We start from the raw sequence: 142743 nt of genomic DNA, 5'->3' as shown, positions 1-142743 counted from the left end.
TCTGGACTTTACTATGAGTTTGTGTGTTTTTCTGTGATTTCAGGTATTTTCTGGCTGAAATTGAGGGACCTGAGCAAAAATCTGATCCAGAGACTGAAAAGGACTGCAGATGCTGTTGGATTCTGACCTCCCTGCACTCGAAGTGGATTTTCTGGAGCTACAGAGACCCAGTTGGCGCGCTCTCAACGGCGTTGGAAAGTAGACATCCTGGGCTTTCCAGCAATATATAATAGTCCATACTTTGCCCAAGATTTGATGGCCCAAACCGGCGTTCAAAGTCACCTCAAGAAATTCCAGCGTTAAACGCCGGAACTGGCACCTAATTGGGAGTTAAACGCCCAAACTGGCACTAAAGCTGGCGTTTAACTCCAAGGAGAGTCTCTACACGAAATTTCTTCATTGCTCAGCCCAAGCACACACCAAGTGGGCCCGGAAGTGGATTTTTATGTCATTTACTCATCTATGTACTAGTTTTCTATAAGTAGGACCTTTTACTATTGTATTAGGGGGCTTGACATCTAGGACTTTTGATAGCTATCCTCGTTTGATGCTATCTTAGACCTTTGGGAGGCTGGCCATTCGGCCATGCCTAGACCTTGTTCTTATGTATTTTCAACGGTGGAGTTTCTACACACCATAGATTAAGGTGTGGAGCTCTGCTGTACCTCGAGTATTAATGCAATTACTATTGTTCTTCCATTCAATTCCGCTTGTTCTTTTACCAAGATATCACTTGTTCTTCAACATGATGAAGGTGATGATTGACGCCCATCACCATTCTCACCCATGAACAAGGTGACTGACAACCATTCTTGTTCTACAAGCATCTGAGGCTTAGTGAATATCTCTTGGATTCCTGATTGCACGATGCATGGTTGATCGCCTGACAACCGAGTGCTCGCCTGACAAACGAGCCAACCATTCCGTGAGATCAGAGTCTTCGTGGTATAGGCAAGAACTGATGGCAGCATTCAAGAGAATCCGGAAGGTCTAACCTTGTCTGTGGTATTCTGAGTAGGATTCAATGACTGAATGACTGTGACGTGCTTCAAACTCCTAGCAGGCTAGGGCGTTAGTGACAGACGCAAAAGTATCAATGGATATTATTCCGGCCTGACCGAGAACCGACAGCTGAATTCCGCTATGCCGTGACAGGACATATGCAATCGCTTTCACTGAGAGGATGGGAGGTAGCTGCTGACAACAGTGAAACCCTACACAAGCTTGCCATGGAAAGGAGTAAGAAGGATTGGATGAAGGCAGTAGGAAAGCAGAGAGAGACGGAAGGGAAGGCATCTTCATACACTTGTCTGAAGCTCTTACACCAATGATATACATAAGTATCACTATCTTTATCTTCTATGTTATTTTCGTTCATCATCATATACATTTGAGTTTGCCTGACTAAGATTTACAAGATGACCATAGCTTGCTTCAATGCTAACAATCTCCGTGGGATCGACCCTTACTCACGTAAGGTATTACTTGGACGACCCAGTGCACTTGCTGGTTAGTTGTGTGAAGTTGTAGTGTTCACAATTTCGCGCACCATTACTCTTGGCCTAGGCTAAGGGAATTGAGACCTTGAGTTATTGGGTCTCATTGAATTGGAGATTTGAGAACCCTTAGTGGTCAATTTGATAACCATTGACTCTAGCCTACTACTGAGTTAATTAATAGCTAGGTTAAGACTTATGGATTGATGTTGATCGAGCCATTTGACGTACTTCAAGTCTAGGAGTAGATATTACGTACTTAAGGCTTTTGGAAGTAGACTTAATGAGCTTGGTTCCTCATAATTGTCAATATATGGTTTGTAGACAAGGATGGTGATCTCAATTACCTATGTCTAGCCAAGAGTTCTTTTCATTTATTTTATTAGTTCTTGTCATTTTACTTTCTTGTCATTTATTTTTCTTGCCAATTATAAATCAAACCCCCTTATTCCTTCATAGCCAATAATTGATCACTTCATTGCAATTCCTTGTGAGACGACCCGAGGTTTAAATACTTCAGTTAATTTTCATTGGGGTTTCTACTTGTGACAACCAAAATTTTGATTGAGGAGGATTGTTTGTTGGTTTAGAACTATACTTGCAATGAGAATTCATTGAGAAATTCTTTGCCAACATAATTTTTCTCTTCATCAATGACTACTCTAGATTCGGTTGGGTTCTTTTCTTAGCTCATAAAAATGACGCATTTCATGCTTTCTCCACTCTTTGTAAAAAGATTCAAAATGAAAAGGATTTGAAAATTGCTCACTTGAGAAGTGATCATGGAAAGGAGTTTGAAAATCAAGATTTTGAAAAAATTTGTGATGATTTTGGTATTGCTCATAACTTTTCATGTCCTAGAACCCCTAAACAAAATGAGGTAGTTGAAAGAAGGAATAGAAGCCTTCAAGAAATGACTAGGGCAATACTTTGTGAAAATGATGTACCAAAATTTTTGTGGGCTGAAGCTGTAAATATAGCTTGCTATATTCTTAATAGAACCATCATTAGAAAAGGTTTAAAGAAAACTCCATATGAGCTTTGGAAAGGAACCCCACCTAATCTTAAGTATTTCCACATTTTTGGATGCAAATGTTTTGTGCTTAATAATAAAGAAAATCTTGGAAAGTTTGATCCAAAATCTTATGAAGGAATGTTTATTGGATACTCTACCACTAGCAAAGATTTTAGGATTTATCTCAAGAAACATAGAACAATAGAAGAATACATACATGTTTCTTTTTGTGATTCTAATTCTATTCCAAGTGCTGTATTAGAAGATGATGCAGGTAGTGAAACTGAGCTGAATCAACAAGTCAGTCAAGAGAATCCCAATTCCATCCCAGCTACTGAAGCGGTCTGTCCAGAAACGTCTCATCAGAATGAAGAAGACATTTCTATTTTGTCTCCTGATCAAGCTAGAGAAACTAAAACAGAGCTGTCAACTGAAACTCATCAAGGCAGAACCTTACCTCAAAGGCCACGAGAATGGAAGTTTTTGAAGGTTACCCACATGAATTCATCATTGGTGATCCTTCCCAAGGCATAACCACTAGATCCTCAAACAAGAAGCAAGTTGAAAAAGGCAATGTTGCCTTCTTGTCCCAATTGGAGCCTCTCAATGTGAAGCAAGCTCTTGGAGACCCCTTATGGGTTAAAGCCATGGAAGAAGAGCTAGCTCAATTTGAAAAGAATGAGGTTTGGACACTTGTACCAAATCCAAATGGTAAGAAGGTAACTGGTACAAAGTGGATTTTTAAAAATAAATTGGGTGAGGATGGTACTGTTGTTCGTAATAAGGCTAGATTAGTGGCCCAAGGTTATGATCAAGAGGAAGGAATTGATTTTGATGAGTCATTTGCCCCAGTAGCTAGAATGGAAGCAATTAGGTTGCTTCTTACCTATGCTGCTTACAAGGGTTTTAAGATGTTCCAAATGGATGTCAAATGTGCATTCCTTAATGGTTTTATAGATAGAGAAGTATTTGTGGCTCAACCCCCCGGTTTTAAAAGCAAAGAGTTTCCAAACCATGTTTTTAAACTCTCTAAGACTATTTATGGTCTTAGGCAAGCTCCAAGAGCTTGGTATGAAAGGCTTAGTGCCTTCTTGTTGGAAAATCAATTTCAAAGGGGTACCACCGATACTACTTTATTTATAAAAGAATCTAATGATGACATTTTACTTGTTCAAGTTTATGTGGATGATATTGTGTTTGGTTCGGCCAATGAAACCTTGTATGAAGAGTTTGGAAAACTTATGACTAGTGAGTTTGAAATGAGTTTAATGGGTGAATTAACCTTTTTTCTTGGACTTCAAATAAAACAAACTCCTAGTGGTATTTTTATTCACCAAGATAAATATGCAAAATAGTTAATCAAGAAATTTGGCCTTGAAAACTCCAAACCGATGGGAACACCTATGCATCAAAATACTAAACCTAATAAGGATGAAAGTGGCAAAGATGTGGATGAAACACAGTATAGAGGAATGATAGGCTCACTTATGTATCTTACATCCTCTAGGTCAGATATTGTTCAAAGTGTAGATGTATGTTCAAGGTTTCAATCTCACCCAAAGGAATCCCATCATTCAGCCGTTAAAAGAATCATTAGATACATTAAGGGCACATGTGATCTTGGCTTGTGGTATCCTAAATTTAATGAGTTTTGTGCAGTAAGGTTTTGTGATGCAGATTATGCGGGTGACCGAGTGGATAGAAGAAGCACTTCCGGAATGTGTTGCTTCCTTGGAAGCTCACTCAATATGTGGTCAAGCAAGAAACAAGTCACTGTTGCACTATCCACGGCTGAAGCTAAATACATATTTGCCGCATCTTGTTACTCACAATTAATTTGGTTAAAAACTTAATTAGAGGATTACAAATTGAAAATCAATAGTATACCTTTATTTTGTGATAATTTGAGTGCTATAAACATTTCTAAAAATTCTGTACTGCACTCTAATACTAAGCACATTGAAGTAAGATATCATTTTATTAGGGAACATGTGCAAAAAGGTACTATATCCAATTTGTGAAATTCGAAGAGCAACTGGCTAACATCTTCACTAAACCTCTGTGTGAAGATAGATTTTGTTCTTTGAGAAATAGTTTAGGGATGATGGATTTAAGTTCTGTTGAATAAATGCTTTGTTTCATGCCTCTGTTTGTTTTTGTCTCTTAGGCAGCAGGGAGACAAATCTGGACAAATGATGAAATCTTCAAAGGATGACTTATATAAAGCCCAAAAAATTTGTGGATTAAACATGGAGAACTGTGCCCTATTGCCCAGCATGCTATAACCACCTTTTGGGCCTATGTAAGACAAACTTTGTTCACATGATATGGGCTCATTATCTTTAAATCATAAAACTCTTTTAATTTTTGAAATTAATTTTTCAACATGCCATCACTTTACTCCATTTCAAGTCATGTTAGTTTTAATCTTTTTTCATTTCTCATGACTTGTGTTTTCAGTTTTCATGTTTTTAAAAAAGGTTTAATTACTCTGTTGGTCCCTATAGTTTCGCGAAATTTTCAATTAGGTCTCTATACTTTTTTTCTTTTTAATTGGGTCCCTGGACCAATTTTTTTTAAAGAGGTCCTTCTTAACAGTAATTGGTTTAATTATATAGGGACCCAATTAAGAAAAAAAATTGGTACAGAGACCCAAATAAAAGGAAAAAAAAAGTATAGGGACCCAATTAAAAATAAAATTTGGTGCAAGAACTCAATTAAAAGAAAAAAAAGTATATGGACCTAATTAAAAATTTTGCAAAACTATAGGGACCAATAGAGTAATTAAACCTTTAAAAAATTTGAATTAATTTTTGAAAACCATTTTCATTAATGATTTTGCTTTAAAAGAGAAGGTTTGTTCCTAGTATTAATGACAGTTTTTTTACTCCTAAAAAGCAGATCATATAAAAGGGTAGCTGTTTGAGTCACCCTTGTTATTTATGCTGTTTTGAACTCCATTCTCATATCTTTAGCTTACTTTATGATTCGTCATATGCGGGACTGTGTGGAAAGTGATAAAAGGAGTAACTTACCATATGGTATGTTTTTGACTTGCTTGATTAAGCATTTTAATATTGATTTGAGAAATGAGCCTGTTGAGAATAAAGTGTCCACAATCAAAGGTGGTGGTGTACCGCAACATGCTAAAGGTAAAGATGTTCTCTTAAAGTTTGCTACCATGTCCAAGCAAATGGTAAAATTCAGCAAAGAAGTTAGAAAGCTTGCATTGCAAAATGAAAGGCTTGGCTTAAGTTTCATGAAAGGGTAAACTTGCTCTCAAAGTATTTGGATTTCATTGATGAAGACATGGCTCATTCCGAAAAAGAAGATAATGTTCTAGAATCTGATGCTGAATCTTCTAATGCCTAAGATTTTCTCCCTGATGTGTCTGCTGCTAAACACTTTTGTTTTGTTATCTTTGAACTTATTTTTAGTTGAACTGTTGACTGTAATTAATTACTTTGATACTGTTTATGTTTTAAATATTATGGACTACATTATTTTTCTATATTTTGTTTGTAGGGTCCCTCCTTGATGATAAAAAGAGGAGGAAAAGATTAAAAAAAGGGCTGAATTGAAATTGAAAATAGGGCTGCTAACTGCTCTGTTTTATTATCCATTGTGCTCTATTTTTGAGCCCTGTTTTGATACGTTCTACCCTGCATTCATGCTCTGTTTTGGTGCATTGTGTTAGTGGATTAATTTCTATTTTGATATGTTCTGCCCTGCATTCTGCACGTGACGCTCTCTCACGCGTACGCGTCGGTGGTCATTTGCGCTTGTCACGCGTACGCGTTGCTCACGCATACACGTCCCTGTGAAATGCTCCAATCCACGCGCACATGTTAGCCATGCGTGCGCATAGCTCCTCGCTTCTAAAATCTCTTTAGTTTCTTTTGTTCCTTCCACTTTGACATGCCTCCTCTTCATCCTTTAAGCCATTCATGCCCTGTAAACCTGAAAATACTTCACAAATACATCACAACATCTAATGGTAACAAAGAAGAATTAAAAATTGACAATTTAAAGGCTTAGGAAGCAAGTTTTCAATCATGGAACAAAATTAGGAAGGATTTGTAAAACCATGCAGTTTACATGAATAAGTGTGTGAAGAATTGATAAAATCCACTCAATTTAGCACAAGATAAATCATAAAATAGTGGTTTATCATTCCTCCTTTATAAGTATCATAAAATAAATAAAAAATGTTTAATTTGTTACCTGAAGTATAACAATCTATCTATTAATATATAATAAGAGAGTAGTAATAGGTTAGTTGAATGATAAGTGGAGCATTTCATAAGCAACATGTGACATTCTGCAAGATTGACAAGTGTTAATGCTTAAAGTTAGACATATAGCAGTGTTTCTCCTTTATGAGTATCATCAAGTAAATGAAAAATGTTTAATTTGTTACCTAATGTATAACAATTGAAATAAAAAAAGAGAGCCTGTACGCAAAAAGTTATCAGAAAACACAAATGGATTCAGATATATAATAAGAGAGTAGTAATAAGTTAGTTGAATGACAAGTGGAGCATTTCATAAGTAGCTCGTGACTTTCTATAAGATTGACAAGTGTTAGTGCTCAAAGTTAGATACATGGCAGTACTCGTCCTTTATAAATATCATAAAATAAATGAAAAATGTTTAATTTGTTACTTGAAGTATAACACTTTATCTATTAATATATAATAAGAGAGTAGTATTGAATGACAATTAGAGCATTCCATAAGCAACACGTGGCATTCTGTAAGATTGACAAGTGTTAGCGCTCAAAGTTAGACACATGGCAGTGCTCCTCCTTTATAGTATCATAAAATAAATGAAAAATGTTTAATTTGTTACCTAAAGTATAATAATTGAAACAAAAAAGGGAGCCTCGACGCGAAAAGTTGTCAGGAAACACAAATAGATTCAGTCATATCTGGCGGATACACACCAGATGATAATTAATTTAATATTATTTCAAGGACATATTTATTTGAAAGGCATTATGGCACTCTTCCATTTGCTTTTCATTCTGTGTTTAAATCGTCCCATGAGAAACAAAAAACCTTTCTTGAAAAAAATAGTTGAAACCAAACACATTATGGTTGAAACATATGATTTCATTGAAGATGTTAACGCAAGAAAACTTGCATGGAGTTTTAAAGTTCATGTCATTAGGATTTGGGAGCTTCCAAACAGATTCAACCTGAAAGAGATAAATTCCATCGAAATAATTCTTCAAGATAGTAAGACAAGTAATTCCAACAAGTGGAGACAACCGGTTATAAATATATTTTAGTTATGAATATTATCCTTACGTTGTGTATTCTTAACAATGTGCAGCGTGGTAGGATTCAAGCTTCGATTCCAAAAGCCATGGCAAAAAAATGGAGGGTGTCATTGTCGAGTTTCAGATGTACACCATTAGCAACTTTATTGTAATTAAGAAAACCAATCCTATAAAGAGAGTCACAACAGGGATATATATCCTTACTTTCTCACATAAGACCCATGTTGATTATGTTGTGAATCCAAGTTTTCCACTTGAGCCTTTTCGCTTTAGGACGATACCACAGCTCATCAATGCTGAAAGGTTTCAGGACAATGAGTTATTTGGTAAGTTAAAATAATATAGTTAATGATATTCATGCTAGATGTCAAGCCATTTTGGGATGCGAATGCACTAATGTTTTAAAATGACTTTTTGGTTTAGACATTATTGGTGAGGTTGTTGGAAAGGAGGATCTAAGAGATTTACTCACAACTAAAGAAAAAGGAGACAAGATGTTTGGCAGTAGTGTTACAATATCTCAAGTATGTTCGTTAATCAATATTCATTTTTGAATGCTGGTCCTAATTGATAGATATGAACAATAAAAAAATTATAATATATTTCAGGAACAATAGGATTAATTATGTGCTGTTTGGTGGCATGGTTGACCAAATACTTTTACGTTTTGAGAAAGGAAGGGTGGAACCTCTTATTGTTGTACTGCAGTATTTCAGAGCAACGAGGTGGAATGGTATGTGTCGTTTAATGGTCAAGGTTCTATTGTTTGTTAAAAAAAAGTTAGCACATAGAAGTTAATAAGCTAGCTTGAGAACATCCTCATGATTTAACATAGAGAAGACATTTGTTCAGAGCCACTTCGATGTTTCCAAATTACACATAGATGACAAGATATCAGATGTTAAAACACTGATATTGATACTGATACTGATCTGTGTATGGTAAGAGTTTATTAGTTATGAGTTATCATGTTTCCACCAACAAATCATGTTGAAACACGAGTATCTTTTACATTTATGCTAATACAGGATTTGGTTGAAGAGTGTGTTTATAGTATCAAATCCAAAACTTCGGTTGTAAGAACTTTCTGTTGTCTAAAAGCAACCCCTTCAAACTAAACAAAATTGATGAGAAAAGATAGTTCTCTACCAATAAATTTAGTAGAAAAAGGGGCAAGAGGCAAAAATTTAGAGAGAATAAGGAAGTGAGCACAAAGAAGTGTTAGTTACCTTGCCTCTTTTGAGTTCTGAGTTCTTTTGTTGCGATGATATTGATATTGATAGTGTGATTGTGAATTTGGGGAGAGAGAGAAAGAGAAATTTGAAGGAACGGGTTAAAGAAGGAATGGAAAAATTTTCCAAGCTTGATTGAGCAAAGACTTAGACTGTAAGAATGCGAAGACATGTGTGTGTGCTTTGTGTTGCTGACTCGCTTTTGCTGAAAATAAATAAAAAGTAATAGTTGGTCTTTAATTACTAAATTATTATATAATATTTTATTCTATTAAATAAATCAATTTAAAAATTACTATTTATACATCAAATACTCTTAGGCCCGTTTGAATAGGTTTATAAGTATCATCAAGTAAATGAAAAATGTTTAATTTGTTACCTAATGTATAACAATTGAAATAAAAAAAGAGAGCCTGTACGCAAAAAGTTATCAGAAAACACAAATGGATTCATATATATAATAAGAGAGTAGTAAATAGTTAGTTGAATGACAAGTGGAGCATTCCATAAGTAGCTCGTGACTTTCTGTAAGATTGACAAGTGTTAGTGCTCAAAGTTAGATACATGACAGTACTCCTCCTTTATAAATATCATAAAATAAATGAAAAATGTTTAGTTTGTTACTTGAAGTATAACACTCTATCTATTAATATGTAATAAGATAGCAGTATTGAATGACAAGTAGAGCATTCCATAAACAGCACGTGGCGTTCTGTAAGATTGACAAGTGTTAGTGCTCAAAGTTAGACACATGGCAGTGCTCCTCCTTTATAGTATCATAAAATAAATGAAAAATGTTTAATTTGTTACCTAAAGTATAATAATTGAAACAAAAAAAGGGAGCCTGTACGAGGAAAGTTATCAGGAAACACAAATAGATTCAGTCATATCTGGCAGATACACACCAGATGGTAATTAATTTAATATTATTTCATGGACATATTTATTTGAAAGGCATTATGGTGCTCTTCCATGTGCTTTTCATTCGGTGTTTAAATCGTCCCATGAGAAACAAAAAACCTTTCTTGAAAAAATAGTTGAAACCAAACACATTATGGTTGAAACATATGATTTCATTGAAGATGTTAACGCAAGAAAACTTGCATGGAGTTTTAAAGTTCATGTCATTAGGATTTGGGAGCTTCCAAACAGATTCAACCTGAAAGAGATAAATTCCATCGAAATAATTCTTCAGGATAGTAAGACAAGTAATTCCAACAAGTGGAGACAACCGGTTATAAATATATTTTAGTTATGAATATTATCCTTACGTTGTGTATTCTTAACAATGTGCAGCGTGGTAGGATTCAAGCTTCGATTCTGAAAGCCGTGGCAAAAAATAGAGGGTGTCATTGTCGAGTTTCAGATGTACACCATGAGCAACTTTATTGTAATTAAGAAAACCAATCCTATGAAGAGAGTCATACCGGGAATATGTATCCTTACTTTCTCATATAGGACCCAGGTTGATTATGTTGTGAATCCAAGTTTCCCACTTGAGCCTTTCCGCTTTAGGACGATACCACAGCTCATCAATGCTAAAAGGTTTCAGGGCAATGAGTTATTTGGTAAGTTAAAATAATATGGTTAATGATATTCATGCTAGATGTCAAGCCATTTTGGTATGCGAATTCACTAATATTTTAAAATGACTTTTTGGTTTAGACCTTATTGGTGAGGTTGTTGGAAATGAGGATCTAAGAGATTTAATCACAACTAAAGGAAAAGAAGACAAGATGTTTGGCAGTAGTGTTACAAGATCTCAAGTATGTTCGTTAATCAGTATTCATTTTTTGAATGCTGGTCCTAATTGATAGATATAAACAATTAAAAAATCTTTTATAATATATTTCAGGAACAATAGGAGTAACTGTGTGTTGTTTGGTGGCATGGTTGACCAAATACTTTTACATTTTGAGAAAGGAAGGGTGGAACCTCTTATTGTTGTACTGCAGTATTTCAAAGCAACCAGGTGGAATGGTATGTGTCTTTTAATGGTCAAGGTTATATTGTTTGTTAAAAAAAGTTAGCATATAGAAGTTAATAAGCTAGCTTGAGAACATCCTCATGATTTAACACAGAGAAGACATCTATTCAGAGCCACTTCGATGTTTTCAAACTACACATAGATGACAAGATATCAGATGTTAAAACACTGATACTGATACTGATACTGATCTGTGTATGGTAAGAGTTTATTAGTTATGAGTTATCATGTTTCCACTAGCAGATCATGTTGAAACACGAGTATCTTTTACATTTATGCTAATACAGGATTTGGTGGAAGAGTGTGTTCATAGTATCAAATCCAAAACTTCGGTTGCAAGAACTTTCAGTTGTCTAAAAGCTACCCCTTGAAACTAAACAAAAGTGATGAGGAAGAACAGTTCTCTACCAATAAATTTAGCAGAAAATGTGGCAAGAGGTAGAAATTTAGAGAGAATAAGGAAGAGAGCACAAAGAAGTGTTAGTTACCTTGCCTCTTTTGAGTTCTGAGTTCTTTTGTTGCGATGATATTGATATTGATAGTGTGGTTGTGAATTTAGGGAGAGAGAGAAAGAGAAATTTGAAGGAACGGGTTAAAGAAGGAATGGAAAAAATTTTCCAAGCTTGATTGAGCGAAGACTTGGACTGTAAGAACGCGAAGACCTGTGTGTGTGTTTTGTGTTGCTGACTTGCTTTTGCTGAAAATAAATAAAAAGTAATAATTGGTCTTTAATTACTAAATTATTATATAATATTTTATTCTATTAAAAAAATCAATTTAAGAATTACTATTTATACATCAAATACTCTTAGGCCTGTTTGAATAGGTTTATAAGTTACTTTTTGTTTAACTTTTAACTTATAAAAAGGTATAATGTTAATGTCTGGTACAATTTTTAAAATCAATCTGTAGCTTTCTAAAAAGTTATTCAGTTATGGTACACATATAAGCCTTTTTGGCTTACAAGTCTTACAAATTGGACCAAGCCCAACAAAAATTACTCTCACCCAACTCAAGCGTGTTAAACGCAACCGTTATCCAACCGTTTCCAAAGCGCGCTACTCCCCATTATGAACGACTCTTCTTCTTCTTCCTCGATCAAATCCACAACCATCAAGATTCAAGGCACATTCGAAAATTCTGAAGAAACTTTCAAACTCCTCGCCAACAGTTGACGAAATCAACAAGCAAACATCAAAATCTCCATAAAAAAACATCAAAAAGAAAGAAGAAATATTATTGAAGGTACTGTTTCACTAATCTTATAGGTTTTTCAGATTTCTCTTTCTGATTTCGAAGACAAAGCATTATATTGTCGAATTTCTCTTTTATTAAGTAGATTCATTATATGTTCTTGGTTTAAAGTTGATATTACTGTTCTGATGAAACTGTTCAAGTCGTTTATATTGTTTTATGTACTGTTAGTGAATGGTTTAACGTATTTTTTCATCTATTTTTGTGCATGTTTGCATGTTTTGAAGTGAGTTTGTATACATATAAACTTTGTACTGTATTTCAAGTGAACTCATATTTGGGTATATATGGCCAATTTTTTTGTGTATATCAATCGAATTCGAATGTGACTGGTGCTTCTAGTGACATTTTGAATTTAAGTATCATTTTAAACTCATATAATATCATGTAATCCAAAAAAATAAAAGGTGTATGTGACTGGTATATATATCAAGAGTATTCAAATGTAACTGGTGCTGTTGTACTTGTGCTTGAGCTTGTAGTGTCATTGTATATATGTTTGGTTGACTTGAATATCATTTTGAACTCATATAATGTCGTGTAATTGAAAAAATAATAAATGTGTATGTGACTTGATTTGGGTGTATATAGCTGGTATTTAGGTATATCTGGCAGTTATTTGGGTGTATGTTGTTGGTATTTGGGTGTATGTGACTGTTATTTGGCTGGTATTTTTATCTATTAACAGTATTTTTTATTCCTTATAGTAAAAATGATAAGCAAGAGACAAGGTGAAAAAAAATACAATGCAAGTGCGCGCGCACACACACACATACATATCTCTTAGACCAAGTCAATTTTTCCTAGTCAATTTTTCCACACGACTATTTAATGAAAAGTTTGAAAAAATGAGTGAGGCAAAGAAGGCCATCGTTTGGGAATTAGGATTTGGTGGTCTGATGCACATGCCGCCGATGAATGTGCCACACAAACTGTTGAAAGAGTTGGCTAATTCCTTTAATTTCGACAAAAACAAATTGGACACAAGGCACGGTTCGTTGAAAATTAAACCCAAAAAAATAGGAGCTGCCCTTGGCCTCAATGCATCAGGTAACTGATTATAGAGGACCTCTATACTTGCATTCTTTGTAATATATTATTCTGATCTCATGTAATCAAAAAATAAATTTAGGTGTATATGGCTGGTATTTGGGTGTATTTCAAGTGATTTGGAGTGTAATTAATTTTTTTTATAGGAGACCTATTTTCCAAAAAAGTGAGTTTTAAAGAACTTTATGAGGAGAACAAAGAAATTTTTAGAAGGTTCTAGGGAAAAACATTAAAGAATATGACCGATCAGATGATGGATATTGGTGTTAACAACAATTAAGATCGTCTAATGTTCAAGAGGATTTTTATCCTCTATATTCAAATGGCGTTCTTGTTGCCAACTACCATAAACAAAGTATCTCCTGTCCACATGGCTCTAATTTTTCGATTGGAAAACATAACGGAATGCAACTGGGGCAGCCATGTCCTCAATTTCATCATCAAAGGCATAACCAATTACCGTTTGAAAAAGAAAAAATCGATTGATGGCTGCCTCTATGCCTTGATGATAGTATATTTTCATCTAACAAAACACACAGACAAGAAAGGAGAAGCAATCCAAAGACACTATTTTCATCTAACCACTTAGTCCACTTAATCTGAAAATCACTTGTTTTTGTGGTTTCATTTAACTTCAATTTAGTCCCACCGTGAGGTCAAAGTTAAATAATTAACGAAATGTCCTACATGATAGCAGTACAAGAACAAGGTCGATAATCTGGAAAACAAGTACAAGCTCCAAAGGCACAAAATCAACTGTGAATGCATCACTACATTTATTTATCATTCCTCTTAGTTCTATAGAAAATATTTTATTTAAATTGTAATAAAAATGATAAATAAATGTATTGATGCATCCACAGTTGATTTTGTGTCTTTAGAGCTTGTACATGTTCTCCAGATTATCGATCTTGTTCTTATACTACTATCATGTAGGACATTCCGTTAATTATTTAACTTTGACCTCACGGTGGGACTACATTGAAGCTAAATAAAATTTCTTTGGATTTAAATAGGACACTTTAAACTTTAAGGACAAAAACAGGATTACGCCTAAACATAGAGGACCAATTTAGTACTTTACCCCTTAGATAAATTGGTCAAGTTTTTTTTAGAATAAGTGTCGTATCTCCTAAGAAGATCGACCTCCCATAACTTGGTGATGAACTGTTGTGGAAGATATTTGTGAAAGTCTGATCCAAAGAACGTTGGCAGATGCAAGTCTTTGAACCAAATTTGGAATTATCGATTACAACACCTTTATTTGTCAAGAAATATTTTAGAGAAAACAAGAACAAGGATAGGAGTGTTATCATTGGTATTGTGTATCCTCCTACAGATGATAACTCACAGTGGTTTGTGAGAGCTGATGTTGAAACCGGTCGCCAGTTTCAATTCAACGTACCAATACAGATTAATCATTTCGGCTACTATTCATTGGTAGGAGATGACCATGGTAACCTTTGCATAAGGTTGTCCGAGAGTGGTCTTAACTCAAGGATCATGATCTGAAATCCTAGGGATATTAGATATATATCCGACGAAGCAAGCAAACACTGTTGCCATGCCGTGTCACTATATTCTTTCGGATACTTTGCGGACTGAGTATCGTATAGTGCATGTGTATAAGCAGCACTATGAGAAAAAGAATATGAAGTGGACACTATTTAATTCTATCCAAAGAGACTGGATTCACTCTGGAACTTTCCAAAGTAACATAGGAAAGCTGGGCCCAAAGACGATTATGCAAGAAAGTGTTGTTTACTGGATAGGATGAAAAGGTCCAAACAGTTTCGATCTTGTAGCAATGATCACATTTTCGATGCAAAGTAGGATGTTCCATGAGGATCCCGTCCTTGAGGAGGCAAAAGCTATGTTCTATGCCCTGATTCAAATTAACAACAATGTTAGGTTCATGTTTTCTAAGAACCTATGTTTCACAAGACAAGTTTTCCTGTGGGAACTTAAACGTGTTGGTGATGACACATTTATATGGCAAAAGAAGGTCAAGGTAACAGGTCTTGGAATTCCATATAGCCCCACTCTATTTGTGGACAACAATGTAATTACTTTGATGGAACCAAGGACTAGCTTTGGAATCTCAAACGATGGGGAGAGGACTTATATCCTTCTATTTAGGTTAAAGTACAAGCAACAGGTAAGGAAACACTTAGTCCATCGCACATGAAATGAAGCTGTGAGTGTAAAATCAGTCAATTTGTATTCGAATGGACTCTACATAGTTTAGATTTCGATCTAAACTATAAGCACTGAATCAGGCCAAATCATACACTACTATCAATATATAGCATCTGTGTCAACTAGGATTTTCTATATTTTCATATTTGTTATGTTCTAAGTATGTGTCTTTATAGTTTAGCTAATGGATGGTTTTAGTTAATGTTTAAGTGTGACCTTTCATGGTATATAATTGTATTCTCAATTACTAATATCCTGAAAGGGTGGAAGTATCTTAATTTTGTTGTCTTTGCAGTTGAGGTTTGGATTAGTAACTGGTCGGTTAATATCACTATTATGGATATAGGTATGTGAATTATTTTGATATCCTTATTTTATATTTTAATAGGTCAAAATAAGAGTCTTAATAAATAATAAATATCAGTTAAAACAATTTTTTAATAGGTTTGTCAAATAGGTTAGTTTAGCTCATTTAACCTCGCATGTTAAATAGGTTGGTCTATTTAATCCGCTTTATTTACGAACCATAATTTTTTAACTCGAATCGTTTATGGCTAGTTCAATAGATTAAACGGGCTGACCTATTTATCTTTTTATTTAATTTTTTAAAAAATATTTTGACAAAAATATTATTTTTAGGTCAAAAACCTTAAATAAACAATACTTTTTTTTAGTTGATTGGTCGAATTTTCGAGTCGGATCAGTCAGGCTATTGGTCAACAATGGTACTTTTGTAAAAAATTAAACGGGTTGACTATTTAACCCGCGGAGTAATCCGTTTAACCCGTTATTTTTTTCGAGTTAATCAGACTCAATCTGTTTATCCCGAAATTTTATTGGACTTAATTTTAAAGATAAAATTCATATATTTAAACGATTAAATGGGTTGATTCGATGAATTTAATCCATTCAAATAGTCATATTTTTTATTTTGTTTCTAAGAGTTTTTTAAGGAGATAGATACTTTGAATGATTAAATATTATTCACAAGTTTTATTATCTAGAAGGTGAAAATTTTGGACTCTTCCTAATATTATAATAAGGATGAAGTTATGAAAATGTATAAAAGTTCTTTAAAGTTTTTTCTTGACTTATTATAAACTCATAAACAATAATGAGTTTAATAATCTTAGATTTTTTGGTTACTTCTCCTCTCCCCATCCCTTTTTCTTTTCTAAAGTATTCATTTTCTTTTTGTTCTTTTTGTTTTTAAAGTATTCATGTTTAGTTGGAAGAAAATAAATAAAGAAAAAGAAAATAATAAAAAGAAAAAAATAAAAGAAATTGAATGAATTTTTATTTTTTTTAAATATATTTAAATAGAAGAAAAATAAGAAAGAAAAAAATATTATAAAAAGACAATTTTATCTTTATATTATAAAATATATAAAAAAAAGTGAAGAGGTAATATTAGAAGTATAAAAAATTTGTTAGCCCTACTAATTTTTTCTTCATTCCTTTTTCTTTTTGTCTAATTTCTCTCCTCAACTAAATAATAAAAAATATTTTTTTTTTCATTTCTTTTCTTTCCTTTTTTTTCTATTTTTTTTCAAATAAACATAAGTACGAACACACTCTAAATATCACGTTAACATACTAATATAGGAATATATGGATGTTATTATGGTTTATTTAAGTAAGTTAACTAAATTGGTACTCAAAAAATGACACTTATCCTTCTTCTTAATGACCATATTTGGGACATAAATTTGATTACTTTTTCTGATAAAAGAAACGACTTAGTGAATTAAGTCATTAACTATTATACTAATTCAATTTTTTTTTTTTTGTCATGAGTTGTTTTCTTTCCTTTTAGATAGTGATTCTTTTATGTTGGGCTTTGGTGTGCATAAATCCAATATTTAGTGTTTGACTTTTCTATTCTTTATTTGAATCTAGTTTTATTTTTCATCTGTTTATGTTCATATTGGGATGGTTTTGGGTCACGTCATAATTAAAAAAATTATATATATTGGGCTGGTTTTTAATTATTTAATTAAAAACATAATTATTTAAGTTAGATTCAGTGTAGTATTTTAATTAAAAATAATAAAAATATTTTCAATTTAAAATAAATTATTTGTCGTCCTTTACTCCTTTTCTTTTTATATTTCGCTCACTAAAATTAGATCCTCACTAATGTATCATAGACAATACAAAGTGAGTGTCTCTATTTTTTTTTTTTCATTCTCTTCTTCTAGTTTTTTTATTTTAAAGTTTTTTTGTCGGTAATTTTTTTGTATTTTTTCTTTGATTCAAAATCCCTGTGATAAGTGTGAATTTGAACTCACTATATTTTATTACATGCATATACTAGATAAGCTTCAATGTAGTCTCTGAAGTTGCACTCGAGTCTCATAGTAGTCCCTGAACTTAAAAGTTCCTCAGAATCATCCTTGAACTTGCACTCTGGGACTCAAAGTGGTCCTTCCGGCAATTTCAACACACGTGGCGCAACCGGAAAGCTTAGCTGGCAGCGTTGGTGACACGTGGAACTCACGACGGCTAGCTGATGTGGCAGAATAAACTCTTCCGACTCAATTTGGTCCCTCAGGTGAAGTTAAAACCCTAATCCCCTTTTTTAAAGGCCACATTGTTCACTCTGCTGTCTCCTCGTCGGTGCTGTGTTCTTCTGTTCTCCCTCTCTGAAGCCCGAAGGTTATGGCTAGCACGAACAATGCAGTTGGGAACTCGAACAACCCACGATCGTTTGGAAGCATCATGAGGAGAATGAACAGAAACAGAGAAGCTCGTTTGCCAAAAATGAAAAAAAAATCATGGGAAGCCTGATTTATCTAAAAGAGGTAAGCCAAAAATAAAAAAAAATGTGGTTCCTCTGTTATTTGATATTGTTGTTAATCTAATATTCACAAAAGTTCAGGCCCTTTTTTTCGATTGTAATTGGTGGGTATAAACGCCTTTGTTCTGTTCTCTGTGCTAGGGTTTGATCACTACTGGCTTTCGTAGTGGTTTGGCCAAGAAAATTGTAGAGTAGAAGTGTTTCTTGTGTTTTGATGATATAAAAACGTGTTCTTTATGTGTTAGGGTTTACTTCTCTTGGTGGAGGAATTTTCAAACTGTTAATGTGTTTCAGGACAATGACTCTGATCAATGAATTTGTTAAACAGAATTTGCATGATCACAGTAGAAGTAAAGATCTTTTGGGAGTTGAAATTTTTTGTAACTCTGATAATGGATTCTGAATTTTGACTGATTTACCTAATTGCCTTTCTTTGTATTAGGTTGGTTTAGTTAAACTGAATTTAATATGTAATGCTGTTTAGTTAAACTGAGTGTGTGATCATAAAGGATTCTTGCATACATAAGTTAGAGTAATATAAATTAAGTTTTGCAATTGCTAATGAAGTTAACTTAGCTATTGAAATAGTTAAATTGTTTGATGAATTTGGTCTGAACTAGTAGATTAGTTGTGGAAAAGGGTATGTAAATTTGAATGGTTTGATCCACCAAGATTGAAGTTAGTGTCTAGAGGACTGCTATCCTTAGTTACACCAAAATAATGTTCTTGATTTCACACTTTCTTATGTTTACATGACACAAATCATTAGCAACATGATCAAAATAAAGGTGAAATATCATATAATTTAACAATTAACAACTAACAAAGTTAGGAACTCTATTCAATACCCCGGTCCACAATAACCTTTTCTAATAAAAATTTTGAAAAAGAAAACCACAAAATAATAGAAGACTTAACTTATATTGTTAATTTGAATATAGTGATAATATAGCACAGTGAAATATTAGAGGGAGAAGGAGAAGTAGAAAAACAAGGGAGTGGTGCTTTTGTTGCCAACTGTCAAGTAATGAAAAGGAGAGAGTGAGAGTGATGATGATGAAAATGGTAGAAGAAGATTAGGACTGAATCAATGCTATGATATGAAGAAGATAACAGATGCTATTTAATGAACTTTCATTAACTACTATTTACTATTACTATTTTTAGATGGTTTTTCTTGTTTCATCTCCACCTTCAGTGTTGTATATTATTTTATTATTTTTAACCTCTCTAGTTAGTGATTATTTTAGCTCCAAATTTGGCAGATTTTCTTTATTTTTGTGTGCCTTTTTTGTTGGTAGTAAGTTGTAGTTGTATATATATATTTCCCTCGGTTGCGAAAGAAAAAAAATGGTCTTGGTCTTGGGTTTTGTGGGAAACTACACGGAAAGTGAAGTTTGGTGCCTGTTCTTGTAATTTATTTGCCAGTTTGATTTAAGGCACATATTGCTGATTATATATGCTGAATTAATCCTGGACTAATTATATGATGTTAATACACTGGGCTGCTGTCTATATATGCAGAATTAATCCTGGACTGATTATATGCTGCATAATATTCTGTTAATCTATTGTTACTCATTTATCATGTTCTGCATAATGTTCTGTAACAGTGCTATGTAGGAACTAGTTTGATGTCACTTACATAAGTTTAGGGACTAGTTTGATGTCACTTGAACAAGTCTAGAGACTATTTTGATGTCACTTATATAACTGTAGGGACAATTTTGCTGCCCAAAAATAACTATCTGACCCCTTCTTTGGTATCTGAAACAGGGCCTTATAAATGTAGTTAAGGAGGTTTTTCCAGATGTCCATCACAGATTCTGTGTTTGGCATCTGTGAAAGAACTTCAATAAGCAATGGAAGGATCTCCAGCTTAGAGGGTTACTTTGGAATTGTGCAAGGTGTACTAGCCAAGATGGCTTCCTTGATATCATCAAAAAGATTGAAAGGGTTAATAAGGAAGCCTGGGAGTATTTGAACAAGTGGTCCTATGCAAGGTGCAACACAGGGAACTGCTACAAGGCTTACAATTTCATGAAGTTTGTGCCTAACCCTGGATTCAAGGCACCCAGATACAAAAAATGAAGATTAGGATGATTATGTTTAGGAAAAATAGGCTGTCTTTTTTGTATCTATTTTGCTGATGTTGTTTACAATGCCTAAAACATTGTCCCAGTGTTGGGATTTTAGTATTTGAATTTTATCAGGTCAATATGTCAACAACTTTGATATACTTGGTGTTTTGGCTCTATAATGTCTTTTTTGAATCAAACATTACTAATATGAATTATGAATTATGAATTATGACTTTATTGAATTGAGTTTTCTCAGCCTTTTATTTATATCTTATCCTCTGTTACAGACTTAAGAGTAGTTCAAATCCTGTCTATTTCTATTTCATTGAAAAGAAGTCCAGGAACAAAAGTATGCATATAATCAAACACTTTAATTTCCATTTCTTTCAAACAAAAGGATAGGAACAAGTACATGAACAAGGAATGCATATAACATGCATGTCATTTGTTTTTTGCTAGATACAGTTGACCCTGCTGTCTATCCAGCTTTAATACAAGAAAACCAATTACAATCAGCAGCATGAACACAAACATCAAAATTTTTTCCATTTTTAGAACCTTAATTTCAGCTTCTAATTTACCAAATTTCCAAGCCATCTTCATCTTTCATTCTTCATCATCAACTGAATGTCTTGTTCTATCATCACATGGCATGGCATCTTCCAAAACTTTATCAACCCACATAAACAATCCACACCATTTCTTACCCACAGTTTGCACATCAAAGAAAATTCAATCAGCAAAATTTATATCCATAAATACAGCAATCAACAACAATAATACTTACATTGTAGTTTGGGTAACCCAGGAACGGTCTCCCTGGATTAGACTCCGTCCCTGACCACCGCAGCACCGGTCTCGACCCGCAGGCACACCATTCTGGAAAACGAGCTTCTCTGTTTCTGTTCATTCTCTTCATAATGCTTCCAAACGATCGTGGGTTGTTCGAGCTCCCAGCTGCATTGCTCATGCTAGCCATAACCTTCGGGCTTCAGAGAGGGAGAACAGAAGAACACAGCACCGACGAGGAGACAGCAAAGTGAACAATGTGGCCTTTAAAAAAGGGGATTAGGGTTTTAACTTCACCCGAGGGACCAAATTGAGTCGGAAGAGTTTACTCTGCCACATCAGCTAGCCATTGTGAGTCCCACGTGTCACCAACGCTGCCAGCTAAGCTTTTCGGTTGCGCCACGTGTGCTGAAATTGCCGGAAGGACCACTTTGAGTCCCGGAGTGCAAGTTCGGGGATGACTCTGAGAAACTTTTAAGTTCAAGGACTACTATGAGACTCGAGTGCAACTTCAGGGACTACATTGAGGCTTATCTCTACATATACTAAATACAAAGCTTATTTAATATAAAGAGTATTTTATTCTTATTTAATATAATTTTTTTAATTATATTCCTATTTTTAAAATTAAATTCAAAATTGTACTCCTATTTTTTTAAATTTTAATTTTTAATTTTAAAAATTTATTCATTACTTTTTTTAATAATTTATTTGTCATAAAAAATAAAAAATATGTTTAGAGTACAAATTTTATATTATATATATGTTTCTAAATTTTAATATATTTTTTAGTATTTTTGATGAATTTATTTTATTATATTATATTTTATAAATACATAGATCTTCTATCATTTAATTAAATAAAAATATTTTTTTAATATAAAAAATTAAAAACTAAACTAACCATCATGTAAGGCGTAATAAATCAATAACTAATTTTCATACGTATTTATATTATTGATATTTATATAATCAATAAATTCATTAATTTAAACTTGTATATACATAAAGGACTTGAGTTTAGAACTTTTTATATGATTTATAATTATATTTAATTGAAGTGTGTTTTGCAGTTATATAAAATTAAAAATAGAAACAAGATTGAACTGTACTGGATTGTCTAAAACTCATATAGACAATCTGATGCAACCAAGATTTTGGAAGAAACAGTATTATTGAGTTTAGTCTCGCATCACAAGGTATTAAACATTCTCAGAAAAATACTATTTAATCTGTTTTAGTGTTTTTATAAAATCTATTAAACTTGATATATACAGAGTATTCTGGACAAATTACCACCTTTTATATTTGTTTTTGTCTTGTACTCTACTCATACATATTGTTTTCATACTCATACAGAGTATTTTTATTTGATTTATTTCTTAAATCTGTGAAACGAATGAACTATAAGATTAGTTGTGTTGGTAAATGGTGAGAGCCATACGTTCTGTTTTAAGCTTTTGGCAGACAAAAGGCTGTTGTAGTATGGCTTTACAGACAGATAATCTCTTCACACAATTCAGTGTCGGTGCCTTTACTAATAATTCCTAACATAATAATATATAATGAATAATATTATATGTATAATTTTTTTTATCAATTTAACAAAAATTATTTTTATTATTCTTACTCACTTATTCATTCAAATTTTATTATTAAACTTAGTTTGATTTAGTTAAAAAAAAACTTAACCGTATAACATTTTATATATATAATAATGTTAAAAATAAAACAGAAATTATTTTATATATTTTTAATACATTGAATAAGTTAGTAATTTATAATTTTGTTTATGATATTTTTTATGGTACTAATAAAATTTTTATTTTGAGAATTTTAATTATAATTTGTGTACTCTTAAATAATAGAAAATTACTTTAAATTTTACAATGATGAGTCATGAGCTCATTCATCCCTAACTTATTCGATTAAAAAATATATTATAAAAATTAAATAAAAAATATTTAAAAGAAAACGTTATTAACTATGATTAAATTGTTGAGTGAATTTTATATACCATAAAAATTAAAATTTGATTTCAATACAGTAATAATCTAATGACGATAAAACAAAATACTAACATAAAAATATTAAACATAGAGATATTAGTATGTTTTTTAATTACACAAATAATATATCTCAATTAAGTTGCACTTTTTTGTTCTCTATTTTAGTATTATCAAATATTGTTTTATACATATATATATGTTACACACTAACTAGGTAAAGAATAAATATGGAAGCCTCAGATTCAATATTTAGTTTTCAGTATATTTTCTAAAAATAAAATTCTACATCAAAATAAAATATTTATTTAAATTCTGTATTTCTTCTCTTTTTCTTTTTTTAAGAATTTGTGTGTGCCAAAAAAAGAAAGAAAAAAAAAACTAACTTATGTGCGCAAATTTAAAGAAAAAAAGAAAGAGGAGAAAAAGATGAAAACAAAAAAAATTGTGTGATTGAAAGAAAAAGAAAAAAAATTAAAAAATTAAATGTTAAATCATTATTAATGAAACAAAAAAATTTTCAATCTCTTTCTACAAATATAATATTACCTCTTCGATTCTCATTTTGAGAGTAAAAATTTTTAAATTTAAAATAAACTACTCTGTCTATATAAATTTATAATTATATTAGGTATATATTAAAATAAGTTATTAATATAAAATATATATTAAAATATAAAATATATATTAAAAATAATTAAATAATATAATAATTTATTTTAATGTATAAATAATATTTTTAAAAAATTTATAAGTGAATGACAAATTATTTTTCATATTCAACCATGAATAGTATTGAAAATATACTGGACTAAATATAAAGTCATCAGTTAAAAGAGTCCTAAAACATCACACATATGTTAATTGTAACACCCTCACTATCAAAAAGTTATGCTTCTGGCTGCGCTACTCTGATAGTAAGAAGTATTACAACTACTTTATATACTTAATATTAAAATAGGAGCCTGTGACTCAACACTGTATCACTGATTTCTTTAAAAATCAGAAAATAAATATTTTATTTTAAAAAAAACAAGCAGGTATAGATTCATATACAAGACTTCTTACATAATATCTTGTTTTATATATATATATATATATATATATATATATATATATATATATATAACTCCTATCCCTCGTACAAAATTGTAATGACAAAGACGAAAGAAGAAAATAATCTAATTAATACAACAACATATAAACCAAACGCAGTATAACTCTCCTTAATGCTTCTTCATCCAGTAAATATGGCCCGAAAGGCAGCAACATAGACAAGGCTTCCCCTTGGCGGTGGCACGCGGCGATGGCAACTCTGGCGACGACAAGGTGTGGCGGTGGCTGCACAGCAACAAACGCCGGCGTAACACCTTCCTCTCTCACCTGCGAACTCTCTTTCTCTCACTTGTGAGCTCGACGGCAACGGCCTTGGAAGCTTCTGCTCGGCGGGTTCGACGGCACGACGGCGACTGGTACAGTGGCAGCATCTCTCTTTTCTCCATCGTGGGCTCTCTCGCTCCTTTCTCACTCTTCCTCAGCTGGCCTAGTCGACAGTGACGGCGACGCGGGTTTAAAACGGCGACGCCTCTTCTTCCTCAACATGGCTGGATGGCGACGCGACACGGCGCGACAAGTGGCGGCGAAGCTGTAGCGTGGTCTTCTCTCTCTTCTCCTTCCTCAGCTCTCCCTCTCTCTTCTCTGTGCGATCTGACGGTGCGGCGGCAATGACGCCCGCCGGATCCGCCCTCACTCTCCCTTCCCCTTCTCTCCTTCGGCTCCCCACTCCTCTCCGTCTTTCCTCTTCTCTTTCTTTTTTTTTTTCTTTTTCTTTTTCCTTTCTTTATTTCCTCTATCCGTATGTGTTATGGGTGTGCCTGTGTTAGAGAAAGGGAAAAGGGGAAAATGACGGCTACTTTAGGGAAAATTAGGATTAGGGTTTTGTTTTAGCAATTGAGGGTTTAATTTGGATTTTGGTTATTTTTAATCAAATTAGGGTATAGAGTGTTAATTTGAAATCTAATTTAATCTTTAAAATTATTTTAAAATATTATTTATTGTATTAAAATACTAATTGGTTTGAAATCAAATTCTCTAATTGAATTTATAAGATTATAAGATTAATTTTTTTATTCTTAAAACTTGAAGTATTAAATCATAGAAATATTAATTATTTGAATTAAGTCACATAAATATTCTTGTCATTTCGTAACTACTAATTTTGTAATTTAAATATAAAAAAATAATTTAATAATTATAAAATTAGGTAAAATTCTAATTAATTATCAAAACCTGATTTAATTTTTTATTTAATTAGCTTTAATAAAATTATTTCTGAAAATAAAATTTTTAATGAATAAATGAATTGAAATTAATTCATAATAAGATTTATTTAAAAATTTTGGGTCTTGCATTAATTGAGTCTTGAATCGAACCCTTCAATTTATTCTAAAAGAATATAATCATAAGTTAAATTAATTCTTTCGTTATTTAAATAATAATAATATAACTTATATGAATTTATGACATATAAAATTATTAACGAGTACCAGTTTAATTTTCTGTCCAAAAATGACAAATGTTAATTCATCTTTTTAAAGAAATGTTCTAATATAAAAGAAAATATTAGATAAATAAATTATTTTTTAATTAAATTTAATTAATTTTTTATGTCTTTTGTTTCTTTTTTTTCTTCTAAAATTATTATTTAACAATATTTAAATTATTAGATATTTAGATAAATTTAATTGAGTTTAATTATTAAAATAATTTAGTCATCTAGCATTATTATTTCTAAAAATTAACTTACTATTATAAATAAAAAATTACACTAAATTAAATTATAAATTATAAATTTAAATTATTAATATAAAATATAATAAATAAAAAATTAAAATTTATTTAATTAAAAAATATAACAATCCTTATTCTTCACTCTTTCAGTTACGTTTGTTTACTGACACAAGATACTAAAATAGAGATACAAAAATATAAAATTGTGTTTGACAGATGAGACATAAATAAAAATATTGTGTTTAGAATAAGGATGTCAAACAGGCTAGCTCTCTCCACTCCGCCTAGTAAAGTGATTCCGAATTTTTTTTCCTGCCCCGCCTAACAGCAGGTTGGCGGGCTAATCCCGCAAATTATTTTTTAATTAATTTTAAAAATATTTTATTAATAAATTATTAAATATTAAATAATATATATAACTTCACAACTATTTCAATAAATTTATAATTTCTAACTACATAAAAAATTTATAAACATTAAAATCTTTATAATTCTAAATATATAATAAACATAATCATTAATTAAGTTTTTTGAAACAAAATAATAAAATTATTTATAAAAATAAAATAAATATTGCCCAAAATATGTAATTAAAACATAATCAAAATATAGAAAAAAAAGAACATAATCAAATTAAAACATAATCTTCAAATCTCTAATCTATCAAATATAAAACATAATCAAAATTATAACTTAAAACATTTTCAATTATCATCAATTAAAAAAAGATGAACCCGCCGGAAAAGTCCGTCCCACCCCGCAGATTAGGCCGTGCGGGTTAGACAGCCTTTTAAACAATTTTAAATTTTCAGTTCGACCCATCTTTTTAGCGACAAATTACGGCTCATTTGTCACTCTTAGTCTGAAGATACTAAATTAATATATTTATATCTATTTTAACATAAAGAACATAAAGATACCAATAAAAAATACAATTTATTTTTTATTTTTATATTTTTTTCTCAAATTTCTTTAAATAAAAAATAAAATAAATTATATTTTTATAATTTATTCTAATTTATTATTAAATAAAATATAAAAATTTAATTTGTATGTCTTTATTGTTGATGTCTTATTGTCATATTTTATCTTAAGTACCAAACCGGGCTTAGTTAACAAAAACTTAGTGTCTCTCTCGTGGGAGTATTAAAGCAGAACAGCACACAAGGCTCGTCCTCTTTCTTTCTCTCTCTCTCTCTCTCCCCGAGGGTTGCTGCACCTTCGCACACCAAATGGATTGAGAAGAACTCATCTTTCGTCTACTTATTTCTCTTTCGATCATTCAGGTAACTCTTTTCCACTCTATTGTCGCTTCGTTTTTCTTATTTTGGGTTCACTTTTTTTTTTCTTCTTGCTCTAGATTTTTCTTAGATCGGCTTTGTTTGGTTATCTGGAACAGCAATCCAGTTATCCCGTTCATGAATTCGATTTCGTGTTCAACTAATTTCATAGACATTGCACTCAAAATCACTCGTGTAGCTGCTGTAAATGGAATTTCTTAATTTTCGTTTTCTTTTTCTTTTATTTTTTTGGGGAAATTCATTATTAGTATTCATTGGAAAAAAATGGAAATTTAGTTAGTTATTCATAAGAAACGTTTTAAGTTTTAATTTCTTATTTGTTGCAATCTTATTTTTTCCCCTTTCGCGTTTCAATTTCTTGCCTCAATTGTTAGTGGAAATTTTAAGCAAATTCTGCTCCCTCTTTTAGGGTTTTCGTCATGGTGGCTCCAAAATTTAGATCCTGAACGGTTTCAACCAATTTTGCTATAATGGATTATCGATGTGGGATTATGTACTAGACTAGATTCTAGTTCTGAATTTTCTTTTTCTTTATTTTGTAATATACGTCTAGACTTGGTAGTAGGATGTTGCTCAATTGAAAGTTTTGTATTTGTTCATTGATTTAATCTTGTTTAGCTTTGTAGCTATGGAAGACCCTGAGTCAGTTGCCACACTGATAGATTCTACAACTTCTAAGATACAACAGCTCCAGAAGGCCTTTGCTGAACTTGAAAGCTATCGAGCTGTCACGCTCAACTTGAAATGGAAAGAGCTTGAGGAGCATTTTCATGGTCTTGAGAAGTCCCTGAAGAGGCGTTTTCATGAATTGGAGGACCAAGAGAAAGAGTTTGAGAACAAAGTGGTGAAATCTCGGGAAATGCTGGAGAAGCGCGAAGCTGCTGTATTTGCCAAGGAGCAAGCTTCTTTGGAGAAACTTCAAGAGAAAAGAGATGATGCTTTATTCGCTATTGTTAATGCCCGAGAAAAGCACAGGAAGGTTTCATCAAAAGAATCAGCTATTGTCTCTAGTGTGAGTCAGGGGGCACTGGGAGTGGAGGAAAAACCAGTGGAAGCTGCATCTGTTGCGGGGGAAGGGAACTTTGGAGATATGAAATGGAACGTGGAACTTATGACCTATCCAGAGTTGGTTAAACTGTGTAAAGAGATGGATGCTGGAGGTCTTCACAAATTCATCTCGGATAATCGTAAGAACCTTGCTGCTGTAAGGGAGGAAATACTACATGCATTACGAGTTGCCCCTAATGCTGCCCGTTTAGTCCTGGATTCTCTGGAAGGGTTTTACTGTACAGAACTGTCAAATCAGGATGTAAAGAAGGATGCTAACTTGTTGGGTCTTCGTCGAACCTGTATCATGCTGATGGAATGTCTAAGTGCTTTCTTGGCCAACTCAGATTTCGCTTCTAATGTAATTTCAGAAGATATCAAAGAGAGGGCAAAGGCAGTTGCTGAAGACTGGAAGCCTAGATTGGAGGCTCTTGACATGGATGCCAGCAATGGGAATTCCTTGGAGGCTCATGCCTTTTTGCAACTTATTGCCAGCTTTGGTATTGCCTCTGATTTTGATGTTGATGAGTTATCCAGGCTAATTCCAATGGTGTCTCGCCGTCGCCAAACCGCTGATTTATGCCGCAGCCTTGGGTTATCAGACAAGATGCCTGGTGTGTATTTTTTTTTACCCATATATAATGTCTCTTATGCCATCCTGCGTGTGACTGAACATTTGAGTGGTGTGTACTAGTATTCTGGGATGGTCAAGGAAAGTTGATCAATGACAATATATATTATATAAGTTATATGCTGAGAGAACTAATGGAACTGAGCAGATTATAGTGCTGCAGTGATGGACTTAAATTAGATAACAAAATTGCTAGGAATTGTCCCAAAATTGCTCATGTGAAAGGCATGCATTGATTTACCATTTGTATCAATTAAAGAAGGAAACATTAAATCTCTTCATTTTGATACTTATTTTTATTCTGTTTTATTTATTTATTATTTGTGTGCAGGTGTAATTGAAGTTTTGGCGAATATTGGGCGACAAATTGATGCAGTTAACCTGGCTTTTGCATTTGATCTTACAGGACAGTTTTTGCCAGTTCCTTTACTGAAATCTTACTTAAAAGATTCCAGAAAAGTTTCTTCACCAGTCAGAAGTGTTAACTCTTCTCCTGCTGCACAGGTGTGTTGTTAAGTCTCAGCTGTATTAAGTTACTATCCCTCTGATGTATTCCTTTAACAATTTGAATTAGTTATCTGAAATATGGTTGAGTACATCCAATTTTATGTCCATCTTTAATGGAGATACATAATAGTTTTGTTGTTCTAATGAAATATTGACTTTACTAGTTGCAGATGTAGAGGAATCATATAAATTGTTTTAGATTATCTTCACGGTATATGTTGAGTCAGTTATTCCTCCACAAACAGCTCTTATTCATATACAAAATAGTGATTAATTCTCTGTATATTCAGTTAATATTGCTGAAGTTTCAGTGGAAAACGAGCGTGAGGCTAGTACAGTGTGGAATATAGCAAATAGAAAGTAAAATACCATGGGGCTATTAGAGGTGCCCCTGCCTCCCAAATTTCCGGAAGAGTGTAACTTATTCTTCCCACAATCCCTTGACACAATGATAGCGCATGTTAACAAAGTATAGGTTCAGTGTCCCTTCAGTTGGTCTTCTAAGTTCTTCTAGCACTCATTTCAGCCACAACACTTCAAATATCCCATGTCTCACGGCTCTGAATACAGCTTATGCATAATTCTGGCATTAACATTCCGTTTTTATATCTTGTACTCTCAATAGAGATGGTTTTTCCACCATATCGAAACCTCTGATTTGGTTCATTGGTGTTTCAGCAAGCCTATATCACTGTGTTGAGTGTACCTGCAACTTGCAGAGGTTTCTTGATTTCTTTTATGCCATAGATCTGTGGGAAACCTTGTCACCAAATGCCCTTTATATCATTCTGGACTTTCACCTTGATTGTGATTGACCTTAAATAGTAAATACCAATTGGCAACCTATAACTGCTTGCTTTCTTGAGTTGCCTAATGGTTGTCCCTGAATGAACAAAAGCATATATATGTTGTTTCTTTTAGATCCCTAAGTTACCCAGTTGATGCACAAAAGCATATATATGTTGTTCTTTTTTAGATCCTTAGGTTACCCACTTGATGCTTGAGTTTTATTTGGTTTTGTGGATCTAATTTGTTTTTGTTTTTAAATATTGTTAACAACCTGCTGTTAATTCAGATTGAGGTTAACGAGCGAGAGCTAGTTGCTCTTAAGGCTGTAATCAAGTGCATTGAAGAGCATAAACTTGAAGAGCAGTATCCTCTTGACCCTCTTCAGAAGCGAGTTCTTCAACTAGAGAGGGCCAAAGCGGACAAGAAGAGGGAAACTGAAGCTACAAAGCCTCAACCTAAGAGACCCCGTGCCAATGGCGTGGGATATGGTCCCCGAGTTACTAACTTCCCTTCTGACAAAACCTCCTATGCTAGAGTTGCTGACAGGTACCCACCACAGTATGTTTATGACCGACCTTACATGTATCCTGCACCAACTGACAATCATTGTCCTCCTCTCTTCGGTTCTGCCACGTATAACATCTCTCCTAGCCATGGAAACTACTTTGGAAATGGGTATCAGTATCAAGCTACATATCTCCACTAAGTTAGCAAGCAGAGATGGTGAATGCATGACTTTGATCCTTCCCTTTAATGTTGTAGCCTTAAGTCTTAACCCTTAAGCAGCTGTTGTATTGTATGTTGTACTTTATCAATGTAATATTTAAGGATCCTGAAAACGAGATAAAATGACATGTTAAAATTTAACTTCGCAGTAGAACATATTCTGAAATCTGATCCTCTAATGTATGCACTCTGTTTAATTTTTGTAAAAGACTCCTTGTTGACTTGTAAATCTTTCTTATTTGTTATTTCTTAGTTTGTCACTGTTTCTAAGAAAGCGTTTCGTTTCTGTTCTTAGACTGAAAAAGATGGAGATAGTGTGATGGTAAAAACCTAAAAATGTCTCTCGTGTTTAATTATATTATTATTATTTTGTAAGGTTACTAAAATTGGCTTTAAATCATTTTTGCCTATAGGGAACATGTTTCTCGTGTCTTTCCAGTTTAAAGTACAGAAATTATCTTCTTTTTCATCTTTTGATGATTCAATTTTCTTAAAATTTTTCTGAGGAACAATTTTGTGATTTTTGTCACTACTGTTGCTTTTTTTCAGTTCAAAAGTATAGATCAGCCTTAAATACTCTTGAGCCACTATGAGTACATATTTTTTTTTATAGGATGTATATTTAACGGTGTAATATTTACTTAAATTGTCATTGATATTATTTGATATTTAATTATATATGTAAAACTAATTTGGGTTGGCCGAATCCTCAATTCAGTTGTCGGCTTAACTAAATATAATTAAGTTATACTAAATTTTCTCTTTTGGTTTTGTATATATTATGATCCAAATTTACTCACTTAAACAATTGTATATTCTCCCTTAATATTAATTATTCATTACTTCACCTCCCTTAATAAAATCTTTAGCTTAAAAATTTTTTCCTATAAAATTATTTTTAATTGATAATTTTAAAATGTATCTTTAGATTTATAAACATGAAGGTAAGATGAACTTAAATTGGTATTTTTCTTAATTTGACATAAAAATTGATGCGTCTAATAAAAAAGAAATTAATTTAATAATTAAAATTTGTTAAAAATCAAAATATCCTACTAGAATTTATTTAGAAAATAATTTGGAATATTTATTTTTTATAAATTTAATCCATAATAAAAGAAACTTATGATTGGATTACGTAGGTGATGAGAATAATCAGAGGAATGTTTGTCGAAGAAGACGTGCAGCTCAGATAACACTCCGTTGTGACTAGTCAGGACTCAGGACTCAGTAGTCACTAGTAAGGAGCAGCAGCTAAACGCCAAAACTAAAACGGAACGGAAAACGAAGTAACTCAAAACTGTTTTTGTCATGGACTGCGAAAAAAAAAAAAGAAAAAGAAAAGAAAGAAAAATAAAAAAATAAGACAAAGACCTCACAGTGTGGCACACACATCACAGTGTGGCACACACAGTGAGAGTGTTGAAAACTCTTTTCATTAAACCAAACACCACACTACCCTCTCTTCCTTCTTCTTCTTCTTCTTCTTCTTCTTCTTTGAAGAGAGAAAGCATGGATAGAGAATTCTCTCACTCACTTTCTTAATTCATCTTCCTTCACAGATCAATCAGGTGAGCTCAATCTTACTTGCTTTTTCTCCTTATTTTTTTATTTTAATTATTATTATTTTATTTAAAAAGTAGCATTTTAATTTCTTGTTTGATTTTCTTGCTATCAGCTTAGATCGGCTTTCTTTGCTTCTCTGTAACAACAATCTACTCTTCTATTCTATCGTTTTCGTTTTCTGCTAGAGTTATTTCGTCGACATTGCAGTTGGCTTTCTTTTTTTTTTTATGGTTTTAAAATTCTGAAATTCATACCTTGCTTTTAATATTTATTATTTTTGAAGTATGTTTATTGTTCAAATTTTGGAGTATTGTCCTTTCTTTTTTTGTGTTGTGCTAATTGTTGAACGTAACTGTCTGAGGACGATTTTTCTCTTGTTTCTAAATTTAGGGTTTGCTTCTTTTTGTGACTCATTCGATCCTATACCTCCGATATGTTGTTTGTATGTTCTAGAATCTAGAATAAACCTATTATATGTTTACTCAGTTCTATATAATATGTAATAGAAATTGTTGAAATCTGCTGGGTTTTTTTTTATTTAATTTAATTAATTTAATTTTTAATTTCTTGATATCTTGTGTGCGCACTTTGCAATGAAATGATTATGCAGTTTTATATGAACAACTGAATTATGGAGAAGTGCCTTAAGTTCTAGTTCATTGTCTGATTTTCAGCCTTCACTTGGATGTTATTTATAAAATTCAAACTGAAAGCGCTATAATTACACACTTGCTGAGATTGTTTTATGCTTCATTTTAGTGGCTCCCAATTAATCAACTATACGTAGCTTAATTTTGTTTTTGTGCTGCATTCAGCTTCTTTGCCATGGAAGACACGGATTCAGTTGCTACACTGATAGATTCAACAAGTTCTAAGATAAAACAGCTCCAAAAGGCATTTGCTGAACTTGAAAGCTATCGAGCTGTTACACTTAACTTGAAATGGAAAGAGCTCGAGGAACATTTCCATGGACTTGAGAAATCGTTGAAGAGACGCTTTCATGAATTGGAGGACCAAGAGAAAGAGTTTGAAAACAAAGTGGTGAAGTCTCGTGAAATATTGGAGAAGCGGGAAGCGACTGTTTGTGCCAAGGAGCAAGCTTCTTTGCAGAAACTTCAAGATAAAAGAGATGCTGCTGTATTTGCCATTTTTAACGCCCGAGAAAAGCACAGGAAGGTTTCATCAAAAGATCTGGACATTTTCCCCGGTGGGAGACAACGGACACCTGGAGTGGTGGAGAAACCAGTGGATTCTGTTTCCACACCTGCTGAAGGTAACTTGGAAGATGTAAAGCTTTCTCCTGAAGGTGGAAATGTGGATCTATTATCTTATCCAGAGTTGGTAAAGCTATGTAAAGAAATGGATGCTAGAGGTCTTCACAAATTCATATCTGATAACCGTAAGAATCTTGCTGCTATAAGGGATGAAATACCACATGCATTAGGAGCTGCTCCTAATGCTGCCTGTTTAGTTTTAGATTCTTTGGAAGGATTTTACTGTGCAGAAGCTTCAAATCAGGATGTAAAGAAGGATGCTAACTTATTGGGCCTTCGTCGAACCTGTATCATGTTGATGGAATGTTTGTACGTTTTCTTGAACAACTCAGATGGTGTCTCTAATGAACTTTTAGAAGATATCAAGGACAGGGCAAAAGCAGTTGCTGAAGAGTGGAAACCCAGATTGGATGCTCTAGATGCGGATGCTGGCAATGGGAATTCCTTAGAGGCTCATGCATTTTTGCAACTTCTAGCAAGTTTTGATATTGCCTCTGATTTTAATGAGGAGGAGTTTTCCAGGTTCATTCCAATGGTTTCTCGGCGTCGCCAAACTGCTGATTTGTGCCGTTGCCTTGGGTTGTCTGAGAAAATGCCTGGTGTGTATTCGTTCATTGATAATGTTCAATATTGTTTAAAATCTTATAAAATCACCTAAGTTTTTGACACTCTGCTAATTCTCATATATGAAGAATGGAACCTCTAAAGATTGTCTTCATATCAGTATTAGATATGTTCCATGAATGATGGAAACTCCTCAAATATTTTTGGTGCTAATATGTAGGATTTCTGGCAAAAGGTACTTTTGTGTCCCAAATATATTGCTGAAATCAGTCAGTCTTCTAAAAAAAATTGATAATCAATTTAGTCTCGATCAAAAAATTCTAAAACTAGTTTGGTCCTTTAAGGAGAATGAAGTCAGTATAACCCACAATCACAGTGATAATATGATTTTCTTTCCTAGAACTCTGCATTTAGTAATTTTCTGTTTATTTTTTTATTTTATTATTATGACAATCTTGATGGATGTTCCCTTGCTGAATTATTGAAATGAAAATCTAAAGGAAACATGAATTGTGATTAGTTGATGTCTTGATGACTCTTCTGCTTCCCTGAAAATTGACTGAAGTTAATTGAATGGAATATGCTGGTATCTTGGATGTTCATTGACAAAATGATGGATGCAAATTCTCAAATTTGATACCTAACTGATTCTCAAGTTTGATACAAGTTATTAATCTGATATATGTGTCACAAGGCTTTCTCCGTAATTAATGTATTACGGAGCAGCAGTGATCAGCCCTTTTTATGTGAACAAAGAGCTTATGGATTTTAACATGCGAGTCTCTTGCATGAATCTAGCATTTGTATCAATAAGAGAGTCCAGCAACTAAACTATTGCACCTAGTTGTTCTAATGCTGCATTCACTTTTTGGATGTGCAGGCGTAATTGAAGTATTGGTGAACAGCGGGCGGCAAATTGATGCAGTTAATTTGTCTTTTGCATTCAATCTTACGGAACAGTTTTCTCCCACGGATTTATTGAAGTCTTACTTGAAGGATGCCAAAAAAGCTGCATCTCCTTCCAGATGTGTTAACTCATCTCCCACTACACAGGTATGTTGTTGAGTCTCTGCTATATTATGGATAAAAATATTTTGGTAGAAATTATAACCACCTTTGCCAAAGGAAAAAAGAAAAGACAACTGTAGGGACCAAAACTATATTTAAACCATTAATCTTTCCCTCTCTTTATTTCCTTTTAACGATTTGAATTAGTGATCTGAATTCTGAATTATTGGTGAGTTATTCTGATGTTACGTTCACTTTTAAGTTTTAATTGAGGTTCCCAAATTGATGCAGTAGAAACCATGTGTTAAACCCAAATCGTCCAACCCTTTTATACCTCTAGTCAAGCTAGAACCTTCAATGAACACAGAAGCCTCTGAAATTTCCTCAAGGCTTCATAGAGAGGCACACTATACATGACTCAGACAGAAGCTAAACTTATAAACAGAAAAAACACACATCGAGGTTCCGAATTTCCCTCTGAATCTCTGATATGGGTCTGGCTGAAGATGTCACAAGAGCTCTGTGAAGTTGCTGGTTTCTCATTGGCCCCAGCCATAAATATGTCCTGTAATATGTCCGCACAGACTAAATTAGTAAATTCAATCCAGTACCTCCAATATTTGGATCCACTGTAATATCACTGCCGGGCCAACTACTACTTCTCAACTCATCTACCACTGGGTTGCCTGACAATTTGCAAGTCTGCCAGTCTGCCACCCTTGACTGAGCAGAAGCCAGTTGTGACATGCAATTGTTTTCTTTTCTAAAACTTATTATTTGCAATATATTAAGGAAAGAATAAGAGTTAGGCAAAAGGAACGACTGATAATTGCATATACAAAATGTTCATGATAACTAAAACTACTAGTATAAGCTTAATTGAATCATCAAACAATTCCTGGGATTGTTTTGTTTTGCAAGTACACAATTACATGGATAGTTGATTCAACCATATGTTCTAGAGGTATGATAAGATAATCTGAAGATTTCATAATGTTCTAACAAAGAATATTTTAGAATACTTATGATGCTGACAGGATTATGTGATTAATCCTACTCATCATTTGTTTTCCCGAGTCATCTATATCATGCAAACTCAAGAAAAATGAACAGAACATATCCTTGTGTGAATAGGTATAATGGCAATTAAGGGATTTGCCTTAATTGATATGGTGAATTTTACTCTAGTTTTGTCCATGCGATTGAACAATTAGGACAAATTGCTTGATTATGAATTTAATGAAAAAAGATATTGATGGAAGGCATCACTGTCTTTATGGCTCTAAGGTTGCATTTGTTTTGTGTCTTCATCTGGTATTTATTTGTATGCTTCAAGATCCTGTACAGAATATATCTGTATGTTTCATTCTCAATTTGTTTATGCAGTGATAATTCTTTTTTTCCCTTTTAATTAATATTCGTTGTGAAATTGTCTCAGGTTGAGGTTAATGAGCGAGAACTGGTTGCCCTTAAGTCCATAATCAAGTGCATCGAAGAACATAAACTCGAGGAGCAGTATCCTCTAGATCCTCTCATGAAACGGGTGGTCCAACTCGAGAAGGCCAAAGCAGACAAGAAGAGGGAAACTGAAGCAACAAAGCCTCAACCGAAGAGACCCCGTGCTAATGGTGTGGGATATGGTCCGCGTGTTTCTAACTTCCCTTCTGACAAAGCCTCCTATCCTAGAGCTGCTGACAGGTACCCACATTACGTATTCGACCGGCCTTATGTGTACCCTGGACCAACTGACAATCATTGCCCCCCTCTCATGGGGTCGACGACCTATAACTTCACCCCGAGTCACGGCAACTACTTTGGAAATGGATATCAGTACCAGCCAACATATCTCCATTAGGTGATGTGACCGGATTATGATCCTTTCCTTTTAATATTTAGTCTCAAGTCTTAACCTTATGTTGTATGTTGCACTTCTCATGTGTAGCGTTTATAAAATGTGATATGCTAAAGTTTAACTTCTGCACTAGAAGATATTCTGATCCTCTAATGTATGAACTCCTCGTTCTGTACAAGGTTACCTTAATGCCTTTTGTAGTATATTTTTGTTGTGTCTCAGATCTGTGATTGTTTTCCATTAACCAATTATGGATAGATTGACATCATTTAGGTAGAAGAAAAAAAGAAAAAGCTAACAAGCTCATTGGGGTTGTGTGAAGTTCAGACCTTATATTGTTTTGTTTTGCTGAGAAAGCAAAAAGTGCCAATTTCATAAAATTGCTTCATATATCTCCATTGAGTTACGATTTTTCATCTTTAATTCCTTATATATAACCCGAAAGATTTTATGCAAATTTCTGTGCCTTCTTTTCTCCATAAGTTGTGAATAGAAGTTAGATGTGATTTTTATTGAAGATATGTATGGTACGATTAATAATTAGAGTTGAGGGTATGATTGGTAACTGGTAAGAACTAAGAAAAGGTGTAGGCCTATCTTATCAAAATTTTGTTTAAAGTAATGGATTTAAAAGGAGTGGGGACAGCATCGAGTAGGGCTAGGAGTAAGCTAGGTTAAGTTCTAGTATAAATTTTTTTAATTTAAAAAAAAAATAGTTTATTAAAGTTAATTTTTCAAGTATAGTTTTTTTAAAAGATGTAATTTGACAAATAACAATAGAAGTGATTTTTAATAATCAAGCTAAAAAATTAGTTGGAAAAAGACGCTAAAAAAGTCTGGCTTGAATTTCAAATATGCAATTTGAGTACGGTTTATTACTTTATTACTATTTTGCCTGATATAATTTAATTTTTTCCTTGTTTTAGCCTTCTTTTATGTTTTGCCTGAATTAAATTCTTTTGTTTTGATTAGTTAATGTTAGACAATTTATATTTAAAAGTAAAGTACATTTTTTTCTCTTAAAATTTGTTAAAAATTTTAAAAATATTCTTAAATTTTAATTTGTTTTTTGTCTTAAAATTTTTTTATTTGTATCAAATGTATTTCTAACGACTAAATTTTTAAAAAGTTTAAGAACAATTCAACAATAAAGTTGTCACTAACTTCTAAATATCAAGCATTATTGTTGGATTAGTCAAGATAATGTAATTTAGTTAATTTCTTAGACCTAATAGGTTAAAGTCTTAGCTTAACTTGTTTAACCAAAAAAACTAGGTCAAGACATACTTAACGAGATTTAGTTGAAGGTCATTGACGAACAAGACCTACTTATATATGCTCTCTATTAAACCACCCTTTATAAGATTTTGTAAGGTATATAAAAAAGTCATTAAAAAATAACTTTGAAGGTGATGCATGTGAGGCTATCTAAATGATCTAATGATGTTTAACTTGCGATTTTACATTTTACTACGTGGAATACTAATATGTCCAACAAAATATGAAAAAAAAATATCTAATTAAAAAGGTGGACCAAACATCCTCATACATTTTACTAGGAATATTGGTATTTCAAACAAAAAGGATTTAATTAAAAAATTGGATCATTGATGAAGTCAATTAACAAAACCCTCGAATACCATTTCCCTCACTCTAATGACATGTTCCACGCTTTTTTTCATGATGATACCAATTATACGTGTATCTTGCCATAGGAGTTGGTGAACCAAAATCAATCACTGTTAGTAGCCATACAAATGTTTTATTATAAATATAAATTTAGTTTGATTATGACTTTGAATTTGATTTGATTTGATATATATATATATATATATGGGAGAGCTTGTGAATAAAAAATATAATCAAACTAGATTCATACTTAAAATTAAATCAAATTAATTCATATTTTTAATGAAAGATGTGGCACATTGGTATACACTAAAACATTTTTTAAAAAATCGTATTAAAAGAAGTTGTTTATGATTTAAAAAAGATAAATTTATCTCTTATATTCTTAAAAGAATAACTTCTTTTTCCTTTTTGTATAAAATCTAAACAATTACAAAAAAGAACAACATTAAGGGGGAATACTAAATTTTTTTACAGGCTACTATATTCCTTTACGTTTTAGGAAAAAACTGGATAAACAATTTTTTTTTCAGCAATTCTTGATTTGATATGTATTCATAAATCGATATGTAAAATAATATATACTAAACAGTGTACATAAATAAAGAGAAAGTATTAAAAAAATTGTGTAACTATAAAATATTATTACAAGATAAAGTATATTTTTTGTTTCTAAAATTTATTAAAATTTTAAAAAATATCATTAAATTTTATTTTATTTTAATTTTATCTTAAAAAAAATTTATTTGCATTAAATTTATCCCTTAAAGAATAAAGAATAAAGTCTAGTAGTTTTCAGTCAGTAGTTAATAACAAACAATAAAGTAGTTGGTCCCCTTAAACGGTATGAACTTTTATTTTCGTATATGTACCTGAACAATGAAGTATATATGAATTATTTGATTATATATATGCTGTTTATAATGAAACGAGTTGAACCAAATTAATTAGCGGCGGTTAATGTGAGTCATTTTCGGAGTTTTAATAAAACTAGCAGTGGATCTGCACATATGCGTGGTGAAAAGATAATTTTCGGGGCAAATTACTTAATTAAAATGAAATTATTTGAAATTAATTTAATTATAACTTTTTGAAATAGAAGATATGTTTGTAACTTTTTTTCTTTTATATAGATCGTTACGGATTATAGTGGTTTTAACTTGAACGTAATTTACTACAGGTTAATGCAAATTACATGGAAAAAAATGCTGAACAAAAATCATTATCTAGAAGTCACAAAAAAAAATCACTATTTAAAAATATACCGTTATTAGTTATGGCGGTTTATAAAAAATGTTGGTATAGACAATTTGTGAGAGACTCTAACGATTTAGGTGAAGTTGATTATTTTCACGTGAATTTTAATGTGTAAAATTTTTTTATGTGACTGAATTGACACTTGAGTCTTCCACTATAAATATAAGAGAAAATTTCATTCTCCTTCTCTGCGAGATGCTAAAATGACACTCCCCTCCCCTCTATTTTATAAATGTATATTTTTCTCCCTTCTAACTTTCAAAAAACCTCCTCTTTAGTCCATTTTAAATTTTTTGTGTTAACTAATATTAACTTTATGCATTTTTTTAAAAAAATAAATTATTTTTAAAAAAAATACCCATTAGCAAAAATTTTATTTTTTATCATTAAAGTTTGCTTACCAAAACAATCTTTAATAAATTATTTTTTTATTGCTTAAATTGTATTTTTATCAAAATACTTTTAAAAAAATTAATAATTAAATTATTTTTTCTAAGATATCTATCCTTCAATAATTTTTTAATTATTAAATTGTGATTTTATCAAAATTTGTGTTAACAATTATTTTTATATTTTATTATTAATTTCTCAATATCAATATATATTATTTTAACATTAAATAAAAAAATCTTATCACTGTTAATATGTATAACAATTAATATATATTGATATTGAAAAATAATCTTATTAAAACTTTTATTTAATGTTAAAATAATATATATAGATATCAAAAAATTAATAGTAAAATATAAAAAAATTGTTAACAAAAATTTTGGTAAGATTATAATTTAATAATTAAAAAATTATTGAAGGATATTTTAAAAAAATTAATATAATTATTAAATTTTTTTAAAATATAATTTAATTAATAAAAGAATAATTTATTAAAGGGTATTTTGGTAAGTAAAATTTAATAATAAAAAATAAAATTTTTGCTAATAGGTATTTTTTTAAAAAATAATTTATTTTTTCTTATAAAATGGATAAAGTTAACATTAGTTAACACAAAAAGTTTAAAATGGATTAAAAAGGAAGTTTTTTAAAAGTTAGAAAAAAGGAAAAATGTACATTTATAAAATAGAGAGGAGAGGAATGTCATTTTAGCATCTCACAAGGGAAAGGAGTAAAATTTTTTCTAAATATAAATAGTAAGATTAAATTGACTAATTCTATTTTAAATCAACTCATTATCATCACTACTAAGATTATATATACTACATTTGACATATATAAGTATAACAAGCAATTAAGATATGAGAATGTTTGAAATAATAAAATAATTCTAATTGAAAATTAGAATTAGTAACATAATCAAAAAATAAATTATTATTATTATGAGAGTTAATAGATAATGTTAAATAATTATCTTGTGATGATCATTTATTTGGAGTTTGAATAAGCAAAATAATTGGCCATTATAACGATTTTTATCATTTTACATTAAACATGTATATTAAAAAAATTAATAAAAAAGTTGTTATAAAATATTTAAACAAATTATTTTATTTATTTCTAAATTTTTTTTATCGCAAAAAACATGCACAAATATATCACTATAATACAAGACTTTTTTTTACTTAATCTGTTTGACTTTGTTTTTATCTGTGTATACAAAGTATATTAATATGAGATTGAATCGAATTCGCACATTAATATGATCGAATTACGAATTTTAAATAAGTTTTCGCATATCCTACGAATTTGCAAAATATAAATAAATAAATAAATATTTTTTTATATTTTATTTCAACTAATAATTATCATATATGTTATATTAATTTTTTATTATTTAAAAAATATGTTTAATAATATTTTAAGAGTTAAAAGAATGAATAAAAATAATTTTTTTTTTAAATATTATATATTTTGCAAATATATCTGATTCGCAAATGAACGGATCAGATTCAAATTTTAAAAAACGTGTAGAGAGAGAGAGAGAGAGAGAGAGCTTAAAATTTGATTACATGTTTTTATATATATCTTTAAAATTTTATTAGTCATATATTAATTATTTAATAGTTGATTCAAATAATAATTAAAAATTAATTATAATTTTAAAAAATAAATAATCAAATATAAATTTTTATAATATAAAAGATAATTAATTATATCAGTATAATAATACAATTTTTTTTTGTCTTACACCTATTGAAATCTTTATGAAAATCTTATTCATCTAGTTTAGGGCAATTTATTAAAATAAATTGTTTGAAAAATATATTTATTTAAATACAACTTTTTAAATGTTACTATCGAAATATAATTTTTCATATTACTACAGCTAATTTATTCAAAATTATCTTTTATATATAAACTATGGCTGCCAATAACAGTTTATCAGTAACGATTTTTATAGTAGTATAAAAAATTGCATTTTGATATTGACATTTAAAAAATTGTATTTGAGTAAATATATTCTTCAAATAATTTATTTTAGTGAATTGTCTTAAGTTTATTATTAGTAAAAAATTTTAAATATTTTTATTTAATGAATGTAAAGTAAATACATTAAAAATTTAAATTTTTTATATTTTTAATAAAAAAAATTAATTTATAAATTTAACATGTAGTTTTAAGACTAAATTAGATAAATTTTTGTATATATTAGAGTTCAAAATTATGAAATTTTATTTATACCTAATTATTGATTCTCATTAAACTCTAAAAATTAAATAAAATAGAATAGTATTTGATTTTATTATATTCTCGTTAGAGTTCAAAAATCAGTAAATAATATTGGTTTATCCATTTTATTATCAAAACCGATAAATAATAATAGTGAGACTACCGTATATAAGTTTAAAATAAAATAACTAATATTTATAAATGAAAGATGGTGGCATGTATATTTTGTGGTTTACACAAAATAATTTTTAAAAAAAATAAATGTTAGAAAATTTTGTTGTTTATGTTTTAAAAATAATAAAATTTTCTCTTATTTTCTTAAAAAATAAATATTAAAATAACAACATTAATTAAGGGGGAATAAAAAGCTAAACGAATTTGTTAATCTAAATTTTTTTTACATGCTACTATATATTCCTTTATGTTTTAGGAAGAAATGGATAAACCAAGTTTTCTTTCAGCAATTAACAATATTTCTTTTATTTTTCCTTCTCTCTCTCTTTAATTTTTTATCATTCTTCATTGCTTTGTTGGTCGAAAATAGTTAGTTGCTTAAAACCATCATAATTTTTATTTAGGACGAACTTTTATTTTATTTTATGAAACCGGATAAAGAAACTTGCCGCTGTTTATTATTGGTTAGTGTATTATTTAATTTATTGCAACCAATTTGAGTTGATCGAGTAGCTAGTCAATTTACTTGTCTGTTTAAATAAGTATAAGATATTTGCATCATATTTTATGTATGTAGCAACTCATTAGACATTAGTAAATTAAAAAAAAAAAGGCTTAAATACAACAACAACAACAAAGTCTTGTCCCACTAAGTGGGGTCGGCTACATGAATCAAACGACGTTATTATGCTCTGTCATGTATCATGTCTACAGAGAGACCGTTTACATGTAGATCTCGTTTGACCACCTCATGGATAGTCTTCTTAGGTCTTCTTCTGCCTTTTGCCCTTTGTCCATCTTCCATCTCATCCACCCTTCTGACTGGATGTTCTATCGGTCTTCTTCTCACATGTCTAAACCACCTGAGACGCGATTCAACCACCTTTTCGACAATAGATGCTACTCCAACTCTCTCCCTTATATCTTCATTTCTTATTTTATCCAATTGCGTAAATATGCAACGAATTAGTTCTTGTTACGTCGGGTTGAAAAATACTACTATAGGCAACTGAACAAATGTACTACTTGTTCTTAGAGTGTGTATTAGACTATGGTTAGTTAACTCTATTGTACGGTCAACCAGTGTGGTATAGCTGTTAACATAGTATCCAAATTCTTGCATATAAATACTTGTGCATGAAATGAGTTTTCCAAGCAACAAAGTCACACCAATTCCCAAAATAACCAAAATAATTGCAGGCACTGAGCTATTATTTCTTAATCCTCATCAAGCTATGGCACCAACAAGGTCTATGATGATGGATAGCCCCTCAGATCTAAATGAATTTGTTATGATCCAAGGAAATGGAGTAAAGGGTCTCTATGAAATGGGCCTAAAAACCCTTCCAAAACAATACATCCAACCACTAGAGGAGAGAATGAGCATGATGACCAATAAAGTTGTGCCTCAAGAATCAATTCCCATAATTGACATGTCCAATAATAATAATAATTGTGATGTGGAAGATGCAATTTGTGATGCAGCTGAAAAATGGGGATTCTTTCAAGTAATCAACCATGGTGTCCCCACACAAGTTCTTGAGAATGTGAAGGATGCAACTTATAGATTCTATGAGTTGGCAGCAGAGGAGAAAGTGAAGTACACAAAAGAGAATTCACCAACTAAGCATGTGAGGTATGGATCAAGCTTTAGCCCTCAAGCTGAGAAGGCTTTGGAGTGGAAAGATTATCTTAGTCTCTTCTATGTTTCTGAGGATGAGGCTATAGCTACATGGCCTTATGCATGCAGGTATAGTTAGTTACTTAATTTAATACATTATTATTGTTTCTTGTTTAATTAATTAACAATATAGTATAACACCTTCTTTTTAGCCACAAGTGCATGCTACTTTCTAATAAGATATTGACTATATGTTTGTCAAAAGCATAATTTTATTATTATCTAATTGTATTTGATGAGTTAAAATAATATATTATTTAATTTATGTATGAAATATAAATTTTACCTAAATTAAATTTATATATAAATATGATGAATAATAATATTACTACTGAGTCATCATATGTGTATATATAACAAGTTTGGTGAGTTGTATTTTATATACACTGCTACTCTTGTGTATGTTTAAAACATAGTACACCATTTTTTTATAAAAGCAATTAGAAGTGGTGAATATTAAAAAAATCTAATAATTTTTATTACCTAAAGAAAAAAGTATACACAAAAAAAAATGAAATTTATTACACAACTCAAACTAAGAAAACTGTTGTCTCTCTTCTATTGTTAATTGAATTATTATATTAATTATTTATGTATAATTTTAGAAGCCAGTAAACTTTAAAAATTGGATGAAAATTTACATATAATTATTTTTATACGATGAAGCCAATATTTAAAAACCATTACATAATTTGACAAATTTAATAATTATCATCTATCAAATTTATATAAATATAATTGTACCTGAGTCTTTACCTAAAAATAACTCCATTACTTAACTCTAACTTAATTTTGTTGCATGCATGAACTATAAATAATTTGTAGGAATGAAGCACTAGAATACATGAAGAAATCCGAAGCTTTAATCAAACGGCTTCTAAATATTTTGATGAAGAGACTAAACGTGAAGGAAATTGATGAAACAAAAGAAGCAGTCTTAATGGGTTCAAAGAGGATCAACCTCAATTACTATCCAGTTTGCCCTAACCATGACCTAACCGTCGCAATAGGGCGCCATTCGGACGTCTCAACTCTAACCATTCTCCTTCAGGACCAAACCGGCGGTCTATTTGTTCGGACCGAGGATCGGCGTGGATGGATCCATGTGCCGCCGATCCCCGGAGCCCTAGTGATCAACATTGGTGATGCACTACAAATAATGAGCAATGGTAGATACAAGAGCATTGAGCATAGAGTTACAGCCAATGGGAGCAAGACTAGGGTTTCTGTGCCAATTTTTGTAAACCCTAGACCTTCAGATGTTATTGGCCCTTTTCTTGAAGTTCTTGCTAGTGATGGGGAGAAGGCAAAGTACAAAAATGTTTTGTATTCAGATTATGTGAAACATTTCTTTAGGAAAGCTCATGATGGAAAGATGACAATTGAATATGCTAAAATAACTTGAATATGTTAGGTATGTGTTTGGATGAATGTGTAATAATATCCAATAATATTAATTAATGCTTAGTTTGGTAAAATTTTTACTTTTTAAGAGTAGTTTATAAAAATTAATTTTTAAAAGATGACTTTTTAAAGTTGTAGCATTTATGTTTGGTAAATCAAATCAAAACTAACTTTTAATAAATACAAGCAACATCCATTGCGTTTGATAAAATAGTTATAAAATTTAAAAATATTATAATAGACATAAATGTAAGTATTAAATTTGAAAATAGTTAATATATGAGGTTATATTAGACTTTTAAGTTTTGAAAAGTACAAGCCAATTTTGAAAAGTTTTATCTTAAGAGCTTTCAAAAGTATTCCTATCTTTTAAAAGTTGCAAGCACAAGCACATAATTTTTTTATTTACCAAATATAAAATGTGGAGCTTGACCTTTTAAAAAGCATAAACACCTCTTCAAAAAGCTTTTCAAAGCAAAATATTGTTTTTGTTATCATGTATTGTAAAAATGTTAAATTTTATAAAAAATTATGCGTACACATAAAAAATCAATATCAAATAAATATTATATATTTATATATAAATATGTATTATTTAATTTGTTTTAATTTTAATATATATTGTATTTTTTTATGTCTTTTATGTTGATAATTAATTTAATAGTTAATTTTTTTATGTATATGCAAATATGATTGTTAATTTTATATTAATAATTAGATTCAAATTATAACCTACTCATTAGGTTAACTATTTTTTTTACAAAACTATAAAAAATGCATAAAATCTACAAATTTATTTGTTAGGTCATGTTCTAAAGAGTGTTACCCTTACACTTCTTATTTATTTTTTTAAACACATATGAACATTTATCATTAAAAATTAATTTTTTTATTTTTTTTATTAGGTATTAATAGGAGATAAAAGTGGATTGGGCTATTCGACAGAGACTCATGACTTGACTCGTTTTATTCGATGGAGACTCATGTCAGGTTTAGACTTTTTTATAAAGCCTATTAATTAAGAAAGTTAGGCCATAGATTAAAAAAAAACTATGAAACTTATTAGACCAATTCATTAATTTTATTTTGTAAAAATAAATTGTTCTTACTTTAGATTTTTAACTTTTTATTTATATTAAACACAATAAAATTAAAAAAAGTTAATAGTCAAAATTAGTTAAGATGATAATTTATTCAAAAAATTTATGAATTATAAGTATGGTAATGATATGTGATTAATGATTGATTATATGAATGAATTATGTTTTATAACTTATGAATTATAAATTTTAGAATGTATTTAATATCAATTTATGAATTATAATTTAGAAACAAGTAGTTTTTTAAATAGGTTTGTAGGCTTGTCGGACTTTAAACAAGTCGGGTTCGAGCCTGGAAAAAAAAATCTTTGACCTACTTGTTAGGTTAATTATTTTTTTAGAGTAATGCTACAAATTCAAGTCTTTTTATGAATCAAGTCGAATTAAGTTAAATAATAAGACTTAAAATAATATTAATTATAACTAATTTTTGTTATGTTAGACTACTTTATTTAGATTTGATTAATAAAAAAAATTGAATGTGTAGCATTATTTTTTTTATAAAAGTATAAAAAAATAAATGCATAAAATCTACTGATTTATTTGTTATGTCATGTTTTAGAGAGGGTTACACTTGCACTTCCTATTTAATTTTTTAAACACGTATTAACATTTACAATTAAGAATTAATTTGTTGATTTTCTTTGTTAGGTATTACCGTATTAATTTATAAGAAATATTATTTACTATTATTATTTTTTTTTTTAAACTTTTTAAATCAAGGGGTAAGAAAAAAAAAAGATTTGAACAGTAAATTTATTTTATTAAACTGAACAGTAAATTTAGTTTCATAAAAAAGAAAAAGTGACTTGTACTGATAACCGGAAATGATTCTTGATTCCATTACCTACTAAAAACTCCAATCTCCTCCTCTCATCAGTCATCACTGCCTCCCATCCATAGCCGCCAACGGTTTTAACTGTCCACCGCCGATCTGAGTTTCCGCCGCCCCCTGTTCCTTCAGCTGTTCACCAATTTGAAGAAGCACTCGCAGGTTTGTTTCAAAATATAAAGAAAACGCGCTCTTATATGCATGTTAGTTTTGTTTATAGCAATATTCAGTTTTTCTCTTTTGATTATTTCTTATGCAAGCTTCAGGTGATGAAATTGAATGGATTAGTTGAAATTGATAGAATTTGATGTGTTACCGTTAATCAAAATTCTTGTTTTGATTTGAGCAACCATAGATAAACACTGTTACTTGAATTGGGAATTCAGTTGGTAGAGTTAGTTACAGCAGTTATGCTAATTTCTGTAGTGTAAGCTTCTGATATTTATGGGAATTCAATTTTAATCTATGAATTGAATTCCTGAGATAACTTTGAGATGAGGGTTATATTGCAATTTTGTTCTCTTTTGAACATCCCTGCTTGCACTAATCTTCTCCAAACCTGTTGATTTAATATTTCCGGATTTGGTATCACCGTTTTGTTTTAGTCAAATCAACTGTCTGTTCCATTGGTTTAATGATCAGTTAACCTTGCATGGTGGATGGAGGAATGGTTGTCTAGAACATGGTTTTGAAAGGATTCAATAATGTTATTCAATCCCCAGAAGCAACCTGTCCTAATGCAAAAATGCTAAATAATTGTTCTTCTTGTCTACATTAGAAGTTGAGAATTTGATGTATGATCTATGAAGATAGATGTTTCTTTGATTGGTTAATATCATTATATGTAGACTAAGCAACATATGCACTCATTTCTACAACAATCTCTTCATATAACCTATTGGATTGAAGTTAAGATGCTCTGGGAAAAGAAAAATGTCAGCTTAGTTAATTCCTACTTGATTATAAAACGTGCTTCTTGTCATCTTTGTAGGTATGGACCAGAAAGAATCTGTTAGGGACATAACTCCTTGGGATGGGACTCTTTCTTCAAGTGACTTTTTTAGTGCTGCTTGTGCCTTTTCTGAGAAGTGGAAAAGGTTCAATGCTTCTGTTCCTCCATGGCTTTGGGTACCATCTCGAAAGCATCATTTATTATCTTCTCATAAGGTGAGTTTTCCATCATTATATTTTTCTTTGTCCACTGCATTATTGTTTTAGTTGTATGTCTTTTTTGTCTCTCTATGTCAGGAGGAAGGATACTTATCACTAGAGGGCATGTGCCTTATCAAATCAAGTGAGGTCTGTCAGCAATTCAATATAGTACTAAATTCATAATAGCCGAGTCGATGTAAGTTTGTGGATTATAATTGCCATTACAGGAGCAAGAGAGTTGTAGAAGTCAAACATGGAAAGAAGAGAGCAGCATCTCTCAAGAAGAAGAAGCTGTAGACAATGCCACTTTAGTATGTATGAATTGGTATTCATAATCTAGCTCATTTTTACAGCATACACTACACAAATATGGTTACTATCACCTCATTACAGTTTCACTACTGTTCCTGATTACTCACAATAATATTTTAAATATTAGGTCCAGAGCAGTTGTGATGAAGTAAACCACTATGATTTTCACATTGTTTACAGCCCTTCATATAGAGTTCCGGTGTTGTATTTTCGTTCTTACCATAGTGGTATGTTCACTTTTCAATCTATGGAGTTTGTGTGATAAATATCTTAATGGATTATAATTATGTTCTTCATAAAACATAAGTTTGAAAACCAACATTACCTTTTCATGTTGATGTTGGGATTTTGGACTGGTTACTTTAAGCGACCCTGCACCTGCTCCTGTTTTAACATCTATGACAAATGATATTGATGTCCTATGAGGTTTGATGAAATTCATTGTGATTCCCCTCTATTTGTCTAGGTGACAATGACCACCCTTTATGGGAGCTTAATGTTATGTTTATAAAGGTGTTTAATGTTACATTTAAAAATCTACAATGGTACCAAGTGTATCATTTTCTGTATCTCAAGGAAAATCAATATATATGTTTAGAAATAAAGGGGAATTGGGTTGTATTTCGGCAAATCAAGAAAATTGGGTTGTATTTCGGCAAATCAAGAAATGCTGTCTAAATTAAGAATCCTGCACCTCATTTTATATTTATTAGGTTTGAGGGAACCCACAATGCCATTGTAATTGAAGCTGTGATTGGAAAAAGAAATTTTATTAGGAAATGGAGGGAAATACAATTTTCAATTATATCATCTAGGTTAATGGTCTTGACTTTCTTGAAAAACAACCGTTCTAAATTTTGTCTGTATCAGTTTGCATAATACTCTTTCCATTCAATATTAATATGTTATTTTAAACTTTTGATACATTCATAAATTAATATATCTGGAAGCAATTTATATCTCGATCCATATTTCATCAAATTATGGATAAAAGTCAAAACAATTTTTCAATATGAAATAGAGAGGGTCGCATTGTAAAAACAACTGTTATTCTCTACACGATGTGTGGTCATTATAGGCATATTTCCTTTTTATACATTACTATGCCAAGTAAGTTTTCTTATTGAAATAAATGATTTTCACTTTCACAATATATTTGATTTGGTGATACTATTTATATAGATGGGCAACCTTTGCAGTTTGGTGAAATTGAAAAGGACCTTCCTGATCACTCTGCAAAGATACGTTCAGAATCTAAATGGACTTTTATAACTCAGGAGGTAAACAACTCTTTTCCATCTCTTTCTTTCTATTTGAAATTAAGTGGTTCACCCCAAAACTAAGTTGAGAGGTAAGACTTGCTTAACACTCAAGGCTATTAGGCTTTCATTTTTAGATAAACTGAGAAATTTGATGACAACTTGGACTTGTGTGTAGTGTGATGGTGGCCACTAACAATTTTCAACTTTACTCTGATATTATATTAGAAACTAAGTGGGCCTAACTCACCCTAATTTCTAATACTTTTTAGACTTTAGTTGTCATTTCTTTCCATTTTCTTTTAAATTTAAATTTCCATTTTTATCCATAATTGTGTTCCTCATGAAAATATTCTGACAGCTATATCAATTTTTGGTCCATCTGATTCTTTGCACTGTGACAAGAAGCATTTTTATGAATATACATGGAAAATTCAGAAAGAATGCAAGGGATATTTCCAGATATGTGGAAGTAGTAAAAATATTTTCTCCAGTTTGTAATCACATTATTTAAAAATAACAAAAACTTGTCTTCAAACCTTGCACTATTTTGTACATATACATATTAAATGATTTCAATGTCATATATCTTGTAGGAACACCCATATTTGAACAGACCTTGGTACAAGTTACATCCATGTGGGACAAGTGAGTGGATGAAGCTGCTATTCCTTGGCGATACAGCTTTGAATAAAAATGGTTTTGTTATTGAACACTATCTGGTTTCATGGTTCTCTGTCATTGGACAAGTGGTTGGTCTTAAAATCCCTTTGGGAATGTTGGAGACTGTGAGTTGCTAAGTAAGGTGGTCAGTGATGCTTAAAATGTAATTGATGAAATGAGGGTAAAGAATAAAAAGTCTCTGCACAGCACATCAAATTTACTTTTAGAAGTTACCAAGTGAATGTGGCATGAGATATGTAAGGGTGTTCACGGTTTAGTTTTGATTGGTTTTGAATGAAAAATCAATTTTATCAAGTTGTTCCAAATAGTATAATTTATTGATGATTGCATTGGATCTATTTCATTTAAAATTATTCAAGAAATGCAACAGGTATCAGTAATTTAATTTTGTCAGGAACCTTTATTTTGGTACTAATTAGTAATTACGTGAACAATGATTCTTAATTAACCAAAAGGATGTTCGTGGGCGAAAAACTTTACGCAATTCATTCATTAATATTTAATACAATGATTGTATTGTTCATCACATTTTGTTTCACTAATCAATGGTCGTTTCTTCAATGGATCATGCAAAATTTCACCCTTACATGGCATAAACCCATCACTCTACAACAATATTGCACCTTCCAAGTTGCAATATGAACAAATCTTATAATTCTTTCAAGAACCTTTTATTTTGAGGTTTTAGTGAAGTGAACAAGGAATTCTGTGTTACCCTCAGCACCTTTGAGAGGGGACTCAATCCAACCCTTACTGCAGAAACCAAAATCCTCTACTCCCTTTATAATCCTGTCAAGAACCTGAAATAACCAAAAACCAACACTTTCAGATTGTCATACTATTTATGGTTCAATGCAGGGTGAATTAACAATTTAACATGAGAAGAGAACTGCAAATCTTAGAAACTTTTGGATTATAAGTTTTCTCAACAGTGCGCTGGCTGGGGACTGAGAATGATAATTAGTTCAATTAGTTCTCCTAAGTTCTTAATATTGTATTCTTTTCCCTTTCCTAGCTTGCTTCCAAAGCAGGCATCACCAGTTTTGTAGAGAATTCAGAATCATTTATACATGCAATCCTAATGTTTGCCATTCTAAATTTATTGCAGTATTATAGACACAAATCTTAGACAGTTGATGTGATGCAGATGCACCTGTCAGATGAATGACACGACAGTCAAATCCTTCTTTCAGTTTATTATAAAAAAAAATTTCAGAGAGAGAGAAAATGACAATATAACATATGAATCACATCATGTGAAGAATGTAGTGATGTGGAAAGGTAAAGTTGATCTTGCGTCCAATTATATCTTCTTCCAAAAAGGTTGTTGCTTGACTTTTATTAAACAAGGTTTGAATTCTTTCTGTCACTGGAATTGACTTGCAAAGAGAATGACAAAAAGCCAGAAAAAGACAAGGAATAATCCTCATAACAACCCCAGAGCAAAAGAATACCAAAATAACTAAAAGGAAATTACATTTTTAGCTCAAAAGAACTGTCCAATCACCTTTGAATAACTGTCCACGGAGAATTTGTTAAAACATGAGCAGAAACCCATAATGTAGCCAACCTATTTGGTGCATTAATCGGTTTGAGTTTTTATTTAGCAATTTGTAATTAGATGGAACATATGGGAATGGAGTTATGAATGGCAGATATAAAGCACTGTACTTAAGCATTTGTCTTTAAACTAGTTCTCTTTATTCTAACTTGAACAATGTTGAGAACATTAAATCTAACAAGATACCCAGAAATCACATACCTCTTGATGGATACTAGGATCTTTCACTATCCCCCCTTTTCCTACCTGCAAAGTAAATGTTATTGCAATTTTAAAAATAGAAATATTTGTTTCCACTTTATTCATGAGATTGAGTCAACAATGATAGTTATCTTATTAAAAGCATAATTCGGTTGCTTGCATCTAATTTTCTATATATAAAGAGGATTGGGGGAAGTTGTGTCCAATTTTTTTCCCCCCTAAAATATCCCTTCTTTGTATACCCAAGACTTGAACCAACACCATTGGTCAACAGACCAAAGTACTTACCAAGATCAATATAACATTTGTTTAGTATTTTACAGGCATTGAAATAAAAAAGGGGGCATTAATTGGCTCAGTAATTGTAATGCTCCATCAATTCTAGATAGGAGATCTGCTGACACCTGTGTACATTTGGCATGTATTTTTAATTCCTGTATTCTACATACACTGATACAATGGAGCTAACTCAACATAATACTGGTAACATGTTTTGAAAAGTGTGAAATTTTAATCAATTTCTTTGAAAATATTATTATTGAAGGATCAAATAGACCACGGGCTCCTGCATTTACTCCAAGATGTCTAAAAAGGAAACCTTAACAGAATCCAATTAATCCATATGCTAACTACCAAAGAAATGTCATCATAATAACAAATCTAAGGAAAGATATTCCCTTACAAATTAGAACATTCGACTCAATCTAAAGAGACCATGCAAGCCATATCTAAGTAACACTTTACACTCCTTGCTCCTACCAAAATCCCTGAAATTATCTAAATAAACTGTTACAAACTGTGAGGCATATCTTAATTCACCAAATAGACAACAGTAACACGACGAGTAGAGATAAAAGGATAAGAGGAAAATGTGGGTGAAGAAAATGCAAAACTGTAGTTACATTTTTGTTCGCCTGCAAGATCCTACTTCGACCCTAACTCCATTTTAGTTTAACCAAGTTGAGAATATTTAGCCATAAAAATTACAGTTGGCAACACACAAAAAATCACCTGAGACCTACGAGCTTCAAATTGTGGTTTAACTAAGGTTACTAAGGCTGCATCCTCCTTCATGACATTAACCACAGCAGGCATGACCTATGAAGAGAATAAAAGAATGTTAGTGGGTCAAGAAGGGCAACCATGCAGGTTATTCTCAAAAAGATCAGTAGACGACTAAAAATTATCATAGATGATCCATGCTTCACTTGATTTTCTAGTTGAGAGAGTGAAGTAGTCAGCCACAAAAAAGTCTAGTGGTCCGTCCATCAATAAGAAACCAGCCTAATGTCATTCTTGTGCAAATACACATATACTGAAACTATTCATAGGATTTACATAACAAGAGTTAACATCAAGTCATTAGTGATGCAAAAATCTAAGAAGCCAAATACAAATCAACAAGGCAATTTCAAATTCTGGAAATTTAGGAGCAGAGAACAGCTTTGATTACCAATGTGATAATTGAACTGGAAGAGTTATAATAATTAACAATTGGTGCATCAACCACAGCAAAATTTGGAATCTCCATTTTTCGAAAGTAGTTTTAAACAACATATGTAAATGTACAAGTTCCTGCTTTAAAAACAAGCAATTTTGACTTGATGGCTGATGGCTTGTCTACTTTCAAAGTGTGTGCAAGATTTAGCTTCCATACCATTTTCAACTTTATAACATAGCATCATAACATGTCTGACCAGTTTACTGTCCAACAACAAAATCAGAATGACATGAAGCAGTCACCAGTCTACCAAAAACCATACACGTCTGAGCCAAATATTTAACAGTTTTGGTTATATCCAAAACTCAGAAGAAGGGATGAAACAAACCAGTAAACTGGCTACTTCCTGTTTCAACTGGCTGGACCAATCCAATTTCTCGAAACAGAAATGCTATACCCCGTAATAGGAGAAATTGAGTTACGTTTGATCTTTTTTCAGAGCTTACCAAGAGAATAGAGATGAATGAAAGGTCTAAAGTCACCAAATCAACATTTTGGGGGAGTTCTGTAAGATATCTTAAATTTGTCCGCTCTATAATAGATACTCGATCATCTCTACGAATTTTCTCAGCCACCTAAATAAGTTAACAATCATGAACAGTAGAAAATCACCAAGCAGATTGATATGCAATAGCTGTAGGTCATATGAAAAATAAGAAGAGTGCATAGAACTTCTAAAGGGAAAATGAAACAGCGTACTCCAGTAATAATGTAGACTCCAATAACCAGTTTCCACATTCACAGAACTTATAAAATAGGATGAGTTACCTGTCCATAGCCTACATCAACTCCATAAACATGTGATGCGCCATACTGAAGTAAGCAGTCAGTAAATCCTCCAGTTGACAGCCCAGAATCAAGAGCAACTTTACCAGCAACATTGACACCAAGTTGTTCAATGGCAGCTTCCAACTTATGTCCCGCCCTGTGTTGTTAAAGCCAAAAATAAAAAGGAAATAAAAAAGAAAGAAAGAACGAAAATACAGTTTCACCAAAGTTGCTGTAAAGATATTATTACAAGTAAGCAGAGCATGATGGCTTCACCTACATACATATTTCGGAACTTCAGCAATTATCTCCACAACAGCTTTTTCAGACACAGGAGTACCAGCTTTATTTACCACCTTCCCATTGACATGTACTTTGCCTACATAACATATGATTTAGTTTCTATTTAGTAGTATATTGTATAGTTTCATTTTCACTATGACAATGTTATTCATATAGATGTTTGAGTATATGAAGTCATGGATAACACAAAATGAAGAACACAGAAAGACCAAAAAAAGAAAAAAGAAAAAGAAGGATTTTGAAGATATGCAACACACCAAAAGACGGAGTGAAGTATCGTCTGAAACTTGATATCTTTGCAATCATAAGGTTACTTGATCACTTAGTTTAGAACAAATGTTTACAAAATAGAAGACTCCAATTCATCAACCAAGAAAATCTTTCATCACTAGTGAACTTTGAAATCACAAAAGACTTAGGAATTGAAGAAGTGTAACATATCTAGGTGTCACATTATTTAAATTCAACCAATTAGTACAGCTCTATTAAGCTTCCTAACAGAGCATCTATATATTGTACTGGAACTAAAAATTGAAACTAGTTACCTTGCAAAATCCATGACTGGATGATGGATCTGCTATATTGCTGATATTTTTCAAGACATATTTCATCAAGCCTCTTTTTCCTACAAAACAACAGGAAGCAGAACATTTCATCAGCACTTTATTTTATTATATTATTTTTCCTATTCCTTTCAGCAGGGATGTGGGGAGGGGGGAAGTTGATTAGTAACTAATATATGGTTAAAGCAATCCTAAGATATCCCATCACATTAAAGAAAAAGAAACTAGTGTTTAGTGATATGATATGATTCCACTGAATACCAAGGCTTTTCCTTTTCTTTTACATACAATGTTCTCTTCATTTTTACTTAATGTTGATGCACATGATCTATAATCCTAACTATTAATTCAATCTTAAGATTTAAAAAACAGAAAGAAAAATAATGGTTCACAGCATAGGAAAACAGAGATACTGCCAAATAGATGAAGGATGAATCACAATAAATTGCTTTCAACCTACAACTCAATTCACAAAGCACAATTACCTTGGCCAGGGCCCACATAACTAATTTTTCCGACTTTTATTTTATTTTATTATATAAAAAAAAAGAGAAATTCAAAATTCAGCCAATAATCATTTCTCAAACCCCTGAGAAAAGAAAGGAAAATTCAAATTTATATGCCTTATAATAAGCATAGTGCTGTATAAATATAATAAATTCAAATTTATTTGCTCTATAAAGTTGATCAAAAATGAAAAACACCATGTCACTATTATATACAACATCCACTACCACCGTTGTAGTTGCCAATATTTCAACATCATCACACACAAATGAACAAATCACATAAAGAAGAATAGCTATTAAGCCATGAAATTTGAAAATTTAACACAAGGGTTTAAAAGCAAAGAAAGCTTATTTACTTCTTCACAGGTAAAACCTTTTCTGAATTCGCAGTAGCATATCCCTTAAATGGAGTTGGAATTTGAGCGCTGACACATCTAACTGAAAAGGAAAAAAAAAAAGAAAAAAAATGAAAAAAAAATATGTGTAAGTTGCAATATATGGCTTATGCGTGGGTGTACCTGGAGAATTGAAAGTTGGGAAACGCGAAAGGATAGTTAAGGTTGTGTCACTGTGGAAACCTCGAGAGATGGTGAAAGGATGCTTCAGAAACTGTAACACCATTTCTGTTTATCGCGTTATTCTTCTATTGTCTCTTTCTCTTTCTTTCTCATTCCTCTTGCTTTTCAGTTTGAGGATTGGAACCTGCTGCAAGACCAAACAATAATCTCTAATAAATTAAGTTTTGTTTGGGTGAAATTTTAAATTTTTTTTAGAATGATCTTTTTTTTAATTTTATGAAAAAATAAAAATAATTTTATGTTTAGATATTTTATATAAAAAAATTTTTTTATTTATTAATTATAGTTAGGTATAAAATAAAAAATAATTTTTTATTTATTTATTATATAAAAAATATTTTTTTAAAAAAAATTTAAATAGATGTAAATTATAATTTTTTTAAAAAAATATTTTTTATTTTTTTATTATTTTATTTTTATTACTAAAAATTTATCAAATACGTTAAAAAATAAAAAAAATCATTAAAAGAATATTTTTTTATTTAAATAATGACGTTCAAACAAACATTTAAAAAATAGATTTTTATTTTGTTGGCACTGAATTTGGTGATCCCATAACGTTTGGACTATTAAATGGTCCATAACAAAACATATTTTTTAAGGTTTTTTAATAATTGCTAAATAGTCCTTTTTTAAATTTAATTACTAATTAATTCTATATATTTTATTTAATTATAAAAATGATTTTTTATTTTATAAATAATTATTTTATAATAAATCTATCATGTTTATTAACAGTCAAGAACAAAAACAATAATAAATTAGATTTTCCATTGATCCTAATAAATTTTTTGGCTATTACAATCGATTAAAAGATTAAATTTGATCCGGAACGTTCGTGAGGAATTACAAAATCGTGTTTCCTTGAAAACCAATCGATTGGACTATCAAACCAATCGATTGAATTCTAACTCAATCGATTGGATTTCAGTTTATCACTAAACAATCGATTGAAAATTGCAAGAAAGCATGATTTTCGTATAAATCAATCGATTAGTCATATTAAATGTGGATTAAATGTGGATTTTATGTAATTTAATCGATTGTTTAGAATTTTCAATCAATTGAATTCTTCAAAACAATCGATTGGCTAGTACAATTCAATCATATACGGTCATTTCACATTGATTTTTGTCATGGTGCAGTCTACCACCATGTCAAATTTCTGAACATTGTACCAAATTGTTTTTTACTATATAGTGGAGCTCGTATACAAATATGATTGAATCTAGAATATATAAAATCCCAAGTAAATTATGTCAGTACCAAAATAACTGCCTTTTGCTAAGAATGGCAGGCCATGTAAGTTCAGCCAAGGCTCCAGAGAAGCTAAGCAACTCAAACAGTTTCCTACACAAAAAACCGAATTCCAGCATTCATACAGATTCAACACAGAAGCTGAGAATAAAAGAAAAGATTCTGCAAACACCAAAACAAACTGGCATACTTGTCATCATGAACAGGAACTCCCCACTCTTCGTCATGAAAAGCAACATAACTTGGTTCTGACACAAATGAGAACATATCAGAAATTAAAGAAGAACAAGAAATGATAGTTACAATGTTAATGCAAGTGCAATAGATAACTTGTAACATTTTATTTATCCTCCCCTAGGTTTACCGGTACAAAAATTTTGACTAAAGAACAAGGCATATGACCAATGCGAAATTATGGACCTTAGAATTCTTGTTTGACATAAAACACCTTAGATGCCCAGGATAAAGTTGTAGAATGAAAGAAAATTAGTGATGCTAACTCGCTGCTATAGCACTCTGCTTTCCCAGACATCATTGCATCAAATTCACAGTGGCAATAGCAATTAACTCTACTATATGATTGAATTTTACTATCCAATCGATTATTTTGAAGAATTCAATCGATTAAAAATTTTAAACAATCGATTGAATTACATAAAATCCACATTTAATTCATCGTTCAATCGATTGGTTAATATGACCAATCGATTGATTTATGCGAAAACCATGCTTCCTTGTAATTTTCAATCGATTGTTTAGTGATAAACTGAAATCCAATCGATTGAGTTGGAATTCAATCGATTAGTTTAATAGTCCAATCGATTGGTTTTCAAGGAAACACAATTTTGTAATTCCTCACGAATGTCTCGGATCAAATTTAATCTTTTAATCGATTGGAATAGCCAAAAAAATTTATTAGGATCAGTGGAAAATCTAATTCGTTGTTTTTGTTCTTGATTGTTAATAAACATGATAGATTTATGATAAAATAATTATTTATAAAATAAAAAATCGTTTTTATAATTAAATAAAATATATGGGGTTAATTTGTAATTAAATTCAAAAAATGACTATTTAGCAATTATTAAAAAACTTTAAAAATCATGTTTTGTTATAGGACTATTTAATGGTCCAAACGTTCTGGACCACCAAATCTTGAGCCTATTTTGTTAGCCAAAGCATCTCCAATTGAGAATTAGTTCTTCGCAAATCTAAATTCTATTTAAATTTATTTCAAATTAAATAGGATTAAGAAAATAAATAAATTTAATATATAAATAACTAATTTATAAACAATGTTAATAAATTTGTATCTTAATTTTGTTACATATAATAACAAGAAAATTCTTTTTTTAATTTTTTAATTTAAATTTATTTATTTTATATTTTATACATATATTAAATAACTTAAAATATTTTATTTTTTATAATTTATTTTTTAATTATTGATATTAAATTTATAATTTTAAAAATAAAAATATAAAAATAATTTTTTAACTCAATAAAAAAGCGACGGTGCCTGTTGAGTCTCTAATAAATATAGTTTGATTCCAAAATAATTTTATATGAAATTAATATCTTTAAAAAAATATTTTTATCTATATATCAACACATGATTAATAAGTAGTTGAGTAAAGATACATTCATAATTATAATAGTATACGATTTTATTTTGATACATTTACGAAAATTATGAATGGTTATGTACTCAAATTTATTCTTAGTATATAATTGTGATTGGATACAAAGAAAATCCGTAATTGTTTATTGGATTAGATATTTGACCGTTATAAATGAAAGTATTATTCATAGTACAATAAATTAAAATAAAATCTTCAATAAAATCTTACCACTAAAAGTTCACGGAAGTGATCCTAATGTATCTGTAAGATAATTATTCGTGCACATTAAAGATTTCAAAATTTAACGAATAAAATGTTCCTAGCACAACCGACTTAATGAACGACACAATAGTAATCTCTACGTAGAATACCGAACCCGGCATTAAAATCTTTCCCTATTAACAAAAAATTATAATATAAATTAAAACATTTAAAATATAAAAAAGGAAAGCAGAGTAGGAAGCAAATCAGCAACATCTTTATCTCAATTCCACACGAAAATCTGGGGTAGATTCTTCCGATACGCCATTATAAAGCTACCAAACTTAGAACTACCGTCACGTAATTCCCACGCTTCAAATATCTTTCTCTTTTTTTTCTGAAACCCTAACACAAAACACAAACAAGTGAAACATAAACAACCACCTTTTTCGCTTTCTGGGTCACTGAAGCATTTCATCGAATGGCTTCTGAGCATAACAACGACAACAGCACAAGCTACCAACCTTCGGAGCCAAGACCATGCGCCAACGGTTGCGGCTTCTTCGGCACCGCCGGCAACAGAAACCTCTGCTCCAAGTGCTTCAGAGATCTCTTCCTTGAAGAACAGCGTGCCGCTTCAGCCAAAGTCGTCGTTGAGAAAACCCTTCTCAATGGCTGCGTTGCTTCCGGGTCCTATCCTTCTTCGGACACCACCGACTCCTCTGTCGTTCCTGCGGCGGAGCCTCCTTCTTCCTCCGCTGCCGCAGCAGCGCCTTCCGGTCCCGTGAAGCCCTCGAACCGGTGCCGTGGTTGCAACAAGAAGGTTGGGCTGACGGGTTTCGTTTGCAAGTGTGGAGCGACGTTCTGCGGGGTTCACCGTTATCCAGAGAGGCACGATTGTCCGTTTGATTTCAAGGGCGTTGGACGTGACGCAATTTCCAAGGCTAATCCTGTTGTGAAAGCAGATAAGCTCGATAAGTTTTAGGTTTCTTAATTGGATTTGTATTATGATGGGTTGATCAATTCTCTTTGTTTTAGGCCACTTGAGAATTTTAGGGTGTTAGATTGATCATTCTGTTTAGGAATGAGAAGAAGGATTAATATTTTTTAAAAGTAGTATATAAAAATTAATTTTTAAAATATAATTTTTTTAAATTATATTATTTATGTTTAGTAAATTAAATTAAAAATAATTTTTAATAAATATAAATAACAATAATTATGTTTGGTAAAATAATTTTAAAAATTTAAAATAGGATAATTTACTTAATTAAATAAATTTCATGAATTCTTTATTCATATATACAAAACACAAATTTGTTACGTATATGTGTAATTTATATTATTAGGTAAACTTTGGGAGTCAACCACGGTTTTTACTTTTTACATAAACCGTGGTTGGCAGAGATAGATTATTCATAAAAAAAATTGGTCCTAAACCGTAGTTGAGTCCCACGGATTTTGAAGGGAAAATGGTAGACATAAACTAACCACGGTTTATGAAGAAGAGGCATTTAAAGGTAACCTTTTTGCTTCCTACGGTTTACGTCTTTAGAAGTATAAATTGATTATAATAAAATAAATGTTGTTTGGATTACATTACTCAAAATCACTTTTAAGATAAAAAAATTACTAAAATAGACATTAACTTAAATAATTTTTGTATATTATCTTATCATTGTAATTCACCTATTTGAATAGATCTTATTAATTAATTTTATAATAAAATTAATTAATATTTATATACTAAAATAAAAATAACATAAAAATTGACAAAATATATTTTTAATTAAAACTAACAAAATATAAATTTTAGATAGTACTAAGAATAATAAAAAAAATTAAATATTTATCTTGGTAGTGATTGAAATAAATTAAAAAAAATTTATGATATTTTTTATATAGTATATTTTTAGTACTTTTAGTACTCTTTTTTAGTATGTTATAATTTTTTATTATTATTTACAATTAATTTTTTGTTTAATTTACTTTATCTAATAAGATCAATAAATTATATTATAAAAAGATAATAAAAAAATAATACAAAAAATTACCATTATAAAAATATATAATGTCAAACAAATAATTAACAAAAAAATAAAAATAATAAATAATAAAAAAAGAATTCATATAAACATAAATACTAAGAATTTCATAAATAATACAATGATAACATGCATAAAGCATAAGGTTGATAAAATATAAATAAAGATTGAATGTTGATGGCTAAAAGCTCGTTAGTGTTGGTGAACGCAAAAGCTTTAAATTGTTGCTTCTTGTAAATGTGGTTTTGAAGGCAGAATCACTTCCGCGTTTATAAAAAAAAAATTGCCAAACCAAACATTAAAGTTTTCAAGAAATCTAAACTTGCTTCTTCTCTTCCAACGTGTTTTAAACACACCCAAAATGATTCAATTAAACATAGCCATTCTAAGTCTTTCATAAACCATTGCTGGTAGCAAGGTTTTATGTATATTTTCGTCCCTCAATAAACCGTGTTAACTTGCCACTGTTTATGATGATTCTCTTTCATGAATAATCCGTTCCTGCCAACCACGGTTTATGTAGAGAGTAGAAACCGTGGTTGGCTCCCACAGTTTACCTAATAATATAAATTGCTTGTGTTTTGTGTATATAAGTAAATGTTTTATAGGATTTATTTAATTAGGTAAATTGCCCTTTAAAATATTATAATAAATATAAATACAAACATTAAATTTAATCACAAAAAAATATAAGCATTAAATTTAAATGTTAGTTAACATATAAAATTATATTGGACTTTTAAATTTTAAAAAGTATAAATTAATTTTAAAAAATTTTACTTTAGTTACGTTTAGAAATATTTGAATTTTTTAAAAATTGTAAGTACAAACATATAATCTTTTAAAAATTACAAGAATAAATATATAATTTTTTTATTTATTAAATATAAATGAGAAATTTAAATTTTTAAAAAATATAAATATTTCTTTAAAAAATTTTACCAAACTAAATTTTAAATAGGTTTGGTTGGACTGGTGAGGGTTTAGGGTGAATTGATTTTTTTTCCAGGGTGAATTGATTTAAGAAAGTATGAACGAATTGATGAATTTGACATGAATAGTTGAATTTGATACATCTGTTCAATTTCAAAAGTCATTGTTGTTTGGTTTTCTGTTTTCATGGTTTCTTGACTCTTGTGAATTATTTTTATTATAAAATAAAAAAATTATTAAAATTTTAATTTTTAAAATTCAATTTTTTTATTGGGACAAGTTTGTACTCCGGTGAATGTTATAAAATTCAATTAAAAAAAGTAATTTTTAAATATAATGTATTTTCGTATATTTTTGTATATTTGTATAGATAATGATAATGATTATGATGGTGGTTGGTTATGTTAAAAAAGTTATGTTTGTTGTCTGTCTAATATTTAATTTTTTAATTTTTTTCACTCAAATTGAACCAAATTACAATTTTTTAAAATTAAAATTTTTAATTGTAATATATATTTTTTCTAAATTAAAAGCATAGAAACAGTTGCAAAACTTAAGAATTTGAAGTTCTTCGGAGCTACAACGAACTTTATGAATTTTGCTCCGACAAACTTTATGAATTTTGATCGTAGTATATATAAAAGAAAATGGGTTAAGGAGAAATGAATCATGCTGGCGGAGGTTGGGTTTCGAAGGAAAAAGAGGGATAAGAGAATCCGTCGTCGTTGCTCTTCATCGTTCGGTCTTTGCCATTGGATTTCATTGCCAAATTTTGCCGCTGCTCCTCTTCTTCGCTCGACGTCGACGTCAGCTGATTTGCAAGGTTGGACGTTGCACGCCGCTCTCCATTTCTGCTCCTCCTCCTCGTTCGATCGTCGTTTGTCTCCTAATCCTCCTTGCCGATTGTTGTTGTTCTAATTCCATTATTCATTGTTGTTGTTGTTCTTCTGATTTTGGTTGTTGTTGTTTCATTGTTTGCTTCTGCTTTCTGTTTTTATTTTTGTTGTTATTCTGATTCTATTATTCATTGTTGTGGTTGTTCTTCTGATTCTGATTATTGTTTTATTGTTGTTGATTCTGCTTCTGCTTTTGCTTCTAGTTGATTTTGAAAAAGAAAGGAGATGATATTTTGGTCCAAATGACGATTTTAAAATTAAGTTAAATCTTAGGACAATTTTGTAAGGAAAATAAAATTAGGAACAAAAAAAAATTCAATTCCTAACTTAAGAATCAAAATCGTATTTAGCCATTCTATTTAAGATTTTGCATTATTACATGCAATTTAAATCCTAAACAAATGAATAAGTTGACTACTTGACTAACCTAAATTAGTCATTTAAAAAATAAGAATTATTCTTCTTCTTATAATAATGTATTTTCTTACAAACTTATATAAATATACAGTAAAATATATATGAAATAATATTATTAAAAATAAAAATAACATTATTATTTTTTTAAATTTATATTTTTTATCAATTGCGGACTAAAATATTATCTCAATAAAATGAGCATGAAACTCGAGAAATACAAGGAGGAAGAGTAAAGTAAATATGACCGCCATAATTAAATTGGGTCGCACTAGTGTACAGACTAAAGTTCGTACAGATATATGGATTTTGTATCATTTTATTTCATGTTTTGATACGTATTGACTCCATGTTGCATTATGCAATTGGCTCAGAGGAGGTGGCGGAAGCTCATAAAAGGAGCAATGGAGCTGGCTTGGTGGCGTGAAGTCGGATGGGTTCTGAACGTCACGCGTTCCGTTGGTTGCAGTATACAGCAGTGTGATGCATGTTATCGTAAAGAAAAGAGTGGTAGTTGAATGTACATCTAGAGCTTGAAAGCACATAAATTACTGTTTTAATTTTTGAGTGATGGTTGAATGTATAATTTTATTCAGCACAAAATTATTGATTAAATATTTATTGCGAAAAGAGTGGCTTATTTTTTTTAATGATCATTTATGTTTATATTTTTTAATGGTTGACTTGCTCCTTTAGTATATAAATCAATATTAGAGGTGGTCCATACATTTTGGTTGAAGCTTGTAGTTAACAGTGCATTGTAAATGATTTTTTTATAAAATAGTGTTAGACCATGTTATTTTTTCAACAATTTTCACCCTAAACAATTATTTAAATTATTAAAAAATATAAAAATATTAGATATTATTATTGTGTTAAATCTTCTCAAATTAAGCTTGATCACTAGTTAACTAGGTATACAAGTTCAATAATTTTATCCCTGAACTACACATAAAAAATCCAATATTTAACTTTAAGATATTATTAAATTTAAGAAATTTAAAAAAAAATGTGTTCAGTAAAATTTAAGAGAAATTTTTTTTAAGAAATACTAAAATGATATTTTTCTCTCTTCTATTTATAAAATATATACTCTCTTTTTTTATAGCTTTTAAAAAACCTCCTCTTTAACTCATTTTAAATTGTTTGTATTAATTATTGTCAGAGTATCTAAATTGTACATATTAGCTAGTATGTAGTATTTATTAATTAAATAAAATCAATAACAAAGTATTGATTCAAAGGTGAGTTTATGATCTTCATATTTAATTTTTGAAAGTAATTATTTTTAGGATTAAAGTTTTTTAATTGTAATAAAAATTAGAATTTCGAATTTAATTTAAAAAAATTAAAATACTTTTTTAATTAATTTACATACGATTAAAAAATATTATAAAGGAGTTGAATTGTGCATTTTAATCTAAGAATCAAAGACAATGTATATTATAAATACATAACTCTCCAATTTTTTATTCTAAATTTTTTCGCTCATGTAATTATTTCACTTAATTGCAAATTAAAAAAAAATTCAAGTGAACTTTCCTACAGTCACACCCAAGGATCATTTGTATATAAACATTGTATAATTAGACTCTTCTTATAAAATTTTTCTTTGTTTGTATTTTTAGCCATTTTAATACATGTACCAATATATATAAATACTATTAGACTTTAAAAGTATTTAGCAGATTAATAGAAAAAAATAGTTAAATAAGTATGTAAATAATTGAAAACATAATGCCAATTTTTAAATATACTTCATAATTGAATAAATAAAATGTTATTAGTATTATTATTAACAATTTTAAGCATTATATATATATATATATATATATATATATATATATATATATATATGACATAATATAAATATATGAATAAATAAATTTGCAAATAATTAAAAAGGATACAGAATTATGGATAGAGAAATGGTAAGTTAAATTAGAATATGAGCAATGCTACATGGCTGCCAGTAAATATTATTATTTTTAGCTAATAATAATTTATAATTATATTTACGTTTTACACACAAAAACATATCATTTACATTTATATTTATTAAAATTTTATACACATAAATCAATACAGTTTATATCTATATTTTTCAGAATTTATATACATAAATTAATAAAATTTATTTGTTAAAAATAATTTAATATTTGTGCTAGCTAAATAATGACCAAAACTACTAAAAGTTGCTAATTCTAAAAAATTTCTCTTAGAATATTAGTTTACAAATAAATTAAAGAAAGTCACATAACTTTTTTTTTATTTTTGAATTATACAAAAAAAAAAGTTCTCTTTGATATATATTATATAGAATTAGTTACTAATTTTTTTCCATCAATTAAAAAACGCATATGCCATATTTTTTTTTAAATTATATCAATTAAAATTAAATTTATATTTTAGTTAATTAATATTCTTTGTCTTAGCTAATTAATATTGTTATTGGTATTAATACAGTGTTATGGTGTTATTTCACCAAATGAGATACACAAATCAACTGGATTTACGATTTTGGATATGGTGTTCATAAAATTTGGTTCTTGGGCTCCCCGCCGATGGTTCACCATTTTTGTGGTAAGGAATTTTCGGGTTGCGCATGCGGGTTTCAGCTAGCAGAATTAGTCTTGTCGTGTACTGTCCCCAAAAGAAATAAGCAAATCAATTGAGATTCGTCTTCTAAGAATTTGTATATATCATTTTGTCTCTCACGGGTATACGAATCGTGTTTTGTGGAGTAGGGATACGAGTTCCGTTCTTTCGGTTTTTTCTGTTTGGAGTTCAGGACTCATGGTTGAAGTTTCTGGGCTCAAGTTTATGGTTGAGTGTTTACGCTCTCCTATTTGCTGTTTAATGTGACATTTTACTTTCACCACAACGAATTAACAACTCGTTTGCGTTAATCATGAATCTCATGTTCATTTTGTCTCGTCTTTACTTCTTCCACTATTTCATAACTACCATTATTTCATCACCTCCACTTAAAATACACTGAAAACCCACTGTTTTCTTATTTTACATTCTACGCATCAACAATTTTATTTTTACATCGGAAGCATAGCCACATCCATACTAACCAAACTCACTTTTTTTTCCTTCTTTTAATTAACATTAATACTTAGAAAAAAAAATAAGTCACCGTAACACTGCCCACTTGATAAAGGTTTTACATTCAGTAATTATATTGCAAATTGGTGACGGACACTGACAAATTTATACTATAATGCAAAAAATAATACATAAAAATATTAAATTAATTTTTGTTCCTAAACCCTAAACTCCCAATTCTACCACTAATTTCCAAAATTCAAACTCTACACTCTAAATTCTAAATCTAAAGTAAACCTTTAAAATAATTTTTCATTATAATTTTTTTGGCAAAATTGGCTATGTCATACATCTATTTTTAATATAACAGTACCCAACCACATATTAAATATTGTTTAACTCACATTTATTATATTAAATTAATAATTTTTTATCATATATATATATATATATATATATTTCTATTTGGGTCATAAATCCTTTAATTATATGTTTTTCATATAACATCATTTGATCATTTTTTTTGTCTGGTGACCCATTCATTGCAAAGACTTGCATTGGTTCACTTATGCATATGAAGCTTGTACCTTACCGATATCCTCGGCAATATCCCCCATTATCATCGGCCAACAACAACAAACAACTGTGCAACCGAGAATAAATCCATTAATTCAAATGAGACCGAGATCTTAGGATGAGATAACTCCAAAATCAAAATCCCACTAACAACCACACTGAGCATAACTCGAGGGACTCAGCCTATTTAATTAGACGAACTTAACTCGCCAAACAGAAGAAAAACACTGACTTCATTTACTTCTGGCTTCTCACTCTTTTCTTAACGTTATTTCCTTTTGTGAGTTTGTTACTCTGGTAACTGACTTGAGCGTCGGAGTCCTTTTTTGCAGGATCCCCGCCGAGGTCAAAGGTTCACGGGAAAATGCTTCCGAATTATACATTTGTCGTCGCACCGACCATATCTCGGAGGCGTATTCTGGACGGAACAATTGGCGCCCACCGTGGGGCCCGATTTTTTCTTCACTTGAGATCATAACCCACACATATCTTGTGCTTTGCCTTATTTTTTTTCAGGAACTGAAGCATGACGGATCAATCGGGCACCCACCAGCAAGCAGGTCCCGACCTCGTAGCTGCAAATGCGGCATTACTGGCAGAAAATCAGCGAATGGCCGAACTATTGGCAACCTTGCAAAACAAAGGTGAAAGGAAAAACGTCGATAGAGAAGCGAACACTGACCAGCAAAATGAACACCAGTCAGAATCCAACGCCAAAACAGAGGAAAAGACCCCAAAGATCGGGAGAAGGCGAGCTAACCCCTTCTCTGAAGAGATCATGAGCTTCAAAATCCCTCAGAACTTTATGCTCCCTATGACACTGGTACCTTACAAAGGGATCGGAGATCCTAAGATTCATGTGACTAAATTTGAGTCCATGATGTTCCTCAATAGCGATTCCGATCCCATATTATGTCGTTCCTTTCCCACCTTTTTAGACGGTGCTGCTCTGTTGTGGTTTTCCAATTTGCCTGCAGGTTCAATAACAAGTTTCGACGACTTCTCCAAACTCTTCATCAACCAGTTCGCAGCCTCCAAGATTTACGTAAGAGACTCAGACTATCTCAGCACCATCAAACAAGGACCGCACGAGAGCTTGAAGGACTATATGACTCGCTTCACAACAGCAGCCATGGAGATTCCCGACCTCAACCCGGAAGTTCAATTACATGCCATAAAGAGTGGTCTGCGCCCGGGAAAATTTCAAGAAGCAATTGCGGTTGCAAAGCCAAAAACACTGGAGGAGTTTCGAGAAAAAGCGACCGGGCAAATCGAAATAGAAGAACTACGAGAAACTCGGAGGGGTGAACGGCAGCCGAACAAAAGAGACAAGGATAGGACAAACACCAAGGATTCAAAGAAGCCCTTCAGGCTGACGCCCAAATACGACTCCTATACCAGATTCAATACCAAAAGGGAAAACATCCTTAAGGAAATATTACATAACAAGTTGATAAAACCACCGAGTAGAGCTGGCTCATATCAAGACCAGCGCTACGTAGACAAGTCCAAGCACTGCGCCTTTCACCAGAAGTTCGGCCACACAACCGATGAATGTGTGATCGCAAAGGACCTCCTTGAAAGACTAGCAAGGCAAGGGCACCTAGACAAATACATCAGCAACAAAGCAAGGGGAACCTCCGACGACCCTCATGACCGACGCCAGGAGCGAACGCAGCACACTTCGGATAAAGCCAGGACCCTACCCCCACCAACAAGGGGGGTCATCAACTGCATCTCTGGGGGATTCGCAAGCGGAGGAAGCACTGGTTCGGCGCGAAAGCGACGATACAGGGATATGCTGACGCTCTAGAGGACGACCGAGGTTTCAACGGTCAAACCAAGGATACCGAGCATATGCTTCAAACAAACAGATTGTCAAACTCGCTCAGATAATCTAGACGACCCCGTCATAATTTCTATCCAAGCAGGAGACCTCCTCATAAAAAAAGCCCTCCTTGACCCCGGCAGTAGTGCCGATGTCCTTTTCTACTCAACTTTCAAGAAAATGAAACTCAGCGAACAATCCCTACTACCCTCTACAGGAGAACTGGTAGGATTCTCAGGGGAGCGCGTGTCAATCCTTGGCAGTATCTGGCTAAAGACGACCTTAGGCGAGCATCCCATGAGCAAAACCAAGGATGTGCAGTTCCTTGTGGTCGACTGCATTAGCCCATACAATATTATTTTGGGCAGACCTTTCCTAAACTCTTTTGGCGCCATCGTTTCTACACTGCATTTGTGTGTCAAATTTCAGGTACAGGAGGATCAAATAGCCACCATACACTCCGACCACCTCGAAGCTCGCAGATGTTACAATGAAAGCTTGAAGATCAAAGCAGACATGCGAGTAACGCCCAGTTCGATCCAAGGCACATACAACGTCGCTAACATATCAGGCTTTGCCGAGCTCGACCCACGAGGAGATCTCCATGACAAACCAACACCAATAGACGAACTTGAAAAGGTACAATTAGATAACAATGTTAACCATTACACTCACATTAGTTCTTCTCTCCTTCCAGGAACAAAATAAAAGATCACCACACTGCTCCAGCAAAATGCCGACCTCTTCGCATGGACACCTGCAGACATGCCCGGCATAGATCCGAGCCTTATCTGCCACAAGCTGCAAATCGATCCGAAAGCAAGACCTGTTTGCCAAAAGAAAAGAAACATGGGAGATGAAAAACGCGCAGCGTGCCTCGAGGAAACCCAGAAGCTCCTCCGAGCAGGATTTATAGAAGAACTCCGATTCACTACATGGCTATCCAACGTAGTTATGGTAAGAAAAGCCTCAGGTAAGTGGCGAATGTGCGTAGATTTCACTAACCTCAACAAAGCATGCCCTAAAGATGCCTATCCCCTCCCATGCATAGACAAATTGGTAGATAATGCATCAGGATATAACGCTTTAAGCTTTTTAGACGCATATTCCAGTTACAATCAAATATTAATGCATCCGAAAGATAAAGACAAGACAGCTTTCATAACCGAACTAGGAAATTATTGTTATACTGTTATGCCTTTTGGCCTTAAGAATGCAAGGGCTACCTATCAACGCCTCATGGACAAAGTGTTCAGCAAACAAATAGGGAGAAACCTGGAAGTGTACGTTGATGACATGGTCGTCAAAACCGAACAAGAAAGCACCCATGATGCCGACTTGGAAGAAGTGCTCGGTCAACTAAGAAAACACAACATGCGACTAAACCCGGAAAAGTGCGCCTTCGGAGTTAAGGGAGGAAAGTTCTTAGGCTTCATGCTGACTTCAAGAGGCATCGAGGCAAACCCCGAGAAATGTGAAGCAATCATTAACATGAGACCCCCCCGAACACTAAAGGAAGTCCAAAGACTAAATGGAAGGCTGGCCGCACTCTCCCGATTCCTGCCAAGTGTATCAACACATTCCCAACATTTCTTCAATATACTGAAGAGAAAAGCAAAGTTCAACTGGGATACGGAATGTGAAACTGCTTTTCAAAAATTGAAGGCCATAATCTCGTCCCCACCGATCTTACAGAAGCCAAATCGCGAAAAGCCGCTACTGTTATACTTATCAGTATCCCCAAAAGCTATCAGCTCAGTACTCGTCACAGAGGTCAGGGAGAAGCAGGAGCCAGTCTACTTCGTCAGCAAAACATTACAAAACGCCGAGCTTAGATACCCACAAATGGAGAAGCTAGCATACGCACTAATACTCACAGCAAGAAGACTAAGACAGTACTTCCAAAGCAATAAAGTTATCGTCAAAACAAATCAACCTTTGCGACAAATTCTCACCCGACCCGAGGTCTCAGGAAGACTTACCAAATGGTCAATAGAATTATCAGAATTCGACATAACATATGAACCGAGGACAACGTTAAAAGCACAATTCTTAGCAGATTTTGTAGCCGAGTTAACAGACCAAGAGGACCACGCCCACACGTGGGAGCTCTATGTAGATGGGGCCTCAAACTCAGAAGGATCGGGGGCGGGAGTATACCTAACAGACAGATCGGAACTCCAAGCAGAACAGTCAATCAAATTCTCATTTCAAACAAGCAACAACCAAGCCGAATACGAGGCCCTACTCGCCGGCCTTCGACTCGCACAATCCCTAAACATCACGCACCTACAAATATATTGCGACTCACAACTGGTGGTGCAACAGGTAACCGGGAACTTTCAGGTAAAGGATCAGCTGTTAGAAAAGTATCACACATCAGTAAAGGAACTCATATCTCATTTCACTTATATCCAAATCACACACATAGCTCGGGAACAAAACACCCGAGCAGATGCTTTATCAAAACTAGCCACAACTAGGAAGAATATGTATGATTCTGTTATATCTCAGCTGACCCTTACAGAACCGAGCTATGGCAAAACAATCTTCTCCATCTCACAGGAACAAGACTGGCGAACACCATACAAACAGTATTTGGAAATCGGAACCATACCAACAACCATCAAAGACGAACGGGCCTTCAAAAGACGAGCAGCATCTTTTACCATGATCGGAACCGATTTATACAAAAGAGGTTTCTCCCAACCATTACTGAGATGTCTAGGCACAAATGAAGCTAAGGTCGCCATGGACGAAACCCACGAAGGAGTATGCGGCAACCACATTGGAGGGATCAGCCTGGCATCCAAAGTCGCCAGAGCAGGCTATTATTGGCCTACAATGAAGACCGATTGCGTCGAAAAGGTAAAAAGATGCGACAGTTGCCAAAAGCACGGACCATTAACTCACAACCCAGCCGAGAACCTACATACCTCAGAGGTTAGCTGGCCATTTCATAAATGGGGGCTTGATATCCTCGGCCCATTCCCCAAGGCTCCAGGTCAGGTAAAATATTTATTAGTAGTAATTGATTATTTTTCGAAGTGGATAGAAGCCACACCTCTAGCCAAAATAGGGGCAGACAAGGTCCGAGCTTTTCTCTGGAAAAACATCATTTGTCGCTTCGGTATACCACATGCCATTATAACTGACAATGGTCGGCAATTTACCGACCAAAGCCTGGCAGGATTTTTGCAGGGTTTCGAAATCAAGCATCACTTCTCATCAGTAGAACACCCCCAAACAAACGGACTTGCCGAAGCAGCAAATAAGGTAATCCTCATGGCTCTCAAGAAAAAACTCGGCGAAGCCAAAGGAGAGTGGGCAGAACTGATACCAGAAATACTATGGAGTTACAACACAACGAAACAAACAACTACCAAGGAAGCACCTTACCGACTCGTTTACGGCGCTGACGCAATGATTCCAGTCGAAGTCGCCCTAACGTCGGCAAGAACAACAGACCCCTCGGCAACAAACAACGATGTGATCAGAGAAATCGAGCTAGATACAATAGAAGAAGACAGATACAAGGCAGAAATAAGACACAAGGCGATGCAAAACATCATAAGAAAGAAATATAATAAAAAGGTCCAACTCAGGTCTTTCACAGAACAGGACCTTGTACTAAGACGAACAGAGGAGGCAAGGAAACCACACGCACACGGAAAGCTCGCCGCAACATGGGAAGGTCCTTACAGAATAACAAAAGTGCTCGGCAAAGGAGCATACAAACTCCAAACACTACAAGGGAACGACATCCCTGGAATATGGAATGTGTCATCTCTTCGAGCGTATTTTTCATAAAAAGATATGGACATGGGGAGGCACTCTTTTTCCTACTCACAAGGTTTTTCCCGAAAACAAGGGTTTTTCTTGGAGAGGTTTTAATGAGGTCCCCCACCCCATATCATTCATGTACTCCAATAGTCAAACAAATATTTTCTAAATTAGAATGTCAGTATTATCATAAGCACCAGGCTTAAAGTATCAATAACAAAACAAATGTGCGCACATCTACAATCAAAATATTAAACCCCTTAAGCGGGTGCGAAATACCTAAAGTCAACAAGATAATTACAAAGGCAGTTTTCTAGTCTGCTCCCTTCTCCACTGACTCACTATCACCCTGATTCTCAGGCAGGGTACCATCATCCATCAAACGACCATTACTCACAATTTTCGTCACGTCCAACAAACTTACATCAACATCTGGGGTGACAACGCCAACTTGAGCAACCCCCCGGTCAAAACCCATAGTAAACGCAGCCAAAACCTCCTCTTCAAGCTCGGCAACTCTTGCCTTCAAATCCACAAGCTCAGAACCATTTGCTTCTAAATCACCTTTCAGTTTAACAACTTCAGCTTCAGAAGCCTTCTTCACATTTTTTACTTCAGCCCTTAGCTTCTCAATCCTCGAATCCCTCTCCTGCAAAGAATCCTTAAGCTTTTTCACAGCAGCTAGATTATTTGCATCCAGTATGGCATCTAATTCAGAGGTCCGCCCAATGGACAGCAAACGAGCACCCATGACCTACAATAATAGACCTCATCAATCAATACTCATATAAACTAAAACAGACGACATAAAACCAAAATAGCGTCAGACCTGCAAATAACGTGCGACTCCTATCTTCCCAGCATCATGGATTGTCTTCACATCAGCATCAACCTGGGCGAACTCATCAGCCACCGCCATAAAGGGAAATGAGGCCGACCATATTGAATTACTCGGCCCATCCCTATAACCATGCAGAACAAGTTGACTCTGGTAGGCAGCCTCAATCTCCTCCGCTGTAAACACAGCATTATCCCTTTTTTCTCCAGTCAGATCAACCACCCTTGCAGCTCCTCCACCTCTCTTCCTCTTAAGGGGAACTTCCTGACCAACAGAGCCTCCACCCTCTTTCCCCACATTTGTCGACGAACCTTCCTTTTCCTTTTTTCTAGCCTTCGAAACATAAGCTTTCAAATTTGCAGTAGTAAGGGTTGAAGCCTTTTCACCTGACATAAATAAACCAAACCAAAATCAAATAAACTGATGAATACACTAAACATGGCTGACTTCTACAAAAGACATACCCAAATATTCTTCTAACGCGTCCCTATCCCCCTCAAGCCTCAGCAAAGATTGAATAGACAACAACTCGGAAGACGACATAGCAGATATCAGGAAACCAATAACATAGTCCTCACTTTTCACCCTCTCCTCACACTCTAATACCTGCCGAGGCTCCGGGGACCAGTAAATCGGAAACCTTTCCTCCATCATAGAATCCAGATAAAACGGATAGCACTCCTCACATACCTGCACCTTCACAAAAAACTCTTTGAAGTCCTTAAAGGAGGACTTGTACAGGCTGAAGATAGCTCGTCCAGGGTGACTACTCAAGTTCATCCAACCTCCTTTCCAAACACCTTTCGCTTGAAATAGCGAAAAGAAGACCCCGAGAGACGGATAACACCCTAGATACTCCATAAGACACTCAAACGCACGGACAAATGCCCACGAATTAGGGTGAAGCTGTGTCGGAGCACAATTGAGTAATGACAATACACCACATTCAAAATCAGTAAAGGGAAAACGAACACCTAATTCCGTCAACAAACAAGTATACATGTAAAAATACGCCCAATCACCCCTCTTCCCACACACCCTATCGCTCTTCTCGCAAGGTAAGAACCTAACCCTCAAGCTATCCCCACCCCTGACCCACCGCACATTATTCAACTGAGACAACATATCATAACTATTAAAAACTGAAGCTCGAGCCTTGACATCACTATCAACCCAGCCGTAAGGGTCATTTTCATTAACCTCAACTCCCTTCTTACCCATATCAACAAAATGCAAACAATAACGCTACAGACAAATGAAAGACGAAAAAGAAGCTACCTTTCTTACTCATGTTGATACTCAAAAGCCAAACTCGCAGGTGCCAAACGGATAAGGGGACAGGGAGTTACTTCGACACGTTACTCCACGTAACCCCTCCCACTTCCCCATTAAACATAACTGGCGCTTCCTAAACTTCCCGCCTTCAAAAAAAATTTTTTTTTTCCCACAAAGCCCATTCATCTAGGCCCAAAGTAACTCAGCAAGAGAAACACGTTAAGCTTGGGGGCTACCAAGGCAATACATCCACACAAAAACAAGATCCAAAATTGCTGAGGATATAGAAAAACTCAACATGTTCCTCATGCCGAGCTTGGGGGCTGTGTACCTTACCGATATCCTCGGCAATATCCCCCATTATCATCGGCCAACAACAACAAACAACTGTGCAACCGAGAATAAATCCATTAATTCAAAATGAGACCGAGATCTTAGGATGAGATAACTCCAAAATCAAAATCCATTAACAACCACACCGAGCATAACTCGAGGGACTCAGCCTATTTAATTAGACGAACTTAACTCGCCAAACAGAAGAAAAACACTGACTTCATTTACTTCTGGCTTCTCACTCTTTTCTTAACGTTATTTTCTTTTGTGAGTTTGTTACTCTGGTAACTGACTTGAGCGTCAGAGTCTTTTTTTGCAGGATCCCCGCCGAGGTCAAAAGTTCACGGAAAAACGCTTCCAAATTATACATCTGTCGTCGCACCGACCTTATCTCGGAGGCGTATTCTGGACGGAACAAAGCTTATCCAAAAAAAAAAATTACACCAAACGGAGCCTTCTCCTGCCTCAACGTAGGAAGTTCAGCTGAGTCAGCTCTAGGCACAAATCATTCTCCACACAATTTCACGCTGCAACCACTTGCATGGCTCATGGACACGTGTTATCATTATCTTCTTCTCATCCAAAATCCGTAAATCTTTAAAATTTGGGATCTGTATATTATAATTTCCCAATTAAATTATATTTAAAAGAGACAAATCTGATAGAACAAATATTTGCTTTTCTGAACTCTTGGTGAAGATTAACTTCAATTTCAACTTTTATAAATTCTAAATTTAATATTAAATCTAATCCTAAAAAAATATTCAAAATTCTAGCCAATTGCATAGCACACCCAAAATTAACAGTAAAATAAACCACAGATTCACCTTCATAATCTCTCAAAATATGGTCACTGAAACTTTTCCATCCTTCACTTAACTATTTAAGTTGAGTTTATTTTTGTAAATCGTTTCCAAATTGAGAAAAGAAAATTTAGTTTTTTAATTATTTTTTTAGTAATGTCATTAAGATTAAATTTAAATTAAACAAAATATACATCATACTAAAAATTGTCTAAAAATTAATAACTAAAACATAATAGACTTTCAAACAAATAAATAATAAGTAATATTATATAATAAAACACTAACAAATCTTTTCATGTCTGTTATGTTAAGCATTTTAAATATTATGTTTGTCTTATTTTGATTTTTTTCAAATTATTTTACCATACTAATTACTCATATTATTTTAATTTTGCTAATTCACTTCATTTATCCCACCTTCATTGTCATGCACTTATAACTTATGTTTATGTGATTCATCTCACCTAATAATTATTGTTTGTTACTGCCACATTTTCTCTTTCTTTTTCTTATCTTAAAATCTTCGGTATTCTTGTATTTTATCCCAATATTTTGTATCAAATATTTTATTTTATGAGTTTTATTTCTTAAGTTCCATTGCTCCCAAAACGTATTTTCTTTAGCATTTAACTACTTTATTATACTCTTATTATCAATAAAAATCACAATATCTTTTTTTAGTCTATAATTTGTTTAATAAAAATTAAATCACTAATTTCATAATAGTAATAATTTCACCATCAAATTTTTTAATAATATTTTCTTCCATAAAACATTGGATCATATATCATGAAAATCTTTAAAGTAACCACCAATAATAAAATTATTACAGATAAAAAAATATATTTTGCATATCCATCAAATTAAAATGACACTCCATTAACTTCCTCCATCTTTTCATAAAATTTAATAATTTATATTTATACTATTGCTTTCACATAATTTATACGTTATAAAACGATCTCAAGATTATTTTTTAAATATCCGAGAGTTCTAAATTATATTAAATTAAAAAATAGCCGCAAAAATACTGTTCCGGTCTTGTAATCTGAGCCGAGGTATAACTCCTTCTAGTGCCGAGATATAACTCTTTTTTCCGTGTGTATGGAGTTTTCTGTCCTAAGGGCATATATGCCGAGCTATACTTCGGTCGTCAAGGAACACCGGAGGAGGTTGGAACCTGCAAAGAGACTCCAACGCTCAAGTTAGTAAGAGTATGAGTATAAGATGAATATCAAATGACTCAGAATGAATAGTGTTGTGTACCTAAAATTGGAGGTTGACGTATTTATAGAATTGTTGTAGTACTGATATTGTGGAGCTGTTATTTAGTGGGTCTAATTATGTGATAACTAATCTTTAGTGAGCTTGTTTAGAGAGATTTGCGGAGAGATTCCTGTGCCATTTGGGTTGGCACGTAGTTATTTGATTGTATAAGATAAGTTTGTTAGGAGAGCAAAACACGTACTCTCCATGTACTCCTGCATGTGTGTATTTAGTTTTAACCAGATTGATTCCGATTTATAGTTTTAGTTTTACCTGAGCCGAATTTAAACAGGTTGAGCTTCCGACCTATAAATCGAAATTGTGATTATGGCAGGCCCCAAGCTCAACTTGTTAGATTGAAAAGAGAGAAAAATGAAAGAAAAAAAATTGGTAGTAACAGATGAAATAGATAAACAAATAAATAAAGATGAATAAAAAGTATTAGAAAGTGAGATAGTTATGGCTATTGGTAGCCCCCAAACTTATCCCGTTAGTCGACAGTTATTCAAAAATAATTGAATGGTAAGAGTTGTTTGATCAGTATAATTATGTGGGGGATACTTTTCTATTTGAGAACAATTTTTTATGGATGGCATATAGTATTTGATTGACGCGAACCGAAAAGTTCGTCGATTGTATGATCCGAGAATGTAGTGATCAATTGTCCTTGAGAATTTTTCCGGCCCACAATAATTTATTGACGAATTTCTTACCCAAAGCAATTAATTATTGAATATTGAGTGAATAATAAAGATTTGTAACATAAATAAAATGGGTTGAAAGTAAACATGCATAAAATATTGTAAAATAGAAAAATAAAAGAGAAGAGTCCATCACCTATGTATCAAAGTAACGATCATTGCTAATCTGAGTTTGTTTTTTTATTGGTATTTTTCGGATTGATATTTTGAAGTTGAATGATTGCATCAAAGACGTGTGTGTTGTACTTGAGCTTGAGTGTCCGATCTTTATGGTCGGTTATTACGGATAATTGGATATAATAGATAGGTTGGTATCTTATGCGTTCGAAAATTGGAGTATAGTTTCGTTTTGATATGATCGTGTACTGGATGGCTTATAGATCAAGGAAGATTAATAGAAAAAAAATTAAAAGTAAAAAAGTAAAGATATTTTAAAAAGAGAGCACATAACTGCGTTTCGACGTATGAACTTAGCTTAAATACACTTTTGAAAAAAAGATATTCCCTATACTTGTTAGAATATTGTCACAAAATGTATGTATCTCGTCTGATGAGCTTTAGGTGTCTATCATGGGTGTCCATCATCGCCGTTTTAGCTTCCGAGGTATAGTGTTATCATTACTAGAATTTTTTTTGTTCCTTTGTTCCTCCTCATTGCCTCGGTTGTTTTTGTTTTTGGTTTAATAATTTGGTCATCCGCTAAACTTTTGTTCACAGCGCTCGGCCTGGCCTCGGTGGGAGGAGGAGGTGGATTATTTTACTCTTCCTGCAAAATAAGATAAATAATTCGGTAGAAAAAAATAGTAGTGGGGTTAAGTAAACTCGGCCCTACGGTGGGCGCCATATGTTCCTGTCTTGTAATCTGAGCCGAGGTATAACTCCTTCTAGTGTCGAGATATAACTCTTTTTTCCGTGTGTGTCCTAAGGGCACATATGCCGAGCTATACTTCGGTCGTCAAGGAACACCGGAGGAGGTTGGGATCTGCAAAGAGACTCCAACGCTCAAGTTAGTAAGAGTATAAGATGAATATCAAATGACTCAGAATGAATAGTGTTGTGTACCTAAGATTGGAGGTGGACGTATTTATAGAATTGTTGTAGTACTGATATTGTGGAGTTGTTATTTAGTGGGTCTAATTATGTGATAACTGCTCTTTAGTGAGCTTGTTTAGAGAGATTTGCGGAGAGATTTCTGTGCCATTTGGGTTGGCACGTAGTTATTTGATTGTATAAGATAAGTTTGTTAGGAGAGCAAAACACGTACTCTCTACGTACTCCTGCATGTGTGTATTTAATTTTAATCAGATTGATTCCGATTTATAGTTTTAGTTTTACCTGAGTCGAATTATAGCCAACGGACGGATCAAATACCATAGGAGCAAACTTACTTAAAGGATTCTTTTTACTTCTTATGCTCCACTAGATCACAATCACACAAATAATAATATAGCACTCCTTAATTTTAGTCTTTCATCCAAATTAAGCTTACTATAATATAGTTAAAAAACCAACCTCTTTTATATTATAATAGTACAACACCAATCATTTATTCAAATGGCAGTTGCATAAAAAATTAAATTACTTTCCTACCAAAAAAAATCACAAGCATGCATTATTCCTGGAGACAAGAGAGAAATGTTTCATGGAAGTATTGTAATAAGAGAGTCCCATCAAGATTTATTATTTTTTTTGTTAATAATTAGTTGTTAATAATTAGAATTCATTCAAGAATTGAATTTTTTTTCATGTTTTGAAATATAAAAGTTAATCATTTTAATTCTAACGAAAATTCTAATTTCCACATTTACTCTATTTATAAATCAGATTATTTTTAATCTGATTTTTAATTCCATTTTCATGATTATAGTTTTAAAAATTGGAAAACCTAAAAAATTTTTAGTTAAAGATAAATTAGTAAAAATCAAAGAGTTTGTTTGGGTGGGCTTCTAAGAAAAGATTTTTTTTAGTTATCTTTTTTAAAAGATCTTATAAAAAAGTAAAAGTAATTTTATGTTTGGGTATCTCATGTAAAAAGATCTTTTTATTTATCAATTATGTTTGGGTATAACAATATAAAAGTACTTTTTTGTTTATTTATTATATGAAAAATATATTTTTTTAAGAAAAAAAGATGTAAATTACAGCTTCTCAAAAAAGATATTTTTTTTTATTTTTCTAGTGTTTTTATTTTTACTACTAGAAATTTACCAAACACGCTAAAAAATAAAAAAAGATCTTTTTTATCAAAATAATGATGCCCAAACAAGTACAAAATCAATAAGAATTCAATTCTATTAAAGTTATGTATCATTTTAAATTATGGATTTAAATTAAAAATAGAATTGAATTATTTTTTTAACAGAATTAGAATTTTTTTTAAATTTTCTAAATACACTATAAAAGAATTGAGTTAATGATTAAATGACAGTATAAAAAATAAAATTTAATGATATGTTAATTGTATTATTGTAATGTTGGCTTAAAAAAAAAGAAGAAAGAAAAAAAAACCTATATAATTAAGGCCATAATAATTAATAAGTGTAGAGTAGTGAGAATAACAACCAGAGAATCCCTATCCCCTTATGAAGTGAACTCAACAAAAACCAAAAAAAAAAAAAGTAACCGTCCCTAATTCATTCCGTTAAAGCTGTTTTGTTTCACTCTCCAACACCAACCACTCCTTCACTTGACGCCATGATCATTCAAACACTTCATTCCAGCCCAACCTTCCATGGCTTTTCTAGCTTCCACTCACACCTTTCTTGCTCTTCTTCATCATCCTCACCATTCCTTGCTAAACGCTTTCTCTCCTTCGTTCCATTCCCTTCAAGAAATCCTCTTCTCAAGTTCAATTCCACTTCAAACGACAGCACTCCGGACCAAGTAACGTTCTTACTTTTTAACTTTTTGCGGTATCTGTAGTAGCTTCACAACATATTTTCTTTGTTCAATATATCTGTTCATTCTGATATTTATTGCTCTTTATGTTCTCAAATAAATGTTCACTTTTGAATTAGGTTGAAATGTGTTAGGAATCATAAAAGGTTAAAAAATTGCTGTTGTAAAATTATTGACAAAAGAAAAAATATATAATAATAATGTTATAATTATTATATGGACACTTATTTGATAACTAGTAAGCATTTTCTGCTTTAATCTCCACTCTCCATGCAATGTCAATGTTAAAGCATAATCATCAATGAGACATTTATAACCAACTTGGATTGGCTGAGTAGTTAGCTCTCTCGTTCGCTTAAGCAAATGCCAGGGTTCGGATTCAGCCTTATGCATGCAGCAATCCGGTCCTTCATCTGTTAGATTGGGAGATACCGGGCGCAACAAAAAAAAAATTTCAATGAGACATTTATGTTTTATACTATAGTAGTTATCATCAAATAAGAATATTTTGGTAAATAACTTCGTGATCAGTTCATGATTAATTTGTGCACAGATATTAAAATGATTTCCCAATCGTGTGGTTTGGTTGTAGTGCAGGATTATCTCCTTGATGCTCCAGAATCTGTTGGAGATGGCTTCTCTTTTAGTGGAGGTACTTCTGTATTTTTTTTGTTTTAATTTCAATGCATGTGTTGGAAAAACACACACACATGCATGTGGGTTTTATGCAACGAAACTATTTGAGACGTTTATTGGTGAGTTTTTGTGGTCTCTTGTTTTTTACAGGAAAATATTCAGATGAGCCAAGTCCAAGTGATGAGTGGTTTAAACAAGGGAAAATGGTAACTAATATTTGTTTTTCATCCATTCCTTACATGGACACATAGTTTATGATAGGGGTAGATAAATTAGATTATAGGCTAGTTAGTTATATAGTCTTTAATATCATGTCATGAATCATTCGTTGTCAAATACTAAGCTTGAGTTTTTCGGGTAGAGGTGGATGAATGACTATGTAATATGTATACAGCATCATTGTTTGATCTAGAAATGAATGCCACCTATTGGAAAAAGATTGAAGGCTTTGTTCTTGTTCTTGCTGCTGCTTAATTTTTCCTTTTCCTGTTATCTCTAAAATAGGCTCTTAACTGGGCATTTTTATAATATTCTATAGCAATGTTGTGCCTTTTAGAAAAATATTGTTGAAGTATAGTGCTCATTACTTTAGAATATACACTTATTGAAAGAAGGAATATTGGTTGTAAAGTTAAGTACTTGATTTATTTCATTTCCTTGTGTTGCATGCAATATTGTTGTAATTTCAAGTCACATTTGTTGTGGCCTTATCAGTATTCTGATGCTCTCAGGTTAAAGCCTATTCAAGTTCTGGCAGTGGCGAAAAGGCAAAAGATCCAATTTTCGGGCTCACTATGGGTGCTGGTTCTCAAGCTAGTAGCGATTTTTTCAGGTAAAAGAAGCTTTGATGTAGAAGAGTTTACACTATCATAAAACCACTCATCTCAAAAGCTTAAGCTGATACGAGAAGGCAACATTAATGGTTATATCTCTAATATACACGAATATCCGACCAAGTGCTGCCATGTAGGCAAAAGTGGTTAAAATATTATAAAATACTTTTTTTCCGTTGCCAAGGCTTGAATCCATGGTTAAATATATAACCATTCATGTGCCTCTATCTAACGGTTTAAATTATTGGTGTAAGTGGTTTTATGACACCCGTGATCATTGGTTAAGAGAACAAAATATTTGCCATGTTGACCAATCCCACAGTATAGATAAAAGACTTGTTAGAATTTATTGAACTTTGCTTCAAGAAAAAATGTGGAATGGTATTATTTTGAGGGTAACTGATTGAATCATATTTTTGTCAAAATGTATACAATAGATGGTTTTGTGTTGAAGTTGGAAGTGCAGATAATCCATCAGTGATACTAATCCATGGTTTCCCTTCACAGGTCAGCTTTATTTGTCAATAATTTCTAGACTGATCTGCAAAATTATGTTACTGTACAAAACTTTAATGGTTGCTCTCATAATCCTAAATCCACATTGTTGTTCATTAGGTAATTTTATCCGTCGCAAGCCTGTATCCACAATCATGAATGATCTGATTTGAGTTCATTTTGAATTTTCTTTATGTACTATTGAATAGTGGACAGAATGTTAGGGAAAAAGATAGCAGTGTTTTTACAGGACATACTCTCATAATCTGTTAAAATTATAGGATTAAGGCAGAGAATGAGGGAAAAAGGTAGAACAAAGCTAGAATGAAACTTTAGGTTGATGTAATATTGTTTTGTAACTTTGTTAAAACATACTGACTCAATGGTTCTTGAAACCAGTAGTTGGAATAAAGTAATAGTGCAACATTTGACACATTGAAGAGACAAGACCACTCCTAAGATTACTTCATCAATAAGTTGATTAAATGATTCTGTGATTTTATTTTTAAGATAGTATAAGATATTATTATTATTATTATTATATTCTGATCAGGAAGAAAATCTGGCAAATTTATGCTTCTGCAGGCATATTCATATCGCAAAGTTCTTCCAGTTCTCTCCAAGGACTATCATGCCATAGCTTTTGACTGGTTAGGTAAGATCACAATGTTTTTATTTATAAGTTTATAACATTTTGAAAATTTTACTGATTTCACAAATAACCAATGCTGTGCTATCGAAATTCATTCCGTTTAGTCTCCTCTTTCAGGATTTGGGTTCTCTGATAAGCCTCAACCAAGATATGGATTTGACTACACACTGGATGGTAATTTCTTTCAAATTTCTAAGTAATATTAATTTCTTATCTCGATACATCGGTACATCATGCACTATGACAATCTAGGTGGTATAGACTTCAGTATAATTTTATACAAATAAAGTTTTATTAAATTTACTCCACTAGACTTAGTATTTGCCTTCTCTTCAGAATATGTGTCATCACTGGAATCGCTTATCGATGAACTTGCTGTTACTAAAGTCTCACTTGTTGTTCAAGTATGTTTGCCTATGATCTTAAGAAGCTTGGATCCACCAGCTAAACTAAAAATATTTATTCTTTGACAAATGATAGGAAACTCCCTAATCTCTTTCTTCTTTTTCTTTTTCTCTTTTTTCTTTTCAGGGATATTTTGCACCAGTTGTAGTTAAGTATGCCAACTCTAATCAGGAAAAGATCAAGAACTTAATACTCCTTAATCCACCTGTACGTTTATTTCACTTGTCAATATCGAATATTTCTTTCAAAACTTATCCTATTAAGTATTAATAACATCATCAATAATATAAAGAGAGCTTCTCCCTGAATAAGTGCCTGTGCCTTAGCATGGACACCATGTTCTGCATGTAAAGTATATTCTTATTTTGATAGTCTTTTTCATAGCAACTGCTAACTTCAGTTTCTCTTCTCACTTTATAAGCTAACAGCCCAACATGCCAAGCTTCCTCCTACATTATCCATTTTCAGCAACTTTCTGCTAGGTGAAATATTTTCACAGGTATATAGTTTTATGTTCATAATGTCCTGTTCAATCTCAAGTAAAACATATGGTAGAAACTCAGGTACAGTTAACTTCATGTGAAGTTAATAGCTGAGAGTGGTTAAATAATTTGACATGTTTGACTAAATTGTCATCTAACGGCTTTCAGCTATCAACTTCACATGAAGTTAATTGCACCTGAGTAGATTACACTAGTCTCCTCCGAGGTTAAGGTGATATTACACACATACCCTTACAATAATCTCCATAGTTTCATGTTTACAGAGGAAGTTAGTATCACATTTTACAAAACAATGTCTATGTAAAATCGTCTAACCTCTACGGAAATCGGCGTAATGAAATTTATAGTTAGGTTGGTCCCAAGGGTTCTACATACTATGTTTCAATTGTGAATAGGATCCATTAAGAGCCAGTGACAAAGCTCTAACAAGCTGTGGCCCCTATAAAATGAAAGAAGAAGATGCAATGGTTTATAGAAGACCCTATCTCACATCTGGCTCCTCAGGTTTTGCACTAAATGCACTTAGCAGGACCATGAAGAAAGACCTCAAGGTGAACATTGAACAGTTCTTTATACTCCCTCCGGTTCAAAATTTCAATTTGTGCATCAAATATCTGCATGTTTCTTATGAATCTCAAATTTTTATCACATATGATGATATTAGACTCTAGGAAGTAGATAAGTTGGTATAACAACCTCGTCATCCACTTTAGATTTGTTTAGAATGGTTTTATGTACACTAAAAATTAACCATTATGTATTTGTGTATATTTATACATATTGATTCACACATTTCTGCAACTAAACAATCAACTACTAGAAAAATCAAACCTATCATAATCTTGTTACAGCAGAATAACAAAATTTTTTTATAAGATATCAAACACGTATTTCTATATACAGTGGCTAATTGATAATTGATTTTTTATGTACACGCTAGATTGATTTCATTATTATTGTTCTTTTGAACTGATAAGATGGTGGTTTGTATGCTTCACTTTTCCTTCAGCGGTATGTGGAGGATATGCAGAGAATACTCAAAGACCAAAGTTGGAAAGTGAAAACAACAATATGCTGGGGACAAAGGGACCGTTGGTTTAGTTATGATGGAGTGGAAAATTTCTGTAAGGATTCCAATCATACACTTGTTGAAGTTCCAAAGGTAAAAATAATAAATACTATTTTAGTTTTGAATCTGAAACTTGTTATAGAAAGCATAAATCTCAGGTTGCATTGTCTCCAAATAATTTTTTGTCATTGAAGGTTGCTAAATTTTATTTTGTTACAATTTTGTCTCAAAAGTTTTTTCTTTGCATCAAATATACTCCTAGCGGCGAATTTTCCAAAAAATTTAGGACAAATTCAGTAACAATTTCACAAAAAACAACTTCAATACAAGCAAGTCGAACATAGTTGGATGCATTATTGCTGGATTGACTCTAAGCTTTTTGAAAACTTATCTGTCAAAGGTATATTTGATGCAAATAAAAAATTTCTAAGACAAAATTGAAACAAAATAAAATTTAAGAGTATTTCAAAATTTTTAACAAACTTTTAGGACAAAAATTATTCTTTACCCTTTGTTATATAATATGCTCTTAAAATTCATCTCTTTAACCAATTATCTTTGGAATAATAATATTGTCTTTTGTATATTGCAACAATAAAATAATTTTAGATATTGTCTCCCTAACATTAGTTTTTGCGATTTTCTAGAGTTTACGTAAAAATCTAGAGAATCTTTGGTTGTATTTTTCAAATTTCTTATTCGAAAAACAGTTATGTTTTCATAACACAGGTGTTAGCTTAAGAATCATAGTTTGTTAAGCACATTTTATGTCCAGAAATGGTGCAATCAAGGATTGACTTTGTTGCAACTTTGCAGGCAGGGCATCATGTGCAAGAAGATTGTGGTGAAGAACTTGGACAACTTATTTATAAGACAATAAGCAGAAGGGACTACATATGAGGATATTTCCAAATTTCTGATTAAAAGAAAAAAGAAAAATTGTTTCACTGTCTCTATTCTTCTAATGAAACCTTTTGAATTCAATGCCAATCTATTAGCAATGTATCTATTATGATTTTTTTTAATCAATCATCTTAATTCTACACTATAATTATCTTTATGTTATTTCTCATTATTATTGATTTTTTTGTGCAAGTCATAATGGTTATTCACATTATAAATATTGTCCTTCTTTAATTTATTTTACCATACCAAAATAACTTTTTCAACACCATCACCAAATTAGCTTGATTATATATTTTTTTTATTGTCTTTTTTTTTTAATTTTAAACAATAGCTTCATTTTTTAACTTGCTAAAGGATTTTAAAACTATTAACGAAAGTTAAAATTACAGGATAAAGATCAGAATCTTAAAATTATAATCAATGTTACTAAATAATCCAATTTATTATAGAACATTCATATATATGTTATTAATATAAAAACACTTTCATAATGAATAATTTTCATTAAATTTATCATACCCGTGCACGGAACAATTCACTAGTCCTGAATGAAAAGTTAGAAGAATAATTTTATGTGATTATTGGATCAAAATAAAGTTGTTAAGACTTAAGATCATATGAGGAATTAAAAAGTCACATAACACAATGACATTAATAATAATACCCCATACCCATAACCTAAATCACCCATGCACCCACCCTATTCTCTCTTCCTGAAACCAAGTTGGATTGCCCCAAAAAAGATAAGACAAAAATAAAAGAGAGAAAGAAAAAACATGAAAGAGAAATTATATATATTATCAACTAGTGACCAGGAAATTAAAAATAAAGTGCTAGAGTATAATTAGAATCAATTAACATTATTTAGTATATTTGAATATTTATTATAAAATATTATAATTTTATTAAATAATTTTAAATAATGCTAATTGATCCTAATTATACTCTAACAAGAATGTGAGAAGATCAATAGAATTTATTATTTTTTATCAATATTTAACCAATAATATTTAAAAGTATGTTATTAGATTATTAAATTAAATTAATTACACTGATGATTAAAAGTGCTAACCAAAACTAATAAATTCTGGTAGTTGTTGAGTTTTTCTCAATTAAAAATATCATTATATATATATATATATATATATATATATATATATATATATATATTAAAATTTTAAATGTTATAAATATATTTTGGACAAATTTAATTTGTCTTTGACAAAAAAATATTTAACAAATTGGTTTTTTGGTCTTTTAGAATACAATAAAACTCTACATCAGAGTAAAATACTTAATCAAATCTAACTAAGTTGTTATAAAAACTTTTTAAATTACGCTCCTCCTCCTCCTCCTCCTTCCAAATTCGCGCATGCATGTTCTTCTGTTCTAATGTTGCGTTTTCTTTTTTTCTTTTTTGTTATCTCATCACCAATAACACTAACATTTTGCAAATATCTTTATTAGTTCTGATTTTCTCCACTACCATCATTAAATAATTTTTGTTCATTTGTGTGTTAATTGAGCTTCACTTGATGCTGCTGATAAATATTAACCAAATTTTTTATTTCTTAAGTAATTTAGAGTTATTTCTTAGTTTAATTGGGGTTCATTTGAATCCAGAAATGAATTCGATATGTTTTTTTAATGATTGAGTCTTTTTGACTATTTGTTTAAATCTGAACTAATTTTGGTACATTTGTGTGTTAATTGAGGTTCACTTGATACTGCTGATAAGTATTGACTAAATTTTTTATTCATTAAGTAATTTCGGTTCATTTCTTAGTTTTAATTGAGGTTCATTTGGATTCAGAAATGAATTTGATGTGTTTTTATTGATGATTGAGTTTTTTTAATTGTTTGTTTAAATCTGAACTAATTGAATGGAATAGAATGGAATCTAATGCAATCGAATAAAGTGATAATGAAAAATTTCATTCTTCTTTGCTAAAAAATTTGGTCAATACTTATCAACAGCCTCAAGTGAACATCAATTAACACAAACACATCGAATTCATTTCTGGATCCAAATAAACTAAGAAATGAATCGAAATTACTTAAGGAATAAAAAATTTAGTCAATATTTATTACAGCATCAAATGAACCTCAATTAACACACAAATGAACCAAAATTAATTCACAAATGAACTGAAATAAACTAAAAAATGAACCAAAATTATTTAATGATGGCACCCGAAAAAATCAGAACTAATAAAGATGTTAGCAAAATGTTGGTGTTGTTGGTGATGACAATAACAAAAGAGAAGAAGAAGAAGGAGGGAAGAAAAAGAACCTACATGTTTGAAAGGAGGAGGAGGAGGAGAAAGAGAAGAAAAATGAGAAGACGAAGACGAAGAATGATATGTTTTGTGTTATTGAAATGCGCATATGCATATACTGGTGTGATGAAAGTGATTTTTGTTGAATTTGGACTAACTTAATTGGATTTGATTACTAAAAATACTTAGATGTGTGTAGCTGAACGATTTAGAATATCAGACAAATTAATTTCTAAAAGATAAATGAAAAAGTTATTCCTTTAATTTTTAAAACAATTTTAAAAGAATAAATCTTCAATCATATGTTTTAGAGATCAAAGCCTAACTTATTACTCTTTTATAAATGTTAAAGACTAATTATTGTTTTATTTACTATAATTTTTAAATATTTTTAATATATTAAATATATTAAAAATTTTAAAATTTCTATTATTATATTTTTTAAAATATACCTTTACGACACCATATAAATTCTTTTTCAAAAGCAATGACACGATTGAAAGAAAGAAAATGAGGTCCCACGCATGCAACTCCATTATCAGCTTAATACATGTCATCTAATAATCTTTCTTGAATCCTCATCGTAATCTCATCACTTCTTTCCATCTCTATAAAAATCTCTCATATTTTGAAGAATTGAACCAAACTTAACTAACATAAACATGGCTGAAGTAGTGAGGAACAAGAGGGTTGTTCTGAGGAACTATGTCACTGGTTTCCCCAAAGAATCAGACATGGAAATTCTGGAAGGAACCATAACTTTGAAGGTTCCAGAAGGTTCCAAGGAGGTGCTGCTCAAGAACCTCTACTTGTCATGTGATCCTTTCATGAGGAATCTCATGAACAAGCCCCAAGGCACCGAGACCAGCAGTGGCCTTACCTATACTTCTGGATCTGTAAGTAGAAATGAACTTCTGAAATTTTTAATGTACTTGTTTGGGTGAGGTCGTAAGAAAATGATTTTTTTTTATTTATCTTTTTTTAAAAGATCTTATGAGAAATAAAAGTAATTTTATATTTGGATATTTCATGTAAAAAGGTCTTTTTATCAATCAATTATGTTTGGGTATAACAATATAAAAGTACTTTTTTGTTTATTTATTATATGAAAAATATTTTTTTTAAAAAAAAAGATCTTTTAAAAAAGATGTAAATTACATCTTCTCAAAAATATATTTTTTTTATTTTATTAGTGCTTTTATTTTTACTACTAGAAATTTGCCAAACACGTTAAAAAATTAAAAAAAAAAAAGATTTTTTTTCATTAAAAAAAATCTTTTTTTAACAAAATAATAGCGTCCAATATGTACTGATAACTTCAAAATTTACTCATCAATAATGCTAGATGGACAATCCTTTTTGTGCAACTAAAGCTTGGGAGGTTCACATTTAATCATTTTGTGTTGCTATTGCAAATATGAAAACTTCTTTTAAGTTTTGTACAATGATTGTGCATAGAGAGTTGTTTATCAAAAATTATTCTTGATCGATTTTAAAACCTTAATAAATATGTTTAGGGAACTGGTTAATATTTTAAAAAATATGGGTTTTAACTTGCTATCAAAAGTGTGAAAGTGTATTTGCTACACACCTAACAAAAAAAAAAAAAAAAAAAACTCATGAATGAAGGCACTTAAGCATTGAAAATAAATACTAATACTTCCGTTCTTAATTAACTAACCACTTCTCTCTTTGATCCTGAAAAATCAATATACATGGACATTACATTGACTTGTACATTTTTTTTCCCAAAATAAAAAGTGAAGTGAACAATTAACCAAAAATGGAGGTAGCACATTTTAGCCATGTATATTCAGTTATGAAAATACTATATGCACACCAAATTAGTCACTATGTATTTGTGTATAAATACATGAATTGTCTAACTCATTTTCAATGTTTATTTTGTATTTCAATGTGTATTCTATAAAAGGTGGCTGATTCAGTGACCACTTAGTATGGTGGATTCTGCTATTACTATCAGTTGCAATGTTGATGTGTGTGCAATTTGCAGGCAATAGGTGGGTTTGGTGTGTCCAAGGTGATAGATTCTGGAAGCCCAGATTATAAATATGGGGATTTAGTATGGGGGCTTACTAAATGGGAGGAGTACAGCTTGGTCCCTTCATCTCAAATAATTTCCAAAATTCAGCACACTGATGGTGTTCCACTTTCTTACTATACTGGAATTCTTGGTATGTATTGAAAAATTCAATCTAACTTTGATTTTGAATGAATCATATGCTTGATTACTGACATGAACTGAAGCTTGAAACTTATGAAATTTTCATCCGGTATTAAAATAATCTATTGTCTTGGTGGCTGTTTGTAGCCCATTCATATTCCAATCTCTATTTTGGTTAAGGTGAAGGCAATAACACTTTTAGTTTTCCTTCTTTCTTCTTTCCTTTTTCTTTTTGGCACTTCATTTTGAGTTGAGTTAGGTTCACTCAATTATTGTATAATTGAAATCTTACTGCTTTTATATGTCTGTTTAGTACTATTTATGATTTATGATAGTGTACATATATTTTAATTTTTTTGGCTAGAGATTTGGTTTCGGCAGATTGAATGTTGAGAAATCATGAATGCAATCTTCTGTGTTTGTTGTTAAGTGATTATTTCTCAACTATGAAGTTTTCACATGATTGTAAATTTGCTTTTGACAATCATGTATCATTAACATTCTATTATTTATAGAAAAATTATGTTACTGGTAGCTAAATTCTCTTTTGCTGCCACATTTTTTCTTTTCATTTTTTTTCTTCATAAAAATCATTGCTTTGTAGTTTTAATATTAGAGTATTAGACACCTTCATTGTTTTACAATGATTTAATGCAGGCATGCCAGGAGTGACTGCTTATGCAGGTCTCTTTGAAGTAGGCTCTCTCCAAAAAGGGGAGAGAGTTTTCGTTTCGGCTGCTTCCGGCGCAGTCGGCCAACTTGTCGGACAATTCGCTAAACTTACAGATTGTTATGTTGTGGGAAGTGCTGGAAGTAAAGACAAGGTATTGCTTTAATTATTGCATTTATATCTGATTAAAGGAAAATTTGAGCCTAAAAATATCAATTAAGTATGCTTTTGTCTTGATATATGTTAATTAGGAATAAGCTAAGGTTCTGTCATGATAAATGATTTGGATAACTAGCCTAACTTGTAAGGAGTTTTTGTTTCATTTGTTTACCTAGTAAAAGTAAACTTCCCCCTCAAATTTATGTCTGTTACTAATTGATATCAGGTGGATCTGTTAAAGAATAAATTTGGATTTGATGAAGGTTTTAACTATAAAGAAGAGCCTGACCTCAATGCAGCTTTGAAGAGGTGAGTTCATAACAACTTTAGAAAGTTAAATTTTAGTTTAATTATATTTAAAACCATGGAAAGGGAGTTTTAGACCGTGTAACCTCAACATCATGGGTTCAAGCCGTGTAGAGAAAAGTAAATTAAGTACGTAAAACATGAAATCGTAACACACTTAGTACAAATCTTATCAAATCTATTGACTCGTTTAAAATCGTAATATCAACAAATTTTAAGAGTTAAATCGAAATTCTAGCTACTGATACGATTATGGGGTCAGGTATTTTCCGGAAGGCATTGATGTTTACTTTGAGAATGTGGGAGGAAAGACGCTTGATGCGGTGCTCCTCAACATGAGAGTCCAGGGTCGCATACCGGCTTGTGGAATGATATCGCAGTATAATCTAACTCAACCGGAAGGTGTAACGAATTTGGCTAACATTGTATATAAGAAGATTCGTATGCAGGGTTTTCATTTCTTCGATTATGTTAACCTGTATCCAAAATTCTTGGAGTTTGTCCTCTCTCATCTCAAAGAAGGGAAGATTGTTTATGTGGAAGACATAGCTGAAGGTCTTGAGAACGGCCCTGCAGCCTTGGTTGGCCTTTTTAGCGGTCGCAATTTCGGAAAACAAGTGCTTCTTGTTGCTCCTGAATAAAAACATATGCTTAACATAGATGGTTTAAAGATACAGGAATATTAGTGGGTCATCAGAATTTATTATTTTTGGCTATCAATTAGCCATCAATGTTTAAAGGTATATGATAAAACATATTGTTAGATTATTAGACTAAAAAAATTAAATTAATAGCTAAATGAGAATAAAAAATAATAAATTCTGATAGTGTCCTTATATTTCTCTTGAATATAGACATATGCTTGTTTTTAAGTTTTTTCTCTTTTTGGTGGATGATGGAGTGTAACTGTGTAACAAAATTTGTATTGCATTTGCACTCGTCCTCCTTAGTTATGTAGTAATGTACTATGAATTGTGTGGACTCTTATATAGTAATGTCATAATGTGCTATATTTGTTTAAGTGGATAAGTGAATTAATCATTTGATTAATTTAAATTAGTTGCTTTGGTTATTGTATTGTGAAGAGTGGAATTTGATTTTTCCAAGTTATTAGCTTTATATTCTTTTCTTTTTTTTTTTGGTGACTAGCTTTATATTCTTTCTTATGAGTTATACTGTCATTTATATTTATTGTATACCCGACAAAATAAATTATCTATATGTAATCAATATATTATTCTACATTTTTGCCTTTTATTTAAAATTTATTATATTTTTTAATAGAATTTGTACGGTAGGTCGGATATCGGACGGTTTGTGGAAGTCTCGAGTTTGAGTGTGGGATCCCGCCTGGTAGTGAGGTGTGGGAGCGAGGGTAGGAGCCGCCGACTTCTCGAGAACTTCTAGCAGAGTGGGAAGTTATCTGCAAAGACACTCCGACGTCCAAGTCAGGAGAGTGTATAGGTGATGTGTGAGCAGAGTAACGGTGACGTACCTTGGGCGAGGGGTAGGTCCCTCCCTATATATACCCTGTCAGGAGTGGGTCCCGCAAGGACAGATCCACCTTCCTCAAAGTTTCCTAATATAACTGTAGTGGTGAGCTGTAGAGGGACGTGTGTTCAGGTTGGCTCCCGGACGTCCCATGCCCGTCTGTCGAGCCGTACAGATCGGGTGCTCTGTGGGTCGGATCGGCCAGCGTGCCTCTTGGGCTGGGCCTTTACAGAATTAATTTTATTACGTTAAAACTATGGTTCTGTATTATTTTTTTTTAAATTTTATAGAATATAAAATTAAATATTTATAATTAATATATTATCTATTATCTAGTATATATATATATATATATATATATATATATATATATATATATAATGGAAATTAGAAGAAATTTAGTATAAAAAAATTATTTTCTAAAATATTTTTGCATTATATACAATTGTTTTTAAAAAATATTTTTCCATTTTTTAAATTTAAACCTAAAACTTCTTAATTTACATTTAAATTATTTATCCTCTAAACTAACCTCATATTTATTATTATTTTATATAAATAAATAAAAAATAAATTAATACTACTATCTATTTCACAATTAATGCTTAATATTAAAAGTAGAAAAAAGTTAAAATTTTATGCAATTTTTAAAAAATAAATTAAATACATAAAATATAAAATTAGAATAAGATTTAAATTATAAAATTTTCAAACCTAATATAAATTTTTAAATGATAATATCAAAAAAATTGTAAGGAATAAATGGAAAATTTAGCTACTATCTATTTCACTGTGCAATGTGCATAACATAACATTATCCCAATTCCAAGTCGCTGAAGCGGATAGAATAGATAGTGAAGAGGAGCATACGGCATTAAGCGAGGTAAGCATGGCTCTGGTGTGTGGTTCCGCGTCGGTGACGTTCCCTTCATCTTCTTTCCCACGTCACAGCCACAGGAATACCTCTTCCTCATTGGTTGGGTTACAATTTCCATTGCACAAGCTGGTATCCTTATCATTATCTCCCTCTTCTTCTTCTTCCAACACCAATGCAAGGATCCTCCGTATCCATTCTCAGCAGCAAGATTCTTCCCTCGTTCCTCCAGAACAAGATCCACGCTTCCTCTGCGTCGAACCCGAACCCCGATTCAAAGGCCCGGTGCCACTTCTTTCTCTACTCTTTTGTTTTAGCTTCTTAGTAGGTTTCTACGGAATAAGCTTTCTCAATGTTGTGCACAAACTCCAATGAGTTGTTAGTAAAAGCACTGGTTAGTAACAGGTTTTGTAAATTAAGACTTGATTTGTCATACTGTATATTGTTTGGATAGTTTTAGTGAAATTCATTGCTGGAATCCAAAACCTGCAAAAAAGAGCCGAAAAGTTAGTGTGGAAGTTTCAAATTTTTGTGTTTTTTTACAATTGTGCTTTGTCATAACCTAATCAGCTTGTAATTGAAGGACAATACCCTATAGAACTGCAGATATAATTGTAATTTAGCCTATCTTTGCTTTGTCATAACCTAATCAGCTTCAAATTGTATTCGTAATTTCTTCTTCATCTCTGTCTTTAGTTGTTATACTTGTGGTTTGTGTTATATCAGCCCTACACTGTCACTGAAAATTCAAAAAACTTAGTAAACTGAGTAAGTGATGCATCCGGTTTCTGTTAAAAGATGCATGCATTTTCTACTTTTTTTTTTTTTTCCATTTGAGTAAAGCTGTTGCTGTCTGTAGAGTCTTTTCGTAATGAAGTTTAAACGGTTCTAATATGTAAACAAAATTGCAGGACATTTGGAACAAGACCTGGTATCCAAAAGCTGCCGATCATGTTAATACGGAGAAAACATGGTATGTTGTTGATGCTACAGACAAAGTTCTTGGCAGACTGGCATCAACGATTGCTATTCATATCCGAGGGAAAAATCTAGAAACCTATACTCCCAGCGTGGACATGGGTGCATTTGTAATTGTGGTATGTATTGCAGCATAAATTTTTATGCTATTTGCAGTAGAAGCTCTCAGTCCAAGATTTTAATACGTATGCTAAAATAACCTTGTTGGTTAAACTCTTCTTTGAAAACTTTTTTTTCTGTTCCTCTTTTATTTTTGGGGTTGAAGTTACAGTGAGAATGAAGTAGTAGCTGAGAATGAATATTCGACTTCCCTAAACATTTCTCATGTCATTTATAAATGAACCTTGGATTACCTTGACATTTCTTTTTTCTTGCCAATGTATGGTTTTAAGTCATAATTGGAAATCTCTTAATTAAGCCCTGAATATAGTTATGTATCTTGTTTTGGATAGTTTTGGTTGCTGCAATATCCTCCTTGGTCTGCAATATGTAAATTTGAAGATAGGAACTCTTCTACATTTTCTTTCTTCCTGTATATATATATTCTGAGAAAATTTTTGTATGCCTTTTAAGTTTGACACGCATTATTACTTATTAGGTATGAGGATGACTTGTGGTGCAATGATATATTCCAATATTTCAATAATCCTTACTTATTATAAGAAAGGGAAAAAAGAGGAAACATGCTCTTCTTCATAATCATAGGGAACCCCTGTATTGTGGTCATACTCTTTTACATTGACCCTCCGTTTATATTTATTGCGAGGAAATTTTTATGCATTTGAATTTTTGCTTAAATTATAGTTACTAGTACATGACTTATGAGCCAATGGTATTTTCCGATGTTTCAATAACCTGTAATGGAAATAGCTTCTGCTTCATGGGGAATCCTTTATATTGTGGCCACTTATAATATAATTATCCATTTTACCACCCTGACCCTTCTTCTTGAAGTTTTGGTCTATGGAATTTCTACTTGAATCTTATTTTCTTTTATTTTAATTGACGTATATGGCTCAGCATAGTCTCGTGCTATGCAAAAATATCTAAAAATAAAAGTATTGCCCTACAAGCTAAGGTCTGAATCTCTTCTATTTTGATTTGGGATTCAAAAGGTGAATGCTGAAAAGGTTGCTGTATCTGGGAGAAAGAGAACCCAAAAGCTTTACAGGAGGCACTCTGGTAGACCTGGTGGTATGAAAGTAGAGACATTTGCTCAGCTGCAGAACAGAATTCCTGAAAGAATTATCGAACATGCTGTTCGTGGCATGCTTCCGAAGGGGAGGGTAGGTCACATACACATACTATGCTGTTGTCGATATAATTCTAAAATATTAACTTTCACAACATATCTCATGCAAGATATGTCACCATAACCGAAAAAGGTTCACTAATTGACTTAGGAATCTAAGTTTTGGTTTGAATTTTGAAAGCCAGGCTCAGATCTTTGAAGAAAATACCTTCATGGTCATACTTTGGGATTGGATAATCTTTTCGGGTCCATTGAGTATTTGTTTTAGGACAAAAACACACAGATTCTGAGAAACAAAATTGTTTGGAGGACATAAATACAGAAACAGCCAAAAGTATTTTTAGTTGAATTTAATTTTCATGTCCTGTTAGTGTAAAATAATTTTACACAGACAACCAATCTTGTATTGTCACTTCAACAAAAGTAACTAATTTTCAAACCCACATCCCACTACTTAAAAGGTCATCTAAATGAATTTGATTGGATGATTGTAAATTTACACTTTTAGAACATCAAAATTGAACTTCTTTTAATTTGGGATAAGTATCTTTGATTTTCTGTCCACAAAAAACTGGAGACACAACTCTTCTGTAGTGTCTCTGTTTCTATATTTTCTCTCTTAACAAACCTACCAAATGCAGCCTTGTAAGTGGTTTAGTAGGACAGCAGAACTCGTGTTGGAGAAATATTCAATTTTTCTTAGACAAAAGATTATCTCTCTTTTATAAAATGTATAATAATGAAGGTTTTGTGTATGCAGCTTGGGAGGAGGCTATTCACCCACCTGAAGGTTTATGAGGGTCCAGATCATCCTCATGCTGCACAGAAGCCCATCGAACTGCCAATTCAGGATAAGAGAATATATTTACAGAGATAAAGAGAAAGAAATGCATTTATAAGAGTTTATTTCGTAGATCGTTGAGTTACTGGCCTCATGTCTTTCATTTAATGTTTATATTGTCTGTAGATGTATTCGATTATGGTGTTGTTTTTGCTAAAGGTCCGTGGTTTGACTCAGAGAGATATGTAATTTGTGTTTTTCTAATTTGATTCCAGTTAATGGCAACGTATTACATTTTTTATTTTTCTTTTTTAATTTTTTGAAGAAAGCGTTTTCCTTTTTCTGCCATTTGCTATGGACAAATTATATTTATTGGTGGAAACTCAGTTAATTTCATGTGATGATAATTAAGAGCGGTTAAATAATTTGTCACTTCACATGAGTTTTTACCTTCATTAAAAATGATATATTAGGTACAAGTACAACAAAGCATCCATGACTTAGGAAGAGAAAATCTAGGTGGTGTTATTTTCCTCAACAAAGGCCTTGCCAATACTATAACAAGATACTCTTTCACAATCCAACAAATTTATGGTTCTTTTAAGTTGTAACAATTCTGTGAAATAAGAAAGTTCTTCATTGTAATACTCAACTATGACAAATTCGACACAAACAATGTAGTTCCAAGTTAACCGAAATATGATGTAATTCTTAAAATAATGGCTTAGCATAATGTATTTTAAATAACAGCTTACAATGTGCACACATTGTATATAATTCCAATCACTCCAATTCGAATTAATAAAGGTAGAAAATCATAGGTAAATCGAAACAAAGATAAATTATTGTGGAAGTCACCGTGCATAGATAAATCGAACTATAGTGATTCGATTTACTAGGGGATGTTTCATGCATGCATACATAAATCGACTCAGCCAATTTACATGTTATCTTAGTAATTTGAATTAGGAAGATCTATGTAACATTTTTAAGTTTGGGCGGATGAATTATGTAATTTTTTTTATTAGATTTGATTTATTTCTGCGTTTTACCCCAAAAATAATATATAATTAAAAAATTATAAATATTATAAAAATATCATATATTATAGTATTTTAGGATCAGAGTTCATCACTGAACTTATAATGAGCAAATTGTTTAGTAAACTAAAATAAAAAGTTATGGTCATCAACTAAATTTTTTAAATAATTGTGAAAAATATTAGCTAGAAAAGAGAATAAAAAATGAAATGCATAAAATTATGTGCGAAGAGATAAAGATGTTGAAGAGAATATTAATTTATATAGTAAATATGAATATAAGTGAGAATAAAATAAATAAATTATATTTTATTAACTAATTTATATCTATTAAAAAATAATATTATTATTAAAAATATATTGAGTAACTTACATAGGAATAAAGAGTAAAAAAATAAAAAATAATGTTAAACACTATATAAGAAGAATAAAAAATAATATAATAATAAAAAAATTATAAAATAATAATTTTATTAAAATATTTATGTAATAATATTAAAAATTGTCTAAGATATCAAAAATTTATTGTACCATGATAATTTTACTAAAATATTGTTGTGAGCTGAAGTGTATGTTGTTCTAAATTAACTTTTCTTAGCTTTATGAGGATTGATACTCTAAATAATTTTAGTTGGGTGAAAGGTACGGGATAAAAATATTGAAGCCTTTATTTTAATTAAAATTTTTTATTTATATAAGTTTTAGTGTAGGATATAAATTTTAAAAATATTTGATATGTTCTAAAACTTTATAGCATTTTGCTTTAAATGAAAATGTCTTAGGGTATTGCAGTAAAAAAAGCTTGAGCTTCAAGTTTCAAGCAAGGAAGAACTTTGAAGGGGGAATTAATGCCGGAACTTATAAGACCATCTCTAGTAGGGATCTCATCCCACCTGTCATAAAAAGTAACTCTACATCAGCTTTTGCGTCATAAACAGTAAATAGGAACTCAAAGCATCTCTCTCTTCTCCATTAGAAGGAACTAACTTTAGTCCCTGTTGTGGTTCCACTTAATTAATTAATTAAAATACTTGTAATTAATGTAATTAATTTTTTTAATAATGTAATTTAAATATTTAAATTTAAAAATAATTCACTATTAAAAGATATTAATATTAAATAAATTCATATATAACAATAATACACAATAGATAATTCGGGGTTACACTAATTTGTAAATTACTTAATACAAAGAAAAACATAATTAAACTCTAAAGTTGACGACAAACATTATGAAATTGTCATATGTGTTCAATCAAGTCCTCCTTCAATATTAGTTAAATAATTCACTAATTAATTATTATAATTATTAATAAATTAATTATAATTTAATTACTTAATTAATTATTAGTTAAATAATTAATATAAATTATTAATTAAATAAGTATATCAATATTTAATATAATTAATTATTATAATTATTATTAAATTAATTAACATTTTATACAATTATTTATTTTTTACTAACTTGCCATTTGGCAAGTTTTGATTGAGCAATAGGAGTCTCCATTCAGAGGGATTCCCTCTTCTTGAAAACAGTAAGGGAACTCACTTTAGCTCTACTCCAACGCTTTAATTCCTCCTTTTCTCTGACTATATAGTAACCGGGCTCCCCATTGGAGATGCTCTAATGACCCATATCTCAGTGCATTTACAATTAATAACGCCTCTTGCCTTTTCATATTAAATTATTAATGTATTTAAAAAAAATTAATAATAATATACTTTTATTTTCATTGTCTATATATATATATATTAAATAGTAAAAATTTAGGTGCAATTAATTTCATGCTATAATACACAGACACTGACACAGACACGGGATACGATATGATATGGGACAGGCCGACACATAAATTTTAAAATCTTATAAGATATGGAGACACACATATATATAAAATATAAAGTATTTTTTAGATAAATCGTAATGATATTTTGATATTTTATTGATATTAAAATATAAATTAATTTTTGTAATCATTTTTAATGTCTTATTTCAATTATATCAAGTATTTAAAATATTTTTTATTTTAATAAATAATAATTTATACTATATCTAAATTTATTTTAAGAATATATGTTAAGAATAAGATTGGACAAGCATTACGTGATGGTATTTAAGTGTGTCCTGGTGAAAATTTTTTTATTTTTTATTAAGACATGGTTTGGACACAGCAGACATGCATGTCGGACGAGTGTCGGTGAGTGTCGTGTCTAGAATGTGTCGGATAAGTGTCGGTGAGTGTCGTGTCCAAAATGTGTCCGACACGCAGACACAACAGAGCGAAGTATCCATACTTCATATATTTCATGTAAAGTTAATAGATGAAAGTTCTTAGACGAAAATTTAGTTAAATTTGTCAAATCATTTAATAATTATTAACTATCAACTTCACATAAAATTATCTGTAATTAAATTTTTATTTATTCATCTCTCTTAAGTTATGGTGTTACTGCATTGTTCCCTTCTAGTTTTCAAGTTGACATTTATCTCACTTCTTTTAGCAAATTTTTTAAATATGAGTGAAATATTAATTTAATTTCTATTCATTTTTTAGAATAACAACGCAATTTTTTAAAATAAAAATAATTTATTTTGATCTTTGTTCTTTATTTCTTTGATACAATATGATTTTTGTAGATATTTTTCCGTCAATTCTGAACAAAAAACATTGACGTATCAAATTTAAAAATAAACAAAAATTTAATTGTCTCTAAAGTTAAATTGGTTTGCAGTTTATTTGTCCTTATTCTTTAAACAATATTTTTTTCAAATTATTTTTTATTTATTATATTAATATTTTTTTTCAATAAATTATTGAATATATAATATAATAAGTACAAACTAACTAATAAATTATTCAAATTTAAAGATAGAGTAAAGTATCGTTTTTGTCCCAAACGTTTAGGGTAAATCCTATTTGTGTCTCTAACGTTTAAATCATCCTATTTGTATCCCTAACGTTTGTAAAAGTGATTCAATGTTATCCTGCTATCAATTACACATCATGAATAATTGAAAAAACGATACTTTATTCTTTAAAATATTATTTATTATGAAATTAAATAAATAATTCTCAAATATAATTTTTAAATATATAAATAATAATATTAAAATACGATTAATACATTAATAATAATAACCCTATAATATACTATTCGTATTATGATTTAGATAATTTTTATAATAAAGTAATAACTAATGAACACATTATTTAATATATAATAATTTTTTTGAATAATAATAAATTTAATTTTTTATCTCTTTAAATTAAATTAATAATTCTATTCTATATCTTTACACTAAAATATATATATACTTATACAAATGGTCAAAAATTTATTTATTTTTTTTAAATAAGTATTTTTTTGGTGGCTTTTTAAATAAGTATTTAAAAATTTATACTTGGCACATATTACTTTTTTAAAAAATAACAATAAAATCTTTTAAAGCCAGAAAATGTTTAGAAAAGGTGGTAGATCCCTCTTCCCCTGTTCTCAGCAATCAGCTCATTTTTTCTTGAGCATTGTTGGGTGTCACTAAACCGACGTCGTTGAGTGAGCTTGTGAAGGTGGAAGAAGAAGATGTCGCAGCAACAGCAGAACAGCAACATACCAGTGAGCGAGGTTTTCTGGACTCTCGCTGATAAAGCCGACAAGAAGTTCTCCAACATCAGAGACTTGCCTTATTACCAGCGCTCTAGGTTCCCTTCTTCCTCCCTTTTTCCTTTTTCAATAAATTTTTTGTTTTGTTGGTTCCCCCAAAAATTAGGGAATTCGTGAATTGAAATAAGTTTGTAAGTTTGTTGTTTGATTTTAAGTCTTTTGGTGCACAGTGAATGACAATTATCAATTGGTTTAATTGTTGTGTCATAGTGAAGAATTCTTTGCTGATTCATTTGAGAATAGGGCTTTCAATTTTGTGTAATTTAGGAGAATAAGTACTGTGTAGGTTGTTCCGTGGTTTATCATTTGGTTTAACAGAAAAATGTTCAGTAAAACTGAGTGTTGGGTGGCAAAGGTGCCAAAGGGTGAAACAAACATAAGGTTAGTGTGGTTGAAACGAGTATGCATGGATGAGTTGTCATAAGCAATTGAATAGAATAAGGAACGAGGACATGATAGAGAAAGTTGGAGTGGCGCCTATTGTTGAGAAGATGGTGGAATCTTGTCTTAGGTGGTTTGGAGCTGTGGGGAAAAGACGACGAAGCATCCGATCAGGAGGGTTGATCAAATAGAAGATAAACAAGTGGTTTGAGGGGAAAAAGAAGACCTAAAAAGTCTCTGAATGAGGTGGTCAAGAGAGATTAAGTATAAATGACTTTATTGCAAACATGCAAACATAATAATTAATAAATGATAGGATACAATAACATCATTTGATTCATGTAGTTGATCTCACCTAATGAGATAAGTCTTTGTTGTTTATTTTTTTGGTTTATACTAACAAATGATGATGGAAATTCGGTTACTTATGGGTTCACCTTTATTAGACAAACCCTTCTTATAGCCTCGTTTGAGATATGATACATTCTTTTATAAGGTGTTGAAGGTGTACGCATTATTGTCAAAGATTCAGGTTAATGGTATAAAGTAAGGAGATTGACTCATCTGTGATCTAAGCCTTACATTTAGCATATTATAGGGTGTATTTTGCACAGCACTGCTGCAAGGATTCTTTTATTTAGATTAGTTTTGGGAGTTGATATTGGTGTAGTTTATTAATTTATTTAGTTTTTTGGCATATAAAGCAATAATTATTAATATTTTACTCTAGTTTAATGGTTAAAAATCAGAATGGCATTAATTTTGCTCAACAAGGAAGAACTATTTTGACTCATTAGAGAATAAAACTTGGATTTAGTGAAGTTTGAGACAATCTATTTGGGTAGTTAATATTTTGCTGCTTTGATTATTACATTGCTAAATGACAATGGTGTAGATTAATAACTTTAGTAAGTTTTCCTGCAAAGAATTAAATATTGACAGGTCAGTTATTATTGGTATTGGTTGATCTATGAAAGCGAAATTTCTGTGAATTAACTTTGTTGTAGGCATGATACATACTTTTATAAGGTGTTCAAGGTGTACACACAATTGTGGAAGTTTCAACAGGAGAACCGGCAGAAGCTGGTAGAAGCAGGGCTAAAAAGATGGGAGATTGGTGACATTGCATCTCGCATTGGACAGCTATATTTTGGGCAGTATATGCGCACAAGTGAGGCGAATTATCTATCAGAGTCATACATATTCTATGAAGCCATATTGACGAGGGAGTATTTTAAGGAGGGGCTGTTTCAAGATGTGAATATTGCAAACAAACAATTAAGGTTTCTTGCACGGTTCCTGATGGTGTGTTTGGTCTTAAACCGAAGGGAAATGGTGCAGCAATTGGTTAATCAGCTTAAAGTATTAGTAGATGAATGCAAGAGGACATTCCAGGTTTATATATGCTAATTTTTGTCGCATTTTCTTGTAGCATTTTGAATTTCTGATTTGTTGATAATGTTAAGCATCTCCAAAAAACAAAATTGTTGCTGTCTAGAATATAAATGATACATCTTTACACTTTTGACAATTGACAGTTCACTTAAAACATAATCTACATGCCATAATTGACTATGATAAAAAGGTACCAAATTTAAAAATTGTGTTTAGCCATTCATGTTTTGGTAATTGTGTGTGAAGGGGTTGATTGTTCATGAAAACTATCCGCAGTGTGCGTGCGCATGAGACAAAGTGAGAGGAAGAGAAGGGGAGAGTGAGTGCATGAGTGTAAATTATGTTGTTCCAAGTTTCAAGGACCAGCACAGCTATTGAGAGATTAATTTGGACTTTCCCCTGAAGAAACACTGATTTGGGCGTAAAAGTGGATAATGAACAGGTCAATTTGATCTTGTGCAGAAATTCAATTTAGTTTTGAAGGATGGGACTGTTAAGGATTAAAACTGTAACGTCTTGATCAAACATGCATTGATATGAATTCAACTATTCTTGAAGCATAAGTAATTCATTGAAGGCTTACATATCTAATATTGATGAATTTCTGATTTATTCTGCATTTTTAGTATAATGAAGCTGATAGACAACAAAGTAGGGTTTTGTATCGAGGCATGACATGGTGCTGTCCAGAATATGTGATGATAGAATATCATTTTTGGAAATGACCTTCATATACTTTGACTACAGGAAAGTGACTTTAAAGAATGGAAGCTGGTGCTTCAAGAAATAGTCAAATTTTTAAAAGCTGACACAGCTTTTATCAATATCAGACCCTTGAGATACAGTCTAGTTTTGGACCCTCATCCAGATACTTTACCACATGTTCCTGCAGCTATCACAAAACGAAGTTTAAAATTAAGAGATGCTGTCTTAAGTAGTTCCCATCAAAATGAGGTAAGTACCAGGATTACTTTTGCTTCTTACCTCAAAATTCATATAACCAATTTAGGTATTACTGCTAAAAGGATGTTTGCTATCATAGAATAATATTTCATTATTTATATAAATGTTATTTCCGAACAGGTTAAGTTTTCAGATATTACTCTTGACACTTTTCGGATGCTTCAATGCCTGGAGTGGGAACCTAGTGGCTCATTTTACCAGTCTACTGGTTCAAAACTTGGTCAGAATGGAGCCACCGGGGCTAGTCGTATTAGTTACTCCCAAGAAATTGCTGATCCTACCTTACCTGCAAATCCACGGAAAGCTGTGTTATACCGTCCATCATTAACCCATTTTGTAGCTGTAAGTATGAAACAATATATTTTACTTTTTCTTTCCTTTAAATAGTTTTCCAAGAGCCCATTATCCACTAATCGTTGGATCAAATTGGGTTTGATTTCATGCTAAAGTTTATGGGATTTAATTGATTTTATGGTGATTTCTTTCTTGGGATTCCTAAGCAAAGCATATGTGAAATTCATGAAGCCATCTCATGTCTACTATTTCTCTGTGTTACCTAATGATACTTCTACAGAGTAAGCCTCAATGATAAGATTGATGTCTTGTGACCTATAGGTTATAGGTTCAAATCCTAAGAATAGCCTTTCCCCTTGTTGGGTTAACACTGCCTATATCTATTCTCCCCAGAACCACCACTGGATGTTTGTCTTTTGCAATGGGCAGTGGGACGCTGTTTTTTACTTAACAATGACCACTCAAATGAAAGAGAGAGAGAGAGAGAGAGGATATTTTAAAAAGCTTCGAATTGGACCGTCCATTCTATGTAAAATGTGTTTTTGACTTCACTCCAACTTGAAGAAAAAACGGTTCTTAATTATCAGTTCAATGTTATAGTGAGTATTTATTTCATTATCGTTTTTCCTTTCAATGGTTAGGTTCTTGCCACAATTTGTGAGGAGCTTCCTTCTGATGGTATTCTCCTTGTATACTTGTCGGCTTCAGGTTAGTTATCCTCTATAAACTAGTAATATATCCATGTAAACTCTATTAGTTGAATTGATTGAGAGGAATGTGAACTCTATTTTCTACATCAAATGCAGGATCTTGCACTGCTGCAAAGAATGAATCTGGTTGTATACCCCTTGGTCCCCGCGGAGATGGAGGTACACTTTTTCTTTCAATCTTGTATTGCTTGCTGCATATTATTTTCTGCACTTTCCACAGCTCCTTTAATGGGTTCATAGCCCTTTCAATTGACAGTGCTCATTGTCCATCCTCTCACCTGATAATCCTTTTTCTTAGTGGGTGGAGTTGTCAGCTACATCAGATGCTATTGTGTGAAGAAAAGCCCTTATATTTAATTCTTACACTGGACCAAAATCCATTAAATGAACTTATTTTAATGGATATTTTAGTAGAATAATACTTAACTGTCTGGAAAACAGCACAAAAATATAATAATAATGGAGAACACTAGAATGTGATGCTGCTGCTAATAAGGAAAGAGAATAATGAATAGTAACATGACCTTTAAGGTTGTTCATGGGTAGTGGATCATCATGAACCTTTACAATTTGAACTGTGCAGTGTATTATCTCTAACTTGTCTACAATTAGTACCTTCTGTAAATTGTTTTAAGTCATTCTCACTGTCATATTTTCTGAAATAGGTCCAAGCAAGATGAAGATTTAACATTTATTATGGTCATAGGTATATATTGAAAAGCACTTGTAATATGTTAATGATTCTCTCTTGCTCATCAATTTATATAATGATGATAGAATGGTTACATTAGACATAGTTCTGTTGGAACTCCAGATTACTTCAACTTGATCATCCCTTTTCAGGACCAAACTGTGTATACCCATCTGACTTTCTACCATTTACAAGAAGACCACTTCTTCTGGTCATCGATAATGATAACAGCAAAGCATTTAAGGCAAGCATGCCTTTTTTTTTTTATATCACAATTTTATTTTATTTTTAAATAATAATGTTGTTTCTTGGATTTATTGCCATTGTCTATAGTAGTTTATAAATGCTTGCTTTTCCGATTGAGCTAATAATTTGGAGGGAAGTAATGTTGCTGCAATAGCATACTTGTTAATGAAAATATTGAGCGTAAATGTTAACTATTGTATCCAGTTTTCTTGGAAATTTAAGTATGCTGGGCAGCCAAGATTGAATTAGAATGATTCGACCTCCCAAAGGGTCGTACATACATAAAATCTATCTATTTTGAGCTAGATTTTATTTCAACATTTTGCATAATGGAAAATAGTGTTGGAATTATTGACGTAATCACAACTAGTATTTTCCGTCTTTAAATTCTTTGGCCTTACTGATTACTTTAGAGCATTTAAAAAAAGCAGGCAATTGATAATGTGCAGGTTATATCCGGAGCCGAAAAGGGAGAATCGATTGCTATGCTCCTTTCTCCAAGCTGTTCACCTCCAATTGCATCTGATTCTTCCTCTCATATTTCAAATGGTAGTATATTCACCATGTTTCTTACCGCTCCCCTGCAAGCTTTCTGTCTGCTGCTAGGATTTTCAGGCACTGATATTGATTTGGTCCGTTCTAAGCAACTGTTTTCCTTAAACATCTTTTATTTTCTGGGATCCAGAAATTTCTATACTTGGTCCCTCATCAACTTAAATTTAATTTCAGGACAAATATAACAAAGCTGAAATGCTGCTCTCATCTTCATTAAACAACTGGGGAGCTGTGTTGGCAACCACGGACACACTCAATCCTGTATGGGGACAGGTTTTAGGTGATCCCTTTATAAGGAGAATTCTTTTAAGGTAAAGCTTCTCTCTTCATTAATGTTCTATCCCCAACTTGAGTAAGGTTCTTCTGAAATGCTTGAGAAGTAAAAATCCTCAGGCTGAATTTATAAATACACAAGACAATAACATTCCCTAACTATAGGAAACAAAAAAAGGAGGACAAAAAAGTATCAGGGTCAAAACAAATCATATGCTAAATATAATTAGAATAAACCGAGGATGTTAGCCTTTAAACAGGAGATAATTCAAATATACAGTTACGTTCAATATATCTGAAACATATTCCTTTGTGAAAAACTAAGAATGTTACCCAGATATTATGGAACATACTTTCTTTTGCTTCTCTTGACAAGCTCATGTTTGCTTTGATTGACTAATCAAGCCAACCTTTTCATCTCCGATTTGGTACAGATTCATGTTTTGTGAGGCAGTATTGACCTTGTACGCTCCAGCTCAAGACAAAAGTGAGTTCCTTCCTTCATGCGTCCCTTCTCTTCCAACGCCTGTCCTGCCACCGAATTATTCCTATCAGAATGTAATTCTGCAACTCGCCGGAATTTTCGGTGCAACTAAGTATTTTGTCTTCTCAGAGGATGATCTTGCTGACAAAACACAAACAAACCTGGAGTTGTAGACTCTTGTGAAGATAAGCGAAAGCTTCACTTCAACAGCTTAGTGTATACTGTTTCTTTGTATAGTAGAAATCAAAAGTGAATCTCTATTCTTGTTTGGCCGTGCGATTTCCTAGAACTTGAGTGCAATATTGGTGTTGAAACAGTTTTTGAGCATGAAACAAATTATGTTGTGCTTTTGAGTTTTTACAAGCAAACACTTGATTTGTGTTGCAATTCGTTGTCGTTAAATGGCCAGCACGTGAACAAGAAAGTCCAGAAGTTTGATAGGGCTGTCCCTAGGAACTATCATTTCTTGTAGCATAGTATTTATGATAATAAACAAGTTGGGAGGTTCGAATCACACTTTATGACGAAGAATGATAAGGATTATTATAATTTATTATTTTTGGCTATTAGTTAGCTTATCAATATTAAAAAGTATATGATAAAGTATATTGTTGGATTATAAGATTAAAGAAATTAGATTAAATGAATTAAGTTGATGGTTAAGTAAATGTCAAAAACAATAAATTTTGTTGACGACTTAATATTTCTTTTTTATGTGTGCAATAATTTATTAGCTAAAGACAAATCTAATTAAATTGAAAAATATTTTGGAAACAAAGAAATATAATAAAAATTTAAATAATATAATTAAAATTTGAACATATAAGTTAACATAAAAATATATAAAATAATAAAAATATTATGTGTACATAAAAAAAAGGATAAATGACCTATATAAACCATGCATTGAAAAAATTTACATGATTCCGCCAAAGAAAAAAAACGTTATAAGGTTCTACCAAGAGGATATTTCTATATAGTTCGAATTAGTGCAATTCGAATTACATATTCATAGTAATTCGAATTATACTGATTTGAATTACACACACTCAAGTACTAATTCGAATTAAGGTGCTTCGAATTACACACACACAAAGTCACACTAATTCGAATGGGTTAGGTTCGAATTACTCTAGTTTTCGTGCCTATAGTAATTCGAAACAGAATGTTTCGAATTACTCCCTGTTTTGCCTATATAAGTAGTTCGAACTAACCTCATTCGAACCGCTTTTCCAAATCCATATCCCATCAAATCCCAGAGAAAACGACCCAAAACGACTCCAACAAAAGTTTGAGCAGAATATTTAGCTGATGGAGGATAATCCGAACAGACTTTATCGTTTGGATGGAGTAGCCCATATAGCTGGTGTCATCAACGAAGAGGTCAGTGCGAACCTGTTCTTTTAAAATAGGAGTGAATAAATTAAAATTTTTTTATATGTTTTTTGTTATTGGTTTTGATAGTGAATGATTTTAGTGGCATTGTTAGTGAATGATTTTAGGGGTTCTATTAGTGATTTTGGTAGTGAATGATGTTAGTGGTTTTGTTAGGAGTTTTGTTAGTGGTTTAGGGGGTGAATGTTGTTAGTGATTTTGTCATTGGTTTTGGTATTGGTTTTGTTAGTGAATGATGTTAGTGGTTTTGTAAGTGGTTTTGTAAGCGATTTTGTAAGTGGTTTTGTAAGTGATTTTGTTAGTGGTTTTGCCAAGCATCGTCATCTGAACTCCTAAGACCCACCGCGGTAGCTCGTTGTATGACTCATCCCAATCACCATAAATATGGGCGACGGCCTTCGCTTCACCAATCAGACCCTCCTATAAGTCGGCCGAACCCAAAGTGTACCTCCATCGCATTTAGCAGTACCTTGATACAGACGGATGCATCAGCTCTAACCATTGGCATGATGAAGGCCGAGATCACATGATAATCAAGACTCCTGTGGCCGCTCGAGATCGACGTCGCGAGACAGGTATGAGGTCCGTTGTACCGTTTTACCTCCCAAATACCCTTGCGATGTTGGAGACTTAGCCTAATCAACCATGTATACCCATTCCCAAACTCAGAATACTTTCCTACGTACCGGCGATAATCGGACTCCACCACTTTGTACTGTACCCCATGTCAGATGCTATACGTCTTCACGCTTAACACAGCCTCCTCTTTATCTTGAAACTGTTGACCAACCTGAAACTCTGTAAGACCCCCAGTCCCCTGGACATCTCTAGCACCAAATCCAGTGGGTTCTCCAGGAACCCCCTCCTGTCTCATGGCATCCAAGTCTAAAGATGAAAAGTGCGGAGGGTACTGCTGTGTTCCAGAGCTAGAACCACCGCCAACCCCAGCTGGATTACTCGCTGCAATGTCATCGCCACTGTCATCAGCAATGAGGTCCGGCTCCACATCATCATCGTCATCATCATCCAGCAATGCATCACCCATACCAGGCGGTGCCCCACACTGTAAAGAAGTTGGCACCCTATCCACGATACCAACCTCTCCATCACCACTGCAGTTGAGATCAACAGCGAACGACGGGGAGGCGACAGGCTCATCCCGAGGTGCATTCACAGGCACGGACGAAGACGCATCAATAAGTCTCGAGCTAGAACCGACTACCGTGCCTATAGTGTGGGTATTTCGGTTCGAACCCCCCTGAGCTAGATACCACATCAACTAATTTGCCAACAACTTAGGTGTCTTGACCTCGGGAAACTGCCGACGACAATGGAAGAGGACCTGCAAATCCTCATCACTCCCTATGATGAAACAATTGTACTTCACGTCACTAAGATCGGAATGCGATAGAATAACTTCTGAACCCGTTTCACGCCTTGCAGCCCAAGTTTCTGTATTATAGAATTCATGAACTCATCAAATCTCGTCGTAGGTCTCATAAAAATACTCAGAGGATCCTTATCAGTGAACTTCACACCAGATCGTGTTTTTCTCTTAATTGACCCTCTGTAATGCACCAACACTACAAAACTCTCTTCACTAGCCATTTTGTCACTCTAATGAGAGGAATTCACGTTCACACCATACTTATACACGTATGGCCCTTCATAATTCGAAACAGCCTATTTCGAATTATACCCATAGTAATTTGAATCATCTTGATTCGAATTACCTAATGATTTGCTCCCTATATAATTCGAGTAACGGTGATTCGAACTACTCTATGAATAATTTGAATCAGCTCTGTTCGAACTACGTACGAAATCATGCATTCATAATTCGAATTGGTCAACTTCGAATTACCCTCACTATAATTTGAATAGCTCTGATTTGAATTACTCTCTTTTATATTTTGAGCTGGTCTGATTCGAATTACATATAGACATGTTTTAGTTGATTCACGTCTTGTTTTTCCTTTTGGCTGAATTGTGAAATTTGTGTCTCCAATTGGCTTAAATGCGTATTTTGCCTTAAAAAAATAGTTATCTAATCAATTATTATGTATAAATATATATTATTTAAATTTGTATATTTTATATTTTAACATATAATTTATACCACTAACTAATTTAGTGGTTAAATTTTTTGATATTTAATTTATTCTACTATGCAACAAATCTTTCAATCCTTATTCCTAACTTTTACATTTGCCGATTGATTTTCATATTTTGTCATGAACACTAGAATTAGGTGAAAATGCACATGAAGTTGATAGCTAAGGATGGCAACATTATCTGAACTCGGGATATCCACTCCTCCCCTATCTATTCGGATTCACCTGTCTCAGTGTGGAGCAGGTTTTTAGCAGGGCGAGTCTTGAGTGGGGAGGAATGGGATCGGATTAAGGTAATGCTTGCTCTGATATAGATAAATTTTGAGATTTAATTTTATTTGTTGGATTTTAATAATTATAGGGATAGGTACCCACGAAAACGAGTTAGAGTTCAATTTTTTACTACCCGCGAGTAGGAGAGTTCTATCCGGGTTATTGTAGGGTGGGATGACATCGGATACAGCAAAAACCTGTCTCTACCTGCCCCATTGCCACCCCTATTAATAGCTGACAATGGTTAGACAATTTGACATATTTAACTAAATTATCAGAGTGAACACCCAACTCGGTCCCTGTCCATTCCAAATTAGGATAAGGCGACCCTTGTCTAAAAAAGACACCCACACCGGTTTCTGTCCCTCCCTAAAATGAGTCATCGCGACCCCTCCGCCGTATCCCTTAACCAAAGTTGACAAAAAATCTTATGTGGTAGTTACTGATGCTGATGTGGACGTTTGTTTAGAGTGAAGTGCCAAGTTGGATTAAGAAAAATAAATAAGGATCGATTTGTCCCCATGCCTCCTTCAAAAATGACATTTTTTTGTTAAAGAAGAAATAAAACCTATTTTGGATGGTCCTCTGCATTCCTAACCTCTCTACACTCACTCATATTCGATACAACAAGAGACAAATCCTACGGTACCATGATTGGGAGTGGAGTACATTGCTCATCCTCGAACTTGCAAATTGGAGGTGATAATTCAAATTGCAGCATAAACTTTAGTGAGAGTGTTCAAGCTCAAAGGAAGAAGAGATGGGTCTCGCTAAGGTACTATTGTGGGTCTCATGCTATTCTATTCATGTCTGAGACCGAAAATAAGATAGGTTATTCTTTCGTTTACCTTACTTCGAGGTATGTTCATGGTATTAATGTTTTAGTTGGTTCAATTCTGTATTTACTATTAGTCTCACAAAATTAATTCAAATTATAAACTGCAGAAGCTCATTGCTCATTTTTTGCATGGCTAGATGATTATGTTTCTTCGTTTAATGAGTATGATGTGAAGACAATCTCAAAGGGGATATTGTCGCAGAAGCAGAATCGATTTGAAGGCCTAAGTGATGCGGTGGATGATAAAGTGAAAAAACTAGAGGATAGGTTGATTGGATTAGAAAATCAATTGGAGAAGAGTAGATAAAAATTGCGTGAAAGTAAATGCTTGGGTTTAGATTGTTGTATTTTTTCATTTTTTAGTGAGATTGTGGTTGCCTGCTTGTTCAGGACAACTTTATAGGAAACTTGATGAATAATTTTGGTTTTGTGTCACAAGATGAAATCATGTATTTAAACACTCTTGAAATTAAATGAAGATGAATTACTGTTATCATTATTCAAAGGTATTTCCATGAACTTAATCCAAATTCGTGCAACAAATATTTATACATGCAACATGGATTCAACTAATTTTATATAAAGTATAGAGGTTCATATATTATATTCATATTGATACTTAACAAGCAATTCATCTGTTTATAGTTCAGATAGCATAACAAGGACAACAACATGGCCCTAAATAAAAAAACTAATATGTATGTTGGAACCATTGTATCATTTCAAGTCTTAAAGATGCAACCTAAACAGCCAAAATACGAAAACAACAGTTCACATTTGTATAACCCTATTAACATTATCAATGTTGTTTAAGAGGCTTAAGTCCTATAAGCCTAAAGTTAGGTGTTGGTATAAATTTCAGAAATTTTGATGCAGTAGTTGAAGTTGTAGCAGCCATCATCTCTATAGAAATTGCATCATTTGTGTTTCTTGGAGTTGTCATACTAGCTATTAGACCAGTGCATTGATTTTGTGAGTTGTGAGACATCAAGTTTAGACCTTGTGAAGGTTGAGATTTGAACCATAAGGTTGGCCCTAGTCCTGATACGGGTAGGGGTACAATACATGGAGTTGTAGACCTAACAATCTGGTATTTCTCTCTAAATGATCTAGGATTGCTATTGGAGTTTTTTCCTACAGTCTATTATAAATTTATTAAATTAATTAGCTAAACGTTTCTATGAAATTGATATGTAATAATATACAGCATCAAACAGATTTTTATTTTTTCTAAAAAAAATCAAAAAATGACCTTTTCAGTTTGTAGTGCAGATTGTAACAGTAGAATTTTTTCACTCTAAATTTGGGCTACTGCTTTAACCCTCATAGACTTTTTAGACAGTTTTTTCTTAACTTTTCTTACCTTGGTCTATGACACATTAATGTGTTACAGAAAGCAAGCAACAAAACAATATAATATATATATTCTTATATATTGGACTCACCACAGAATCTAATATTGTCTCTCTTCTAGTGACATTTTCATTGACATTGATGGTGCTGCTACCTTCTTATGTCTACTCAATAAAGTTAAAAAAAATGCACAATTAAGAGTATATCTAAACCTATTTAGGACATATAAATTTCTGAATATTTTTTTTGGACAATTCAATCTCTAATCTAGAGACATTGTAGTAGACAGATGTACTTAATCAGTGTTTATTACTGGAGTGGTTAATGAATTCTGATTTATTGTCCTTTTCTGTGCTCTTCTCTCCTTTTTAGTCATAGACTTCTAATTGAGATCTTGTGGTGCATTTGTACATGTCTTGTAGTAATGATATTTTTTTGTCACACTTAAAGCAGGTAACAATGAATGTCTTCTTTGCCTTGGTTGTGCTCATCTCTCTCTCAACTGGGTTAACTCTTTTATTCAATTTGGGTCTATGAGCAACTCTCTTGATTATGGGAGGTAGTGACCTTGGGGCATTAGTAAATGTCTAGTACTTTTCACTGTTGATAGATTTAATGCAATATGAATATATTGATTTGATAGCATCTATGGCTAGTCACTTGTGGACAAAGTCCTCAGTCTTAAAGCCCATTTTAGCCAATGCTGCAATTGCATGTCTACAAAGCATTCCTATTGACAATGTCCAATTTAATCAAAATCAGATGTTAGACAATTAGTAACAAACCAATAATTATAAAAATGAACTTACCAGTCAACAAACCAATAATTATAAAATCAAACTTATTGGTCAATTGTCAAACATTGCATGTGCATGTTCTCTCTTGAATATTAACACCAACATTATGATTTTGGGAATGCACCTAAAAAAAGATCCTTTGTGAATCACCAGCCCAAATAACTCTTCATCTATGGTTCTTAGGTTTGATGAATTGATCCAACTTCTTATGTTGTACTGGAGCAAGAGGTCCAACATAAGTCTCTAACTTCTTTTTATGTATTTCCATCTTTCCCATTATGTAGCACCACAACTCTTCACACATCGTCATAATTGGCTTTTTCCTCTATTCTATGCTTTGCATTCCAAACTTCATACATGTTGTTAGTGATATTGTCCACTTTGGTCCTATGAGTAAAATGCGTCTTACACCAAATAGCTAACTCAAATTTCTGCATATATTCCCATGCTAAAGCACATACTTGTTTCAGTTTCTCCATTGTAGCACTAAATTCATTGTGTGTGGTATTTCAATTGCTTTGTCTCTTCATCTTTAAAGTGCATGATGAAGTTCTTCTAGATATGTAGAACACAGTTCTTGTGATGAGCTCTTGACAAAATATCTTTCAAAGCCAATGTCAATCCCTAAATTAGTCCCAAGACAATATATCAGTAGTTCCATTTAAGCAAAATACATAACATTAAAAAAAAACTAACATAGCAGAGTATAATAGTATATAATATCAAACTCATTAATGACTTAAAAAAAAAACTAACATAGCATAGTATAATAGTATATGATATTAAACTCATCAATGATTTAAAAATAAAACTAACATGGTAGAATATGATAGTATATGATATCAAACTCATCAATGGTTATTAAAAAAAAACACTAATAGACCATGATACATGATACCAAAATCATCAAGCTCCATCAAAATATATGACATTAAAAAATTGACAAGTAACCAAGCAAAGTACAAGGTATTAAAATCAACAATAAGTAACCAAACAGAGTACAAGGTATCAAATCATCAACAAGTAACCAAGCAGATTACATGAAAATACGAAATTAAAAACAAACAAGAGTATATGACATTAAAAATTTTAACAAGGTAGGATATATGTTTTTCTAAAACCAAAATTAATAGTTAGAGGTTACCTTTTGTTGATTCGAGAAGAAATTCAGACCTAACTCAATGCAATCTCCTAGATCTTGCTGAAGTATTGACAAGAACTACTTCTATGTGTCTTTACATTCGTTAGGAACTATAGCATACGCAATAACAAAAAAATGGTTACTGGCATCTTTTCCCACTGCAGATAATAGTTGTCCACCATAGTAATCTATCAAACAATGGCAGTGACTCTGGCTGAGGTATCACATTCATCAAAGCTGTACTTTCAGGATTACTCCTATGAAGTTCCATTAGATAATCACAAATTTTTTCACACTGAACTTGTTCACTGTCTATAACTATCTTTCTAGCAGCCTTCAGTGACCTACTTATTATTTTTACCACTTAGGCGCACGTTGTAATATTCATCATGTACTTTATAGCTTGCTTAGGTTTTAAGTCAGGCTAAGTAAGTAACCTCTTGACCAACTTTGATGTTATCTATTGCCTGTCAGCTAGATTACTACCAAAATTGCTAGTATAGTTATACTCATTCACCAAAGTCTTCACCTGATAAGAATCCCCTGCATTGGTTCAAGATGTCAGAATCAACCAAGGACAGTCCTCTCCTGCACATGCAGCCCTTACCCTCTTCTTTTCATTCTTTAGATATACTATATCCTTCCTTTCATACACAAAATAATCCTTTATTGAAACTTTCTATTGTAATGAATGTTTGTCCAACTTTAAACTCAACCTCTCTATACTCTGTCTCCTCATTAAATGCATCAAATACAGTCTTGCCTTCATCATTATCTGACACTGGGCTGTTAAATGCTTCACTCTCATGCTCATAAGACTCGTCATAATTAGAGTCTAACTCTTTTTTTAACTATTTTAGAATTTGAATCCACTGTATTTCGAGTTAAACCATTTTTAGATCCCTCACCATCCCCTGCTTGAAGTCCATTACCTCTATCACCTCTCACCCACTTGTTCCATCCCAAGAATATGTGTCCTCCTCCTATCTGAATATTTTTTTGAAGCCCTTTTCTTAGCTGTCTTCGGAGAATAACTTGGACCACTCTTACTTAGTCCAGCCTTATCCACAATATGTGGGTCACCCTTAATTAATTCACTATTTGAGCTAGACTTTACCTCACCATTTGGCCCTGAGTAGCTTTCTTCCTTGGTGATACCATTTTTTTCTTCTTTTTCTTCAACCTTTTCTTCCTTCTGCTCCTCACTATCTTCACTACTATTTGTATCATCATATCTCGGAGGAGGGGGTTTGTAGGACTCGTCCTCAGTTGTTTCATACGCATCATTTGTGGATGATAAGTCACTCAAAATAACATTCTCAGCTTGCTTTTCCTTATCTACAATTTCAGTCATACTAACCGGATGATCAAAGTAGATGTAAATTTCATTTGTCTCCTTGTTTTTACTCTTGTTATTTCTCGTGTCATTTATCTCAGAATCACCCCCTCAGTACATATAAGTCAAATTCTAAGTCAGGTGCTATACTATCAAACTAAAACATAGTCTTGTAATCTGTGTAACCAAGTTCTTTCAGTAACGCTTCAAAATCAAAGAAGTTCACCAAATCAATATCTAAATATGGTCATTTCTTCATTTTTTTCATTAACATAATCCAATTTATGCTATGAATTCCTCTTAAAATATCCTCCATGATGAAAAATATGAACTATTTTAAACTTGTCCATCTACAAATAACTACTAATAAAAATTCAGTTTATGACATTTTATCTGATTGTGCTAGTGATCTAAACCATTCAAAAGTAATATTATTTATTTAACAAATTAATTAAACAACTTAAAATGTCATTTACGAAAACTTTTTTTAAAAACACAATCATTGAATATTCCAACATCAACATCGTTGAACACTCCAACACCAACGTACAATTTAGGAGTAGAGATTAAATATTACTAATTTTTGAGACCGTAAAATTTGTTACTAACCTGAATAGCGATAAGAACTACCTCCACTTACGACGTCAGTGACTCCATCAATTACGCACTTAGAAGCATCGTCTAGTTAGCACCCTTGTCAGCACTACCACTAGCTACTTCATCCACTGTTTGTTCTTTCACGTAAAGAAAATTACAAAAATTTGATTATTCTGTAAATAAGGGTAGGGGTTTAGGAATTATGTAAGTGAGAGCACATTTGATTCCTTGTTAACTTAAAAATAACGTCGTTTTTAAAGAAGGCAGGGAATAAATTGAGTTCGGTCTAATTCTTTTAATCTAACTTAACATTTCACTTTAAACAAATATCATATCAGTACCGATAATTGTCATATAAGATTTTTTCGTCAATTTTAATCAGAAAATATGATGAAGGAATCACAATAACTCATTTTAAGAAAAAACATAAACCCGTATAAATATATATTTTTTTTAAATAGCTTTGTCTTAATTTAGAATAAACAGGACTAAATTGGATATTCACTCTATTATCTAAATATGTCGGTTATCAATTTCACTATGGATGTAAGTTTGTTTTCACTCTAGAATTATACTTGATTAAAAACGAGAAAAGATTCATTTAGGCCAGTAAAAACTAAAAAACGTTATAGACTTATAGGCGTGAGAGAGAGTAGAGTACACGCTGTTTGATTTGTCTTGATCAAAATTCAGAAATAAGCAGAGGTGTGGGACGCATCAATTGTGAATCATCGAAGAAGTATCAGGTTGAGATCGATCGATCTTCCTCTCTCAGCGAAAATGAACGACGCAGATGTCTCCAAGCAGATCCAGCAGATGGTTAACTTCATCCGCCAGGAAGCGGAGGAGAAAGCCAACGAGATCTCCGTCTCCGCTGAAGAAGTAACCGCTAACTGCCATTTCATCACTTTCACTATTTCTCTGCATCGCAATTTCTAAGCCTTCTCTTCCTTGCAGGAATTCAACATCGAGAAGCTGCAGTTGGTTGAAGCAGAGAAGAAGAAGATCAGGCAGGAGTACGAGCGTAAACAGAAGCAAGTCGAAGTTCGCAAGAAGATGTAACTCACTATACTATACACCTTTTACACCGCTAGAAATTCCTGTGAATTTTTTCATCTATTGGCATGATTCGCACTCAATTTTAGATCTTCGGACATTAAGGCTATTTGCATTATTCTTGATCCTTATATGTCATGATCTTTGCACCAGGCTTATAGTCATGGTCTAGTGGATTCTTCATCCTTGTGGTTCTGTTCACTGAAATCCATAACAATTGTTACCTGCATTTTGTGCTTGATTTTGATTGATCTTGGTTTTGATTCTCAATTGTTTTCTAACTTTTGGTGTGGTGTGTTTTCGGTGATAATTACTTGAATATGATGTTGTTGCCAACATATCATGTATAAGAAATTCTAATGAAATGGGTGAGATCCGGAGTTTTAGTTTGGAGGCACAATTAATTAATTTATTTGGGGATGTGAAGCTAGTCTGCCTCCACTATTGATCTTATTTTGACTTCCAAAATGGTGCTAGTTCCTCAGTATAAGATTCATGGCATAATTTTTTGTTGCAGCGAGTACTCGATGCAGTTGAATGCTTCTCGCATAAAAGTTCTTCAAGCTCAAGATGAGGTGGTTGGTTCCATGAAAGAAGCTGCGGCCAAGGAGCTTTTGAATGTGAACCATCATCACCATGTGTACAGAAACCTTCTGAAAGAACTCATTGTTCAGGTCAGTTAAGAATCAAATATTGCAAATCAAACTAAGTGTGGTTTGATCTTGCAGTTTTGATAAGTAATTCTATACATTAAATTTGTTTAGCCAATGATGGTATTATTCTATGTATATGTTCTTGCAATTACATTTTGACATCAAGAAACTGATGTTAATTATTTTATAAAATCTATATCATAGTCAATTGCTCATATGAAAGCAACCATGGTCTTTTATGGTGTCTGTCAGTGTCATCATAGGTTCATTATCTTATTCCATTCAGATGTTATTTCATTGACTACCTTATTTGTAAGTTTGTGGAGGGCGAACATAACATAAGCATTGTTGACAGAGTTTGCTAAGGCTGAAAGAACCTTCTGTCTTACTGAGATGTCGGAAAGAAGATGTACACTCGGTAGAGCATGTATTGGACTCAGCTGCACAGGAGTATGCTGACAAAGCAAATGTTCATCCACCAGAGATCATTGTTGACCGCGAGGTGTATCTTCCACCTGCACCCAGCCATCACAGCGATCATGAACCTTACTGGTAATGTTTGGTTTAATTTTAAATCCCTAAATAACTGTCTTCCTCTGGTAGTCAGGCCCTCGCTTCTTTTCCATACTGTTCCTTCTCTTGATTAGCTGATACAATACATTCAGGCATGCTTTTAGTTTATAGAATTGTACTTGACAGAATGTGTTTCCTGAAACTGTATTAGCTATTTTGCTGCTCCATATTAAGATATCAGTTTCAGTAAACTTGATTGTATATGTTGATGTTCAGCTCTGGTGGGGTTGTATTGGCTTCCCGAGATGGAAAGATTGTGTGTGAAAATACACTTGATGCACGACTGGATGTGGTGTTCCGTAAAAAGCTTCCTGAGGTAATTTTTTGATGCATAGCAATTTTCTTTTTCTGTGACTTGTGCTGTCTTTGTTGAATGCTTTGCTCTGAAGTATCTGTATTGTGAATACTTCGATTTACTCTAACTAGAAATTTAGTTTATTTTCAAGATATTGGAATTTGAAACTTTGACATTGAAATAAAACAAGTTAGGTTAATATTACCTAGTGATGGACAACTAGGTCAATTACTGGAAATTGAATGAGGCTTGGAACTGGGAGGTACTGTAGGGTTAAGCTCTTCAAACAAAGCTTTCTAAGAAGTAGCTTCTGTACTTACTCTTAGATTGACACTAAATTTTAGAAATAATGATTCCTTTCTTTCTCTACACATTAAATTTAAGTATGTGACCTCCTAGTTATGCCTTTTGATTGTAGCACATGGCAGGGTAGTATCATAAAGTTGTCCTTCTCTAAAAAGCTAATTATATGATCTTCTTATATGATATTCTGGTCTTGGGATAGTTTTGGCTCTGCCCTCAAATATCGTATGTTTGATGAAGTGATGAACTGGTTGTGAAGTTATTGGAGTAAATGGGGAGTTAGTCCTAGGTTTAACCATGTAAAATCATTAAATTAGTGAAATTTCTTGCTCCTTATTGCAGATCCGAAAGCTGCTCTTTGGACAAGTTGCTGCTTGAAGACTTCGGTTGTTTTGTTTCCTTGCTCCTGAAATATTTATGTTTGTGGAACAAAGCTTGTCCTTGACCTTAGTATCTATCGTGCCATTGCTGCTGCAAACTTGTTATTGCTCTCATTTAAATAACATCATTCTTTTGTTAGTTAAGGGGTTCCCATATATTCGATGAGGACATGCGGCCTTGGAAAAATGATTTTGCCTTGAGGATAGATGTTTTGACTCGGCAGCTCATTGTAGATTTAAGGTTCTTTGTTATGCGTAACTAATAAACTGCTGTCAGCGTTGTGATTCAAATATAAATCTTCTCTAGCCGGTGCAAGAAAAGCAGAAAAAAATACAGTCTATTCATGTGGGATTTACTAAAATTAAAGTTTTTTTTTTAATTGTCTTGAAGCATAAAAAGGGAACTTAAATTAAGAGTGAAGTAGTGAACACCTAACCAGTCCTGAATATTACCTCGAAGGACAAAGTGCCTTCTAACTAAAAAAAAAAAAAAAAAGAGCTCAATTCGGTCCTTGCCCCTTAACGTTTTAGGACAATGCGACTTTTCCGTAACAGAAATTGTTTAAGTGGCACGTTTGAGTGATGAGCTGGCGCATTAAATGTTACGTTTTGACGTCAAATTATTCAGATACTTTATTTGTTAGGAATTCATTTGTCTTGAAAAAAGTTTGATATAATAATTTTTTAAATTGATTTTTAAAAGTTTTCTTTAAAGAAAATTGTCTTGACCCACTTGTACAAAGGGAATTATGTATCTCAAGCCTTTTCCCCTCTAAGTGAATGTTGTAATAGTTTGAATTTTATTAATAAGAGTAATTCTTTACATACAATTGATTTTCAATATAAATTATACAAATTATTTATATTCACGCCAATTTATGGTTTTTTTTTGTGCCTTTTTTTCTTTTTCTTCTTTCTCCGTGCTTTCTCTTCCTCTTTTTCCGTATCTCTTTTTCTTTTTTTTCGTAATTTTTCTCTCTCGTTATCATCGCTATCAACACCACCTCTTGCTCCCTCTTTTTTTTATTGAAATTTCTTCTCCTCTTTTCGTTTTCTCTTTCTCCTTCATCAAAATCACCAGAAAAAACGAAGAAACATTATTCAAGGTACTATTTTACTGTTCTTCTAGATTTTTTTTAGATTATCTCTGTCATGTGCCTCATCCTTAACTAGCAAAACATTAAAAGATTTCAAGAAGAAATATACTGTCTCCTTCTATATTGGGTGTATTTCTTAAATCCTTTGGGTGTATTTCTTAAATCCTTTGGGTGTATTTCTGTAATCGTTCAGGTGTATTTCTGTAATTCCATCATCTTCAAAACAATTTCAAAGTTTGATTTCAGAAACCATGAAAATCGAAAAAAACAGAAAGAGATCGATCGAAGGCAAAGAGAGAACGCTTTTCCATACAAATCATACAAGTCATTTATATTCACGCCGTTTTCACATTTTTTTGTGTGCCTCTTTTTCTTCTTCTTGTTTCTCCGTACTTCCTCTTTTTCTTCTTCTTCTTCTTTCTCTGTGTCTCTTCTTCTTCTTTTTCGTAAAAAAGGAAACGAAGATGAAACATGCGAAAATGATTCAGTAACGCGCGTGTTAGGCCCAACTTGTAAGACTTGTAAACAAAAATTACTTGTATGTGTAGCATTCTTCTATTAATAATATACGTGATTCAAACTCTAACACTTACTTAAACGACCTAATGAACATCACCCAAGTGTTTGAATATACAAGTTAATAAATTGGACCAGAACATTTCGCAAAATAAATAGTTAAATACAATGTTCAAAATGAGGCCCGCGTCCATGCCGCTTTAGTGTGCCGTTTTACCAGCTGAGTCTTCAAATCCTTTCCTCTATTTGTCGTAACAGTTTGACAAATAAAATAAATATTTATTCTAGGTAAAATGCACTTTTATTTTATTTTTACGATCGAATTATCTTTTTTCAAGTATAATAATAATGACATCTATTTTAGATTGCAGATATTTTAATGGGTGGAACGTAAAGGACACTTATGTATTTTTTGGTGACTTAAAGGACACTTATGTATGAATAGAGAAAGCGAATTTCAAGAAAGTAAATGTATATTTAACCAAAATGATATAAATGTTCAATATCGTAAAAAAAATCGTAAATATTATTGGACACATTTAATAGTTGAGAAAGTACAGGGAGCCAATAGCCTAAGCGTACAATGTGTATAATTGAGGTTTAGGAAGTATTAGAGATATGATGATTAGTATTACATTGTTCTATCAAATTATGCTTTTGGGATGAGTGGGTTCATGACATAGTATTAGAGTTCTAGATCTGAAAGGTCAAAGATTTGATCTTTAGTGAACTCTAAAATCAACTTAAGTTTTTGGATGAGTGATTTTATGACATGAGATGTTTATTATCCTGGTATCCGGATGGTTATTCTGAATAATACGGATGATGTTCATTTTATTCATGGACAAAAAATTTAGCCCATTGTACACATTGTAAGTTTAGACCATTGGCTCCCTAGCACTACCCTAATAATAACCATGAAAGTATTAATAATAAAAAAATAATTTATATTAATTTGAGGTGATATTAACCATAATAATAAAATAATACAACAAATATAATTTGAGTGTGAGAGAATACCGTCTCATTTTTTCATATGATGTAGCATTTGCCTTATTTGCGTCACCTTTATTTGTCTATAATGGTATTCTTGTCTCCAATCATTTCAGTTGAAAGTTTAAACTTTGTAATTAAATACTATTCTAATAGTCTAATCATATAAACATGGTATATACCAAATTATAATTCTACCTTCCCGCTAGTGGAAAAATAGCAGTTGAAATAACATGTCCGGGATAAGTGCTAACCATGGCATTCTTTCCAACAGACAATAATATCATACAAGTGGGTTATCCATATCTTTAGTGTCATAGCAGGAAACTCAACATAAAGACCTGTAAAAATATGTTAAACACCCTGATCCCAAGTCCCAACTATAATTATTAATTACAAATATAATTAAAAAATAAAATATTTTTCATGTTTTAAATTTAATGATTTTACATTAAATAGATTTTTTTCATAAATGGCCAAACTTTTTATAAAAATAGAAAAATTGGTAATTAAATTTTGCTTCAATTGTTTACATACATCTTAAATACTTATCTAAACATTTCCATAAAAATTCGAATCAAATATACAAATATTTTGTCAAATATAAAACTCGTTACTACTTTTTAAAAAATTATTTTTATCACACTTAAATCTTTCCCTTATCAGTCATCTTTTGAAGTAAGCTATGAACTTTCAAATATCATTTTGCTAATTTACCATTTTAGTTTTTTTTTTTTACAGTATCGCTTAACCTGACAGATTAAGAACTAATTCATTGTGAATCTAAGCTACATTTAAGAATTTGTCATTAGCCAATGGATTATTGTATGCATAAGGCAAAATTCGAATCCTCGACACTTATTTAAACGGACTAGTAAACTAACCACTAAACCAACCCAACTTGGTTATAAAATAAACTATTCAAAGCACAACCTAAATCTAAGTCCAAAATGACATTGAATAAAAATAACAAATGTTACAAACCCAAAGCCACCAAAATATATTTTGAACATGGACGAGATGGAATCTTGCATACCCCGACATTCTATACCATTTTTAATATTTTATATTAAAAAAGAACAGTTTTGTACTATGTAAACAAATTTGATTAGCTTAAAACAACTGTTGAGCCAATGTACTCAACAAACCACTCTTAACTCTTAAGATAATTTATACACAAACAATTGTACTGAAATAAGTTCTAATACTTTGGCTTTCTTAAACAAGCTATGATACTAGTTTTCAAGCCAGCAAATGTTCTCACTCTTGCACAGTTACACCTAAATTTACATTCCACACAATAAACAGCTACAATGACAATAGATCACTTTATTCCTTAAAGGTAACCCTCCATCAAGGTTAAAATATCAAAAAATTTTCCCAACAAAGCCATGTAAGATATCTAGCAAAGAAGAAAGACGTTTTCATTGACTTGGCTAACTTTTGGAAGGCTTCAAAGCACCAATTATTATTATAGTATTAGTAGGTCGTCTGGTAGAATCATTATTTCATAATTAGAGAACTCAATCAATTCAGTTTAACATATCAAAATAACAAGCAAATTCTTAAAACCACTTAGAAAATTTCACACCAATATTGGTAATAATTGTTAAAAAAAGAGAAAACAAAAAAGGAAACAAAAGACATGTATTTGCATCTCCTTAAATAAACAGAAGCAATAAAAGCAAAAACCAGATGACCTGCAGAAGAACCAATAGTCATAAGCCCTTCCTAACCAACTCGTTTTATGAAACAATCTGAATCATCTCATTCCCTCAATTGATCTAAATCTACCATCAGGTTACTCGTGTCGCTTCAAGTTTAATCTCTCCTGTACGTTCACACCATGTAGAAAAAATTCCATGAGCAACAGGAACGAAGAAAAATTTCCATCTCACTCATACTGGATATCAGACCATGTTAACCTAAGGTTAATCCAACAATACACATCTAACTTGGTTGAATCCTACCTTGCATAGGCATGAGCACAATACATAGGGTACAGAACAAGAAAATTTTGCAAAAAAATAGGATATGTGTATAGAATATTATATTTAGTAAAACTAAATCAAGTTTTTCAACTGCAAGACTTGACGTTTAGACTTTAACTAATAAATACCAACAATTACCTACTCGTAAATATTCATGATTTGGAAATAAATGGAACATGTTTCAACAAAAAACGGACGATATCTAGGAAATGATTGTAGATATGTTCTAACTAGAGAATATATAGAGATAAAATAACAAAAACTAACTTGCAAAGGAGAAAATGAATAAAGGAAACCATGGTGTTATTAGTTAAACAGACCTCAGAACTGAGTTCTCAGTTAGATACAGAACCAGCAGTCTCTTTGACAGGATGATCCTTAGACAATGTTTCCCAGTCAATCTGCCTAAGTATTTTAAATCTTTCATCGAGTGTCACAAAGCCAGCTTCAGGAGCAACAATGCTAGTAGTTTCAGCTTTATAGAGCAATACCACACTAGCTCCCATATCTGGTCCATGGAGTTTTCCAGTCAACAGAAGTCGGAGAGGCATGAAAAGAGATTTCCCCTGGAACATTAAGAAAAACCTTTATTTTAGCATTGATATTTATTTCAAGAGTTAGATAAGTGAATGTGATCCATATAACTATACGTATATGGCACAATTTAAAAGGTAAAATCACATGATTTTATGTTTTAATCCTGTCAACTGATATGCGATCCAATAACCCAAAGTAGTTTATCTCTCTCATGAAGAGCTATTCCTCTAACTTCATCCTTTTATTTATACAAATATGCATTCAATTCAGCTTACCTTGCGCTTAAGGGATTTACCGAATGCTTTCACCCACTTTTTCCAACCATCATGGCCTTCTTCAAGTGCAGCTACCAGCTCACCATTATCATAGGCAGCCAACAGGCTGACAAGAAAATTGGAGAGATCGTCTTGTATGACTGATTCTGCTTCATGGCTGCCAGCAACATGTACAAAGTTGCAATCAGGAATCTCAATCTATGCATCATACTTTACATCTAAAAAATAGATATAATTTATAGACAACGTCGATTAGCTGAAGGATGTTGACCTTAAATATTTGCAAAGCTAGATTCACTAAAGAAGTCATATCACATACATTATTAGGCTATACCTTTGTAAAGTAGAATGTATTGGATAAGAAAGCAAGTTAGAAAGCGCCGTATCTGCATCAGGTATCAAGTCAATTCCATCCTTAAGCAGCTCAATTGCCTCCTGTTAGTCAACCACATATCAATTAGATAGTTAATTTACTTGAGTCTAATGGTTTACGACACAACAAAATCATACTAAATAAATTCAAGTGCCTTGGAAAATGATTAAATAGAATTCTACTTAGAATGAGACTGAATCAAGAACATATGGAATCAAATCTCACATCAACAAAAGGCCCTGTTGATACTGTGAGTAAGCCAGATGCCTTCCAGTGGTCTCCAATAAGTTGGGCCACTTCCTGTAATGGCCGTGCCCTTAAATGCTGACCATTCATCCACCTGAATAGAAGACAAGGAATAAATTTAAGAAACCTAAATAGATATTTATTATATACTTTTAGCAACAATGCATTTTAGGAGTAAGAAATATATAACTCAAAATTCCCAATATGAATAAACTAACACTTGAAGTGTCTAAATATTATGTATATTCAAATGTACAGGAAATCATCTCTTTATAGAGGAATTACAGAAATAGAAATAACTAGAAAATGGAAAAAATACAAGCCTAAAATAAGAAAAGATTTCTAATCATAAAATCCCTAAAAATAAGCTAAACTAAAACCGGAAAGGATATTATAATTAATTCTATTTACAGAAAAGATTCATGAAATAAATTAGAAATCTGATTTTGATTTGATCTAGTCAACACTCCCCCTCAAGCTGGCTTGAAGATATCCTTCATTGACAGCTTGCTTATTATGCTATCAAAGGTCTTCTTGGGTAATCCTCTCTCAATCTTTTCCTTTATAAAATGCTTGTCAACTTCAACATGTTTATTTCTATCATGCAGAACTGGATTATGGGCAATAGAAATTGCAGATTTTTTGTCACAGTACAACCTTATTGGTGGAGAAATGGGAACCTTAGTTCTTGTAGGATTTTCTCTACTCATAGTACTTCACATATTCCATGAGCCACTGCTCTAAACTCAGCTTCTGCACTACTTCGTGGCACAACACTCTGCTTTTTACTCCTCCAACTAACCAGGTTTCCTCCAACAAAGGTGCAATACCCAGATGTTGACCTTCTATCCATGACGTTCCCAACCCAATCTGCATCTGTATAGGCTTCTACTTGAAGATGTTCATAGTTTTTGTAGAGTAACCCTTTCCCAGGCGACCCCTTCAAGTACCTTAGGATTCTAAAGATAGCATCCATGTGTTCTCGGCCAGGTGAATGCATAAACTAGCTTACCATGCTCACAGCAAAGGCTATATCCAGGCGTGTATGGGATAAATATATTAGCCTCCCCACTAACCGCTGATATCTCCCTTTGTCCATTACATTTTCTGGTTCAGCTGGCTTAAATTTTAAGTTAGGCTCTATAGGTGTTTTAGCAGCTTTATAACCAAGTAATCCCGTCTCTTTTAAAAGATCTAGGATGTACTTTCGTTGGTTCATAAAAATGCCTTCCTTAGACCTTGCAAATTCAATTCCAAGAAAGTATTTTAATGAGCCAAGTTCTTTGATTTCAAAAGCTTTGGCAAGCTTTTCTTTCAAGTCTTTTAGCTCCAAGCTATCATCACCTGTCAGAATAATGTCATCCACATATACAATTAAAATGGCAGTTTTATTAACTGCTGAATGTTTATAGAAAAGCGTATGGTCAGCTTGGCTTTGAGTATAACCAAGTCCCTTCACCACCATTCCAAGTCGTTCAAACCAAGCTCTTGGGGATTGTTTCAATCCATAGAGAGATTTCTTTAGTTTGCACACTTTATTCCTCCCTAGTTCAGCCTCAAATCCAGGTGGAAGTTTCATGAACACCTCTTCCTCTAGCTCCCCATTCAGGAAAGCATTCTTTACATCCAATTGATGTAAAGGTCAATTGTAATTCGCAGCAAGAGATAAGAGAATCCACACAGAGTTGAGTTTAGCAACTAGAGCAAAGGTCTCTCAATAATCTACTTCATAGGTTTGTGTAAATCCCCTAGCTACTAACCTAGCCTTATACCTCTCTATGCTTCCATCAGCATTGCACTTGATGTTGAAAACCCACCTTCAGCCAACCAATTTTGTATTCTGTGGCAGATCTATAATCTCCCAAGTTTCATTCTTCTTGAGTGCATGCCACTCTTTCATCACTGCTAATTTCCAATTGGGATCATCTAGTGCTTCCTCTATATTCCTAGGCTCAAACAGATTTGTAATTTTAGAAGTAAAAGCTCGATGTTTTTGAGAGAGATTTTGGTAAGAGACATAATTGGAAATAGGATGATTGGTGCTGGTTTTGAGTACCTTTTTGGTGCAGGTTCTGGTTTCTTTCCTAAGGGCTATTGGCAAATTATTATTAGAAGTAGCAATTTCAGATTTATCTAGAAGATCCTCAGGTACTACAGTTGGGCCGTCTTCCGGGTTTTCAGATTGGGTTGGTACAGAGATGATGGCTGGTCTCTATTCTTCTTGGGATATTTCCGAACATAACATCGAAGCTCCTTTTTTGATTGTGGTATTTCTTTTTCTGTTTGTGTTCCAACTAATTCTGGCACAATTTCAGAATTGATTTCCACATCTTTTTTGGCAATTATTTTAGAATTTGTTTGATCAGTGAAAGTTGTATCCTTAATATGTAAGATAGGAGTGGGTAAAGATTCATGCAAAAAATTTTCTTCACTTAGACTCTCCCCCTGAAGAAAATTTTTCTGAAAAAATGTTTCATGTTCCAAAAAAAGTAACATCTATGCTTATATGACATTTCTTTGTGTGTGGATTGAAACATTTATAACCCTTTTGACTTGGGGAATAGCCAATAAAAATGCATTTTTCTGCCCTTGGATCAAGTTTACTTCGGGGTGAAGGTGTATGTAAAAATACAGTACAACCAAATACTTTTAAAGGTAAATCAGAATGCAACATACATGCTGGAAAATTCTTTTTGAAAGTATCCAATGGTGTGCAGTAATTTAACACATGCGTAGGCATTCGATTTATGAGATAGGCTGCTGTTAGGACAGCATCTCCCCATAAATACTTTGGAACATTATCCTCAAACATAATGGCACGTGCTACTTCAAGAAGATGTTTATTCTTCCTTTCAGCAATGCCATTTTGTTGGGGTGTATTGGGGCATGTAGATTGATGTTGAATACCTTTTTTTTTTTGAAGAAATTCACCAAGATTTTTGTTAAAGAATTTAGTACCATTATCACTTCTTAACATTGAAATTTTTGTGTCAAATTGAGTTTCTACCATTTTTGAAAAATACTGAAAAATTTTAGAAACCTCAGATTTTTCATGCATGAGATAGATCCAACATAGTCGTGTGTGGTCATCGATAAAAGTCACAAACCATTTCTTTCCAAATTGAGTTGTTATTTTCGATGGACCCCATACATCACTATGAATCAACTGGAAAGGTTTAGATGCATGATAAGGTTGAGAGTAATAAGGAACTCTATGACTCTTTGCACGAATACAACTTTCACATTTAAGTAAGGAAGAATCAATATTCTTAAACAAACTTGGAAACAAATGTTTGAGATATGGAAAATTAGAGTGTCCTAGCCTATTGTGCCAGAGCATTATTTGGTCATTTATAGGCATAGAACTTGTACCACTAAATCCTTGAGCTACTTTATCTTCCGAAATATCCTCAAAATGATAGAGCCCGTACATCATCTTAGCACTGCCAATCATCTTCCCCCGAGGTTCGGTCCTGAAAAATACCATGAGTGTCAAAGAATGTAACAGCACAATTGGAATCCTTGCAGATTTTACTAATAAGAGAGAAGATTACAAGAAAGATTTGGTACATGTAGGACATTTCTTAGGTCAATGTTTTTGGACAATTTAATTGTACCTTTTCCAGCAATGGATGAAAAACTACCATCAGCAACTCTAATTTTCTCATTTTTAAAAGAAGGAGAATAAGTTTTAAATAAAGGAGAGAGGCCGGTCATATGGTCAGATGCACCTAAATCGACAATCCATGGTGCATTCAAGTTTGAGGTGCAGTTCAGGGACATAGAAATACTAAAATTACCTGTTTGAGCCAAAGAACCACTAGGAGTACTAGATACAGAACTGGAATTTAACAGCCTTATGAGCTGCTCAACCTGTTCCTTACTCAAGGATGATTTTTCAACCTCATGAGCAGTTGGCGTAGAACGTATTTTGGGACCAGGTTTGCTGCCTTTAAGATGTGCTGGTTTTCCATGAATCTTCCAGCAAGTTTCTCGGGTGTGACAGGGTTTATTGCAGTGGTCACACCAAAGATTAGAGAGATGCTTCTGATTTGATGAACTTTTAAGTGCAGCAGGTGCCACTAAGAGTGCATTAGACTCCAAAGAAGTCTGTTCAGTCTTGCCTTTCCCCATCATCACAGCTCTACGAGTTTCCTCTCTTTTAACCTCGGCAAAAACTTCTCCAATTGAGGGTAGGATTGCTCTTCCAATAATTCTGCCACGAACTTCATCTAGCTCCACATTGAGGCCTGCAAGAAATTGAAATATCCTCCCTTCTTCCACTGTTTGTTGGTGGTGTTTGGCATCAGCGGCTGAAATCCACTTGTAGTTATTGAAGTGGTCAAGGTCCTGCCATACCCGCTTCAATGTGTGAAAATATTTGGTGTGACATTGTCACTCCCTTGTTGAATTTCTCTAGCTTTTAGAGTAAGTTCATAAATTTGGGATTTATTCCCAATATCAGAGTACATCTCCTTGACACTATCACCGGTGAGATATCCAATCTTCCCTCTTACACGAATGTCCATCTGAACTGATTGAGACCACCTAAGGTAGTTTGACCCATTGAGTCGAAATGTGGTGATCTGAACTGAATGAGAGTCACCACTAACTAGTACCCATTGCTCAGATTTTAAATCTAACGGAGTAAGAGTAGTGTTCTCCTTTTGTTCATGATTAATGACTGAGGAACTATCAGCCATATCTATAAATCAGAGGCACAGTGCAGAGATTCTGCTCTGATACCAACTTTAAGTGTCTGAATATTATGTATATTCAAATGTATAGGAAATCATCTCTTTATAGAGAAATTACAGAAATAGAAATAACTAGAAAATGGAAAAAATACTAACCTAAAATAAAGAAAGATTTCTAATCATAAAGTCCCTAAAAATAAGCTAAACTAAAACCGGAAAAAATATTATAATTAATTCTATTTACAGAAAAGATTCATGAAATAAATTAGGAATCTGATTTTGATTTGATTTAGTCAACACTAACTAATAATGCATTCAACAACTATATGCATATAAAACACCATGTATATCCTTTGAGTAAGAAAACAGGAACTTGACATTCAGAACATAAAATTAGCAACCGTAAGTTTTCATCTCATCTCAAAATACAAAGCAAATCAAAACAAAAGTTACCTTAACTTCGTGGAATCAAAAACAGCACCACTTTTGTTAACACGTTCAATAGTGAATTTCTCAACTGTTAGACAAAAATAAAAGATATCCGTAAAGACATGTTCAAATAAATTCCTGTTTGGTAAGCAATCAGTCTCAACTCTCAATAGCATACTGTCTTTACAGTACTACAATAGTGGAATTAAAAACAAAAAACCACTAACCGAGTTGATTAAGGGTGAAAAACTCATTTTCAGTTCCATCACCCCAGCCTAATAATGCAAGGTAATTCACCATTGCTTCAGGTAGGTATCCCATCTCCCTGAACTGTGAGACAGCAGGTATTAGAGTTTGGACTAATTATCCATGTAAGAGAAGCTTTACTAGCTTTACTAGTACATATTGGGGTGAAACATGATATTAATAGAAGAGAGAGAAAGGAGGGGGGGGGGGGGATCAAGTGAGATCGCAAATCATAACTTCTATGACAAATACATTGTGTAAATGAAGAAGAATCAATCTCACCTGACCCACTGATGTTGCACCATGTCGTTTTGATAATTTACTCCGATCAGGAGCCAAAATCAAGGAAACATGTGCAAAATAAGGCATGGGAAAACCTAAAGCCTGCAAACACATTCATGAACGGTGACAAGAAAATCAGTTAACTAGAACAAGTAATGTCTGTAATAAAGCAACAAGGGGATTAGTAAGCGATATTGGTTTTTTTTGGGGGGAGGGACGGGTTCTCCATGTGTTGATATCTATCTTCCTCAGAGTAGTGAACATTCTCTCTAGGGTTTCAGAAAATTGACATCAATCATAAATTCTCTCATTGCTGGTTCTAAGGCAGAGAACCAGATACAGTGTGCTCGTTTATTTCATTAAACAACAAAATAACAAAGTCTTATCCCACTGGGTGGGGTTAGCTACATGAACCAAACAACGTCATTTAGCCCTATCATGTCTATCATGTATCATGGATCAAGCATTTATAAACAAGGGAGGAAAAAAAGGAGGATCAAAACCTTGATTGTGGATCAAGGCATATTTACCTTTATCACATAACCAGTTTTGCCACCATTGGCACCGTCATTAAATGATGTTATCTGACTAAAAGCAGTCTGTTATACCCTAGATCACTGTTTGCTTTCCAAATATTCCAATTTTCCAAGCTCCAAAATTTCCTCACTGGCTTGGTCTATCTATTCCCTCAGAACATCAAATTTCACAATTCCAACATAACTCCATTTCTTCAACATAATCTATGTCAGCTCATTCCCAAAATAAATACCAACTTACACTAACGATATGTTCTCAATTGAACTCAGATTTTCACTTTTTGTTCGACTCAGTGAAATTTTTTTAAGGGAAAGAATAATGCTAGAACAAAATATGTATATATAGTATATACTTTTACCTTATATATTAATGCCTGCCTTAGAGTGTTTGGTAAATGCTCCTCTGCTCTGAGTTGCAAATAAACAGAATTAGTGAATAATATTCAAGAATACTGACTATGAAATTATAATCACTACCTTATAACATGGGAAATGGCCATGGTAGCATCATCCACTGTTACACAAAAGTTGTAAACAGGCTGACCATTACTCCTCATTATCACAAAATCTCCAAGCGTATCCAAGCTCCAACTAACCTTCAAGACACTACCAAAAGAAGTTAATAGGAAGTCTATGTTATTTAAAAGAAATATTGTTCACTTTACATTGTTTCATTACTGACTGACAAATTTTCAAATGTTTATTAACAGAATAAGGTTTTAATTTCATGAAGGTGTATCATTCTGCTGTTTCTAAAGGGATCATTAATAGTTGTTTCTGAGATGAAAATACTTTCAAGATATCGGTTGACTTCTGGAGACCAAGTTTACAATGCATATACTAAAGACGCCTGTGAAGTACGTTATCTTTATCACATGGGGTAGGAAATCATCCATCATACCATTAAATTAAATAAAGTAAAATCTAGAAATGGCAGTAAGAACTCACTTCGCCACGTATTATGTCATTAATTTTTAAATTTCCTTTGGGGACACGAAACCGATATGTATAAGGAGTTCCCTTTGTCAGCTCTTCTTCTACTTCCTCATTTGTTGAATTGGCCCATTTACCTGTGTACACTGGAGGCAGTTGCTTTAATTTGGCAACCTCCTTCATTTTCTCTAGTTCCTGTCAAAATAAATATGGGTCAAGAACTAACCTTAAAACAATTTCAATCGAAGACATGAATTCTTCAAAATTAGTAGAGTAAATGATGAGCAAACTCCAATGGTGCAGCCTCATAATCTAGTATTTGTATTTCTTTCTAAATGGTATATATCCCCAAAAACTATGAGACCCTCGTCAATGCAATTTTCAAAGGTGAACTAAAGATCATGATCATGGAAACAAAACAACTTATGGCTTGTGAGAATATGGCAGAAGAATGACATGAAGTCAATCAATAACACCAAAGCCATTTAATTCCCACCAACTCTTCTTTCAACAATCAATCAAGTCACTTAACATGGGAAGAAGCACAAATGCATTTGAACCTTCCCCACCCCATGAACCATATTTTGAATTTGAACCGAAGTAATAACACAACTATCTAATTTCACAATTCAAGAAGTCCTGTTTCTTATTGTAGAGACAGAAAATGCCCATTGAAAGGAAAATTTCACATAACAAACATTTTAAAGCATATGGCCAAGTCCTCACTTAATGAAGAAGGGCAGGAAAGTGTACATCACATTTCCCTGAGCTATGTCAAGTACGGGTCATCTAGAGCTTGGGGGAATAACTACCTCATTAGAACAAAAGCATCGATAAACCTGGCCAGATTCGAGGAGTTTCTCAGCATATTGTTTGTACAAAGAGTTCCTCTCGGATTGCCTATATGGACCATAATCCCCACCAACACCAGGGCCTGACAAGTCCACCACATTACAATCATAGAAATTAATCATGAACAAATCTTATTGACTTGCAAATTAAAATGAAAAATAAAAATTTTCAGACGACAAAACAAAATATGAAAGGCAGCATAAAATACCTTCATCCCATCCAAGGCCAAGCCATGAAAGATCCCGAAGAAGGGCTTCCTCAGATTCCTTGGTAGACCTCTCCAAGTCAGTATCCTCAATTCTCAACACAAATGTCCCACCTTTGGACCTGAAATTGCAATTCATAAAAGCACAAAACATCAGAAAAATTATAGCAAGTTTCAAGTCAAATCCAATCAAAACGTCCAAAACACAACTACCTTTTTTATACTGAAAAAGAATTGCATTAAGAAGAGGAGAAGTTCAAAACAATTACTACAAACAAAAAACTCCTTAAACGATTTTTCCACATTTGCACCAGAAATTTGAGTGGGTTATCCCACCCCCTCTTTTTTCCTGAGCTTAAGTTAGCAATGTGACTTAAACTTTGTTTGATAGTTTTGAGACACACTGACAATTGAACCTAATATAAATTCACATTTCTAACTTCTTTTAAGATTAAAAAAATCCTGAAACAATTTTCAGCTTTGGTATATTGATGTCACATTTCTAACTTCTAACTTCTTTCACCATTAAAATATGCAGATATCGAAGTGGATATAGATTAAATATTACGAAATGCTGGATAGGAACAAAAGAAACCTAACCAAACCCAAAAACCAATAGAAGACGATAAACTTAAAAAATAAAAATTAAAAAGAAAAATTAATCCAGAAAAAGATAAGAAAAAGGGACCTTGCGAACAAGTAATTGAAGAGTGCAGTTCTGGCGCCGCCGACGTGGAGGTTACCGGTAGGAGAAGGCGCGAAACGAACGCGAACGGGTGAAGGTTCTTGGTGTTGATGAGAGAGAGAAGAAGCTTTGAGTGAGAAAGCTCTTCGGAGGAAGAAGGTGGCGGTGATTCTTCGATGGTGATGGAGAATGATGGGTGGAGCAACCACCTTCGCCCAGGGAGTAACTGTAGCAGTGGCACCAACCATCATCAACGCGGCCATGGCTTATGATTCTCTCTCTCTCACACACTCTCTCTGTGTATTCTCCAATCAACTGAGTTCTGTGCCAAACTAACAAGATAGGAAAAGAATTGTTTAAGTCCATTGTCTTATCTTTGAAGTCACTTTTCAAGTTATATAGTTGTGCACGGCTGGATGCGATTTGCACCATTAAATAGTCATATAATAAAATATAGGATAAAGTATATTTTTTGTCCCTGAAGTTTACTAAAAGTTTCAAAATTACCCCTAAGTTTCAATTTATTTCAATTTTATCCCAGAAGTTTTCGAATTGCATCAATTTTACCCCTGAACGTTAACAGCGTTGAAATCACTAACAGACGTTAATGACGTGGCAACAAGGAGTTCCATATGGCAACTATGTGTGTGACTCATTTGTAAAACGTTTTTTTAAATAATTTTTAATTTTTGTTTAAAAATTTATATTAAAAAAATAAAATAGGTAAAAATCCCATCATGAAACCCTAAAACTAACTTCTTCATTTACGTCTGCGTCTTCGTCTTCTTCATTCTCTGTAAGAATCAGAAACCCTAAGGAATGGCTTCCCAAGGCTCTGTATCATCACAAAAAAGTAGTCGGCGACGAAGAACGCTGACATGCAACTGTGGTGAACCCCCTGTACTGAGATGGTCGAAGACACCAGACAATCTCGGCCGGAGATTTTAGGGCTGTGTATACTTTGATGTAAGTTTGAGTGCTTTCTCATTTTGATGTCTTCCTGAGTATCTTCAATTTCTTTTTTTTTGTGTTTATGTTGCAGATTGGGAAGGAGTGCACATTTTTTTCCTGGGCGGATGGAGTTGCAGAGATAGAAGAGGCTAAGGTTGCAAGGTTGAAGATGAAGATTTCCACCTTGAAGGCTAAATTAGTTTATGCCAAATGCAAACTGTTGGTGGCTGTAATTTTTGGTGTGTTGGGTTGGTTTATGGTGATTCTAATGGTTTATCTGTGGGTGAAGAATGGAACCCATTTGAGGTTAGGGTACTAATGCGTTTGTGACAGATGAAAATAGCAGAGTAAGAATAGGATGGCTGTTTGTAAACAGTTTCAAAACTGTACTAAAGTCGAAAACTTGTTAATGTTGTTGTCCTTGAAGTTTAATTTATGTTTCAAAAGTATCCCTAAAAGGATTAAAATAGTTTGGCACTAAAATTGGCATTAAGAACCTGTTGTGACAAAGACAAACTCTAATTAAAATTTGCATGACATAAGTTGTTAATCATAAGCAAAATAACATAAGTTGTTAATCAACATAATCTCCAATTAACATAAGTCATAACCGAAGTAAAAACTGAATTACATAATCTCCAATTAACATAAGTCATAACCAAAGTAAAAACTGAATTACATAATTCGTAAGCAAAATAATTCAGCAACAAAGAAAGAGTTGGAGTCATAGGTCATAAGTCATAATACAAAATGCCAACATTGTTCAAGCTTTCAAAAGAAACACCAATTACAAGATTTGACACAACTAAGACCCTGTGAGAGTACTTTGAGTTTGACTCCCTTGTGATGAGGGTTGTCCATGTGCAGTTGAAGTGGAGTTGCTCCTAAGGATTCTAGTTGGTCTTGGTGGCTGGAATTTTTTTTTGTGCAGTTGGTTGGGTATTAGGCCTTGCTGCAACATTGGCCAACCTGGTCCTCTTATGCGCTGAGCCAGTAGATCCAACTTTCTTAGCAGTGCTGTGCTGGGATGGTGATGATGTAGCAGTTCCAGCATTATTGTTTTGGGCCAACGATGTAGCAGCAGTAGTTTCCTATGATGGACATGAACAAAAAACAGCCAGTTACAGTTTAAAAAAGGTAAATAGCATTAGAAACAGTCTTATGTATGGAAAAGGGAACAATAGACAAGTACTTACGGTTGGTCTTCTAAGAGGGCAGCCTCGCTTGTTGTGACCCAATTTTAGACAATGAGAGCATTTTTGTTGTAACCCCAGCCTAGAAGTGCTTGGGCCGTGTGGTTCTTCACCCTCCCCTTTTGCTCTTTTCTTCTTAGGCCTCCCAATTGGCACTCTGTGTGGTGGAGGAACCACATCTGGATGAATAGTTCTCTCCCACATTGTATGTCCATTGCAAGGGTTAATCATGGGGGTATAACAAGCCACATAAGCAGCTTTAGTGTAACAGGTGGCAACATATTTTCTAATATCATCTTTAGCACAATTAATTGCACTAACTGCATGTGGACAAGGTAAACCTGTCATTTGAAACTTTCTACAAGTACATTCTTTTTTCAGAAGATCTACTACAAATTTGTCCCTACCTCTTATGACCTCAAATTTTGAAATTCCGGCAGCAACCGGGAACCACCACCTAGAAGCATCTATTTCCTTTTGTAACTTAAGCTTAATCCTAGGAAGAATATCATCCTTATACTTCTCAATAAGTACCCTATTTTCAGCCCATCTCTTCATCAAATAAACTCTAATATCCTCTAGCATTGTCAATATAGGTTTTTCCCTTGATTCAACAATTGCAGAGTTGAAGCTTTCACACATATTATTGACAAGTGCATCACATTTAGGATAGAATTCAAACCTTGATTTAGTCCAATACTTTGGACGAATTCCTATCAAGTGTCGATAGGCACCCTCACTAATCGCTCGGATTTCCATCAACTCCTTTTCCCATGCTGCTAGATATGTACATTTTGCAGCTCTCCACATCCTTTTTTTAAGATTGAGCCCTGGAAATTTTTTTTTGAAGTTGGCATAGAGGTGTCTCACACAGAATTTGTGATCAACACCTGGAAGTAGTTCATCAAAAGTTGGCACCAAGCCCTGTTCGTACAAAATACAGTGTTTTAATATAATGCTCAAATAATGTTTAATAAACCAGCAAAGACCATCATACAATCTTAATATAATGATACAGCAACTTCATACAATGCTCAACTAATTAAAATTTTCTATTAATACAGTTTGATACAGCAACAACTACCCTCACATTTTCAAGTAACTTGAAGCATGATATAACACATGAGAAATAGTATTTTAATTCTCCCATACATACATATGTATTAAAGTGGTATATCAGCAAAATAAACCATATCTACTCAGACATACAGTAGTGTCCCATTTGCCATTACCACTAGGGCCTAGGCCAACTCCTCCTTTTATAAAGTTATAGAAGGAAAATCTGAAGTAATTATTGGAATAGGACCCAAAAGAATAAAAAAATAAGTAATAATTGGAATGTGTGTTTGCAGTAAAAGAATCTTCTTTATCTATGCTGACTATGCGCACTCAATAATTCAAATCTAATTATAAATAGCAGCTACATACTATTATTATCCCTACATCTAAGAAGCCATAGACTAAATTGGCTTAGACACAGAGAGTTAGAGTGAGAGAGTTCTGTGACATGATGAATTCACTAATTTTCAAGTGTGTTCTGCTTATGCTTCTGTCCTGCAGATACACCATAGCAGAAACCAAAATAGAATACCCCAAAAAGAACACATATATAATTCACATGGACAAATTCAACATGCCATCAAGTTTCAATGACCATCTTCAGTGGTATGATGATTATAATGATTATAGTTATCATACAATCTTAATATAATGATTATAGTTATCAAGACTAATTCACAGCAAACTCGTAATATACTAAAATACAGAGCAAAATCTTAATTACACTAAAATACAGGTTAGTAGATTACCTTTTGTTGGTCAGACATGAATGTGCTACGAAGTAATTTCTCTGCTCCTATATCATCAATTAGGTTTGAGAGGAACCATGTCCATGAATCTTTTGTCTCAGCCTCCACGACTGCATATGCGATCGGTAGCATCTGGTCATTCGGATCCCACCCCATAGCAACCAAAAGCCATCCTCCATATGGTGTCTTCAAGAAGCAACCATCAAGTCCTATCATAGGCCTACACTTCATGAAACTCTCCTTGCAAGCCTTCAAACAAATGTAAATCCTATGAAATTGTGGACTTAAGTCGAGTGATGTATCGGGGTGCTCAGTTTGGGCTGCTGGAGGTAATTGGACTTTCAGCTTCACAGATGAACCAGGATTCGTGCGCAGCAACTCATGGCAATAGTCATAAAGTCTTCTATACTGCTCCCTAAACGTTCCATTAATATCAACCAGTGCAATCTGCTTGGCCCGAAATGCCTTTGCTCTTGAAATCTGCACATTCCACTTCCTAAGGGTCCTACTTTGTATGGTGCGCAGCTTCAACTTCGGATTCTCTTCTACTTTCCTCCTGAAGACCTTCGCCAGCCACTTCGACTTCATCACTTTTATGTCAAATACAGTGTTACAAGAATGATGATCATTAACAGTTCTTAGCTGCCAACTATCTTCATTGGCCATCTTCACCGCATATGCAAACCATTCACACCCATCTCCACACTTAGCCCTCACCCGGACATTGTCCACCACTGGAAATTTTATGTTTCTCCCAGTATGAACAGCATATGATGTCACAGCTTCCTTGAACTCCTCTCTTGTTGCATAGAGAGTTCCAGACTCCCACTTATACATGCTCATATCCTTCAACTCCTTGTGAACGGGAAATTTCTTCTTGCTGGCTTCGTCATCCTCACTTGATACCTCCTCCAACTCATCACTGTTCAAACCTTCATCATCGCTTAAACGAGAGCTCTTTCTCTTTCCAACAGCCACCTTTTGAGTCTTCTTTAACTTCTCTACAACACTCTTACTTTTCTTAGACTTTCTTATATCTTGATGCATCTCCCCAAGAGTTATATCAACATCAAACAGCCCATCATCACCACAATAATCATCTTCACTATCACTAAAATGAAGATCAGAATCAGCCTCATAATCTGGGTCATCAGAGTCATCCTCTTCTTCACTATTGTCCCCATCACCAACATTCTATAGCACTTCTTCAGCATTTAAATGGACATCAACTAATCCCTGCATTTGGGCCTCCATATCCACCCCTTCACATTGGGCTTCTACTTCAATATTTTGGGCCTGTCTATTATCACTTGGCCCACTATCAGCATCCACACACTCTTCCTCAACAACCTTGCTGCCACCCCCAACATCTAAATACCCAATGTCGTAACAAAAATCATCAGGGATTGAAGCCTTATGCACCACATACAAATCAACCACCTTTTTTTCAACTCCTATATTTGCCATTTCCATTGCTTCTTCATCACCTTTCAACAACTTCAACCCTTCTAATCCTAATTCAGTATCTTTATACCACAGTTTTCCAATGTTCTCA

The 142743-nt window shown here is 32.5% G+C and overlaps 14 protein-coding genes across 21 annotated transcripts; 12 read left to right on the top strand and 2 right to left on the bottom strand.

The window, feature by feature from the left end:
• Positions 1–27086: 27086 nt before the first annotated feature.
• LOC130960900 (FRIGIDA-like protein 3) lies at positions 27087–31213 on the top strand. 2 transcript variants are annotated; one of them, XM_057886416.1, is made up of 4 exons: positions 27087–27269; positions 27911–28945; positions 29294–29466; positions 30545–31213. In XM_057886416.1, the coding sequence occupies exons 2-4, from the start codon at positions 27913–27915 to the stop codon at positions 30962–30964; spliced, it is 1626 nt and encodes a 541-aa protein (XP_057742399.1). In that variant the 5' UTR covers positions 27087–27269; positions 27911–27912; the 3' UTR covers positions 30965–31213. The 2 variants fall into 2 exon arrangements, with proteins under 2 accessions (XP_057742399.1, XP_057742401.1); XM_057886418.1 differs by having other exon boundaries at positions 27100–27269; positions 27903–28945.
• A 1163-nt stretch (positions 31214–32376) lies between these two features.
• LOC130961661 (FRIGIDA-like protein 3) lies at positions 32377–37426 on the top strand. The gene is made up of 4 exons (XM_057887642.1): positions 32377–32555; positions 33366–34423; positions 35269–35441; positions 36835–37426. Exons 2-4 carry the CDS (start codon positions 33376–33378, stop codon positions 37249–37251), a joined length of 1638 nt encoding a protein of 545 aa, XP_057743625.1. The 5' UTR covers positions 32377–32555; positions 33366–33375; the 3' UTR covers positions 37252–37426.
• Positions 37427–44108: 6682 nt separating this feature from the next.
• On the top strand, positions 44109–46966 carry LOC130961873 (feruloyl CoA ortho-hydroxylase F6H1-3-like). Of its 2 annotated transcripts, XM_057887910.1 has the most exons (3): positions 44109–44683; positions 45440–46028; positions 46924–46966. In XM_057887910.1, exons 1-2 carry the CDS (start codon positions 44169–44171, stop codon positions 46017–46019), a joined length of 1095 nt encoding a protein of 364 aa, XP_057743893.1. In that variant the 5' UTR covers positions 44109–44168; the 3' UTR covers positions 46020–46028; positions 46924–46966. The 2 variants fall into 2 exon arrangements, with proteins under 2 accessions (XP_057743893.1, XP_057743894.1); XM_057887911.1 differs by lacking the exon at positions 46924–46966 and having other exon boundaries at positions 45440–46043.
• A 971-nt stretch (positions 46967–47937) lies between these two features.
• Positions 47938–51695, top strand: LOC130960950 (ubiquitin-like-conjugating enzyme ATG10). Of its 3 annotated transcripts, XM_057886509.1 has the most exons (7): positions 47938–48112; positions 48942–49117; positions 49199–49249; positions 49330–49413; positions 49542–49641; positions 50597–50694; positions 51270–51695. In XM_057886509.1, exons 2-7 carry the CDS (start codon positions 48944–48946, stop codon positions 51471–51473), a joined length of 711 nt encoding a protein of 236 aa, XP_057742492.1. In that variant the 5' UTR covers positions 47938–48112; positions 48942–48943; the 3' UTR covers positions 51474–51695. The 3 variants fall into 3 exon arrangements, with proteins under 3 accessions (XP_057742492.1, XP_057742494.1, XP_057742493.1); XM_057886511.1 differs by lacking the exon at positions 49542–49641 and having other exon boundaries at positions 50614–50694; XM_057886510.1 differs by lacking the exon at positions 49542–49641 and having other exon boundaries at positions 49330–49417.
• Positions 51696–51754: 59 nt separating this feature from the next.
• Positions 51755–57489, bottom strand: LOC130960949 (uncharacterized). 3 transcript variants are annotated; one of them, XM_057886506.1, is made up of 10 exons: positions 57282–57489; positions 57120–57201; positions 56237–56316; positions 55665–55767; positions 55389–55545; positions 55067–55195; positions 54131–54217; positions 53120–53164; positions 52865–52927; positions 51791–52157 (listed from the first exon to the last, which is right to left on the bottom strand). In XM_057886506.1, exons 1-10 carry the CDS (start codon positions 57382–57384, stop codon positions 52029–52031), a joined length of 978 nt encoding a protein of 325 aa, XP_057742489.1. In that variant the 5' UTR covers positions 57385–57489; the 3' UTR covers positions 51791–52028. The 3 variants fall into 3 exon arrangements, with proteins under 3 accessions (XP_057742490.1, XP_057742491.1, XP_057742489.1); XM_057886507.1 differs by lacking the exon at positions 54131–54217 and having other exon boundaries at positions 51755–52157; positions 57282–57463; XM_057886508.1 differs by lacking the exons at positions 52865–52927; positions 54131–54217 and having other exon boundaries at positions 51788–52157; positions 57282–57463.
• Positions 57490–60652: 3163 nt separating this feature from the next.
• LOC130960697 (zinc finger A20 and AN1 domain-containing stress-associated protein 7-like) lies at positions 60653–61990 on the top strand. Its single transcript, XM_057886145.1, has one exon. It carries the CDS (start codon positions 60903–60905, stop codon positions 61404–61406), a length of 504 nt encoding a protein of 167 aa, XP_057742128.1. The 5' UTR covers positions 60653–60902; the 3' UTR covers positions 61407–61990.
• A 6875-nt stretch (positions 61991–68865) lies between these two features.
• On the top strand, positions 68866–70152 carry LOC130961188 (uncharacterized). The gene has a single exon (XM_057886933.1). The coding sequence runs from the start codon at positions 68866–68868 to the stop codon at positions 70150–70152; it is 1287 nt and encodes a 428-aa protein (XP_057742916.1).
• A 780-nt stretch (positions 70153–70932) lies between these two features.
• On the top strand, positions 70933–73977 carry LOC130961187 (uncharacterized). Its single transcript, XM_057886932.1, has one exon. The coding sequence runs from the start codon at positions 70933–70935 to the stop codon at positions 73975–73977; it is 3045 nt and encodes a 1014-aa protein (XP_057742915.1).
• A 7813-nt stretch (positions 73978–81790) lies between these two features.
• On the top strand, positions 81791–87705 carry LOC130961709 (uncharacterized hydrolase YNR064C). Of its 2 annotated transcripts, none has more exons than XM_057887695.1 (13): positions 81791–82052; positions 82665–82719; positions 82854–82909; positions 83435–83535; positions 83974–84043; positions 84617–84686; positions 84801–84857; positions 85020–85087; positions 85215–85295; positions 85510–85587; positions 85987–86142; positions 86601–86753; positions 87477–87705. In XM_057887695.1, exons 1-13 carry the CDS (start codon positions 81864–81866, stop codon positions 87558–87560), a joined length of 1218 nt encoding a protein of 405 aa, XP_057743678.1. In that variant the 5' UTR covers positions 81791–81863; the 3' UTR covers positions 87561–87705. The 2 variants fall into 2 exon arrangements, with proteins under 2 accessions (XP_057743678.1, XP_057743679.1); XM_057887696.1 differs by having other exon boundaries at positions 81816–82052; positions 82660–82719.
• Positions 87706–90352: 2647 nt separating this feature from the next.
• LOC130961880 (2-alkenal reductase (NADP(+)-dependent)-like) lies at positions 90353–94271 on the top strand. The gene is made up of 5 exons (XM_057887918.1): positions 90353–90741; positions 91860–92040; positions 92688–92854; positions 93086–93168; positions 93428–94271. The coding sequence occupies exons 1-5, from the start codon at positions 90508–90510 to the stop codon at positions 93804–93806; spliced, it is 1044 nt and encodes a 347-aa protein (XP_057743901.1). The 5' UTR covers positions 90353–90507; the 3' UTR covers positions 93807–94271.
• A 1178-nt stretch (positions 94272–95449) lies between these two features.
• LOC130960315 (uncharacterized) lies at positions 95450–98856 on the top strand. Its single transcript, XM_057885690.1, has 4 exons — positions 95450–95815; positions 96442–96627; positions 97624–97794; positions 98521–98856. The coding sequence occupies exons 1-4, from the start codon at positions 95546–95548 to the stop codon at positions 98635–98637; spliced, it is 744 nt and encodes a 247-aa protein (XP_057741673.1). The 5' UTR covers positions 95450–95545; the 3' UTR covers positions 98638–98856.
• Positions 98857–103067: 4211 nt separating this feature from the next.
• On the top strand, positions 103068–109755 carry LOC130962013 (uncharacterized). Its single transcript, XM_057888094.1, has 10 exons — positions 103068–103285; positions 104636–105023; positions 105771–105977; positions 106107–106328; positions 106922–106988; positions 107087–107149; positions 107834–107925; positions 108377–108559; positions 108657–108793; positions 109190–109755. The coding sequence occupies exons 1-10, from the start codon at positions 103167–103169 to the stop codon at positions 109410–109412; spliced, it is 1701 nt and encodes a 566-aa protein (XP_057744077.1). The 5' UTR covers positions 103068–103166; the 3' UTR covers positions 109413–109755.
• Positions 109756–119705: 9950 nt separating this feature from the next.
• LOC130960196 (V-type proton ATPase subunit E-like) lies at positions 119706–122482 on the top strand. Its single transcript, XM_057885523.1, has 6 exons — positions 119706–119965; positions 120041–120141; positions 120657–120813; positions 121148–121344; positions 121582–121681; positions 122306–122482. The coding sequence occupies exons 1-6, from the start codon at positions 119864–119866 to the stop codon at positions 122339–122341; spliced, it is 693 nt and encodes a 230-aa protein (XP_057741506.1). The 5' UTR covers positions 119706–119863; the 3' UTR covers positions 122342–122482.
• A 4003-nt stretch (positions 122483–126485) lies between these two features.
• On the bottom strand, positions 126486–137605 carry LOC130961028 (glutamate--tRNA ligase, chloroplastic/mitochondrial). The gene is made up of 14 exons (XM_057886642.1): positions 137240–137605; positions 136555–136673; positions 136307–136428; positions 135510–135689; positions 135039–135157; positions 134921–134969; positions 134026–134127; positions 133725–133827; positions 133522–133585; positions 128351–128465; positions 128087–128187; positions 127753–127909; positions 127261–127506; positions 126486–126780 (listed from the first exon to the last, which is right to left on the bottom strand). The coding sequence occupies exons 1-13, from the start codon at positions 137497–137499 to the stop codon at positions 127276–127278; spliced, it is 1722 nt and encodes a 573-aa protein (XP_057742625.1). The 5' UTR covers positions 137500–137605; the 3' UTR covers positions 126486–126780; positions 127261–127275.
• Between the last annotated feature and the right edge of the window lie 5138 nt (positions 137606–142743).

This window comes from Arachis stenosperma, chromosome 2 (assembly GCF_014773155.1).
Source record: "Arachis stenosperma cultivar V10309 chromosome 2, arast.V10309.gnm1.PFL2, whole genome shotgun sequence".
Taxonomy (NCBI): Eukaryota; Viridiplantae; Streptophyta; class Magnoliopsida; order Fabales; family Fabaceae; genus Arachis; species Arachis stenosperma.
This window is presented reverse-complemented; position numbering and strand designations above follow the sequence as displayed.

What these genes read in the sequence shown, in the direction of transcription:
- LOC130960950 (XM_057886509.1), top strand. Translation starts at nt 48,944, where the DNA reads ATGGACCAGAAAGAATCTGTTAGGGACATAACTCCTTGGGATGGGACT. An exon ending in ATTTATTATCTTCTCATAAG is followed by an intron (nt 49,118 to 49,198) that starts GTGAGTTTTCCA and finishes TCTCTATGTCAG; the next exon opens with GAGGAAGGATACTTATCACT. An exon ending in GCCTTATCAAATCAAGTGAG is followed by an intron (nt 49,250 to 49,329) that starts GTCTGTCAGCAA and finishes TTGCCATTACAG; the next exon opens with GAGCAAGAGAGTTGTAGAAG.
- LOC130961188 (XM_057886933.1), top strand. Translation starts at nt 68,866, where the DNA reads ATGACGGATCAATCGGGCACCCACCAGCAAGCAGGTCCCGACCTCGTA.
- LOC130961187 (XM_057886932.1), top strand. Translation starts at nt 70,933, where the DNA reads ATGCCCGGCATAGATCCGAGCCTTATCTGCCACAAGCTGCAAATCGAT.
- LOC130961028 (XM_057886642.1), bottom strand. Translation starts at nt 137,499, where the DNA reads ATGGCCGCGTTGATGATGGTTGGTGCCACTGCTACAGTTACTCCCTGG. An exon ending in TTCAATTACTTGTTCGCAAG is followed by an intron (nt 136,674 to 137,239) that starts GTCCCTTTTTCT and finishes TTGCAATTTCAG; the next exon opens with GTCCAAAGGTGGGACATTTG. An exon ending in GTGCAACATCAGTGGGTCAG is followed by an intron (nt 133,828 to 134,025) that starts GTGAGATTGATT and finishes GCTGTCTCACAG; the next exon opens with TTCAGGGAGATGGGATACCT.
- LOC130961709 (XM_057887695.1), top strand. Translation starts at nt 81,864, where the DNA reads ATGATCATTCAAACACTTCATTCCAGCCCAACCTTCCATGGCTTTTCT. An exon ending in TGGCTTCTCTTTTAGTGGAG is followed by an intron (nt 82,720 to 82,853) that starts GTACTTCTGTAT and finishes TGTTTTTTACAG; the next exon opens with GAAAATATTCAGATGAGCCA. An exon ending in AAGTCTCACTTGTTGTTCAA is followed by an intron (nt 85,088 to 85,214) that starts GTATGTTTGCCT and finishes TTTTCTTTTCAG; the next exon opens with GGATATTTTGCACCAGTTGT.
- LOC130960697 (XM_057886145.1), top strand. Translation starts at nt 60,903, where the DNA reads ATGGCTTCTGAGCATAACAACGACAACAGCACAAGCTACCAACCTTCG.
- LOC130960900 (XM_057886416.1), top strand. Translation starts at nt 27,913, where the DNA reads ATGGAAGACCCTGAGTCAGTTGCCACACTGATAGATTCTACAACTTCT. An exon ending in GTTATCAGACAAGATGCCTG is followed by an intron (nt 28,946 to 29,293) that starts GTGTGTATTTTT and finishes ATTTGTGTGCAG; the next exon opens with GTGTAATTGAAGTTTTGGCG. An exon ending in ACTCTTCTCCTGCTGCACAG is followed by an intron (nt 29,467 to 30,544) that starts GTGTGTTGTTAA and finishes CTGTTAATTCAG; the next exon opens with ATTGAGGTTAACGAGCGAGA.
- LOC130960315 (XM_057885690.1), top strand. Translation starts at nt 95,546, where the DNA reads ATGGCTCTGGTGTGTGGTTCCGCGTCGGTGACGTTCCCTTCATCTTCT. An exon ending in AACCCCGATTCAAAGGCCCG is followed by an intron (nt 95,816 to 96,441) that starts GTGCCACTTCTT and finishes ACAAAATTGCAG; the next exon opens with GACATTTGGAACAAGACCTG. An exon ending in TGGGTGCATTTGTAATTGTG is followed by an intron (nt 96,628 to 97,623) that starts GTATGTATTGCA and finishes GGGATTCAAAAG; the next exon opens with GTGAATGCTGAAAAGGTTGC.
- LOC130961661 (XM_057887642.1), top strand. Translation starts at nt 33,376, where the DNA reads ATGGAAGACACGGATTCAGTTGCTACACTGATAGATTCAACAAGTTCT. An exon ending in GTTGTCTGAGAAAATGCCTG is followed by an intron (nt 34,424 to 35,268) that starts GTGTGTATTCGT and finishes TTGGATGTGCAG; the next exon opens with GCGTAATTGAAGTATTGGTG. An exon ending in ACTCATCTCCCACTACACAG is followed by an intron (nt 35,442 to 36,834) that starts GTATGTTGTTGA and finishes AAATTGTCTCAG; the next exon opens with GTTGAGGTTAATGAGCGAGA.
- LOC130961873 (XM_057887910.1), top strand. Translation starts at nt 44,169, where the DNA reads ATGGCACCAACAAGGTCTATGATGATGGATAGCCCCTCAGATCTAAAT. An exon ending in ACATGGCCTTATGCATGCAG is followed by an intron (nt 44,684 to 45,439) that starts GTATAGTTAGTT and finishes AATAATTTGTAG; the next exon opens with GAATGAAGCACTAGAATACA.
- LOC130960196 (XM_057885523.1), top strand. Translation starts at nt 119,864, where the DNA reads ATGAACGACGCAGATGTCTCCAAGCAGATCCAGCAGATGGTTAACTTC. An exon ending in AGCGATCATGAACCTTACTG is followed by an intron (nt 121,345 to 121,581) that starts GTAATGTTTGGT and finishes GTTGATGTTCAG; the next exon opens with CTCTGGTGGGGTTGTATTGG. An exon ending in TCCGTAAAAAGCTTCCTGAG is followed by an intron (nt 121,682 to 122,305) that starts GTAATTTTTTGA and finishes TCCTTATTGCAG; the next exon opens with ATCCGAAAGCTGCTCTTTGG.
- LOC130962013 (XM_057888094.1), top strand. Translation starts at nt 103,167, where the DNA reads ATGTCGCAGCAACAGCAGAACAGCAACATACCAGTGAGCGAGGTTTTC. An exon ending in CCTTATTACCAGCGCTCTAG is followed by an intron (nt 103,286 to 104,635) that starts GTTCCCTTCTTC and finishes ACTTTGTTGTAG; the next exon opens with GCATGATACATACTTTTATA. An exon ending in AATGCAAGAGGACATTCCAG is followed by an intron (nt 105,024 to 105,770) that starts GTTTATATATGC and finishes CTTTGACTACAG; the next exon opens with GAAAGTGACTTTAAAGAATG.
- LOC130961880 (XM_057887918.1), top strand. Translation starts at nt 90,508, where the DNA reads ATGGCTGAAGTAGTGAGGAACAAGAGGGTTGTTCTGAGGAACTATGTC. An exon ending in TTACCTATACTTCTGGATCT is followed by an intron (nt 90,742 to 91,859) that starts GTAAGTAGAAAT and finishes TGCAATTTGCAG; the next exon opens with GCAATAGGTGGGTTTGGTGT. An exon ending in CTCAATGCAGCTTTGAAGAG is followed by an intron (nt 93,169 to 93,427) that starts GTGAGTTCATAA and finishes TTATGGGGTCAG; the next exon opens with GTATTTTCCGGAAGGCATTG.
- LOC130960949 (XM_057886506.1), bottom strand. Translation starts at nt 57,384, where the DNA reads ATGGTGTTACAGTTTCTGAAGCATCCTTTCACCATCTCTCGAGGTTTC. An exon ending in CCAGTCATGGATTTTGCAAG is followed by an intron (nt 55,768 to 56,236) that starts GTAACTAGTTTC and finishes TATGTTATGTAG; the next exon opens with GCAAAGTACATGTCAATGGG. An exon ending in CCGTGGACAGTTATTCAAAG is followed by an intron (nt 52,158 to 52,864) that starts GTGATTGGACAG and finishes TGGTTATTTCAG; the next exon opens with GTTCTTGACAGGATTATAAA.